The sequence below is a fragment of the Hippichthys cyanospilos genome, chromosome 4, assembly GCF_059441005.1.
Source record: "Hippichthys cyanospilos isolate Australia breed blue-spotted pipefish chromosome 4, RoL_Hcya_1.0, whole genome shotgun sequence".
Lineage (NCBI taxonomy): Eukaryota > Metazoa > Chordata > Actinopteri > Syngnathiformes > Syngnathidae > Hippichthys > Hippichthys cyanospilos.
The window spans coordinates 14,177,108-14,321,286 of NC_142372.1; the positions used below are offsets into that span (position 1 = coordinate 14,177,108).

At 38.8% G+C, this 144,179-nt stretch overlaps 7 protein-coding genes and 3 non-coding genes across 12 annotated transcripts in view; 2 read left to right on the plus strand and 8 right to left on the minus strand.

The window, feature by feature from the left end:
• Positions 1-447: 447 nt before the first annotated feature.
• Positions 448-24,850, minus strand: pla2r1 (phospholipase A2 receptor 1). Its single transcript, XM_088413201.1, has 30 exons — positions 24,628-24,850; positions 21,458-21,838; positions 21,212-21,385; positions 20,263-20,427; positions 19,482-19,595; positions 18,190-18,339; positions 16,594-16,782; positions 16,349-16,512; positions 15,732-15,845; positions 13,592-13,704; positions 13,340-13,509; positions 11,956-12,167; positions 11,557-11,702; positions 11,265-11,349; positions 10,850-10,985; positions 10,734-10,769; positions 10,375-10,535; positions 9,451-9,515; positions 8,832-8,935; positions 8,620-8,756; positions 7,581-7,698; positions 6,852-6,991; positions 6,233-6,374; positions 5,648-5,883; positions 4,782-4,956; positions 4,181-4,315; positions 2,939-3,061; positions 2,253-2,429; positions 1,433-1,468; positions 448-762 (listed from the first exon to the last, which is right to left on the minus strand). The coding sequence occupies exons 1-30, from the start codon at positions 24,776-24,778 to the stop codon at positions 548-550; spliced, it is 4,464 nt and encodes a 1,487-aa protein (XP_088269327.1). The 5' UTR covers positions 24,779-24,850; the 3' UTR covers positions 448-547.
• A 754-nt stretch (positions 24,851-25,604) lies between these two features.
• Positions 25,605-45,083, minus strand: itgb6 (integrin, beta 6). 2 transcript variants are annotated; one of them, XM_088413732.1, is made up of 16 exons: positions 44,886-45,083; positions 42,016-42,073; positions 40,010-40,089; positions 39,730-39,928; positions 39,409-39,655; positions 38,594-38,759; positions 38,349-38,510; positions 38,157-38,252; positions 37,064-37,153; positions 35,243-35,377; positions 34,516-34,936; positions 34,203-34,425; positions 32,991-33,085; positions 28,035-28,148; positions 26,475-26,641; positions 25,605-26,248 (listed from the first exon to the last, which is right to left on the minus strand). In XM_088413732.1, the coding sequence occupies exons 1-16, from the start codon at positions 44,988-44,990 to the stop codon at positions 26,150-26,152; spliced, it is 2,457 nt and encodes an 818-aa protein (XP_088269858.1). In that variant the 5' UTR covers positions 44,991-45,083; the 3' UTR covers positions 25,605-26,149. The 2 variants fall into 2 exon arrangements, with proteins under 2 accessions (XP_088269858.1, XP_088269859.1); XM_088413733.1 differs by having other exon boundaries at positions 41,896-42,073; positions 44,886-45,082.
• On the minus strand, positions 29,654-29,726 carry trnaf-gaa (transfer RNA phenylalanine (anticodon GAA)). The gene has a single exon. It is a non-coding gene; the product is annotated as a tRNA-Phe (tRNA).
• On the minus strand, positions 29,952-30,024 carry trnaf-gaa (transfer RNA phenylalanine (anticodon GAA)). Its single transcript has one exon. It is a non-coding gene; the product is annotated as a tRNA-Phe (tRNA).
• trnaf-gaa (transfer RNA phenylalanine (anticodon GAA)) lies at positions 30,438-30,510 on the minus strand. Its single transcript has one exon. It is a non-coding gene; the product is annotated as a tRNA-Phe (tRNA).
• Positions 45,084-48,389: 3,306 nt separating the features above from the next.
• Positions 48,390-68,057, minus strand: rbms1a (RNA binding motif, single stranded interacting protein 1a). Its single transcript, XM_088413728.1, has 14 exons — positions 67,727-68,057; positions 64,958-65,100; positions 63,697-63,755; positions 62,305-62,396; positions 59,772-59,929; positions 57,658-57,737; positions 57,480-57,580; positions 56,639-56,688; positions 56,468-56,558; positions 55,612-55,662; positions 53,334-53,435; positions 52,926-52,994; positions 52,452-52,526; positions 48,390-51,414 (listed from the first exon to the last, which is right to left on the minus strand). Exons 1-13 carry the CDS (start codon positions 67,775-67,777, stop codon positions 52,458-52,460), a joined length of 1,116 nt encoding a protein of 371 aa, XP_088269854.1. The 5' UTR covers positions 67,778-68,057; the 3' UTR covers positions 48,390-51,414; positions 52,452-52,457.
• A 6,530-nt stretch (positions 68,058-74,587) lies between these two features.
• Positions 74,588-81,105, plus strand: psmd14 (proteasome 26S subunit, non-ATPase 14). Its single transcript, XM_088414030.1, has 11 exons — positions 74,588-74,713; positions 76,466-76,521; positions 76,655-76,726; positions 77,490-77,609; positions 78,028-78,098; positions 79,195-79,345; positions 79,418-79,525; positions 79,799-79,873; positions 80,199-80,324; positions 80,575-80,637; positions 80,938-81,105. Exons 2-11 carry the CDS (start codon positions 76,474-76,476, stop codon positions 81,034-81,036), a joined length of 933 nt encoding a protein of 310 aa, XP_088270156.1. The 5' UTR covers positions 74,588-74,713; positions 76,466-76,473; the 3' UTR covers positions 81,037-81,105.
• An 18,062-nt stretch (positions 81,106-99,167) lies between these two features.
• On the plus strand, positions 99,168-128,002 carry LOC148424709 (fibronectin-like). 2 transcript variants are annotated; one of them, XM_088412309.1, is made up of 46 exons: positions 99,168-99,431; positions 100,664-100,786; positions 100,963-101,100; positions 102,120-102,251; positions 102,632-102,769; positions 102,836-102,982; positions 103,050-103,232; positions 103,647-103,829; positions 104,052-104,228; positions 104,552-104,707; positions 104,802-104,930; positions 106,093-106,236; positions 106,641-106,762; positions 107,567-107,735; positions 108,029-108,205; positions 108,286-108,414; positions 108,896-108,985; positions 109,242-109,436; positions 110,363-110,641; positions 110,720-110,983; positions 111,259-111,353; positions 111,627-111,795; positions 112,916-113,002; positions 113,146-113,337; positions 114,707-114,985; positions 116,740-116,931; positions 117,017-117,106; positions 117,183-117,449; positions 118,335-118,451; positions 118,707-118,868; positions 118,941-119,096; positions 120,100-120,216; positions 120,524-120,793; positions 120,890-121,077; positions 122,354-122,441; positions 122,580-122,759; positions 122,841-122,930; positions 123,245-123,433; positions 123,676-123,765; positions 124,053-124,480; positions 124,555-124,693; positions 124,930-125,091; positions 125,293-125,418; positions 126,250-126,356; positions 126,434-126,529; positions 127,508-128,002. In XM_088412309.1, exons 1-46 carry the CDS (start codon positions 99,290-99,292, stop codon positions 127,583-127,585), a joined length of 7,371 nt encoding a protein of 2,456 aa, XP_088268435.1. In that variant the 5' UTR covers positions 99,168-99,289; the 3' UTR covers positions 127,586-128,002. The 2 variants fall into 2 exon arrangements, with proteins under 2 accessions (XP_088268435.1, XP_088268436.1); XM_088412310.1 differs by lacking the exon at positions 114,707-114,985.
• Positions 128,003-128,288: 286 nt separating this feature from the next.
• Positions 128,289-135,242, minus strand: atic (5-aminoimidazole-4-carboxamide ribonucleotide formyltransferase/IMP cyclohydrolase). The gene is made up of 15 exons (XM_088414140.1): positions 135,099-135,242; positions 134,792-134,918; positions 133,964-134,107; positions 133,123-133,211; positions 132,877-133,028; positions 132,613-132,769; positions 131,199-131,324; positions 131,014-131,121; positions 129,834-129,919; positions 129,666-129,755; positions 129,426-129,551; positions 129,205-129,297; positions 128,960-129,142; positions 128,655-128,810; positions 128,289-128,574 (listed from the first exon to the last, which is right to left on the minus strand). Exons 1-15 carry the CDS (start codon positions 135,115-135,117, stop codon positions 128,455-128,457), a joined length of 1,776 nt encoding a protein of 591 aa, XP_088270266.1. The 5' UTR covers positions 135,118-135,242; the 3' UTR covers positions 128,289-128,454.
• Positions 135,243-140,211: 4,969 nt separating this feature from the next.
• mnx2b (motor neuron and pancreas homeobox 2b) overlaps positions 140,212-144,179 on the minus strand; it is a 4,699-nt gene continuing 731 nt past the window's right edge. The window contains exons 2-3 of the mRNA XM_088413668.1: positions 142,000-142,157; positions 140,212-140,637 (exon numbers count right to left, since the gene is read on the minus strand). Coding sequence (XP_088269794.1) covers positions 140,212-140,637; positions 142,000-142,157 — 584 coding nt within the window. The remainder of the gene's footprint in view (positions 140,638-141,999; positions 142,158-144,179) is intronic.

The window sequence follows — 144,179 nt, forward strand, 5'->3', positions numbered from 1 at the left end:
TTGCAACATTTTTAACAAACATTTTTGAGGATTTTATGACAGTTCATCTGGAAGTTAAGTAAATAAATACATTATATTCTTACTTCTGGGATGGTATCACAACAAGACAATTTTATCAAGCTCCATTGTAAAAAAAAATTAAGTTTACTGTACTTTGACTCATACAGCAGGTCGACATGTACTGTATTAGTACCGGAAATCTCTGTAAAGATGTTGTATGAACCTTGACCAGTGGAGGGTGCTAATGTACAATTAACGGTATATACGCACCAGAGAGGCTTCATATACCAGTGATGTGCGTTGTGGTTGGTTTGAAATTTCAATTACCCGGGGCGATCCAACCGCTTCAAAGGGTGGCATTGGCATTATAGGTGCAGCTTTAACATTAATTGGTGAAGCCAAAGAGCTAGGAATTAGTTTATGGGCCAATAGAAAAAAATGCGCAAATGAAAGTTCGCACATGACCTTTTAATCCAGAATTATAAAATGTTTACGACCACAATCTCAACAAAATGCTTAAGCAATGCAGCAAAGACAGTCTCTAAAGTTATCCTGAGTGATCTTCCAGCTCTGTGATCAGCACATTACCATCAGACTCTGTAGCTTGAGAGCCACTTTGTCGGTAATAGGCACTTCCAAGTGCAGGTAGCCCTCGAAAATGAGCACCATTTCTCCTGTAAGCAAAGCATAGTGCTCCTGCCAGCAGGGCAAAGATCAATAAGGCCACCAGCACAGCAGCCAGGATGACGCCATAGTGTAATCCTGAAATGTAAAATACATACAGTAATGATTAGTTCAGGGTATCTCTACTTATGAATAAATAAATAAATAAATTGTGGCAGTCATTTGCTCTATTGAGTGCAGTAAGACATTAAACACTTCTTTCAGAAGCTATGAATGCATAAAACTGCTCTCTGATCTAAAAAAAATATAAATTATGTACTCTATTAGTCAAGCTAAAAAAGTCCAATTTGAAGTATTAGCTTAGAATGAACACATTTGTTTGATTAAATCCAGTTAAAAAAAAGTTTTCATGGTTTGATGGTCCAAAAATGGACAACCAAAAAAAAAAAAAAAAAAAAAAAAAAATATATATATATATATATATATATATATATATATATATATATATATATATATATATATATATATATATATATATATATATATATATATATATATATATATATATATATATATATATATATATATATTTTGATGCAAACAACATATTCTTAACAAATTTAAAAAGCTACATTTGAAGTTGACAAAATGAAAAAGAGATTCCAACTTTTCGGAAGTGTTATATGTGTTAATGGCCAGCGAAGAGCCCAAAAGGTTAACATGCATCATGTCAAAACACGAGCATTGGAAGAAACTTTAACATGACAGCTACTGTTTGACTTTGAGTGAACTAAAAAGTCAGCTTTACCATTGAAGGGTTCCACTTCCACCTCAGTAGTTACATCTGCAAAATGAGAGTAGAATTTAAGGTTCTTTTTAACTTTAGTCCAGAAGCTTATTAAACAATCGCTGCGTTTTTATAATGTGTGTGAAAGTGGAAAAAAAATAGTGTGTGAGAGTTTCTATCGTTTTTGTATCATGCGTAGGAGTTTTTAAGTAGTTGGTGAGAGAGAGTCTCTGTAGTGTGTGAAAAAGTCAGCAGTGTGGGTGGGAGTGTTTCTGTATTGTACATGAGTGCGTTTCTGTATTGAGCAGGAGAATGCTTCAGAAATGCGGGTGACTGTTTCAGTAGTGCATGTGAGGGTGTTTCCTTTCCTTACTGTGTGCTAGTGTGAAAAAATCAATAGTGTTGGCGAGAGTGTTTATGTAATGAGTGCATATGAGGGCTTCTTTATGGATATGTGAGTGAAAAACACGAGTGCCTGTAAGAATATTTCATTAGTGCTTGAGAGTTTTTCTGCAGTGAGTGTGCATATGCTAAAAAATAATCAGAGTGTATATGAGAGCCTTTATGTACTGAGAATAAATGTTTCAGTTGAGGGCGTGAGACAGTTTGAGTGTTTACCTAAGTAATAAAAAAAAAAAAAGGTTTTGTGAGCATTTAAGGAGTGAGAATACATGTTCCTGTTGCATGTGTGTCTACTTGTTTATGGGTATCAGCACAAATAAAACCATGAGTAACAAAAAAGTTTGGTAGTGTGTGAGAATTTTTCAGATGTGAGCTTAGGAGAATTGCTATCGTGTGTGTAAAGTCAAGCTGAATGCCCCTTTCATGATGCCCAGATCACCTGAGATTGTTTTGCAGACAAAGCCGAGCTTCTCGGTGCACCCTGACAAGCGCCACACTCCGTCAACTGCCCGAGTGGTGACACAGGTGAGTGAATTCAGCAACTTGAAGTCTGGAGCTTTGTTAGGCCAGTTGGTGTAGTTCAAAGGTGAACCGTCCACCCAAGCCATAGAATCCGCTAGAAATAGAAGATATAGTTCAGTATCATGTATTTCAGAAATAGTCAATTGGGAGAGCATTGGACTGATGGTCTGATGGTCCCGGGTTTTGTCAGTGTGAATGTGATTGCTGTCTATCCCATGGGTGTCCAAGCTTGGTCCTCGGGGGCTGGTGTACTGCATGTTTCTAGGTTTCTTTCCCCAAGAAACCTGAATCAAGTAATCAGGCTTCTGATGATCTGATCAGGTGTGGCAGGGAAAGAAACTCATTGAGGACAGGGTTTGGACACCCCCATATTCTATACAATCAATCCAGTGTTTTCTATTTGTGTAAGGGTCTACATACCCTTCTACATACAGAAATGTCATCCTAATGAGACACAGTGGTCTGACCAGTGCCCTGAATTGTCATACTCATGTGGGCAGAGACCTTGAGCTTGATAACAAAAAATATGGAACAAATGTTCAAACTGCCTTCTAAAAGGTGATGAAATATGTAGATGATAGGTCTATGTATGCAAAATCTCACTGTCAATGTTGAAGTAAAGCCCCAACCACATGTTTTGGTGAAGGAACCCTGAAGACCAAAGCTGCTCCAGGATAAAGCGGTTCTCTGTCTCATTCTCGATGGATAGGACATCTGACGTGTTGGCTGGACAAGCAAAAAGACACTCACTACAGGAAATGAATTTTTTCTTGCTCATTTACATATCACAAAAGGTTAGGGATATTGGACATTCAGATTAACTTAAAATTCACTATCACCTTTACAGGATAAATTAATGTTATCATTTCTAATCTACTGAATGCACATGTACAACTGCTCAACATCTCTAATATCTGTCATTTGTGTGATTGTGAAGCCCTTTTAGGCACTATTCTAATAAAGTAGAATATTAAATAAATAAATAAATAAATAAATAAATAATAGTATAAAAATAAAACTGATGACTCTGCAGCTCTGAAACTTGAAAGATGCCTCTTGAAAGATGACCCTAAGGTTAAGGCTTTGTTTTTATCATGTTTTTTTTTCCAGGCACTTTGATGCACTTGGTTATTTTTTTTCTGTTTTAGACTAAGCTGTAACGTGTATACACGCTGTAAAAGATAACAGTTGTTAAATGTTTATTTATGTTGCCTTTTTCTTTTTTTAATGTTAAAAAGGATACAGGTTTAGGTATAATTATACAATTTTTATAGATAATCTTATCTATAGTCAGAGCGTTGAGTGGAGGGGCTTGGCAAAATGTTATTGAGAAGCACTGGTTTAGCACGACTTGTCCTGTAGGGGGAGTTACATTTATATCAGTGGTTCTTATTCTGCGTTCAATCGAACCCCTGGGGTCTGAGGAGTCAGTTTGATGAGTTCGACAGAGGTTGATCCACACAGTGTGTGGGTGAGAGTGCTTCCATAAAAGCTTTTTATACTGCGTTGAGTGGTGAAGAATGTAGTTTTCCAATTACAAAGAGCCCCGTGAATGGGTTCGAAACCTTCAACAAGGAGAACAACTGATTTACACTTTAAACAATTTGTAACAGCTAATCTCTATTTCTAAACTAAAAGACACAAATACAGTAATTCAGTTGGATTTTGTTTACAGCATGTGGCAAGGGATTCAACTATTTTAAATGTTATTTTATCAAATTTCTCTGTACTGTTATTTTACCTATGGCGGGTTGGTTTAGAATCTATCTCTCCGGCAACATTTCTCTAAGCATTCCTGTGACTCTGAATAGGATAAGCGAAAGAAAAGATATGGTGCCACTCTACCTTTCTGTCTGCAGAGCTCACGTGCCTCCTCAAAAGTCAGCCTCTGCACCAGAGGCTCAAAGTTATAACAGCTACGTCCAAATTTCACCCATGTCGAGGGACATACAGTCTCATATGAAACAAATGGCTTATTCCCTGCAAAAGAGAGCAGAGAAATATTGTTCTATTTTGGGTTGCAAAAATAGGTGAATTTTCAATTTTTTTAAATGGTAATTACTGGGAAATAAGGGTAATAAAGTGACATGACAGTTAATAGTTACAGTACAGTTGAATATGGACAACTTGCTGCTCTACTTATAAGTACAGTTGTGAGTATAATGTTTTTTTAATTAGATTATTTTGCATGGATGTTTATGACCCAAAAACTTGAATTTGAAAATATTTGATTAAATCAACCTCAACTAATTGCCATAATTCTCATGTTTTTTTTCCAAATTTGAATCTTCACAAAATCCCCCAAATTTACTGCTACTTTCAAATACATTTATTCAGAAATTATCCACCCCTTTACAGCTCAAGCTGTGAATCTAGCAACCAATAAAAGCAGCAAAGACCTAGAATCAGATCTGAAGTCATGTTTCAGTGTTTATTTTTATTTTACTTGGCGGAGGAATGTGACACAAGGCTCCTGGCAGAGGAATTTCACAGTCAGCTCGCCGCCATCCCCCATTCACATCCATGTACACGCATTCTCCAGTCTCAAAGTCGTCTTCAACTGAGTCCCAGTGTGTGTATACGGTATCGCTGCCATCTGACCACTGATAGTTGATGCCACTCTGTAAAGGATTTTGCCAAATTTAGTTAGGAACCTCACAATTGACCACTACTCATTAAACGTTTGCTACTGATTTACAAAACTTGTCGCATGGCCATTTTTGTCTAAGCCGCTGGCAAGAAAAGTGAGTAGACCCGTGCAAGAAAGTGTCACAATTTGGACTAAAGTATCAATATTTTAAGAGGCCACTATTCTTTTCCAGCAGAGCTTTAACCGTCAGGGGCATTAAGTGCCAAAGATACAAAAAAGTGTCAAAACACAGTTGGTAAGCGCTGCCAAGAAAAATGAGAAACAAGAAGAAATGAGCGATCACTATTTTGTAGAAGAATAATCACACTTAAAAACATTCCACAAAGATCTTATTCTGTCTGCACACCCAGAGTGAAGCTAGGCCAGATACAACAACATGAATATATTCCAGGTGTACAGGAATACATTCCAGGTGACATTCTCTTGGAAAGTCAAATAATATTTTCCCCAGTCTTTATTCCATAAAAATGGAAGTGGACTGCTAAATATTTTGTTTGAAAGAAATGTTGCTTTCCAGGACACACTAGATTAACCAATAACTTGCATTTTTGAAATCTTAGTTCAAAATGGTCGTTGTGTGTGAGAGCAAACAGGATGCTTATAAATTAATATCTGGCAAACATTGCTGTAGTGTTCAACCACATCATAAAAAGTCAACTTACATCTTGGCTGTACAGTCCAATCCAGTGCGGGACTCCCAATCTATTGACAAGGACCGTGAGGAAAGCCTGGTGGTAAGCATCGGTGATGCTCACAAGGTCCGAATCATTGTCTATGCACATATGCATGGCGTTATACCAGCTCATGTTCCCTGAAACCGCCTTGTAACTACGACCTTTGTACTCAATGCTGTTGGGGAGAGGGTGACGAGAAGAGTGGGTGGGGGGTTTGGATGTATCTGGGACAAGAAAAGGCAATTGCATATAAGATCTCAATGGGACCCATAAACACGCTACACAGTCAGAATTAAATGATCTTCATGTTATATTGTACTATTTTTAGCATCCATAACATACTGTACAATGACCAGAAAAAAAAGTATTCATGCAAAATTCAATAAGCTCAAATGTGAGCTGTATATTGTGACTGCTGTTTTCTTGCGCAGTGGTGCATTGATTTATTAGTGGGGCTGAAACAAACTAATGATATTTCAATCCACCTCAGTGGGGAAGTTTAACTTGTAAAGTCAAGGTACTATTGTATTCAACATGCAGAAGTGGTGTTTTTTTTCTTTCTTTAATTCTTACCTTGAGGCTTTTCACAAACAAAGCCATAGCCATCTTCACTACACTTCTCATCATACCACTTCCCTGTGAGGTGAACGTTGTGGTTGTTGGACAGCACGATGCACAGGGGTTCATCAGCAAAGCCCGTGAGCAACACATCCTCCTACAATTAAATCACAGTTCATATTAGATGGCATTTGTTCTTTAATAATATGGAAATGGCCTCTTCATTTTGCTTTGACCGTACTTACAAAACTTACTGTTTTGTTGTGTACTTTGTATTTTTGTTGGTGCGTCATGCACAATAAAGAAACAACTGTTAGAAAGGTTTATGATTACCATAACATCAATTCTAATTGTTATTGCTTCTGGTATTGCGTTTTGGTGTTAAGCTCGTAGACTTTTGTGAGACACAATTATATGGTTTGTTTGAACATTTTGGTATTTAAATATACAATGTTTAATTTGCGGCACAGTGAAGCAGCGAGCAAGCTATAAGCAGCAATGGATTTTTGAATGTAACAAGACATTTGTATAAAAGTAATCAAAATGAAATAATCAAACTCAGTGGACTGCAACTAAAAATACTGTACATTATATTTAGCAATGTAGGGCATGCTCTCCCTTCACAGGAGCTTACATTGAGGTAGCTCTTTGGTTCAATGGGAGACCAGTTGGTATAGGTGACAGGTCTCCCGTTAGTCCATTTCATGGTGTCTTGATTCCACAGACCAATCCAAACGCCTACAGAGATTCCTTGAAGCAGCATTGTGATGTATGCTGCATGGAAAAGACACATTATATCATGAAAGACGAAGCAAATACAAAACATACTCTCATTTATTCCAGGTGAATGCATTGGCTTTTTTCAATTGATGAAAGAAAATGGATGGATGGATGGATGGATGGTGGATGGAGTGATGAATATTACCAGTATATTTATAATTGAGGTTAAACCTTGAAGCTTGTTTTGATCATAACGGAATGTAGTACTTTTGTCTTACTAAAAAATGTACATACAGTATATGAACAAAAAGTAAAATCCAATTTATTTTAGAGATTATCAACTGTGTATTGAGTCAAATTAAGTCAAATTTAATTCAGTCACTAATGTTTTTATGACTTCTATTATTATTAGTTGGCATGTCCACTTCGCAGGGGAGAGGTCGCGGTTTCGCTTCTGGCAATGGCCTTCCTGTGTGGAGTTTACATGTTCTCCCTGTGCCTGTGAGGGTAAGCCCAATTCAACACGCAAAATTTTTGTAAAGTAATTTTTGTGAGAGTGGATATGAGTGAAAGTCCATTTACCGTTACCTTTCATTTCTGTGTAAAAAGTTGATTTGCATACAGTCACGTTAATTAAATATACCTTGCTCAATTTCATCTTCTATAGCCACGAGTGAGCCTTGGAATGAGGAGCAGATGGACCGGGCATCGTTCCAGCTCTTTCCCTCCCTTGGAGTATCGGGGAGATGAAGCAGGAGACACTATACATGAACACAGAGGGAAATGTCTCATTTGCATGCAGTTGCTTTCGAGAGATGGAGAAGCAAAGGAAACAACAGGGAAAGGGTTCCACTTGGATACAGTTCCCTACATACTTCATGCAGGACCAGCTGCTTCCTTTTTTGTTTTTTGTTTTGCATAAACAAACGCAAAATTCGATTATGCAGTGAGAGTAAGCTTTAATACAACTTGTACACGAAATTTACAGGTATGTGTAAGTTTAATTATTTACAGTTGAAAAAGTACAGACAAATTGCTACTGATGATTTATTTTATATTTAATAAAATTTATGATGCTGATTTTACAGTCCTTCATATGGATATTTTAGTCAACCAAAGAGAACCAAGTCAAATATGTGCATGCTGCTCTGCAGCTAAGATTGTTGTTTCTTTTTTTCCAAAACACTTTGAAATTATTGGCAGCCATAATAAGCTTTGAATACAGGATATCGTTCAAAAAACATTCTCTGTAATGGACTTCTGAAAACAATTTCCAGAGTTAAATATAGTTTCACAATTTATTTTCTGGATCGGCAATGACGGGAGCAAAAATATCACAGTTTGCTCACAGAATAACAATTTGGAGATCATATGCTTTGGGTGTATAGATTTTGAGGGGCATGTCAATAATAAATAAATCAACTTCAGTGGGTGGGCATGCATTAGGTATATTGGCCTTAAAACAGCCCTTAAAGATTTTATAAGGTGAATATCAAAAAGTATTCTTAACTATATTATTTATGTTTGAAGATAATTAATTGCTGAAAGATAAGTGAAAATAACTGCTACAAAAACATATAAGATCATAAGTCCCACGAATACCAGTTCAAAGTCAAGTGAGGTCTTTCATAAATTTTAGCCAAGCCTCAAGTCCAAAAATGATTATGTCTGGTGTTTTATACCTTGTGTCCAAAGTACAGCCATTTCTCTGGACACCCTCCAATGTAATGTGGCTCCCTTGGAGTCTCTACCACTGAGACAGTCTTTCTCTTACAAACATATCCATAAAGATTACTGCATTTATTGGGTGACCACTTCCCTATATCAATAACAAGAACACAATCAACACATTCATATGTGCTAGTGCACGTGTCACTGGCAGTTGTTTGATTACCTGTCGAAGAAGACATGGTGACACACGACCCGGTTTTTTTAACCTTATCTCCATCATTTTCTTGCGCCCAGTTAAGAAAATCTATCTCTGTCTTGTCACTCCACCTGCCAAGATGACGAAAACCTTCTGTTAATATTTGGAACCCATAGCAAAGGCTATCGAAAGCCATTTGAGCATTTATTCCATATATTTCATATTGAGCATATGGTTCAAGTACTATGCTCTCGTGGTGCAATTTACAGCGTTACAGAAGAATTTTCCTCATTGGTAAAACAATTCGCCCGAGCATTCTAGTAACGCCCTGAATTGTCTTACTATTGAATACAAAGAGCATACTAGTACATGAACCTTAAGCTAGCTATCAGTGATATGAAAAAAAATACCCAGAAGATTTTCCATAAAACCTTTCAAAACATTATGTTTAAGTTAGATAACAAGCCAATACTTTATAAACTATTCCACATTGTATCAAGAGGATACCCCACTATTTGGCTCTTTTCCTTTCCAGTCTGTCCCTCAGATTTCATTTGAATACAATTTATAATCACTTGTAAACAAGTCATATAACTGCACCCAATGCAATATTAAGCAGGTTAAAGACACATACACACACACACACCTGACCTCCTGTCCATGCTGGTCAATGGAGAGACCAATCCACCAGTCACTGGGCCCCGGGGAGAGCTGAGGAGAGACCCAAAAGAAAAAAAAAAAACATCACACAGTGGACAACTGTTCATCCCTTGTCTTGACCTTTACATCACTATCGTCCACTACCTGGTTTTGTGCCTATTAGACATTCGAAAAGTAACCACATTGTACTTACAGAAACACAAAGGAACTTTTCATCCTTTATAAAACAGTTTCGTAACTTTGTTAATGAAAAATCATCGTACAACTAGTCAAAATGAGAGGATTTCATTTTTACTGGCACTGGAGAACTTTGAGGAGGGTAGCAGTTACACTGCCAAACAAAAATTACAAATGACTGCTATACATACGTAACGTCCCACCTTTCCCAATTTGTTACAATGACAGCATTTAATTAGAAAGTCTATGTGCGATTATTGCTGTCATTGCAGAATCTACAAAAACAACTTAAAAATTTTAAAGTTTTGTCTGAGGAGGCAAAAGAAAAGAAAAAAGGAGGCAAGCAGATAAAAGAACACTTATGGATCAACATTATGCTTAGTACACAATTACTTTCATTATTTAATGGCTATGGGTCCTTCACATAGCCACAATAACAGAAATCTAATTCAGTCCAAAATCTGATGACTGGGAGATCAGATTTCAGGACGCTTTGAGGTGATCCCCATGGGAAAAACTACTGCTTTGGTCTATATGGTACTGGTCTATATCAGTGAAAACTGAAAGTTCTTAAGTGATGCTTTAAGTAGAAGTACAAATATATTTGTAATAGAACGACAGGTAAAAGTCAAAGAAGTGATTTAACCTCTACTCTAGAAAAATTCCAACTGAAACATATTTTTTTTCAATCAACTCTGTCTAATTTAAAAAACAAAACTGTGAACAAACAAACCCTCCGCAATCGCTCCTTCACAAAGTTCATCTCCTCTCTGGAGTGAATGGAAAGCAGGTAAGATCCCATCATCTGACAAGCAAGAGAGACGGCGTCCCAGATGAAGGGCTGCTTGGCCACCAGGTACTCAGCTCCTCTGTAAAACACCCACGGCTCGCTCTCTGTGGGAGAGCCGTGGGTAAGTATTCAATACGTAATCACAAAAGCCAAAAATGGAAATTACAGTGGCTACCTCTGTAGAAATTAAACGAATCAAGATTTGCTTCTAAATATATTGGACATGTTTCGAGAGGGAGAACCCAGAATTGCGAAGCTATAATGCTTTTAAAATGTTCATGAAATAAAAACAATGCACTTACGCTCAGTGTACCAGTAGGGTTTTTTCAGCTCATCTCCTAAAACATGAATACATTTTGGTAAATCAGTCCACATTTTGTTAGATTGTGATAATAACTTTTTTTTTTTTTTTTTTTACCTCTGGGCAGCTTACAGATCCACTCATGTTTGCTTTCACATGGCTGTGGCATAAGGCTGTTGGGTAGGTCACTGTACACTGCGCAGTCCATCCTATCATCTTCATCATTCTTATCCTCAATGAAGGATGTCATCACCTGCATAAAAACAGTCAAAATGCATTTTACGGCTAGATATGGCAAGCTGCTTTACCATTTATTTGTTATCCTTCCACATTGTAAAGGAAAAGTCAACATGTTCTTTGCGATATTATTTTCTAGGTAGCGCTACTAGTCTTAACACTGCATTCCGATTAAAACTGCATTTGTTTGCGTCCATGTCAGAGGGTGGCCATTTTGGCACTTTCTGTCAGTTGTGTGGCATGCCTCATGAATGTGTATGCAATTGGGAGGCTACTGTATTTAAATGACACGTACAGGAGACCCATCAGACCATTCCCAAGCTCCTGGATGTTCGGGATCTCTTTTATTAAAGCCAACCCACAGCCGGCGACCCTCTGTTCTGAAAAGGAGGAGCAGAATAGTAAGTGTTGCTGTGTATCCAGCTTGACAGATTCTTCTCAAATTTGACTTCAAACTGAGATGTAATCGGTAATCACAGCAGCATGTAGCTTGTACATAAAATATAAGAAGGATGGAGGGGGGGGGGGGCAAACAATTGACAAATTTACATCAAAATTACGTCCTGCAATTATAAGCCTGTACCAACCCATCAAACATGGTACCGAGGAGTTGCTTGACAAACACCTGCTCCTCATAGTGGCGAAAACTGGCCAACTGGGCGCCGAGGGCCTGACAGAAGTAATCCGCTTCCACCCAGGAGCGTTTCATCAGCACCTTTTCATCATGGAAAACCTAAAAGAAAAACACTTGTTGTCACTTTAGCGTACATTCATAAATCATTGAAGCCAAATCAATAAAATTGGAGGAATCACAGAAAGGCAATTAAGTGGACATCCAAGGTTGAAGTACATTTTAGGGTCATCCTAAAATGTAACCTCAAAGCTAAATATACTGTAACTTATTCTGAGTCGTGTATGTTCCCACAGACCTTGATTGAGGGCCCAAATAGTGATTCAGATTTGAAAAAGAAAGCTAAAGATCGTACTTTAAAACAGTAGAGAAGACCAGCTTGTGATTCCCATCCTGGCGGACAGGCACTGAAGGGATCAATGTGGGCTTCAGGTAGCAACTGGACTTCCTGGTAGCTGCTGACGCTCTTCTTACACACTGACAAGGCCTTGTGAGAATTGCAGTCTTTCACCTCCCAGTGGCCCAGAGCAAACCCACCTGACATTGCAACACAGCCGTTGGAACTGACTAAAATGGGAAAGGGGAAGTAGATGGTCATTATAAAAATCTCATTTTGTGTGCTTTGCATGGTTTTTGACAAGTCATATATTTAGAAATTACATTTTACAGTTAATACGAGAAAAAAACTGTCAAAGCAAAATAAATCATTCAAGCAATCATCGCGTGCATTCACCTCATCTTTACGGTGATATTAAAAGAAAAATTGGAAGTCATCCTTGCATAAGTTGGTGTGTTTCCATTACTCTCAGGTTTGCGCAAGAGCAAATTCCGCAATAGTAATGTTATTTGAAACATAGAAATTTTGGGGGGAAAAAATGTCCCAAATACAGTATTGCAAAAACGGTTTTCAGACTCTTATGAGGTGATTTTTGAGTTTTTTTGCAAAAGTGTAATGGAAACACTTTGTTACGTTTCCACTACTACTCACTTCTGTGAATTCAAATTACTAGCATTTCTCTTATCTTTGGGTTCACGGGGGATGCATGCATGAAGTAAAAAATATGTAAGCCTAACAACACCATGGAGGTTTTGTGAACAAATCTGGATGTTGTACACCTGTTTCCACGTGTGTATGGTTGCTGACGCGCAGGCTCGCTCTTTCTCTTCCCATTTGTCTGGTTATCCAAAGGAAGGATTTGAAGCCAAGGAAGAGGAAAGCATAAGGTTTTGATTTTTCCGTTCTTTGGCGCCATATTGGCTAGCTGGTTTCAACAGCAGGATTTGCTTGCCGGCCAGTTTGTTTGGACCGTGTTCCGCGAGGAGGCCGCCGCACATGCACGAGGCACACTATGCGCTGTCCCTGTATTGGCGCTTGAGAAGCCAAAAACACTTCAACACAAGCATGCACGAGTTGAAAACGTACTTGAGCGAAATTGTAGAAACGTCGCCTCTATTTTGCCAACTCTGTAATGGAAACGCAGCTAGTGGTTTGAGATACTGTCAAATTTGCAGGTAACAATCCTAAATGCAAAATGGATGAGTCCTAACCTTAACCCTTGAGCAATGCCACAGTAAAGAATCAACAATGAAAAAGATGTATTTGATCCTCAACCTTTTTCTGATGATATGCTGATAAATGGTACTGGACTGAACATTTGAACATAGACATAGGAAGGAAACTGACTTAACTACCTCCCTCCCCCACTCCTCACAAATCAGTTACAATGTTTTATAATTACCTGGCTGGTGTTTGTTCCAGTTTGTGAAGGTGAGAGGCAGAGTGGAGCCATTGTGATGAAGCCATCTGTATTCTCCCCTCTGCCCTGAGTCAATGAGGCCAGTCCAATAAGACATCCCGCCAGTGGCCCCATTAGCACTCAGCAAACTATTGACAAATGCTTGCTCAAACCTTTCGGCGAGATGGAAAAAACATTTCAAAACAACCATAACAATCTTTTAAAGGAATGTAAAATGATATATTAATGTAGTACCTGTTTTCCACTGTAAGGAGAGGGGCATTACAGTAATAGCCACTCTGTGCGTCCTTATGTGTCTGCTCATGCCTGGTGATGGTGTAACAGGAGTGACCGTGGCGCTTCCAGCCCTGCGACAGTAACAAATATCTACTCGGTTATTTTATTTTCCATTTCAGAAGTTGGTACCAGGGCCTTGAGTACTTAATCCACCTCTAAATACTGGTGTTATTATGTTGCATAATACAAAAATGCAATAGAGCAGAACATACTGTATTTGTCGCTGTGCCACTATGGTACGTCCACTGGAGCAGTTCAGAATAAAAACTAAAATTATCTAATGGCTTCTTATTAGATAAAACACATTGTAAGAATCAAAGATTTTTTTTACTACAAACATTTTGGCTAGTAGAAGTTGGACGCAACAGCGTTTGCCCTTCCCAACCAATCGGACGTTGGGAAACAGTTGATGTCATCAAGGCTCAGTGCTTTGACCGTGTGAGGATCAATTTGGAACCGGATTGATTGGTAGATGAAACATTAGAGATTTGGTGTTATCTTGTGGCCTCTATTGGGGATGACAAACATGTTGCTGGTATCAAATACTTGTAGATTTTCACTTTTTAAGGAAAGGCTCAGTCCCCCATGAATGCTCTTAGTTTTCAAAAAATATGGAATAACAGTAAAAACCCAGCAGAAAAATAAATACTCAAGTAAAGTACAGATCTGAAAATCTGATCTAATTGTCCTTTTTAATGTGACCACTGACAGTAGTACAGAAAAAAGCAGAAGTCTTAAAACACTTGGGGATTTATCAGTGGCTGTGTCATCCGGTCAACCAAAATTGTGCACTGTTCTGATGTTGTCGGGTTTCAAGCGTGATGACTCAGTGGCCTGATATTTACGTCGACACAGTCAAGGAGCAATACGAATGCCACAAATGACGCCATCAGTCTAGTGAATCATGTCCATTGTGCTGTCAACTGGCAGCTTTCTCAAAAGTGGAGCTGTGAGTGTCATGACATAGCAAAAACATCCGTCTGTCACCCTGAATGCGTGAATGCTGGAAAATGTTTCCATAATAAAAATATTTGTACATATGTCCTCCTTTCAATTTTTTGACCACTTAAAAACCATTCCAAGTAAGCCTTACGTTAATACATTTTAACATTTCAGTCATTTTCACAGCATTCAATTACTGTCAGTCGCTCTTTTAATGTTCACTTGCATTTTTTCCAAAAGGTGGATAATAAGAATTTTATTATCCATCCATTTTCTACAGCCACGTATCCTCACAAGGGTTGTAGGATTGCTAGTGCTATCCTGTCTATGGGCAGTCGGCAGGGGACACCTTGAACTATTTGTCAGCCAATCAAAGGGCACACAGGGACGGACAACCATTCACGCACCCAATCACACATTAGGACAATTTTTCAGGGTGTACGATACACCTACCATGTATGTTTTATATATATGGGAGAAAGCCAGAGTGCCCGGAGGACTCATGAAGAACATGCACTCTACACAGGGAGGCCCAGCGACCTATAATTGAACTGTGAGGCAGACCCACTAACCAATCTGCCACTGATCCCCACAAATTTTATTATTATTATGCATATCATTTTCATTTAACTCATTCCACATCTCTCTTCACCAATTCATACTTCAAAGGATGCAGAAAATTCTAGATTATTCACACAATTACATACTTAACACAGTGAAATTCCCCAATTTTTGTCCTCATTCCTCATTTCGTGACCAATACGAAACCATTTAAACTTCAAAAGATGAATACATGTCAGGAAACCTAGGGTGTAACTTTCCACATTATAATAACTCCTATATTCCCCAAATTTTACATTTTTCACAGAGAAATTCCCAAATTTTAACAATATATTATCAAATTTAGAGATATTTTAAATATCTACCTCTTCTCACTTCCACATTTCTTGACAGACTCAAACCATTCCAACTTCAGGTTACATTCTACATTCCAAAAATTCCATTCATCCCCCAGCCTTTCAGTTAAGATTTTCAGCATTCACATCCAGCATGCACAAACAATTTCTACTGAAATTGCATTAAAACGTGCATTATAATTAATACGTTTTTAAAATGTGTTCATTTTAATTTAGGTGTATGTATGTTCATGAATCACCTCTGGGCAGCCTTCATCCCAAGTTTCGATTTCATGAACAGATGTCTGATGTTTCTCCTTTCTGCACACAGCAGGAAGTTGCTCATCACATGAAACCAAAAGCCAGGCACCTTCCTGCGAAAACAAAGTAGATTGATTACACTTCATTTAGAGCACATACAAGATGAGAAATACTCATCAGAAATAGCTGGCAAAATCAAAATTCAAAAATGTTTTGAATTTCGCATCTTAGTACCTCGTTAGAGAATTTCATTGTTATACTGTATGATCCATTTGTATGTTGCAACTCAATGTTTATTAAATCTTTGAAGGCTTCTAATTATCAGAAAATGTATGCTCAGTTCCATTTACCTGCCTATAGTTTTTCACATTGGATGCTAGCACTGAGCTAACTAAATTAAATTATGTGATATGAACATATTCCATTTCTTGAGGACCAAGAGAGTTAGAACAGGTGCTAAGGTGTAAGAAAACATGTTTTAATAAGCGTATGTGTGTTTTAATATATTTAAATATCTTTGAATAATGTATGTATATAGTGAAGTAACATAACATCATGGAATGGTCTTTCCAATTAATAAATGCAAGTCTGATCAAATGATTTGTTTGTTGCCCACCTTCCTGTCTGCCTTAGCACAGAGGGTTGCATCAGTGAGATTGTGAGGAGGGTGATACTGGTGCCACATTGTGAGAGTTATCGGTGAGCCATCAGACCATTCTACAGTTGCAGATGAAGCTTGTTTCCTGAGACCAATCCACATTCCTGAAATACCGCCAGAATCTGCACAACACAGCATTTAAACACACATTTGCTGCGGCTAATATCATACTCCTGAAGTGCAGTCCAAGAAAAATATCTTACAGTTAGCCAGAAGGCTGTGCAGCAACTCCACTTCAGAGAGAGAGTGAAGGCTGATGAGGTTGGCATCGCGAGAGAGGCATGCCTGAGAAGACTCTTCCCAGCTTCCTGAGTGCGAAAGGATCTGGTAGCAGTCCCCGTTATGAGGCAGCCAGCCTTCATCGCATACTGTATGGACATACTGCCAGTTCTCTGGACGGAAGGACGAGAGAATAGAGAAGGGAACACTTAAGGATTGTCTTAATGTTTTTCATCTTCCGGACACTACCGTAGTCATTTGTGTCCAGGTCCCTCGCCATTTTTCAATCAGCAGTACAGATAATGGACATTTGATCTGAGAAGAATTTTATTTTTATTTGTGTAAAAAGTTCCTTACGCTGGATGTAGATAGACTAATGTCTTTGAAATCAAAAATAAAGCTTGCATATCGGCATTCAGTTCACCAGTTTGCAGATATTTTTCTAATATTTTTTTATTATTCTAATTCCTCACAAATAGGTGAGATTAACTGCACTGAGAATATATAAAAATGTAATTGATTTACATTTTAATGGACACCATATCCATTTGGCACAGCATTAGAATATTTAACGTTTTAGACGTTTGGAAGTGAGACTAATTAAACAAATAAAGAACACAACAATTTTTTTGAGGGGGCGACTTTAAATAGGGCTCTGAGCAAGATGATTTTGTTCTAAAACCCCTGCTTTATAGCATATAGTATTTGTTTTCACACATTATAATTTTTTTTTGTGCCCTAGTGTGGTTTATCATTGACTACTGATCATAATCATGTAAATTGCTGAAGAAAAAAAATAAAAGGGAGCAATCTTTTTTCAGGTTAATAATTAGGGTCTATTTAGGTTTATAAAAAATATTTTGCAAATAAGGTGGAATATGAAGGGTTTAAAAAAAAGAATCCCAAGAGATCCATTTATTTCCGCTTATCTTCATTAGTGTCGCTGGCTTGCTGGTGCCTATCCCAGACATATTTGGGCAGTAGAAAAGAATATAAAAAAATTGTGTGGCCGAAAATGGGCTCAAAAAGCTGAAAGAATTGTAAAATAAAAAAAAAATCCCAACAGAATTCCATATACTTTACAAGCATGATCCATTTCGTGTTAACACAGGACCAACATACAATAAACCATACATTTTGAGTGCCAGTCCAATATTTTAGGATTTTGTCACACTTGCTTCAGTGAATGTGGTGGTAATGATTGATTAAAATAATAATAATAATAATAATTTAACATTAATAACTTTGTATCTGGCCAAAAAAAAAGGCCTTGAACAAGCCAGAGTGGTAGTAAAATCTGACAAAGACAAATTCACCGCAGACTTTTTGTTTTGGTCTTGTGGCCACTGACTCCTTATAAAGGAAGGTCAGAGGTTTTCTCTCCAGGTGCAGAGCAGCTGTTCAGCCCAGCAGCAACCGCAGCTACAAAAATAAAATAAAAGCTTGGACATTTGGTTCTTGGTCTTCATTCATGTAATCAAAAGTACGTGAGATGTGACTCCAACTACAAGAGGCCAAGTCCTTTTGTCTTTTTCACATTCTTATCCAATAACAATGCTTCTAATTCTGTCGTTTCTCACCGAGAGGCTCGGCTCTGTGCGTGTCATTGGGCGTCTTCTTGCAGATGTAAGGCAGAGCAGACTCACAGGAAAGACTCTGCCAGAGTCCGTCAGGGCCAGAGTTGTACACTCCACACTGTCTGTTGTCTTCCAGAGGGCTGGCCGGGAGCCCTGATGGAAATGACACAAATGTTATTCGGTACCAATATTGTTTTTCTTATTGTTATTCCACTGCTCCATTCCATCCATATTTCTCCATCAAAACAAATCATTCAAACCTCAACATTTTCACTTCATTCAGGACATCTGGGCAACTGTTTTCCACATTAGCAACATTCCTCCTTTCCAGCAACTTCACATTTCCTTGAAATTAATTCCCATTTCAGTGAACTGAGCCGTGATCAACATTTGTTTAATTTGCCATTTCACATTGTATTAAAGCCCTTAAACCATTTCTAAATAAAACTGTTTAGCTCAGGACATCTTTGTCACAATGAAATTCCCCAAATTAAATATTTCACATATTTACTTCTCCCTTCTGCATTTTTGTCTGATTCAAACCATTCCAGCTTTTGGTTTCACATTCTACCATTTCACCAAACTAGGAACAGCACATAATGTCCACAAAATGTGAGGTCCTGTACCGGTTACTTGATGTAATTTTGATGTTGAACTGCACTATAAAAATATCTATCTCTGCCTTCAGAAAAAGTATTAGTAATCACCTTTCATCTACAGAATACAAAGTTAATGTTTTATTTTTGGTAGTTTTCAGTGGTGTAAACAGATATACCTGTACTACAATGTAGTGAGTACTCATCCTGAAAATAATATTGTGATATTGTGAAATAAAAAAGTGAGGGAATGACATGTCTCCTGCAGCTGAAAGAAGAAAGCTGGCACCGCGACTTGAAGAGGAACGGTATGAAGTTGATTGTAATGTTCCTGGGAAAGAAGGTAGAAGTGTTTTCATGGGCTGATAGTGTAAGGACCCACATCTACATCCCCCAGTATCACATATTGATTGTTACGTTCCTGCCATATGTCTCTCCTAACCCTTCAGCACAGCATATGTCTTCCTAACTAGGGAAAATCCTAAGGAATAAAAGAGGGCTCGAACAGGAGGTGTATCAGACTGGTAGTTTTGTGATAATGAACATCTCCGTCCATTCGCCTCGCAAGCAAAAATCGTCCAAGTCTCTTGTCTTCCTTCCTTGTGTTTTGTTTACTAAATGTTCCAGGAGGATTTAACCTGACAGTACCTACTACAAAAATACATATAACTCAATTTCATATGGATAAATTACGCATACCTGAGGTGAAATTAACCAATGAGAGAGGTGCACCATCTGACCACTGCCACCCCCGGCCATCCTTCAAGTGGTTCAGCCCGATCCACGCCATTGCTCCAACACTATCCATGCGATCTACCACAAGAACCACAAAGTGAGTTCATGAGCTATCCTTCTTTCTTATTGCAAAAGTAGGTTGCAAAATAAATTGCATGGCAATGATGCAATTGATGGCATTAAAGGTGGATGGTAAAATGGACATTTGGGTCATTCCATAAGTTAAGAACATATTCTGTCACATTACATTCAAGAAATGTTTAAAAATCCTTGCACAAAATACTGATATGTACACTTGTGTAAATTCTAGATTTCTTAAAAGATATTAATAAACTAATAAATCTAACTTTTTAAAAATTGCTGGGAGTACCTCTAAAATGGCATCTTCCTCTTGTATCTTCTCTTGTTAAAGCAGATTTTTTGTATGTTTATTTCTGACTTTGTTGTATTTCTTCTAACAGTTTGTTTTCATCACACACGTTCTTGCTCAACAGAAATGTCATCAGAACAATTGCTTTGACCATGAGTAGACAAAGTAAGAACTTTTTTTCAATGTTTTCAACAGTAATGAAGTGGATCACCCAATCCTTTGTACAACCCAATATCTGGTGCTAATAAAATATTCAAATATCGAAATCCTTGTTGTTCCTTAACTGTAATGTATTTGTTCAAGAAATAATTTTGATGAACACCATTAGTAATATTTGGTCCTGATTCCTGTCAGTATCTCCAAGCAGATGCATACCTCTGATGTACCTGTGCTCTGCCAAGCTGGTGATGCTGAGCAGATCTCCACCCTGAGCCTGACATGTCAGCATTGCCTGACTCCAGGTGAGGATGGTATACAGATTGAACTGGTAGCAAGCACGAAGCTCCTGGTTGGTCTCCCAGAAATGCTCACAACTGTAATCTAGCATGGAATATTTCATATTAAAAAGAGTTTGGGTTTTATGGAAGACTGTTGGGGCATTGATTAATAAGACCTTGATAACCATCTTAAGGTGCTTGTGTATTTAGACAACTACAGAATACCATTTGGACAACTACACAGACACTTTAGTAGTGAACAAAAAAGTTGACAACTGTGTGCTAATAGTTCGACTAATGACAAACATTTTTTTGGTTAAAGCTGTGTCAGCACTAAATTCATGACGGTCACAGTATCCCCAATTCAGGACGCTGCACACAAAACAAGATGGTCGTGCTGCAAAAGAGAACATTTCTCATTTATTGTAAAAATTAAACCCACAGGAATCAGAATCACCTAATCAATTGATTATTGCATGAAACACTCTTAAATTCTACTTTTTGGTTGACTTTACAACGGCACAACTAATGCACAATGTATACTATAATCAACTTAGCCACAGTGTCCAGAAGCTGATAGAAAACAGGAAGGATTATTAGATGATATTGTCTTCTGATTTTGTTTGTCTTTGGTATAAATTGTCTTCTATGTTAATGTAAATCAAGATGTTGCCTAATATCTGGTGCTTTAGAAACGGTACTAGTAGCGTACATGTCAACTAATGCACAATTTTAACTCAATGGCAGCATATAACGGTCGTACTTAACTAGTACCATCCAAAACCTTCATTTAGTAGTGGAAGGCAACATTGATCATTGGTACAAGAGCCTTAAGCTAGATATCAAGGATGCATGCTCAGTCGTGCAGGTGTACTGTAAGCATTTACCATGCACGGGACAGAAACCCCACTTTTCAGCCACATCATATCTGGTGGTGGTCGAGCACCATGGGAGATGATCTTCGCGCCCTTCAGTGGTGCACTCCGAGTACCATTTGTTGTTGTATTTAAAGGGCAACGCACAGGGCATGCCGTGTGCATTCCCCAACAAAGTGTGGATATCTGCAAGGCATTGTATGTCATAAACCAAATGACAAACGGCTCATTTGTGCTCACCGGGATGTTTTTTTTAACCTTCATATGGATTCGAGCAGGGTCCTTCTCTCGGCGTGTTGTATCTTTTCCACTCATGAAAAGAGTTTCTTTTAACCACCACTAAATTTCCAGTGACAGCCACCTTCCACCTGGACGCCCCATACAACATATTTCCTCTGCAGCGCCACCACAGCACAGGAAGCTCCGTGTCGCACTGGAACGTTCCGAGTGGCTGCGCGGGGTCAGACATGTTGAGGCCCAGGCACGTGCTAGTGCCCGCGTTGAAAAGGCGATGATGGGAGACCCACTTCCACAGCATGCGGCGGGTGGGACGACGACAGTCCCGAAGCACCAGGGTGGATTCTTCCACTACGATACAGCGATGAAAAAGGCTGCTCTCCAGGATGAAAAGACCTTTTCCTACAGAGAAAGTGGATTATGTGTTGAAAAGTTATCAAAACACACACTGTATATAATTTACAGTAAGAATAAATGTTTAATCACGTACTTCAGTCATGTAACACATTTCAGAGTCTCTACCTCATTATTTATAGTACGACATTATTTATAATAGGTCGTTTCACCCATCTGGTTGGCTCGATATTGATCGACCACTTCTGGCATTGTATGTAAAATCGGTGATTGTTGAAATGTCATAATTTACTCAGCAGTTGATGTAATCATAGATTTGTTCTGCAAATTATGTGACGTCTGAATATTGTGATAGGCAACATTATACCTTTTATATGTACTAATGTGACTGTTCCCTTTATTTATTAAAAGTTGGTTTTTGCATCCATTATTTTTGTCTAAAGTGTTTTTATGTTACATAACTAAACTTTCACGTCATGACTAACCAATTCTTGAATGCCTTCTCGAGGGAATGATGTTATTATTTTTTCATCTCTGTCAGTTTTGAGCATGGAAAAGATTGTTAAACAATGGCTAAAGAGGCTTTCTCCATACATATTATCAAAGGTGAGCAGATCGTCAGCACTGATCAACCCGTTTGGCCAACAGATCGACATACGCTTAGAAAAATGACGGAATAATAATATCGGAAAATGTGTTTTTTTGTCAGTCCTTGTAATATTTGAGATAGACATTCCGTCAGATGTCCACCACTCAGACTGTCTTTTTGCCAAGCGAAATAAATGCCAACTGTTTTGCCATTGCTTGCTTCCGACTGTCATATGGATACACTTTGTGCTGCCTAACTATGTACGGCTAAGTCTGTAAGCTGACTCGGATCGGTTGACTACTTTTACTATAACTACTTTTTCTAGTATTACTGGGGACCTCATTGTTTGTGCTACGTTTCACTATCATGGTTTCATGAAGTGAAATGCATGCGGTACACAAATTTGCTCTGACAAATTATTGTACAGACCTACAGTAAAAGGTAATGTTTAGAATAAGGTGCTAAAGAGACTTTTTGTGTTATTCTCCTTTTAAAATATGAATTACATAAATAAATTGCTTTGCACATAGTTGAGCAAAGCATTCTGAGATGCCTTTTCGCGGGCAAGAAGGTGACAGCATTCAATAAACCAATGGGTACAAAGCAAAGTGAACATCTCACTCTTAATGGTTCGTAGCCAGGAAACGCAAGAAGGATGTTTTTAAATTCCCTATTAAAAGGCATTGTTTAATAAATTCCGCTCACTAAAATATTGCTTTTTACTTGTAGTGCATTTGACAGATGACATTTGGTCAAATGTGACTTTTTTAGTGTCACATTTGACCAAATGTCATCTGTTATTTTCTTTCATTTTGAACTTTCTCACATTTCACGTCTGCTTTCTGTAAACTTGTCTCCAGGACATCCTTGCAAAAGTGATGTAAATCTCAATGGATTTCTTTCTGGTTAAATAAAGGTAAAAAAATGGTTGTTCAAGGCACTAAATTGGATGGCTGGATGAATTAATCCGCATATGTAAAAATTATATATGGTAATTACAGTAGGCTATAGTCCCAACAGCACACGAATGAATGCACCCTAGCGGACGTGATGACTCATTTCTGTTTACTGCCGACAGGCTTATTTTATTATAACTGTTAAAACTTATTTATTAATTTGCATGGTTGAAATTGACAACTTTATTACTAGTTTAAACTTTTGTTTAAGACCAAGCTAAAGAGCTCATGGTATTTTAACAGAGAATAAATTGTCTATTTTTTTTTCAGTAGGGTGTCAGAGTTTTAAATTTTGGGGGAGGGGTGCTGACAACAGGAGTGTGGGACCAACAAATATCTGACGGACGAACGATCGGAATTTTCGACGTGAATAAATGACAATTACCGAAGAAGGGGGCGGTGTACCTTATGACGACTAACGGACCAGCACAAACATGTAAAATGGCCACCTCTCTATGAACAATATACGAGTACATATATTAAATAAGTTAATTATATATTTCCTTTCTTTACTGTAGATCGGAATGGTGATGTTGGTTATCTTTAAACTCGTTGACTGGTGATCGTGATCGGCCCCAAAAGTCCTGATCGTTTCGAAGTCTCCCTTCATTACACAATTGTAGTCATATATAATAATCTCTCTGAACTAATTCAAGCACATTATGTTTGTAATTTGACTTAAGTCAAAAACTCTTAGAACAAGTACTTTGCCACCTCCAAATAAAAGTGCTGAATTTATTTTTTACTTTTACTTAAGAAAAAGTGTAATATAAGCATCGCACTTTTGCCAGAGGTAGTAAACTTCCACTTAACTATGTATCTGTACGTTTGCCCGAGCACAGAGTGCGCGCACATTAGAATATAACAACAGTACAAACACGAAAATATATGTGGATATTTGTCATGTAAAATACACTAGATATGTAAATATAGCAAAATAATACTAAGAAAAAGAATTACATAGCACCTGGCCATTAGAAAATTTACGAATGACCTAAATAAATTCTCATGAACTGATGGCATACAGTACTTTCTTACTTTTGAATTAGTACGTCTTTTATCTGTATTATTACACAACTATCTGTACTATTACACAAGCATCTGTATAGGGTACATATAGGGCTTGTGCTTTGCCACCTCTGTATCAAATGTCAATCACTTCTCACCGTAACTTCATGCAGCATGTGCATGTGAGCCATACACAATTGTATTGTATTGCCATATTTATCACACTAAGGAGGCATAGATGTGTTATCTTTTTTTTTCTTTCCCAGGGCCACAATGTTACTTACTGTAAAATTCGGCAAGATCTTCGTGCTCCAGTATCTCGCCGTCGTCGTTCTCGTCCTGGGCGGAACACGCACAAGTTTTCAGCAACAATAAAGTGAAACAAATCGCCGTCACCACGTCCAAGTCCATGCAGCGGAACAACGGTGAGAACATTTCGACGGCGGGTTGAGAGGTCCAATATGGCTAAACATTCCGAGAGGCCAGTTCTGAAAGCCAGTAACTCGATGTTCCGTTTGTCGTCTTTTTTTCCCACTCACTCGCACCAAAAGTTTAGCAGCAGACTTTCTAGTTTCAGCGGGGGGCTGCAACGTCACGTCCGACAGAGGAAAACATTGAAAATGGATGGATGGATGGATGGATGGATGGATGGATGGATGGATGGATGGATGGATGGATAGATAGATAGATAGATAGATAGATAGATAGATAGATAGATAGATAGATAGATAGATAGATAGATAGATAGATAGATAGATAGATAGATAGATTTTGCTGAAGGGTGTAATCTTTTGTAGCAAACAGTTTAGACCTATAGGCTGTTTGAAGGGAGAGTGATTTGAGTCACACATGGTGCACAATGCACATCCACCTCACAGTTCAGCGGTCCAGGGTTCAGTTTCAGCTTGTCTTGGCCTCCCTTTGTGGAGTTTGCATGTTCTCCCTATGCCCGCATTGGTTTTCTCCGGGCACTCCAGCTTCCCACATTCCAAAAACATGTATTGTAGATATACTGTATTGGACTCTCTAAATTGTCCTTAGATGTGATTGTGAGTATGAATGTTTGTTCGTCTTTCTGTGCCCTGCAACTGCCTGCCAACCAGTTCAGAGTGTCCCCCGCTTACTGCCCAAAGACAGCTGGTTTACGCACCAGGGCACCAGCAACCATGGTGATGATAAGCTGCTCTAGAAAATGGATGGAAGTTGCACACTGGCAACTTGAAATTGATGTATTTTTTTTTCTCAAAGTTGTCCTAAAACATATAAACAATCATATTTATTTAACAATAATATTACTGTAGTCCATATAAAAAAACAAACATTTCACAGCATCACTTATCAACACTGTAGGCTCAGCCTTATATTTACAATAACAGAAAAAGCACTGACAATCGCAAACTTAACCTTTACATTCATTGCATGAACATCAGGACATTTATTTGTTTTTTCAGTAGTCAACCACATAAATAATTTAGTGTTCTTTCTTAGCTCCTTGTTGCCACGTTGAAGCTTGTAAATTCACGCAACAGACAGCCAGGATCAGTGTGTTAGTCAGTGTGCATTTGCACCTGCAGGCAAACTGCAGTTAAACAGCAGCAAAAGTATGACACAGTCATGTCTGTTCATCAGGTTGTCAGTATTCTCAATCTTACAACTCTGAATCAATTCAGAGCTTCATGTGGTAGGATAAAACCATTTTGATATCACTTTCCCGTTGTGACACACACACACGCACATACACACAAAATCATATGAACAAAGACGAAGTGATCTCAGATACTGGTTGGCATTGCCTCCAGCTAATCATCAGTAGGGCTCCATTGTAATCACCTTCTCCCGCTCTCTGTTTTTGTAGGTAACATTTTTAAATGTGGATGTGGAGCTCCTGAACAGTGGGTTGGTCCCCTAAGTGAAAACACAAAACACACACAGCTCTCAAAAAAAAGACACAACATTCAACGCTGTGGGATTTGACTTGTTTTGTCACCATCAAAAATGTTTTTTCTACGATCAGATAAACAATCTGCATTTACTGTACATGTTTTACATGCCTAAGCAATGGAAGAGAATCCTTAAAGTGAAACAAGGTAAAAGTACACAATTACACAAAACATGCACTCCGGAATCTCACCGTCTGCCACTTTGCCTTTGCCCTCTCGGCCTCAAACTTGGCCACCTCTTTACCGTCGTGAACTGACACTAGCACTTTCCAAACAGCCAGCAGGATCAGTCCGATGCACACAATAGACAGTGAGACCCCCAGGATGATCATTGGGATGTTGGGTGGTTCAGGACAACCTAGGGCAGGTCATATACTCACATTTAAAAGTTTTAAATCAGTGTTCTCATCCCTTTTTCAAGGATGGACACCCTGTGATTTTTTTTCACCCCCCAACTACTGCAAAATATTTGGGATGAAAAAATAAACAAAAAAATAGCCTTAAAGCAGATTACTGTGCCACCAGTGTCTGATTTACTAAACTTTGGAACGACAATTGTAGTGGTATGTTTTGCTACAGATTGCGACAGAAATCAATTTGAAAACAGTGCACATGCTAACCCTAACCCTATTTATGCGGTCATCCATTGTTAGACATGCACACATATTGGCTAAAATTCTACACCATGAAACTGCATACATTTACAAAAGAAATTATATAAAAGTATCATCAGAAGACTGTGATGATAACCACACGTTTGGAGATCTATAAAAAGAAGAACAAGAGTGTTTGCTTTGTTTATCAGCAGGCTAGTCACATAAACATATTCTTTGGCAAATATCCACTGACTGGCCTAATATTGATATTGTATTAAAAATATTACAGTATATGTACTGCGACGTTTTACATTCATTTTTTACATTCATTTTTAACCTGTTCTTTATTTTATTTTATTTTCCAATCTAAAATAAAAATAGTAAAATTTAGTCCAATTTATAAAAGAAGGGAAAGGTATTTGACTAATTATATATTAATATCATTATTGCTAAAATCTTCAAAAAATTCTCAAAACTTATATTCACATAGATAAGGTAATTATATTGAGCATACAATTTCATAGGCAAAGGCCAATATGTTTACAGAAAAAAAGGTCCACCTCAAGAAACAAATGACTCAAAATTGGTTTGTTCCCACATGATATGAAATGATATGAAATGAGGGTTTGAAAATATGCAGCCACAATATGTATCATTAATATTATCCATACATCTATTTTACACTGTTTATACTATTATTCATATAGTATGGTCATATAGTATGGTCATTCAAGACGGTGGAAGAGTGGTTAGCACTTCTGCCTCACAGTTCAGAGTCCTGAGTTCAAATCAAAGTTGCTCAGCCTCCCTGTGTGGAGTTTGCATGTTCTCCCCGAGCCCATGTGTGCCTCCTCCGGGCACTGCAGCTTCCTCCCAGACTCCAAAAACATGCATGGCAGCTGTATTGGAAACTCTACACTGTCCTTAAGTGTGTTTGGGTGTGTAAATTATTGTTCATCCCTCTGTGCCCTGCGATTGATTGGCACCCAGTTCAGGGAGTCTCCTGTCTACTGCCTATAGACTGCTGGGATAAGCACCAGCAAGCCAGCAACCCTAGTGAGAAAAAGTGGATATGGATGGATGGATGGATGAATGGATGGATGGAAGTATGGTCATCCTTCATTTCATGGACGTATGCTATGTTTCCCAGCTTACCATAAATGTGCGGATTGTAGACCGTCATAGTGTCCCCTCCAAGCACGCTAAATGAGAGCCAGCACTCGTTTTCGGACATCAGAATGCATTGCATAGAGGTGCTCTTGTCTGATTCTGAAAGGAAATTGGAACATACATAAGGAGCCCACCAACGAATTGTATATCATCTTCCCTTTCAACAGTGAGGCGACAATGTAAAAGGATATCCTCGCCTCTGTTGTGCTGTCATTGGGATTTCCATATCAAAGACGACAATCTGTGTGTGTGTGTGTATTCCCAGTGTGAAGTCTACATTATTATGTTTCACAGCTATAAAATCCTCATTGATGATCAGATATCGCTCTCAGCTTGCACAAGTATAGCATGTTTAAAATAATCTCTTCTTTAAAGGAAGCCACGCTCCATCGGTTCTTCACATGCACCACAATAGCAGAGCCTGTAGAACAAGGTCACGAAAATGTTTGCCATTGTCCAACTGATTAAAAGGACAGGACTCACTATTATATATCACTATTAAATGGAGCGGTGCTTCTTAAATTTTTCGCACCAAGTACCACCTAGAAAAAAAACTGCCCTCTGGGTACCACCATCTTGAGATATGTGCAGGACCTCTTCAATGCTGAAACCCAGGACAGAACAAGTGAGGTATAGAGGTTCAAACTAAAGCTCCCCCAACTGAGCTATTTCATCTTACAACTGTAACCAGTTCGAGTACCTCTTCACTGCTGAAACCTGGGATTGAACTAGGGACATTCAGAAGCTCAATCAAACGCTCCCCCAACTGAGCTATTTCGGCTTGTATTGAGAACCAAGTTGGGTAGTTCTCTCCGCAAAAGGTAAAACTAACCATAAAGAATTTGTGAACTTAGAGCCGCAATATCTCTGCACTGCATTAGTAAAATTGGGAGGTGCAACCAGAATCATCCCGTGGTAGTGTCCTGGATCGGACTCTTAAACCAAATCCCAAGCTAGCTGTTTTTCCGTATAAAGTAGTATTGAGTAGTTCAGTCTTTAAAAGGTAAAGCTCAACTTAGCTTTTAGAATTTCAATCTAACGCGCTCCCAACTGAGCTATTTCAGCTCACAATTAGAAGACAGTTGAGTACTTTACTCTGCAAAAGGTGAAGCTAAACAGTGGTGTGACCTCAGTGTCAAAAGGTAAAACTAACCGTAGAAGGGTTGTTACCTCAAAGCCAGAATGTCTCTGCACTGCATTTGTAAAACTGGGAGGCTCAAAAAGAATTATGCAGTGGAATCATCCTAGACCAGATTCTCAAAACCCTAGTCTACCTGCTTTTCCGTATGAGCATGGATGGAGCGGAGGGTAGTAGAGTACCAGGAACAGGGACATTTAGAACTTCAATCTTACGCCCTCCCAATTGAGCTATTTAGGCTTGTACCTAGAGACAAATTGAGTAGTTCACTCCGCAAAAATTAAAACTAACCATAAAAAAGGTTGTGAACTCAGAGCCACAATATCTCCACGCTGCATTAGTCAAATTGGGAGGTGTGAAAAGAATCATGCAGTGGTCGTCTCCTGGACCGAACACACCACCGTCTAGGAATGTTCTTGATTCAATTAATGTGGATGGACATGAGGTTGGCACAATACCTCTGAAGTGCCGAAGCCCGGAATTGAACCAGGGACATTTAGAACTTCAGTCTAACGCTCTCCCAGCTGAGCTATTTCGGCTTGTTCTTAGAGCCAAGTTGGGTAGTTCTCTCCGCAAAAGGTAAAACTAACCACAAATCAGTTGTGAACTCAGAGCCGCGATATCTCCATGCTGCATTAGTGAAATTGGGATGCGCAACAAGAATCATGGAGTGGTAGTCTCCCGGACCAAATACGTAAAACACACACCAGTCTAGTAATGTTACTAATTCAGACTGACCTGAGGTTTGCACAGTACCTCTGAAATGCCGAAACCTGGAATTGAACCAGGGACATCTAGAACTTCAGTCTATCGCTCTCCCAACTGAGCTATTTCAGCTGATAAAGGAAACCAATTTGAGTAGTTCATTCAGCGAAAGGTAAAGCTAACCATAGAAGGGTTGTGAACTCAGTGCCACAATTTGTCTTTGCACTGTATTAGTAAAATTGGGAGACTCAACAAGAATCTTGCTGGACCGGCTTCTCGGGCAAAATCCTAGTCCTGTTTTTTCATATGAACTTGAATGGACCTGACGTTAGCGTAGCATATCTTCAATGAAGAAACTCGGGATTGAAGCAGGGACATATTAAGGTGAATCACTCTCCCAACTGAACTAGTAAAAATGGAAGGCGCAACACGAAGGATGCAGTGGTTGTCTCCTGCACCAAATTCTTAAAACAAATCACAGTCTTGTAAGTTCTTTTATCTAAATTAATTTGGGTGGACCTGAGGTTTGCACAGAACCTCTTCAATGCCGAAACTCGGAATTGAACCAAGGACATTTAGATCTTCAAGCTAACGCTCTCCCAACTGAGCTATTTCGGCTTGTACCTGCCACATCGCGTAGTTCTCTCCACAAAAGGTAAAACTAACCATAAAAGGTTGTGAACTCGGAGCCACAATATCTCTGCACTGCATTAGTAAAATTGGGAGGTGCAACCAGAATCATCCCGTGGTAGTGTCCTGGACCGGACACTTAAACCAAATCCCAGTCTAGCTGTTTTTCCGTATAAATTTAGATGGACCTGAGGTTTGTGTAATATCTCTTCAATGACAAAACTCGGGACTGAACCAGGGACTGAGAACTTCAAGCTAATGTTCTCCCCACGGAGTTATTTCAGCTTACAACTGGAACCTATCTGAGTAGTTCAGTCTTTAAAAGGTATTGCATTGAAAAGTAAAATTGGGAGACTCAACAATCATCATGTAATAGTAGCCATTTTGCAGAGTTCACTCTCCAAAAGGTAAAATTAACCACAGAATCGTGACTTCAGAGCCACAATGTCTCTGCACTGCCTTAGTAAATTTGGGAGGCTCAACAAGAATCATGCAGTGGAAACCTCCTGAACTGAATTACAAATCACAGTCTAACAGAATTTTAAACCAGATTTGCCCAGGTACCTTCATATAATGAGGATAACGCTCACCCAAATTAGGTTTTACACTTCATATGGAAACACATTGAGCAGTTTACTTGACAAAAGGGAAGACCAATATTATAAAAATTGAGAAGTGCTTGTTTCCTCAGAGCCACAATGTATCTAGGTGAGTTGATTTGTTTTAAGGATCGAATTCAACCTCACTTGTAAACTGCTGAAGTAGTAACACTACAAGGCTTAACAAGAAGAGAAGAATTATAAAGCCCCCTGGACCTCATTCTCAGAACAAAACAACACCCCCGAGCAGTTTGACCTGCCTGAACACAGCTTGGCTTGGCTACAGTATGGCTGTGACTGTAGCGAGGATAAGCGGCTAAGAAAATGGAAACTTCCATGCACGAAGGCATGCAAGAAGGAATAGTTCTGAAATGCTGAAACCCAGGATTGAACAAGTGTCCTTTAAATTTTGGGTCTAACATTGCGTTCACAGCCAAAGGGAAACCTGGCTGGAGAAGGTGACCTTACTTTTCACTTTTGACGGTATCCGCTCCGCTCTGCTTTTACCTCATGAAATTCGACAGACCTGAGATTTGTGCCAGAAGGTGTACAAACTAGACCATATCACGGCCTAGTAGTTAATTCTCATAAATCTCGATGGACCTAAGATTGGTGCAACATAGAGCACCTCCTAAATGCCAAAACCAGGGACTTTTAGATCTTTAGCCGAACACTCTCTAAACTGAGCGAGTTGGGTTCATGATGTAACAAATTTGATTAGTTCACTCTGCAAAAGGTAACACCAGATGTAGAAATCTTGTGGTTGACCTCAGGAGAAGAATATCTCACCAATGAATAGCTTGTTTTAAGAAAGGAAATTCATCTTATTAGTAAACTACTGTGATGCAGTAGTAAAACAGTGGGGCTCAATAAGAAGACATGAATTACATTTTGGTAACCTGGACCTCATTACAGGACCAAAACACCACCCAAGAAATTTCACTTCATGAATTTCTATGGACCCAAGGTTTGTGCCAATGAGCACCTCCTAAAGGCCAAATCCCAGGATTGAACTCAGAACCTTTAGATCTTCACTTTAACACAGTCCCAAACTGAGTTATTTCAGTTCATGATGAAACTAATTCATGTAGTTCACTCTGCAAAAAGTAAAAACAACTGGAAAAAAAACTTTAATCACTTATCATGTCTTTGCATTGTACTCATAAAACTGTGTGACTAAACAAGGAGACACAAATCTCATTCACAGACAAACGCTCTCCTGGCATATTTTCCGCATGAATCTTGACAAAGAGTATCATTTGCATATCAGTGAAGGACAAGTAATGAGGTTGAGGTTAAAAACAAATTCCTTAAATGCTTTTGACCTCAGAGCCACAATATCTCCCGACAAATAGCTTGTTTTTGGTGGTGCCACTTTTGGCAAACTCTGATGCAATACATCCTTACAAGTAAATTTTCTGTGGTACGCTAGTAACATGGCAGGTAGAAGCTTAGGCTTGGCACTAGTAGCCTCAAGGAATTTAGCATCACAAATAGTTTTGTCCTGCTCGTAAATTACTGATATGTAGTTGTCCTTCTAGTGTACCACAGCTGTTCAACTAGTGTGCAGAAATGTCATCGGGTAATGTAGAGGTAAAAAAAACATAAGTAGTAAGCCACTGTTCCACTCATGCGCATTAGTCATTCCACAAGTGTGTTGAATTGTCATTCCACAAGTGTGTTGAATTGTCCCCGGCCTTAAGCTGTATATCAAATGGCTTGATTTCCAAATGTGCAATCACTCGAGAACAATTTATTTGATTACTCACAGGCAATTAGAAGGTCTATAATATGTCCCCTTTAAAAGCAAGGTAAATAGGTTCAATGCTGGGGTAGTTCAATAACAACGATCCTGTCGGACTGAGGTACCTTCTGTTGTATTGATGTAAATCTTAGGGAGGCTGCAATTTTGCTCGCACAACTCGGCATCATCTTTTGCTTGGAGATGGCACTCCACACATGTCCTGTAAGAAATACAAAGGGCATGACACATATTACAATTATCCAAAGATCGTTTGCAAAAAAAAAAAGAGAAAAATCAATATTCCCAAGACCACCCATCTCCTCTTTAACTGAGCTATCAAATGGCACGAGAGGCAACAGCTGCTCTACAATAGTGAAAGGAAATCCTTCAGTTCACTGTTGAAGACATTAGTTGTCTTTTGATGTCACCTGCAGGGCGCAGACACATGTGAACAAGGAAACCACAACCTGATATGCTGTTCAAGAGACAAAAGAGATCAGATGTGTGGTATAAGGAAACAACATCTTACACATTTAACCCTTACAAATACTATTCATTTTCCATCATCATTTTTCACTTTGGACTTCTATTCTATTCTATTCTATTCTATTCTATTCTAAAAACTGTGGGAGTGAACACAGACAACTTGATTCCCGGTGGGAACAAAAACCCAGATGAACACTATCCCCAATGTCCCATCAAAAAAAAAAAAAAAAAAAAAGGAAAAACAATTATACACAACTAACCATTTCAGGGACAGCTGGGATAGGCACCACCAAGTCAGCGACCCTAATGAGGATGAGCGGCTATAGAAAATGGGTGGATAGAGTCCTCACATACTGTATCCCTCCAAAGACCAACAGGTGCATGTTTCTGACCAAATTTTTGCCAATACGGTGGCAAAATAATTTCTCAAGACTGTTTCAAGCGCTCGCTTGAACACCTTACGCGACCTTTGTCCAATAAAAAAATGCATTAATTGATAGCATGCACAATTTCAGTTTAAGATATAATTTGAATTGATCCACCACATACTAGTTTATCTAAAATCCATTTTAGTACAGACACAGATCAAATTTGATCAGGAAAAGCTTCACAAACTTTGCTGCACCCATATCATAATCATGTTTAAATATTTTATCATGTTTGAAGTTGAAACAATGTTTAGTTTTTTTTAAATTCCTGTCAAATATTTAAAAGGGTCAAGTTTGATCATGAACGTTATGTAATTGGAACAAAAAGGTCCACTTGAACACGTCCACCTGCAAATGTAAAATCAACAAAGAAAAAGCGCTACATGAAAGAACACTACTTAATATCTAATGGCATGCTCTCACCTTGCAATGGAACACGCATCTCCACATGTGGGGCACTTCTCGCACAAGTCCCCCGATGCTCCAGCAACCAAGCAGACACACTGTCCGCACTCGCACTTGCCCCGGCCGCTGCACAGGCCTCCATCTTGGGAAAGGCATGCCTCACTGCTGCTGCTGCAGTTACAGTACTCCCCTGTCCAACCACTTTGGCAGTGGCACTCTCCACAATCACACACCCCGTGGCCTAAAAGACAAAGGCGCTAATGTCAAAAGGCTTGCCACAGAAACACATGAATAATTCAACAGATGATTGCACGGAAATGTAATTGCATACCTCCACAGAGCTCCCCACGGAAGCGAACACATGAGTAGTTGTCACACTCGCAGTACGGTCCGTAGATATGACCAAAGCTGGAAGTATCACACACACACTCTCCGCAGTAGCATTGCCCCTGACCGCTGCATATCTCGCTTTCATTGTTTGCCACGCAGTCGCTCAACAATGCGCTTTCCTCATCGCATTCGCACTCTGCTCCTGAGAAGCCCGGCTGACACGAGCACACGCCACACTGGAAAATCCCCTGGCCCTCCGTGCACCGACTGCTGCTGCCAGCTTCAGGAGGCCGTCTACAATCGCAGGAGCACAGAGACTCCAATTCGATATCCAAAGTGTCCTGGAGACCGACTGGCTTCAAAGAGAAGTGTCGACTTCCAGACAGGCAACCTGAGAGCTCGACGGACACATTGAACACCACCTAGAGAGGAGACAATGGTTATCAGATAGAATACTGTGTGTGTGTGCGTGTACACACACATATATATAGATAGATAGATAGATAGATAGATAGATAGATAGATAGATAGATAGATAGATAGATAGATAGATAGATAGATAGATAGATAGATAGATAGATAGATAGATAGATAGATAGATAGATAGATAGATAGATAGATAGATAGATAGATAGATAGATAGATAGATAGATAGATAGATAGATAGATAGATAGATAGATAGATAGATAGATAGATAGATAGATAGATAGATATGAACAGAACTGACCGTCTCTCCAGGTTTTACATTGGAACAGCGTTTGTGCTCCGGAAGGACTGTCCCATTTGGACAAATAGCAGTGAAAGAAAACCAGAGCTCTTCTGTGTCTCCCAGGACCTCCAATTCAATCTCTGATCGTAGTTCCTTCAAAAAGAGTACATCATCTTTTGCAAAGAAACATCTTTTAGACTCACCACAATGAAAGCTGTCATCATATCATTCGACGGACTTTCCAAGTATTTAAAGGCCGGTTTCATTTTGTGATGACCTATAATGTGTAAAGTCTGTCTTTATCCCTTTTTGGGGTGAGTCATCATTCCAGGTGTGCTGGGCTGTAAAAATAACCTGAGGAAAGACTGATGGCTCATCTGAACATGAGAAAAGGCGTAGTTTGACAAGTGAATTCTATGAACAAACTGTCTGGGTGCTTAAAAGCGTGATATTTAATCGCCTGAAGTGTTTTTGTGTGGCTTAGTTACCTTTAGTACCTACACAATCCATTTATTATGGAAAGTCATATGAGCAATGACTCCATATCCTTACTATCCATCTTAAGGTCCAAGTATTAATAGACTCTTTGTCCTTGCTTGAAAGACAATTCAGCACGTAGAGAAACTACAGCACATTGGTAGAACTGGTGCTTCTTTGGCAGAACTGGTGGTTCTTTCCCTACAACTAACGCCACTTTAAAAAATAGATATATTTTTTTTCTAAAACCACCCCTGGCTTATAACATATTTCTGGTTAGTTTTTCAAAGGTTGGATTTTTTTTAGGGGTTTGGGGTCATATTGTGTATTTTTTTTGTGCACTACTGAACATAATCAGGAAACCTGTTGAAGAAAAAAGAAATAAAGGGAAGCAAAACTGTTAAAGATTGTTAAAATTGTTAAAAGTTATTATTTAGGTTTATTTGTGTCCCTAATAACCAGGAGATGCAATGATTTTTTCAATGAGAATTTTAGTTTGGCCTCCAAAACGTTAATGAAGCCATTAATGCGTTTATTGAATTGAAATTTTGAGGGCTGTACTCATGCTCTTTGTCACCACTAGGCTATTGAGTGTTCAAATCGCTTAGAATTATTCCGTTTGAGCATTTATTCAGTATCTTTGACATACATGCACTTTGGTATTTTAGGATTATGTTCCTCGTGAAACAAAACTATACGAATTGATCAGTGCCATTTTAAAATTGTACTATGTGACACAAAATTCTCTCTTTAACTTTTTAAAACTACTTAACATTTAGAGATCCACCTGTCATTAAATGGCAACTACTGTGAAATGTTCTCCTAGTTCTACTAGCATGACTAAAATGTCCTTCGAGTGTACAAAAATGTCACTCAGTAGTGGCAGGAAAAAAACTGTCAATCTGGTCATTTTACTGACGCACCCTACTGATCCTACAGATGTATTGTCTTCCCTTGGAAGACAAACAGCATACTAGCACATGAACCCTAAGATGGATATAAAGGACAAGGAACAAATGCTCATACTGCAAACTTCAATAAGGAAGTCTCCATCTCTTTGTCACGCTTAAGTTAAAAGACAAACTTGAATTGTTCCCAAATCAGGTGTCACTGAATAATGGGAACTTTGCCATCACGAGCTCGATTTACACAAACGTACAATGAGGAAGCACAAGTTGCCGAGAAAAATGAGTAAGACACAAGCACATCAAACGGTCGGGACAAGACGAGACTTGCAGCTGAACACGCTGACGCAAATTCTCGGGTGGTGCAGGGAAGCATAATAGGAGAAAGAATGAAAGAGGGATTTTAGAGAAAAGGTCTTTCAAACTCAAACAACTTTTTCTTTGCACACTTACTCACTTTGTACGCCGTTAATATCAATTCAAGGATGTTGCGAGAGTCCGTGGCCACGACTCCGACGGTGGCGCCAGGTATCAGGTTTGCATAGTTCTATGATAGTGGGGGAAAAGCAGCAGCGTTCATGTGAGGCTGGCATCTTCAGTACAGTGAAAACCTTGCTATATCACCTTTTAACTTTTACCATCTTTATTGTGGCGTTTCAAGCAACCATTATACTTAGTTTGTATGTTGCTGTGCCAAGTTTGTGAAGAAATGGACAATCCAACACATCCACTACACAGCATCATCCACAGACAGAGGAGCTGCTTCAGTGACAGATTGCTGTCACTGTCCTGCTCCATGGACAGGCTGAGGAGATCTTTCCTCCCCCATGCCATGAGGCTCTTCAACTCCACCCGGGGCAGTAAAAGCTCACATTAAACTCTAAACCTCATACTCTGCACTGCACTATTCACTTTATACAAGCACCTTAATTATACTTGCACTAGACTCCAACGATTCACACTATTCTGTTTACACTGTTAACAAGCACCTTAAGTATACTTCTGTACTGGACTTATGTGTATCTTGTGTATTTTATTTCTCATATTTTATATCTCGACTTGAGGATACTGCTGGAAATGTGAATTTCCCTACGGGGATGAATAAAGTATCTATCTATCTATCTATCTATCTATCTAAATACAATTATTGTAACAAAAGTGCTCATTTCAAATACCGGTAGCGCGTCATTGGAGAACTGTGCGAGGAAGTCTTCATTTCTTCAAAATGATGTTATATGAGTGTAAGGCCTTGTAATCATTGTTTTGCTCATAAAAAAAAAAAAAAAAGACAATATGTACAAATCTATCGTGTGGTTGTTCTGTCAGAGCCAGAAAGTTGGATTAAACCCAAATATTGTGTTAGTTCTTTTTTGACAAATAATGAAATATGTTTTTGACCTAATTATTTTTAGAGTGATTTTAAATGGGTTAAGAGCATCTGCAGCTCTATTATACATATGTTTCATGGTGTGTCTGGAATGTCTTCCATGCAATAAATGGGAGTTCATTGTACTGCAATAAATGGAATCCTTTAAGAAGGTAAATCTTACTTCATAGTTAAGCTTCTGCTTTTCTGTCACAGCAAATACCAGTAAGATATTATTTTCCACTACTTTATCAATCAACTGGCCCAGAGTTGGATACTCCTGAAGATAAAAAAAAATAATAACAGAAAGAGCAGGGATCATTTATTACTGTGGCGAGTTCAACATGTGTAAAATGGAAAGGAATGGCCTCAAAACCTGCTTGGTGGACATGGAGTATTCATCGTTGGTGTCCAGGTGACACTGGCCATCGTTGGGAATCACAATGCCAGCCATTTTACTGTCCATCCCAAAGTGTGAGTCAGCATCACTGACAAACACCAGCAAACGCATAGAATCATTCCTCCAACCTATCCTGTCCTATTGGGAGAACATTGTTGGTCTTGCTCACTTTAGTGATGTCAAATCATAAATTTCTGCCTGTGCTGAAACGTCACCCTTACCCCGCAAACAGCCGCCTGCATGACGGCGTCAAAGCCACACTCGGGAACGTCAATGTTTGCAGACACATGCTGCATGGAGACCATTTCATTGAACTTGTCCGTGTCGCTCGTAAGGGACAAGACATGTTTGTAGCCAAATGTCGGCAAGCAGACTGCATCGGCGCTACTGTGAGTTGAAGACAGACCCCAAAAATGTTTAAAGAAGGATACCCAGAGATTCATTTCGGTGTGTCTACCTATTACAAAGTGTTTAATTACCTGTACTTTTCATCTTTATTTTAGGAAGCTTTATTTACAGATTTTTTTTCTAAATCCTGAATCTCAAGATAAGCTCAAATCTTAAATCTTGTCATGTTAGATGGCTGCACATTTTATTCACTATTTTATTAGCATTTTTGTAGCTATCTGTAAATTAGTGGGTAAATCACCAGTCTGAAGATACCTCATCTGTTTTTTAAACAGTGGCTAATTTTGGCAAGTCCCATGGAATCATTCCAAATGGTGGAAATGTGATTTTACAGCTGCGACCAAAATGAAAAAATTGACAAAAGATTGTTGTCATTTGGCTTGTGCTGCCAGATATAAAATATGCCAAAAGTTTTAGCTTTTTTCCACCTTCAAACAGGACTAAAAGTAATTCAATGGACCCTGTGGACAAATGACTGCAAAACCAGGTAGTTCTAGGAGACAGACTGGGAATCAAACTTTCAACATTTCAATAATCACACAAACAGAAAAGTCAATCAATCAAGTCTGAATTTCCATCACATATTTTCCATTGTATTTTGAAGGAGAATGGTTCATCTCTGTGTTACCTGCAAGGGTTGGCGAGCTCTTCCTCTGTAATCTTGATGAAGGGAAGAACAGGTTTCTCCACAAAAGACCCAAAGCCCATGCGAAATTTACTGGTAAGATTCGCCATCTCCTTGGATAAGGTGGAGCCAAGGTCCTTGATCATGTTCAGATCATCAAACATGGAAGCTGATAGGTCCATCAGATAATAGAGATCCACAGGGTAGTCTTCAGTATGCTGGATTTGAACCTGGAAAGTCACTTTACTGCCTGTCAAAAAATGCAATCAACATGTTCCATGAAGACCCAAACAACAACTATCTTTAAATATGAAAATTGCCTACCAGGTCGTAGCTTGAGCGCCATTTTTTGCGGGGATATCTGAGTGAGATTCATGTTGCCGCTCTTTTTCCCAAGTGGTTGATCCTGGAGGATTTCTCCCTGAGAAATGGGAAACTCCCACAGGCTCTCGCCACATCCTTTTTCCAGCAAGCGCTCTGGTGTGTCACACCTTTTGCTGACTGACAACCAGTCGGTGAAGTTCTGAGGAGAAGATAATGAAGATAACATTATAGTGTAAAAATCACACTTACGAAATGTGCAGTTTAGGATGTTGCTACCTACCTCCTGTGCACACCAGGCACAGTGTGGACCGAGTTGGAGACATAGATCACAAGTCACAGCACTATCAGCTAAACATGAACCTAAAACACATACACAAATACGAATACAGAAACACACAAAAACAAATCGCTTCAGTCAAGGCGTACAGGAAATAACAGGGACAGAATCAGAGTCACTTTTCACAATTCACTCTTCAGCAATTCATTACAATGTAAATAGTAATAATATTTGTTGCATATAGCTGTTTTTTTTTTTTTACATGTTTTAATAAAGAATAATAGTATTGTGTTGTATGAAAATGCCTAAAAAGAAGAAAATGTGTTTGTTATGCTATTAATGCTTGTTGAAGTTGTCTCCTTTTCATCATTTTTTTTTCATCAATTAAGCGGTCTCTACGTCTTGACACCATTACTGCAAGCTTCCTGACAGTACTCAAATCTAAAATCTTAAACTTGATTCATCCAAGCCTCTGCATGTAAGTACTTGTCTTGAACTGACGAATGGACAAACGCTAATGCTAATGGCACTTAAGGTACTGAACTGCGGCTATAACTTTTGCTACGCTCTGTTTGTACTTCATGAGTTGTTGCTCTGTGCGTGTTTGAGTAGCAGAAGAAAGAAATCCCATTCAGTCAGTCCATTGTTGTTGTTTCACATTACGCTGTATGTTCAATTTGGTATTTATACAATGTGAAATTCTATCTGGTTTTGTACTTGTTTTGTATATTAGTTTTATAAAGTTTTATAAATGTAACATTTCAAACAGGAACGTTAACAGCTTGAAATAAGAATGCTTAGTCTCCTTTTTTCATTTTGTCTTCTCTTTTATAAAGTGAGTAAGTTTTATTATTTTTTTTCTAAATGTAGATTTCATTAGCGCTTAATCGGGGTGGCCCAGTCCGGTTCTTGAGAGCCATAATCCAGTCTGTTTTTAATGTTTCCCTTCGACTGACACACCTGATTAAAACCAGAGTCATAATCAGGATACTGCAAAACACGCTGATGAACTAATCAATTGAATGAGGTGTTGGTCGAAGCGAAACATCGAAAACAGGATGGGCTGTGTCTCTCAGAAGTGGACTTAGCCACATCTGATTTATGATTTCATTTTAAATTTTTTGTTTTTGTTTTGGTAAACTTTTTATTAGTTTCAGTAATAGTTGTAGTTGTTTATTATTTTGAGCATTTGTTTCGTGCAAGATTTAAAAAAAAAGTAAGATTACTATATCATTGAGCAGTCATAAAGTAAAGCAAACCGAAACTCTCCAACAAACGAACTTGGTTCTATCTACAGATATAAGCAGTACCAAAATTAAAACATACATATATGTCATTAACTGGTGACAAATAAGTAAACTAAGGACATTATCACAAAATTAGTTAGTTTTATAAATGCAAAATATAGTTTCAACTATTCTGTTATTTTTTAGAACATTTGCATTCTTACAAATATGTTTTTTCCCCTCTCAATTTAAGTAAAAAAAGATCTATAGTTTTACGATCATTACAACTACAATAACCTTGGAGTCATTATTTTTTTTTAATGTTGAATCAACTTTAAATGCGTTAAGTGCATGCAGCAGGGCTAAGACGACACAAATAATAATTTCAATATCCCCTTAGGCTATGCATTCACTTCTATATGCAGAGATTTTCAATATATTCAATCACAGTACAGTGGCTATGTAGTTATCACACGCGATAAACAGGGTTCATGCACTTCCTACCGTTGTTTACGAAGGTCAGGTGCAATAAATGACAAAGGAGGCTGAATGACTGAGGTAGCGCACAAGGGGACGGTCCCCGTTTGAGGAGAGTCGTTATCAAGTGTCACACTTGCACTGTTTGCACTATAAACACACACAAATTACACATGTATAGCTCACCTTCCACCGTGGTGATCCAGTAACGGAGAATCAGGCCCAGTAGGAGAAGCCCCATTTAGCAAGTCCGTGACTTCAACTTGTCATATTTACATGCGTGAAAGGCGTTCGCCAGCCTTGTACCTTTTGCGCTTCTCCAACGAAGGTGCTGCGGAGGATATGCGCCGCCGTGCACTTTTACCTGTCAGAAGAGGAGGGGGTGAGAGACGAGGAGGAAGAGGAGGTGATTCCCGGCCTCACCTGTGCTGCCTTTTATGTTCACTTCCGTAGAGAAACAAGTAAAATCTCTGCACTAATATTGAGGAAGCTTTAGTAAAGAGCAGGAAGCTTGCATACTGTCAAAAAGTCCATCAGGCACACAACATTTGAGCATGGACGTCAATCGCATTTTAATAGCGGTCTCCATGCCTTCAGAGGGTAAGGAAGAAAAAAAAACATCTATGTGTTATTTCGTTAACATTTTGGGGGATTTCATTAATGTTGTATTTATGGTTACCAAAGTGGTGGAATTTGGGATCAAAAGTCATGGAAAATAGTAAAAAAAAACCTCCTATCACACCTGTAAAAACACAATGCAGATTTTTTTTCTGCCAATATAAAAATAGTCTTAAACTGACATGAAGTAAATTTGCTATTTACTATAGGGGGCCAAAAATGAGCTCTTGCACTGTCAGTTTCACATATGTGATTTGTATATAGTCACTTCTCACATCAGACTACATGCAGTTTAGCGTGTGGAAAAAAAGGCACACACACATATTCTAAAAGGTTGCTAGATTTTTGTGTCATTTGTGTATTATATATCTTCTGCTATCTAGTGAAAGAGTATTCCATTGTTTTGGTTGTCATTATATATTGCTGCCATAGAAAATGAAACAAAATAATAATATTCAACTATAAATATGTAAAATTGTAAGATTTTCTGTCGCTCACCTGCACATTACATGGGTAATTAACATTTGTTTCAACTGTAGTGGCCATTTGCTTTTGTTTCTCTATTTTTTGCAATTGACCTGGCTGTCTTGCTGAGGGAAAGGGACACAACAGTGGGCACAAATAAATGGAATGGGTCTTTCGGGAAGATACAACTATCCAAGTAAAATGAAGACATTACCTCCAAAATTTGAGTTGTAAATTATTTGTACCATAATTAAATGATTGTTTATAGTAGCTTTCCACATATGCACAATCACATCATTTAAGTGTAAAGTTATACTCCCCAGCGACAGGATTAGTAACAAATCCAGAGTCAAACCGCACAAGTATAAAATTGCCTTGACAAATATGATGATCACTTTAGTGTGCAAATCAGAGATAAAAAGTCATAATAGTGTACAGTACTGTACAGTATGTGAAACACTAGTACTGAGTAGGAGGAGTGAACTTTGACAAAAGGCAGACAGGCCACGCCATTTGCAAATACCGCCTTTCTTGCCTTATTGCTTGGGCACATAACAAGAGATCAATTATTAACAGCATTCGCGACCTGAATATGAGTCATAGTCTCGCCAGACATTTCTTAGCCTTTACTTTTAACTTCCCTTTAAAACAAGGCGGCCCCACTGATGAGGAGGTGTTGAACTCTAAGTGGGGCAACTAGTAGCGCTTTTTGTTACTCGAAGAAATCTCTGCACTCAGCACCGTGCCCGTGTCAGTCTCTCTTGGGTAGTCCCATTTACATCCATCCGTCCATTTTCTAGAGCTGTGATCCTCACAAGGATCATAGGCCTGCTGGTGCCTATCCCAGCTGACTTCAGGCAGTAGGCGGGGGACACCCTGAATTGGTTGCCAGTCAATTGCAGGGCACACAGAAATGAACGACCATCCACACAGCAAACCGTATTAAGGACAATTTAATATGTCCAATACACCTGCCATGCATGTTTTGGGCCCTTATGAGGATAAGCAGCTTGAGAAAAAGAATGGATGAATGGATGGATGGATGGATGGATGGATGGACAGATGGACGAACGGATGGATGGACAAGCCAAAAAATAAAACCATTATTGATAAGGAGTTACAGAATAACATACATAGAGAGATACCACAAGAACTGTAGTTTCAAAGTTTAAAAAATACTGTGCAGTAGTTTGGGGGTAAATTTCATAGTGGTACATCATTGAAAAAAGGTTAAGCACCGCCAAACAAGTGCACTGAAGTAGTTGTGTGAATAGGTCGAATTGTCTTTTTGGTGAGTACAAAGAGTGAACTCGTACATGAAGCTTAAGGTCAAATGGCTTCCCATAGGCTCAGGCCTCTCAGCTGACTCTATTTTTGCTCCACCTTGCCAATCTTGAAGTGTCAATGTGTGAAATTTTTTTGTTCATGTGCACTTTGGCAAACTAGTAGGACGTACAGATTGGTAGTAATGAGTCAAGACTAAGTAATTAACTTCCGCATGCTAGCTTACTCTGACTTATTATTACTAGCTAAATGTTGACTGGTTTTGTTTAATTCAGTAATGTCAAGAGTACTAATACAGAAGTGCAAAGATGTCAGCCAGTGCATAGATTTCCCTAATTAATATTCAATTAAGGCTAATTAGTAAAATACTGGACTGCACCAGCAACTTCACTGGATCCAATTAGTAAGCATGTGGCTCACACTAACATCAGCCTGAACAATACGCTAGTACCAAAAAATTCAGGCAATTCTGTGCACAAGTTGGCACCTGCTCTACACAATCTAGTTTGATGTCTTATTATTAGGCCGAGATGACCATTAGTTGTGAAAAAATGTCACAACTCACCAGCTGTCTACACGCGCATCTTTGCTGTTGTACTAATGTGCCGAATCGTCTTACCGGTGAGGACAGGTTTCTGCTGGAGTTAAAAAGCATTTTCAAACTTTCTACTTTTTTCCATATCACCACCTGACTTTCAAAGAGGTTCACTCATTAAAATTCAGAATGCCATTAATCATTCTCTCACTATTCTCATGACCCACTACTTCCACAACTCGCATACGGAGATGCCTGCAATGTGAGGGCTCACCTTCAGGGGCGTCCTTTGAAAACATGCTGCCCCGTCTGGCTGCGTCGTCCTCGCTGTCATCCGGTGAAAAATGGCAAGAAGTGGGGTCGCATCAGGCCGGCACATTCATTTGGGCCTATTGTGTTGTAGCTCTCCGCTCAGAGAAACAGAAAAGCCATTGTAACGGCGCCCTTTATGAAGCATGGGTGACCCCGCTGCCCATGTGCCATGAATGTGTGTGAGTGTGTGTGAGTGAGTGAGATGACAATGACTGACAGTGGCAACTGTTGCCTGTGAGAGCTCCACTCTGCCTCTCACTCAAAGAAGAACGTGTAAAAGTGGAGTGCATTTATTCAGTATCCTTGATATCAATCTTAAGGTCCATGTACTAGTATGCCTCGTTGTCCACACTAGTGAGACAATTCAGCGCATTAGTGGCGTAACTAAGGTATCCTAATAATGGCTCTGTCTTCACCACTTTTTCACTGAGCACCAGTTTTGGCTGGATAGTATACAATGGCCACACACAAGTAGTCTCCTGGACCAAAATATCAAACGGTAGTTTTGCTTCATTAGTAACACATAAATTGTCCTATTTGAATGCAAAAATGTTCCTACACTCTAAAAACAACTGGGTTAAAAATAACCCAATTATTGTTCAAAAAAGGATCAACTTAACATTTGGGTCAATTTGACTCAACTTTCTGGCTTGTTTTAGGGCAAACAACCCCAAAATGGGTAATTTTCTATGGGTCAACCTCCAAAATTGATTTGTTTTATATAAAACAAATCAGCAAATTAACCAAAATATTGTATTGGGTTGGTCCTTTTTTGAGCCCTAACTGGAGTATTTTTTTTACCCAACTGGTTTTGTATTTTTTCTGAAGAACTGTGATCCAGTATTAGAAGTAAAGGTTTAAAAAAGAAAAAGAAGAAATGACTAAGGAAGTGAGTTGTCCTACTAGACAGGAAAGAGAAACTACTAGTTCAGTGCTATTACTACAAAAAAATAGATCAATAAAATGCATCATACTGACCAGAAATATCATTCATTAAATGTATTCAAGTGTGCACACTGCAACAGCTACTGCTACTGCCAGTCAAACGTGGCTTGCTTTGACCACCCAATCAGTGGACAGCAAATTGCTGACAGCCTCGAGGGCCAGCACCCTTGTGTGACAATTTTAAAATTTTGTCTGAAAAAAAAAGAATACGATTGCTTATACGGCCTTAGTTACATGGGCCAGCACTACTGATTTGGAAAGCTCTGGGCAGATTAGATCAACATGGCAACACATAGAGGCTGAACTGATTGGACAAAGCAATAATATCTACATGCACATACAAGTATTTGAAGCAATCCAGAAAGAGAGATGCAAGGAAATGAATCGAGTTTCCTAGGTTGTCAATGTAAGTCATTGTTTCTGATAGCATTGACCACCAATGACCTATTCCTCAAGACTGAATATGTCATATATTTTTCATCAAGATTGTGGGGATTATTTGAGTGACACCGATAGGCCATAGGCAATAACAGCCAGTATCTAAGATGTCCCAACTGAACTAAATAAACTAGATTAGAAACTGAGGTGGCGCCCCACCCAGCCCTCTTTTCATGTTGGTGCCCTGTGTCTAACCTTGGGCTTTCTCAAGGGATCAGTGCCATGTGTCCCTTCAGCTGTGGTGAATTAAAACGAGAGGCGGAGCCAGAGAAGCGGGCGAGAGATACTTGGCATGTTCCACGTGTTCGCGGGCTTGATGCCGTTAACAACGGAATGTGATGGACATCTGTGTGTGTTTTGGCTGGATTCCTGCAGATGACATTGAATAGTGTGTTACACACACACAGGAAACTGGAATCAGTGTGAGTGTCAAAAATACAGTGCCAATGTAAAAAGACAGGTGAGAGCAACAAAGCATTGCCAGTAATAATAAAACATACAAATTGAAAAACCTCTATTTCATCAAAATAAGTGACTTTTGGGGTAAAAGGGTGATTTTGTTTAGTGCGTATAAGCGTATTTGGTACGTGAGACATTTCACTGTGTGACCTTTTTGTATGTGATTTTTTTTTTTAGTCTGATGTTTTTTGGGAATTTTTTTTCTGTCGAGCTTCTATGTATGCTTTTTGGGAAATGTGATCGTTGGGGTTTATGAGAAAGTTTTTCCATTTTTGAGTTTTTTAGTGATGTTTTTTGTAAGATCTTTTTAATATGGAGCTTCTGCTGTGGGAGTTTTTTGTGGATGTGTGAGGCATTTTTGGGTGAATTTGAGTTTTTGCATGGGTATTAATGGTTATGTGTCAGGTTTTTGTAGTGTGAGTGGATTGTGTGTGAGAGATTTTTGGTGTGTCTGTTTTTTATTATTTTATTGTTTATGAGTTTTTCTGATAAAATGTAAGATGTTTTGCGTTTGTGTTTGAAATATTTTTGGTATGTGTCCCGTTTTTGAAAGTATTTTTGTTTTTGCTTAGTTTGTCTGAGATGTGTTGACGAGTTTTTAGAGGCGTTGTGTATTTGTCTGAGTGTTTCTTTGTGTGTGTTCCTTTAAAGTTTTCGACTTTGTGAACAACTTTTTGGAATTTGAGTTTTTGTAGCTGCGAACTTTTCTTAAAAAAACGTTACAAGTTTATAAATTGACTTTTAATTTACTCAGCAGATCAGAGAGGAAGACGTGTACACATTCATGCATAAGTGAGGGAAATGACTCGTCTTAGCACCAATTGTGACACACGCTCAATTCAATGTCATCCCTAAGGGGTACAAATTTCATCCTGTGTGTATACGTATGTGTATGTGTGTGTGCGCATGCGTGTGTGTTGTGGGTCCGGTAGAGAGTGCGACTGCTAATCTCGCACCTGGGTGCCTCTGATCCCTTTTGACTGGTAAGAGATGGAGCTTGGTGCCTTTATGTCTCAGGGATCATCTGCGCCTAAGTCGAAGCTTAACTCGGGAGATCCGGCCTAAGAGTTATAAATCTACTGAGGCGGTGTGCTGCAAATAGTGCAGCAGCAAAGTTTCGGGGGGAATGAGCTGACACACTCCCGCACACACACTTGTCGCCCATCTGACTCACTGAATTTAGATTGACCTCAAGATCAAACAATGTCACAGGGAAAGCCCCCCAATTGCATTTGTCAGTCTGGAAGTGAACAGCGTCCTCTTTTGGAAGATAAGACGCGTCGCGTGAATCGTGATTGACTAAAAATGTCAAGCAGATGCTCAAATGGTTCAATTTGGGGTTGTTGGTGACATGACATCAACTCCACTTCCACTGTATGTCTTTCTATGACTCTTCCAGTCCCTTCGTTTGATTTAAAGTGCTGCTGCTCACATTTTAACCGGAGCGCGGGACAATTAAACGAATTGTCGCACTTAAATTGAACTGAGAGTCCACACATCAATCACGTCAATTACTTTCTGTTAAAAGTGTTTTGTTGGGGTACAAAGGTCAGATGGTAACTTGTCGCTGTCCAAATAGGCCACAGGGGTCCTGTATCATTAAAGAGGCTTGACCGTTCGCAGATAAAGAGAAGTCTTTTATTCAGCACTGTTTCAAATGTTTTCAAAGGAGAGAGAGAGAGAAAGAGCAAGGAGATGATTGTTTGAGTCAGTTGAGGGTGACAGGGCAAACAATGAGGATCAAATGTACAACCTCCCCCCCAGCAAAAACGTTCACAACGTGAAATCACCCGCAGTAAAAGCAAGTATTTCAAAGTTGTGTGTACTTAGTACCAAGGTAGTACAACCTGACCTTCGTCACTATGACATTTTCTTTCATGTGTCATAGCGTAGAGTTCGTTTTTAAACATGTCAACTTGAGGAGAAAAGCGAAGCAAACAATACACTTATTTTCTCATTTGACCACCAATGTATATAAAAACAAAATAACCAACGTAGCACTAGCCATCAAGCATTACCACCCACGTGACTTAAAATTGCAGTTTTGAATCAAATACTGCATCGCAAAAGAGATCTCAACACGTGCCACATATTGAAACCTTTGTTTTGTTTTTTGCATCTGCTACTGTAAAACCTTTAAAGAACCTTACAGCAATGGATTGACCTATAGTGATCTTAAAAACAGATAAGACTTGCTAGGGCAAAGGGGACTGTCCATTGACAAAGGCGGAACTGTCAGCAACGAAATGCATGGAGCCTGCATTCCTTGGCTGAAAGAGCTAAACTTGACTAATTCACTAAATCTGGGGTGTCAAACTCATTTTTATCATGGTCACATCATAGTTATGGTTTCCTTTGGAGGGCTGTCATGACCGTAAACAAAACATAATTATAACCACATCGTCCAATTATCATGTGCAACGAATTGAATTTAAAATCAGAAGGAAAGCAGTGACAACCGAAGACACAGCAGAAAAGCACTTTGGAGCTTTTGGGTAAAATTTCTGGATGAACCTAAAATGCTCTAGAATCTTTACAGGTGAACTAGTCTCGACTTTGTCTAAACTTTTAAAGTTCCAACTTTTCAGTGTTTTAGTACATTTGGCACAATTTGCTGTTCTCCGCAAAGTCCACAACAGGTGTTTGATTCATGGATGCCTTTCTGTCACACCATAGTTTGTTTTGCAATCTGCTAATCTGCTAATACATTTCCTGGTTCAGCAGAACGTCAAATTAGGTTCACGTTTATACTGCATTTTAGGTAAATGCACAATTTTCACCCTGAAGCTCCAATGTCCTAAAAATTTTGTGGGCAATGTATACATTGTGGTCCCCAAAAAATTCTATTGCATCACATTTGCCCCATTTTGTTTCAGGTATCATTTGGACAGTCGTGAGGCCATCATCATTTGACAGCTTAGGTTTTAGAGTTTTTGTAAGCATATTATTCATTTGCCCATGGCTAACCAATTTACACTGGCGTAGTGTTGTAAAGTTGGCGCCTGGTAAGAGCTGTTTCCATCCACAAATGCAACTCATTTTGAGAAGCTTTATGCCCTCTACACAGCCAACATACACACAGTACAATTTACGCTTTCATGCCAACTTTCCCGAAACAGGATGTGTTCTTAAAAAACATACAGCAAAAGACCTGACACTACCACCTCTGATGGGAAGAAAAAAAAGTCTGCCAGTAAAGTCTGTCAGAAGAGCAGCGCTGGAACTGAGCATCAGCAAAAGCTTGATACTTCAAAAAGTGAAAAAGCTTTTACCTGTACCAACGTTAGCTTGTTCAAAGGCTTCAAGGCTACTTCAGTGTAAAGTACAGAATATGCACACAAAAACTCTACGTTGACAGCCTCACATCTGTCTGAATAATACCAAAAAAAAAAGTTATTAAAAAAGAAATAAAGTGAGAAAAATGCAATTTAGGGAAATGTTTCTGCAAAATAATCCATTCATTCAGCAAGACACATGAAGACACTTCATTTGCTTGTAGTGGGCCCCCCAAAAATAGTGGCAGGCCATATGAGTTTGACACCTATAGAGTCACACTCACATTCTGAAAAAACAAAACACATAAACAATAAGCAATGATGAATAGAGATGAGGCAAAGTGACAACGTTTCAAAAGCGTGGAAGAGAAAATGCTGCAAGTGGGAGGAGACATAACGCTTGAAGTCCTAGTTGGCCAGCTCCCGAGCGTGGCTTTTGTTCTGCTTTATCCACTCAGGTGCAAAAAAAGGGCTTTACCTGCAAACCCGACCACACCGGCAGACTCAGAACCATGAGGTAGATCACCGGTCAAACTGACCATGAGAGGAAATAAAAACAAACAAAACAAACAAACAAATCATGTCTAAAATATGCCAAATCGATGAAATTACCAAAAAGCACAGCTCTTGCTTGATGTCATTTCGACAGTTAATAAAAAAGCAAAAAGGAGAAAAATAAGGAATACGCTGTTTGCCACTTTTCTCTTTTTTTTCTTTTCCCCCTTCAGTATTGCAAAGCGACTCTCATTATTGCTACCAGAAGACTCGATAGCGAAACACTTCCTGTGTGGGATCAACCAGATGGAAATATGATGGGAAATATGACACCTGATTAAGTTCAATGAGAAGCGCTGGAAGATGGTGGTAAGGAAGGCACCTTTTCCGAGAATAATTTCATGACATGGTCACCTCTTTCAAGCACGTGATTCTGAGACAATTGTGAAACCCAACACTTTTTTTTTTCACTTTAAAAGTCAGTGCAAACAAGGTTTTGCAGAGGAGAAGTAACTATAAAATCATAAAAACCTAGAGGGAGGGGGGAACATCGCAATCCCATGCATGTAAAATCACATCATACTGTGGATAATGGGGTGAGGGCGGGGGTGGGGAGGTGTCCTCTGGAATTTGAGAATCCTTGAAAAAAGAGAAAATCTTGAAGAGCATGTTGTTTATCAAAATAAATCTTTTTTTTTGTGATTAGCCAACTGCTTGAGTGCATTTTCACTGTCCTCGTTTTCCAACACAAGCATAAGGGCTGTGCAAAAAAGTTTGTGTGTCTGGTCCAATCAGAGAGGGCTGCTAAAACGGCGATGTCATCAGCCCACTCCCACCAACCCTCTGGCTGGCTGAGTGATCGCTGAGCGATCGCTGAGCCTAAAAATACAAACAAAAAGAAGAAGAACGTTGACATATCTGGAACAGGGTCACAAAGGCCCGGAAAATTGTGTGATGAATTTTTATTGGAAGTGTGGAAATATTTTTAAAAGACAAATATCAAAAGCTTTGCAAAAAATGGGTGTTACTGTATATGTTGGAAAAGATAGATCTGATTTTGTATTTACCAATAGGTGGTTTGAAAGGGATGGTTAAAATTTGGTCTTTGCGATGAGGAAAAGGCAACTTATTTCTTAATATATCACACTAATTCAATAATATATCACAATGATTCAAAGCTACTATGTTCACTTTTTGAGCCACAAATACACTCATATATACACTTACATACATCCCACAAGGATTTCAATGCAAACCAAAAAGGTACTCTAAAGTGGTTATGCCATAACAAAGCCAATGTCCATATGCTGGCTGTCACATCACACTATTTTAAAAAATATTTTCTTGATATCTTGACCTTGTATCCATATTGTATGTGCACTGACAAGTGACAGCGAGGTGCTCTAAACGAGTCAGGCCTACAAAATGCTTTTCTTTTGTCCCTGCTATTCTGCCTTTCTCTGCGTGATGTGTGTGCACTCAAAGCCAACAATGAGGCACTCTATCGAATTAACGCCAGTGGACAGCGGGTCATTTAGTATTCAAAACAGCTTCCAAAAGGGATCTTTTTTTTTTTTAACTTCACCCATTCCATTTTTTTTGTGCTCAGACCAAAGCAGTACTGCCAAATTATGGCATCTTAGATTCCATAGTCTTGTTTAATGCAATCCTCACTTCACCTACCACGTTTTCATATTTGTGTGCTTTGCTGCCATCTTGTGGCATCTATAAGCAATAACTTTCACTGTGGCAGGGCTCAGTCCATATCACCTGAAAATGATAGCTTGGTACAGACACCATGCATAAGTAAGTTTTGATATATATTTTGAATGTGAAGATCCACTGAGTTTCAAGTGACAAAAAAACAAAACAAAACAAAACATTAAATATTCGAAAACATGAGCAAGGATGAGTACCTGTGGTTACTTGCTGAGTTGACTGTAAGGGGACGAGTTGTTGGAAGAATCCACTTGCTGTGGCGTGCCGCTTTCCTGAAAATCAAATTGACCACATAATCATTTAACAGTAACATGATCTCACTCCATCATAGGTTAGCGTTCGCACGCCGATGCCGGAAAATGAGAGAGAGCGCGAGAGAGAGAGAGAGAGAGAGAGAGAGAGAGAGAGAGAGAGAGAGAGAGCGCGAGAGAGAGAGAGCGAGAGAGACCATCTATTGAAGCATTATTGGTTTCTTTTTACTTTTCTTGTTACAGTATTACAGTTGCTTTAACAATAGTTGAACAAATTATTATTCTAGACTTCTTATTCAAAAAGTAGTTTTTGTGTACCGTATATTTGATAAACTGAGGTTTCACAGTCCTAACAGCCTACTGAGGGAAACTAACCACAGTGATGATGTGCAGAATGTTGCAAATGTAAAGTGAACCTACCGGTGCTGCCGGCAGAGGAGGATACTGCGGCATGTATGCACCTTGAACCCCCGGGTTGGCTGCAATAAACTGTGAAACAAACAAACAAACCAAAAAAACCCCTGTCAGATCTCGAACCTGTCAAGATGAATATTCCACAAACGGTGGTAGAAACTGAGTACATCATACTCTGGTGCTATACTTAAGTACATAATTCATGTTTCTATCTTTTACTTGAGTTTTTATTTTTCAGAAAACATTTTATTTTGTCACAATATTTGAAGGCAAATATCAAATAAAAATGTATTGAACTTTGTATTTTTTAAATTATATTAAATAAATGGTGTCAGTATGCCTGTCTTTACCAGAGTCATTTTTCTACTACAGAGAGTGAGTACATTTGGCACCTCAGCCCAGTATTCTACTCACTGCTCCAGTGTTTCCTAGGGACAGTTGACCCATCTGCTGAGTAATCATAGTGGAGGGGTGCAGTGACATGGATGGATCCACAGAGGGAGACATCACTGGGGCCTGCAAGAGGCAGAAAGATAGTTTTAAAGACAGATCATGTGACAGAGTTCCACCAATGATGTGTGTATGTACAGTATGTAACATGTTACATATGGTTCATGTTACAGTCGCCGTAGGAGACTTGAGAAGCCCCCTTTTTAAAGCTTACATTACTACTATCCCTTGTAGAACAACTACATTTCAATAAGGCAAAATTGAGTACTAGACATCTGCATGCTATAAGTCAAGTATATTTCATGTCAGAACCACACATAGCATGCTGTTGTCAACTGGGGTACAAATATGCCTCGCTAGTATCAAATAACTGTCCAACTAGTATGCCAAAGTGTTTCTTCTAGTATTTAGTATGAGTAGAAATAAAATACTGAATAAAACTAAGCACGTCACCACTTGTCACTTGTAAGGTTTATTTGAATACTTGTTGGCCAAAAGCGGCATTGGTTTTCAGACTAATACTAGCAAGACATAGCAATTTTACTGGTGTAGACTTGCCAATTCTCCTTCAGTGCTAAAATTGTCTTACTATTGACTATAAAGTGTGTTTATAGTAGAAGTGTATATACTACTATATGGAAAAAGCTGGATATCAAGATTAGTGGATTGCTTTTCCAGTGATCTTCGAAAAGCATTGATTGAATATGAGGCCTACTATTAATGCTTGCATACTAGTAGGTCAAAACTGATACTCGTACTGGGGGGCAAGGGCATGAGATTTGAAATAAATGCTCAAACAGCTTTCCATAACGTCGCCTTTGGGGAATTGAACAGTCTCAGTAAAATATTGGGGGAGGGGCGGATCTGCGGAGACACTTGTTCCATTGGAAACCATCTGTTGGACGAGTCAAAGAGTCACAAGACTGTTGCTGCTTCAGGCATTTCCTGCTGGATCCAGGGAGGGAAAGCTGCTGGAGGGCTTCACAGTCTTCCTACTTGTTCCATTTGTTGCTCACTCTCACACATACACTTGTACACACGGATGCTTGTAACATGTAAATAAATACATGTTATGCTTTCTTGGATCAAAGTAAGTGTGTAGAAAAGGTATTGAGCATTTACTTGGCAACCATCCCATTTACTAGTACTAGTGCTCACTGACTGGTTCTCAAATTTTTTTCAATGATGTACCCGTTGTTGATGAAATATTTTTTTTCCACCCAAGCAGATAGTGTAACTTTCTCCTTGGTGATGAGTGGTTAGCACATCTGCCTCACAATTCAGAGGCCCGAGTTCACATCCAGCTCACTCTGCGACCTTTGGTGTGAGGAGTTTGCATATTATCCCCAAGCCCGCAAGGGTTCTCTCTGGGCACTTCGGCTTACTCCCACGCTCCAAAAGCATGCATGATAGGTGTTTTGGATACTCTAAATTGTCTTTAGGTGTGATTTGGTGCGTGAATATTTGTTCATCACTGTGTGCCCTGCGATTGGCTGCCAACCAGTGCAGACTGTCCCCCACCTACTACTGCTCAAAGACTGCTGGGATAGGCGCGTGCTAGCCAGCGACCCAAGAAAGGATATTTATGTAATTTTTAATTTGAAAAGAAATATGTGCTGTTCATGTAATGACGATTAAAAACAATTTAATTAGATTTGCTGATACCGGTAGAAATCCTGTTAAAGCTCTCTCATAACCCCAATTGAGAACTGCTGCACAAGTGCACATAGATAACTCTGACATCCTAGTGCACGGGGACACCACATTTTACAAGTGACACAAAACTGCACGTAATGTTCTACTAGTACAAGTACATCCTACTAATACTACAAATGACATAGACAATTATACTAGTTAACAATTTGTGCTTCACTAGTAGTGCTAGTTAAAAGCAGATGTGAATTAGATGTAATTTTGCCTCACTGGTAACAAGTAGTTCTTCTACCAATACAACAAAGTTGTCCTAGTACTGTGTGACTTCTGCACACATCTGAGGAAAAAAGCAACTGGTAAGACAGACAGAGGACTGGTACATGGAGTGGCAGTCAAGTAAATGGAATAAATGCTCAAGCAGCCTTCCTTGCTGTTTTTGGGCAAAGTTGCTGTTTTAACCACATCAGCAGAACAAGCTGAATTAAAATAATGACTTAGTTTCTTGTAGCTGAGGCAGAGACACACACCCACTTCCTGCGCACACACACACACACGCACACTTACGGTTAGTAAATGCATGTTGTCTTACCGGGTGTTGCATGATATACGGCTGATGTGCCACCCAGGAGTGACTCTGAACCTTTGGAAAGACAGCACAAGCACAGTAAGACACAGAGAAGTGAAAAGTACAGATAAAAATTAAGACGACTGTCATTGAAAGATGCCAGTACGATACAGCCAATATTTTCTTTGGAGTCAAGGCACCATGAGCTTTGACAGAGAGTTGTGGTAAAAACAGACTCCCAGGGGAAGCTGTGTATGATTAAGGGTAACTTGTCCTTGGAGAGAATGGGCCTTCTGACTACATAATTTGGGAGGATTTATGAGCTGTGCTTGGGAGAAGAAGCCAAATATAAAATTAAGTGAAATAAGTATAACAGTCAACCCATGTGATGGTATGATTGATGGTATAAAAAAAAAAAAATCATAGAACCGCCCTCATCATATATGCAACGTTCAGCAGAGAAAAAGAGTGACCTAAATTTGATTAGCCGGAGCTGGTTTACAAAAGCCCGATACAGCAGTGTCTAAACTACAGCTCAAGGGCCAATTGTGTCTCACCAGCCGAATTTTAGCGGCCCGTGACATATCCTAAAAATACATTTTTGACATGGCTCAATGCTTAAAAAGTTACAAAATATGATTGTAGCTTTAAAAGACTGAAAAAAAAATCATCATTTGCCTTATCACGAATAGAAAGCTTTGACGTATCAGTTGTTTTTTTTTAGATAACAACATTAAATATACAACGTGAATTGTTTGATTGATTTTTATTAGTACCTTTAAGTAAAAAAATTTAAAAAGCAGCCCTTATGTCCTATTTTTCTGGAGGAGGCCCTCAGAGGAAAAAGGTAGACACCCCTGGCCTAATATGACAGTGATACCTGGTAAGCAGAGACAGGAGACATGTATGGGGACATGGCTGGCTGCACGGTCATTATCCTGTTGGCCACTGGATATGGCGAAGGATAGTACCTGGGCAACAGAGAGCATTTCAAAATAAAACTTTTTGGTGATAAACTTCTAACATATGATGTATAGTGCATGTGACTTACCCATTCTGCATAGCTGCTGAAGAGGGATCATAGGTAAGAGTCATTGCACCCTAAAAAAAGGAAAGTTACTTAATGGAGCATCAGCTTTTATTTAGCATGACCCTTTACAATTGTGACGGAAACATAAACAGTTCTCTGGATTGTCATTAACTACCAAGTGTACAACATACCCATTGTCCCTTATGAACGCAGTTAGCACCGTCTGATAAAAATACAACCATTACCATTAATGTTCTCAATTTAACTCACAAAGGTAACGGTAAATCTAAAATAAAGTTTTGTTTTTAGTGGTCTCTCCAAAAATGCAGATTTTATTTTTATTTTATTTTTTTGTGGGAGGCTCAGTGAAAGAGTGGTTAGCCCATCTGCCTCACAGTTTTGAGTTCAACTCCAACTCGCTCCGGTCCTCCTGTGTGGAGTTTGCATCTTCCCGAGCCCGCTTTGGTTCTGTCCTGGCACTCCGGCCTTCCCCCACACTCCGAAAATATGCATGGTAGGCGTACTGGACACTCCAAATTGCCCTTAGGTGTGGTTGTGAGTGTGAGTGTTACAGCCCGGACAGCTGGGATAGGCACCATCAAGCCAGTGACCCTAATAAGTTTAAGCGGCTATTGAAAAAGGATGGATGGATTTTTTTTTTTTTTTGTGTATTTTAAATCACTTTAGGAAATAATTAAATTTAGGTTAAACCAATGATATTTTTAAGGTATTCTTAATGCTGTGAAATGTCAAAACGGGTCAAATTTGACCTAAATAGCATACAGCCAAAACAGTCAAGTTTATTAGCAAGTGAGATAAACTTTTCATTTTGTGTAGAGAAAACATGAACGCTGATACATACTAGTCTGAGATCGCTTGTCTGTCCATTGGGAACAAATCCACCGTGAGCATGTTTCTTCCTTTGACTGTCTGCAAACTTGCACAACAAGGGCTGAGAGGGAGCTGAGGGAAAAAAGAGGAATATGGTTAAGAACAGCCATTTTCATCACCGCCTCCACAAAGGGGAATGGCGTTCATACCCAGCGCTCCGGAGGCGATCTTGATAAATTTCCCATTGAAGTGTGAGATCACGGCGTTACACTGCTCTGTGGTGTCCATCCTGGAGGGAGGAGAGAGGCCGCAACAACAATGAAAAACAGACACTAACACTAGCACAATGTGGTAGCACAAAATGTTCAATTACATCACACAGCCTTCTTACCATTGTCAGATTCACATATAATTATTGTTTTTAGCAATGGTGGGTGGTGAATTTAGGAGCAAGGCCCTTAGTGGGGACTCACCACTCTTTATCCCATCTCTAATATCACCACTATTAAGTCACAATTACAGAAGTCATCCATATTATACAAAAATAATACAATATAACAGCATACAATTGTGCATTATGTGAAATACTTCAGAATAGTTATTAAATAACATGGAAAAAGTATTCACATCATTCTTGCCAGATATGCTTATTATTAAATGTATTCATGTGTACAGATTGGCGTGTTTTGCTGTTAATTGGCTATAATTTGTATCCACAAAACATGCTAAGATCAGAGGACAAAAAAACATGATAATCATTAAGCGCCATCATCAAAAACCAAATTAAGTACCTGGGAAGATTGGACTGACATGGGAACATGTAGAGGCTGGAGAAAAAAATCCAACATCCAAATAAACATACTGGTGGCAGTATGTACAGTAGGCATACAGTATAGCACCATTATCCATGTGTGAATGTTGCATTATGTATAAGAGGACAACAGCATATCAGTAGATGCCTATTAGAACAGGTGAACTGGATTTGAGGCAAATGGGCATTTCTATCGAAAGCAGGGGTGTGCTAACTTTTATTTGAATGTGATTGGTTCATTGTGAACACAGCCACATCCCCAGTTATAAGAGCGTGTGCACACTTGTGCATCAACATTATTATTATTATTAATAGCAACTCTTTTTACTCCAGTGGATGTCTCCAAGTTATGCGTCATAAGGGTATAACAATGTTTTGAAATAGTCACGTTGGTCCCAGTATTAAGTGGCTTGCATTTCACAAACAACTGATTTGATGAGGAGAGTACAAACTAATATCCACTGTAGCCTTGGTATGAGACATACTTTATGTAAAGCAGTTACTAAAATAGTTTGTACATTGGCAAATGTTTAATATATTGTATCTTCTTCTTTTGCTTTCTTACAAAAGGAAATAATTGACTACCATGCAAAAAAAGCATGCAGACGTCCCTCCTAACATTAGAAAGGAGTAGAAAATGTCTAGTAAATTACCAAGCTGGCATTAAAGAGTTAAAGATAATTTAATGGAAAAGAAAAATATTCACATTTTATCATGTAAAAAAGTTTCTCCTTTCCTACTCACGAGCACATTATAATATCTATAATATAAAGAGTTTTCTTCTTGAATGTTAGCCTATCTAAAGTTTGCAAAAAAAAAAAACTAAACAAATGACACCTCGTAACTAGAAATAGTCATAAACTATGACAAAAAGGTTGTGGTGCTCTTTAGTATAGAGTTTTAGTCCAGATTTGTTTTTCTTCAACTATATTTAGAAGTATAAAATTTAGAAACTTTACAAATATATACTAAATTTATTTAGCTAGTTTCAGCAGAAAAGTATCAATCATTTTTCTGTACTTAATTTACTAGCTACAATATTTTTCATGTACAAATAACACTGTTAAAAATAACTTTTTTCAACTTGCTGTTGACTGAAAATGACATCATATGTGCTCAAGGCTTAGGTGACAAATCACAGTTACAGTCACATAACAAAACCCAGAAAACAGGTGAGCCATGATTGTTACCTGAGACTTGAGCACACTATGTCAATTTCAGATGACAGCATGTAGAAAAATGTGTTTTTAAAGAAATAACTGTACAGTACATGAAAAATCAATTTAATTGCACACAAAATGTTACCTTTTCACTGCCAATAATGGATACATATGTTCAGTATGCCTTTAAGTTCCTTGGACCTTGTAAAGTTCTGGTTTATTTCTGTTAGTGACCATGAATATTCATTGATTCCCATGGAAAATTTCTAACTGAAAATTCCCCAAATTATACAACTCAAGCTCAAAGAAACAAATAAAATGCAACTGTACTATTTCCTCGTCTAAGACTGACCTGGCAAAGCCCACACCCCGGCTGTTGCCACCGTAGTCACGGAGGATGCGTGTGGAAACGACTTGGCCAAAAGGCTGGAGCATGTTCTCCAACTCTTTCTCATCCACAGACAGGGGCAGGTTGGAAATATACAAATTTGTGGGGTCTTGTTCCTGCTGCTGCTCACACACAAGAAGACAGAAGAAAAAGCGTCAATATTTTATTTTCAATATTTTCATTTTCTCATCCAAAATCTCATAAATGGAAGATCAGATGCAACATTGCGTGATATTAGACAAAATCGGACAAAATGAATCAATAATAATGCGGTGTGTTGAGCAGTGAAACCCCACTACGTACATCATTACTCACTTTGTTTTATTTTTTTATAGAATACAGGCAGATCTGAAATTAGTGTTGCATGCCACATTGTGTCACAACATGCCGGGCAGAACTGAGCTCTACTATAATGGAATTATGTACATGCGGAGTAATTATTAACATCAACAAGGAGCAAAAAGGCTACTCAACAGTAAGCTTTGTTCGTATAGAGCACAAAAAACACTAACCTATGAGTATAATTTGTTTTACTATGTTTGTTTGCCATGTGTATTCAACATACAGTATATTTACTTACAGGGTTCATACAATTTAGAATTACCGCAACATAATAATACAGTACAAGTTTTCCAGGTAGGTTTTAAGATAAAAAAGCACAGCATCAAGTGACCTTCACAGGGCTTCAAAAATGCTGCTGGCATGTGGTGTTTATGGACAGAACTAAAGTTTGTAGAACCTATATAACACCTATATTAAAAAAAAATAATTCTGCAACGATGAATCGGGGTTGGTAGTTTTGTTAAACAGTTGTATTTTACGGGTAAACAACTACATTCTCTAAAATAATACTGTATTTTAAAAATAACTTTGAACGTTATCACCTGTAACCCTTAAAATTATACAGATGGCATGTTCATGTGTCATTCATGTGTTTTTGATTAAAAACAAGCATTTCAGTTGACCTTTTTAGAAGTTGTGTTTTGAGAGCCATTTTGTAAGATCAAAAAAGGTGCTAAGCATCGTAACTTGATTTCAATTAGTAGAGCTTTGTCCAATTATCTCCTCGCAGTGGGTGACATCATCAAGATCCTGCAAATTTACTGGTTTCGGCTCACAAGCATTTCATGTCCTCCTGCATGCTGTCTAGGTCCAAAGGTTTTAAGACCAAGGCCCCCTTTATAATCTATGCATGCCAAGAAGGTTAAAAAAACCCAGCAAATGCCATCTAATTATTTTCAAAGAGGCGGCTTGTTGAATCAACACCGTAAGATATTATGCTCCATTTAAATGCCGTCTTCATTAGATTAAGGAAAAAAGAAAAGGGCTTATAAAAGACAGTACTGTATTAGCGGTTATTAAATCCTTGACTTTTAATACCAAGATAAAGCGTCAACTCATCGGCGCATGCCTTGCACTAATGATTTAAAACTGGCAATTCAAAAGTAATTATGCTGTGGTTCTAGACAGAGATAGTTATATCAGGAGCTAAGCCAAAATACTATAAAAAGTGACTCTTGATAAGTTTAACAGGTGAGAAATGTATATGAGCATATGGTCACTGGTTTTTATCTATCACATGTGAGTCTGTAACATATTCCCCCGCAGTCAGTGGGTCTTCACTATACATGTTTTGACAATGTGCTTAAGCATGAGACATCTGGTTAAACACTGTATGTAATAAGCGCCTCACTTGACCATACACTGAAAGACACATCCATCTGCACTGCAGCAGCTCAGTGCTTCATTGGCCTCACTGAGAAACATCAGGAGAGCTGCGTATCCAAGCTACAGCGACGCACAAACTGCACTGTTTGTTCCCATCGGCTCTGCTACATCCAGGTCTTTAGAGAGCAACCTTTCGCTAATTAACTCTTATCTGCGGATTCAAGCATATCAACACAGTCTGGGCTGTGGAAGTGGCAGAAAAGTAGAAATGGTGAGAAAAGTACTTATAAGACAGAAAGAGAACTGAGGATGACTCACAGAGTTAATTATGCAGCTTTCCTGTTACCATGCAGATGTGACAACATTTATATGCCGTGATTTTCTCACAAAAATAACAATAGTACAGTTAATTAAGCCTTTGTCATTGCACAAACAGCAGTTCAGCTACTCATGATTAAATGATACTGACAAGATTAGAATAAATAACGGAATAAAGGAGAAAGAAAAACACTCAGGGAGAGTGAACAAGATGAAAATCTAATGAGTAAGTATGGCATTGTGAAGCTGTCGCACAAGTGTGGTGTGCGCCTGTGTGCAAGCTGGTGGTCTGGTATGCGACATAACTGACAGGTTACTTGGCAGAGGGAGACATGACATCTGGTTATACAGTGAAAGTAAATGAGGTCACGGGAAGAACAGCTTGTCAGCTGAGGTCATGTGACCAGTCTCATGTCATTCAGTAGTGCACACCACACATATTCAGAGAGGAAGTACGGACAACCTTGCAGCAACACATGCACACACATACACATACAGGCAAACTCCTCACCTTGGCCATCTGGGCTTGAATGCCGCTGGTTTTCAGAGCGTGTACGGCCTTCAAAGCAGCCGCTGGGCTGTCAAAGTCCACAAAACCGTAACCTGTAGTTGGCAGAGCGGTATTGTGTTTACATGAACAACCAATAAATGACGAGCAGAATCATAACGTTTTTTGGCCAAGTACTGTGATGCCTTGACTTATGATGGACTCAGAACACATTTCAAAAGAGTTCAGATTGTGCATCATGATCTCATGATTCAATGCCCGTTGACGTTGTGCTTTTTCTGGTGTGCATGCCTCGGCCACCAGATGGCTGTACATTACGCACAGGCAGAAAAAAATCAAAATGAGATTTTTTGCGGAATTTGCAACATTCAAAATCGTCTGTAGTTATAACTAATATCACTGGGGACCAATTCAGACTCGACCATACTCACATCACTAGTGGGAATAAGTGGGACAGAAAAGGGATGGGTGGATGGATGGATGGATGGATGGATGGATGGATGGATGGATGGATGGATGGATGGATGGATTAATGAACCAACTGATTTTGTCACTCGAATTGGGCCCTGAGTAGTTTTTTGGCTAATTCTTTTCATGCAGTAAAACGTATGGCAATCAAGCGAACATTTTTTTTTTAATTCTATTAATTCTCTTGCAAAGTTACACAAACACTAAATGACTAAGGATATCCAAATATTCACTCGGCCTGTAGTTCATGTCTATGTTTTTGTTTTGTTTTTGCATTGATTGACCAAATTTTTTATTTTTTAATTCTTGTCATTAAATATTTTTTTATTAATTGGTTGTGCCCATATATTGCCAGTCTTTGTGTGTTGCTGCACAGCTTGCATCCATTTGCTCAAAGGGTTACCTATAACTACTGCAACGTTGATGCTTGTTTCATTAGCCTGCTTATGGTATTTTGCATTCTGCCTTAGCATTGAGTTAGTAAGCTATGTTTGAATGAATATATTTTGGATAAATAAGGAAAGAATAATTGTCAAAATTAGCATCTTTCGAATTGTTCACTACCTGCTGGTATTTGTGCTTCATGGCTGTCATTTAGGAAAGGCAAGTCAGCTTTATTTATAAGCATATTCAAGGAAACTCAATGTGCTTCACATAATCCAAACTACATTTAACACCAAACAAAAATCTGAAAGGCACGATCCCTAAAAAGGTTTATATCGGTCTGTAGCTAACAAAATATGCTGGCAAAGCACTACATGAAGCTCCTCAACCCAAATTTAACATAGCTCCTTAGCATTAAGATTACATCAAAGTAATCATTTTATAATAGACATGGCTTTAGCCTGAGCACAAAAACAGCAAATGCGGCACTACAAAATAACAAGTCAACTGTTTAAGAAACTAAAGGCAGAATCATTGACTGACCTTTACATTTATTGGTTGTTTTGTCCAGGATCGCCTTTGCAGACTGAATCTTGCCATACCTGCAAACAGCATACAGAAAATGTAGTAAATAAACACCCTTGATGAACACCTAGTATGCTTGTCATGCCTTGTATGCAATCAGTGTCAAATGAAAAGCCTTTTCCATACAACATAGCTTTTCTTTCCAACAGAGTAAACCAATTAAACACTAATTAGCGAGAAAGAAAGTGGATGTAACGATTGTACATCACTCAGGCTTTGCTTGAACCTTAACCTGAAATGTGAAACAAATTGCATGCTGCTTGTGGACCCACACAAGCGCAAACAGACTGAATGGCGAGCTGACATAACCATTCAGACCTTGTTGCTACGAAAAAGCGCTTTCATTTCTGCTTTGTGCTGGCAAACAACATGAACAAAACAAGCGAAAAGGACGCAAACAGCTGCTGCTGGTTACATGGTTGAATGCCTCACTCCATATGCTTGTAGGGAGAGAGGAGTGAAAACTTAGCTAATTATGGCAGCTACCCCACTAAATAGCCTGTATCCTGTTGGCATTGTGCTACCTTAGAAATCAATAATTTATTTAGTTTGAAACAACACGGAAGGGAGCGGGGGGTTAATGTAACAGGCTGTGATTACAGTGGATATCCTGTGAAATTTCTAACCCCCCCCCCCGCCCCCCCCCCCCCCAATTTTTTTTTTTTTTCATCTAAGTAGCCCATAGCCAGCACAAAGCATTTTTGGATGGAAAATGAAAACTCTTAAAACATATTGCTGTGTCATATATGTCTGATTTAATAATCTTTGGAATTACATTTCTAGTCATATCTCTATGTATATTTTATCTCTAAAAGATTGTATAACATGGTCTGTTTAATTTATTAGTTATTGACAGAAAATTAATATTATCAAGCATTTGTTAAGTAGTAATATATGCCCCCCATGCTGACCCTGACACTGGAGGCCCAAACTTTCACCTGTCAGTGAGATAGGGACTTTAGAGCATGCTAGCCAGTGTCCAGATTTCAACCAGAGAAAGCCTTGATAAATGTGTGAGACATGGGTTACCCTGTCAAAACGTGACAGGCTGAGAGGGAACGTACTAGCATCTGTGGTAAACTGACTGAAATAAAAAGAAACATTTATCACTGCTTGGATATAATAGCCAAAAGCCCATGCCGTATTAAGATTCAGGGATATAAGGCTACCATTGCCACCGTTAACATCGACTCACAGACTTTGACATTCTAGCACTCACTGGTGACAGAGTTTGACCAGGTCCAAGTCAGTGGTGGCAGGAGGCAGGCCTCGGATGTACAGGTTTGTCTTGCTGAGCTGCTCCAAGCCCGTGCTGCTGCTGTTGCTGCTGCTGCTGGGACTGGACGGAGTCATGGGGTACGACTGCACACAGGAGGGCCACTGTTATCGAGAGGTTATGGGAGCGACATAATCAAGTTTATACCCTGGTCAACTGTTGTCACAAGGAACACTCTTCTGTAAAGGATTAAAAAAAATGCCTTAATGTCTCATGTTTTTTTTTTAAATTACTCTTAAACAGACTTCAGTGTCTCAATAACATTTTGGTATTTTCTGATGGGATGGGGGAGACATTGTGATTTTAGACAACAATAAGGTGCGACATTTAAGTCACAATAAAAAAAAAATGGTAGAGTTCAAAATCACTACCTGCCCACTATATAGTATGTTGTACTGCCTGAATATGCTGTGAGCATAAGTTATTCCCTATAAACATTAGTGCCCACAACATATCCTAAAATGGACTGTGAAAAAGTCAACAATTGATAATGACTAAATGAAAACTAAAATAAAGCACATCCCATGATACATTAAAATGATTGATTTTCCGCTTCAATTTGCAGGGTATTGTTTGATTTTGGGTACAAAATTAATTCATGAGTTGTCTGTTCTGCCACATTTGGGCCGTTGCAACCGAAAATAGCAAAAAACAACAACGAATAAGAAAAAATACTAACTCATGAAAATGTCTTGACAAAAATAATGGTACTCATATTTTGTTATAGAACCTTTTGCTGCAATATTTTTCTTTTTTGTAACTTTCCATGTGACTTCTGCACCTCTCAGCAGGTATTTTGGCCCTCTATTCATGATCAAACTACTGCTGTTTTCCCAGATTTGAAGAGTGCTTTTTTTCAGATGGCATGACACCCTAACCTGTTGCAAGATCTGCCATTGAGACCAAATTTTCTGACACTGGGCAGAACATTTTTCTTGAGAATACCTTGATAGTCTAAAGATTACTTTGTACCCTGCACAAACTCAAAACACTTTACCAGATGAAGAAAAAGCAGGAGAAAAGAGAGAGAGAGAGAAAAAAAAATATATATATATATAAAAAAAATATATATATATATATATATATATATATATATATATATATATATACACATACACATACACATACACACATACATACATACACATATACACAGACAGACGGACGGACAGACAGACAGACATACAGACAGAACCTCCCATGAATGGTAAAAATCTGCTAGTGATAGTCACTGAAATCCACACAAAATGCCAAAAACTGGCAGCAAACCATTTTTTGTGAACCATCAAGGCTATGGCCTGGATAAATGAAGTTCTTCACCTCAGGTCAACATGTGACACCAAGACACCACAAGATGGCACCAAAGCAATATTTTTGCTCTCGACATGGCTTTGGCTTGAGACTGAGCATAAACTTACAGATATAAAGAAGATACGTTCTTCCCTTTTTGTAAACGCCGAACCATGAACATCTGCTTGAACCAGGTCAACATTGCAAATGAAAATCTGTTGTCATTTGCCTTAGCCCACATTTTCATTGACTTCTAATTTCAAAACTATAGCTGTCCTACCATTTGTTGAGGATTTTGAGTTTATACATGTATATGCTCCCAGCCATAATAGCCTTCTGAAGAAAATTGGGGAATTGAGGCCTGCGACAAAAATGTGTTTGAATCAGTCCCACCCTTGCTGTAAAGTAATGTATCTAGCACTTTTTTCATTCTTTTGAGACAAATCAGCATATAACAGCCCTGCAGAGCATTTCCTTCCCCTTACTCATCCTTTAAAATAGGTTCCAGCCAGCCCAAAGCTTCCCCAGATCAGTTCAAACACAAAAGCACGACAGCACAATGCCATCTGTCCGTAACCAAAGGACAATCCACTCCAAGACCCATAGCTATGGATACCACCACAGTCATGCCAAGCCAAAATACTGAGATATTCTTACCCAGTCATATGATGGTTGGATGTTCATGGGGGATACTTCACAGAATGCTGAGCTGAGGCAGGAACATCTTTTCATCCTTCAAGTAAAGGCCCCTTTTTTATGTTGGTATGCAATTACTGTACTACTACACTTTTTTTTGAAGCATCAAGGAGAGAAGCTACAGTGAGACACAAGCAGAATGGGGGGGCTCCCGCACTGACTCACCTTGACTGAATTAAATGACTATCATTTGATGGATTGATACGGATGGAATCTTAAAGGTGGATATCAATGTGCTGAAATAATTCACCCCATCGGCTCGGCTGTGCTCATATTTCAACCGCGAGAGGCCATAAAAACTCCTGCAACCTGCATCAATCTTCCATCTCAATCAGAAGGCGTGACTGGAAGCCAAGAGGCCTTCCGATTCTCCCCTTTTTGTTCACCTGAGAGGTCAAAATGAAGGGTGTGCACTGACATGAGCCCCCCCTCCGGATTTCAGTCAGAATGCATAGAGGCAGAAAAAGAGAACTACAATAACCATGGTGCATCTTGAGCAGAGTGGCCGGCCAAACAAGGTTATATGGACACAACAATTAAAGCCTCTCGCTGATGATTTCATCCCCGTACCGATAAGTCTATTGTTATCTGTCATTTGATATTAAAGGGTATGTAGTTGGCCGATTGCAAACCAAGCGCGCAGGGAAGGGCTTCCCAATGTCATTTCAGGCTCGGGTTTATTTGAAAAGTGACAGCAAAAGTAGAGAGCGAAACACAATGGCCTACCTGCTTGCGGGTGGCAGCTTTCAGTGGGTTGCCCGTGTTAGCAAAGATCATCCTGGAGGTTGGAGATATTCGATTTCCTGACAAGATCTCCCCCCTCTTAAAAAAAATCGCAGATCCAATGAAAAGGTCGGAAGCTGTGTGTAAGGCTCGGAAATAACCCGTCTGGTTAAAACATCGGCATACTGATCGGATTGGTTAAATTGAACAAAGCGCGTGTGCCCTCTCTTTTGCTTTGGTGGTGACACATTTATCCAGTTAGCTCAGTTTGGCGTACACCAGCGTATCTAGCGAGCCTCCGGTTCGGTTCATTGATCTACGACGTCCTGGTGCAGATCGCTCGCCAGTCCCACCTACTACGGATCAAACCAACACTTGCATTTGGGGGGTGATCTGCACCAACCCGACTGTGTTGCCTACCTGAATTTTTCCTACATTTGACATTTAACAGCGTGACGTGTCGTGTGTTGACAGGTTAATTCTCCGGTGAATTCTTCAGCTCAAATTAAAATACCAAAAGGAAGCGTTTTGTAGGGTTTAATTTTTCGGCGCGCGCATACTCACCGCCTTTTGCGTTGGTGTCGTCCGCACATACCAAGCATTCTTCACCCCCACCTCCCCCAAACCACACACACACAGACACACGCAACCGCACGCACACACATGCACGAATACACACTCGCGCCCAACCACACACGCTACCACACACACTTCCTCTTCCTACCCTTCCCCCCATCCCACACATTACATGTCAGAGAATCAGGATGTAATGAAATATAAGCAGGCACTGGCCTGGACTGGAAGTCACACTACCCCATGCAGCACGACAACAACAACAATAATTATAATAATAATAATAATAATAATAATAAATAAATAATATTAATAACAATTTTTCCAAAAAACAGCATATAAGCCATGAAAATAATGTCTATCACATATACATCGTTATTTAGATTGTACAATATATTTTATGTCCCTTTGATTTCTTTCTATCTATCTATCTATCTATCTATCTATCTATCTATCTATCTATCTATCTATCTATCTATCTATCTATCTATCTATCTATCTATCTATCTATCTATCTATCTATCTATCTATCTATCTATCTATCTATCTATCTATCTATTTCCATGTTTGTACACTTTACATGTTAGTAAAATGCATTTTTTTCCAGTCTCGCCTCATATCATGATTATAAATATTTACAAAATTGCAAGTCATGACATATTGTGATGATTATTCACACATCCAGCAATTTTTTATTCCATATACACTGTACATTTTACAGTGTCTATACTAAATCATAATGGTCTGTCTGAATGTGTAATGAGTATAATTTTGTATCCTGTACAAAGCATCCACGTTCAGATTTCAGATATGCCTAATATTGAATGCAGATTAGAAACATTTAATGAACTCAGTGCTGAAGCAAAAATAGGGCCATTTGTCAATATATGAACAAAAATGACAACCGGAGCATTTACTTGATTGATGTTTATTTATGCAATCAGATGTAAATGCAAATTAAGCATTTGGGAAATGTCATTGTTGAAATATACATAAGTCGATTTTCAGGTATCTGTACTTTACTGAAGTATTCATTTTCATTGTGACCATTTATTTTCACTCCCTACCTTTGAAAGCAGATATCTGTATTTTAATAACCCTACGTGTGTATTAACATGTTCGTTACTAATGACATTAACTAAAATAGAAGTCAACAGACAGGAGTCAGTCATGGTTTTGATTGAGTGTATGATTGAGATATTAGCGACTTATAATACAACATGGGGGCACCTAAACTGTTCTGAGCTTTTCCCAGCAATCTGAGGCTCATGCTTGCTTTAAGAATTGATTTCAAGTTGTTTGTTATTGATGGTCTGAATGGACCTTGGTGAGCTCCTCTAACCCTTTTATGACCATCACTCCCCAGCCCAACTAAAGCTTTTTAGGTGTAGCACCCAGAGGGTGAAATGCCTCCCTCATTACATCATGCCCAACTCCCAACAAATCCAAATGTCAAACCAGTTCTGTGCCACTTATATCTTTATAGGTGGTTTAGCAATGTCTCCCATTTGAAATAAGTCTTCAGTTTTGACACGTTTGGTCTTCCAGATAACCCCATTCCTATGGAATGCAAATTGATATCAGTCTACAGTGGAGGAACATCAATAGTAGCCCTCCTGGATACGCTTTTGTCCATGTTGAGTATTTCATTTAATGATGCTCATTTCATAATCGCAGAGACCGGAGTGCCCTATTGGTCTTTGTGGAGATTTAAAAAGTAAACCAAAATCATCTGTTTGTAGGGGAGCTTTTCAAAGCATCACATTTCTCCCCTTTCTCTCTGTGGGCTGGTGGGATTATGGCTTCATGCCGGTGTCATGTTACAAGCTTCTTGTGTTCCTCGAAAGCGCCACTCTTTCCAAATCAAATAATCAGATGCAGTCGTCTTTGTTTCGAAGATTCCTTGTTCTTGAAATGGATTACAAATGTTCATTTAGTGGCAGAAGAGGGCCCCATGTGGTTTCATTGCACATATTTTACACATAAAAGATATCGATGCCTTGCCTCTTTCTCCATTGTGCCATTTTAGAACGGACATATGGCCAGTAGCTCAATTGATGTGCCTAATTTGGTATCTTTAACAAAAAGCTTGTGAAACAACTTACCTGCTAAGCAATGGCATGAATAGGTTTTGAACTGAATAAATGGCAAACTGTCAACCAATCGTGTGCGGAGCTGAATTGAATGAGGTAACCCAGTCAGCAATAATGATTCAGCAAACACTTTGCTTGCTTCCTGCATTGTCTTGACCCTGATCAATGTATTGCCAGCACCTGTCCATTTAATTTCATTTGAGAGAGCAATTCAATTTCAAGAAGCAACAGCCCACATTAAGGAAACATTCCCCAACATAAAAACCAGGCTGTAGGGTTGTATGGAAAGCTGTCAGAGCATTATATCTTTGATAGCCCGCTTAACAGCATTGGACCCATAACAGCATACTCATTGTCCTCACTATAATAAGCCAATTCTGAATTCAAGCAAAATGGCTAGGGCACACTAAATATTCACTATTCAAGAGTTTTCTTGTCATATGCCTAGTGATACCACACAATGAAATCTCTTATTCTGTTCACTTCCCAGAGCAGACTACATTATATAATAGAGCAAATAATAAGGTGGGCAATAAAAAAGAGCAATTAGGGCAGTAATAATGAACGACTAATTAATGACAATTAATTAGACTGAGTGGAAGAAACTGTATACATATGAGGAAGATAGTGCTACATATCATTTAGTGCAAATATTACGTATTTGGCATCAAACCTGTTCTGTGCAGGGTTGTAAGGTTAGTGCGTGCAGATTAGTGGGTGAGGGATTTGTTCAGAATCGGGATGGCCTGTGTGTAAAAGCTGTTTGCCGGCCTGACAGTCCTGGCCCTCAGGCTGCTGTATTGTCTGCCTGAGGGTAGCGGTTCAAACAAATTGTGTTGTGGGTGAGTATTGTCCCTGATGAGGTTGTGTGTCCCCCGGAGAAGCCTGGTGTGGTAAATGTCCTGCAGTGAGGGGAAGGCTGTTCCATGGATGCGCTGTGAGGTCTTGTTCACATGCTGGAGAGCCTTCTTGTCTTGTGCTGTACAGTTACCGTCCCAGACTGTGATGGAGGTGGAGAGGACACGTTGGAAGTTGGAACAACAAGAAGTTGTTGAGAATCTGTTGTGGACTCTGACTAATTGGGTTCTGCCTGTGGGAAAGTTCAGCAACCAGTTGCAGAGGCGGGGTGCCAGGCCAAGTGTAAGGAGTTTGTCAGTTTGTCAAGGATGGCTTGGCTGTGTTGAATGCTGAGCTGTAATCGATGAAGAGCTTTCTTATATACATGTCCTTGCCCTCTAAGTGTTTGAGCACTGTGCGTAAACAGTCTCTTACCTCTTGTCATCCACCAGTTTGGTGTTTTTGGACACTTTGATAAAGAAGTTGGACAACAACAGGTTACAAGTGAGACAAAACCATTAGTAGGCATTTTGGTGTTACTAGTAAGGTTAAGGAAGCTACAACAATTGCATTACAATAGTTTGGCGTAGTAGTGTTACCAGTACTTAGTAGTGTACAAGTAGGTTTCAAATAGACACTTGTGTTGTGCCAAAAGCCTACTGGAAAATACATTTCCAGTTAGGCAGAGTTATTTAACTAATGTGTCTTATAACACTGAATTACTTACTTACTTGTCAGCTACTAGTACTACAAAGATATCCCATAAGTGCTGAGTAGGACAGCTTTGACACCACACCCTATTGGAGCAATTGCATGTTACTAGACCGGCAAAATGAAGTAATCGACAACTGAATACTATTGATGCTTCTAGTGACAGTATACATTCTACTGGTTATCATGCTTACTAGTTGAGACTAGTAGGATTTATCATCATGAGGAAGCAACCGTCGGTGGGTTTAACAGAAAACATGAATAACAAAAATACTGTATTTGAAGTCTGCTATCCCATTGTGGAGCTCAACTGGCTATTGAAAATAATAAATTGTTCATGAAGGAAACACGCAGCGGTAAGGATGGCTATGTGTTGAGGTTCTAGGAGGTCCCTTGGGTGTGGAGAGGGAGGGACTGAGGAATGTGGACTAGTTCTTCTTCACCATCTGCAGCGTAACTAAGGAATGTAGGTCCCAGCTTAGCTTGCCAGCAGACCTGTCTGGTAGGGCTTTTCAGTAGTCAAGTGACACTGCAAGGTGGATTGTAGGACTTGTATTCAATTCGGCCAGAACAAAAGGAAACACCGAAGCTTATTGAACATGCTCACTGGTTTTGCGGTTTGGGGTTTGTGACTCCTCTGGGATAGCATAATGCTTTTAACTTTAAAATGCACTCAAGGAATCTAAAGACATGTAGTGATGCCTCGTTTATTATGGGGAAATGGGCAGACACCACACAATGTACATAACAACCACAAAGTCCAAACAGCACCCAAAAAAAGCCATAACTGAGTTGCGAATCCAGAAAGTGAAGAGGACATTTGAGGAATTGGTTTTTAGAGTGCAGAAATTTGTATTTTCCTCAAAATTCCACCTTTGTCTCACACTAGTAATACAATAAATGGCGATTCATTGAAAGAGGTATTCCAAATTCAAAATTTTCAGCTCATTGAGAACACCTTGGGAATAGTTTTCTGCATTTCACAAATTCCTCACATTCTCCAAATTACTCATTTTTGCTCTAGCTTTGTTTAAATTAGGGCAAGGGTCTGGAACCCACAGCCAGAACTGCATGGGGCTCTTTCATCCTTTTGCTCTGGTTCGGAGTAACTGTAAAATAGTGAGTAGTAAATTTCAACTGGAGTAGGGTGTTGGTTTTCTAAATGAAATTGTAAATTTGGAGATTATGGTGCTTTTGTCACATTCAAATAAAATGGTTTTCGATAAACAGTAGCAGTCAGTTTCAAAATATGTTCAAATGGAATGTTTTTGTGCCCCCCCCCCCCCCCCCCCCCCCCACACACACACACACACACACACACATTTTAAATTAATACTGAAGCCATCCAGTCTATGCAATGGCACAAAAAGAACCAATTCACTAATTTTAAATGATGATTTAGATATATTTTAAAACTGGGTAACTTTTTGCCAAGATGACGGCTTTGGCATCTTGGTATTTTCTCAGTCAGTTTCAAAATGTGGATTTTTCCTTATGATCTGAAATGACTTTCAGTTCACATATATGTATTTCGAAGTAAGTTTTAAACCCCCTTCAATGTGTTTGAGAACACTTGAATCAGAAGCTGAATCATGGAGCTGTTATTCAGCAAATATGCATTTATTTTAAATAAAATAGTCCTTAATTCAATTGTACAGATGACTACACGTGCCCATGCATTCTAATAACGACAAAACATTTTTGATTTGTATTTTGCACGATTGCCCATTTGGTGTAATTTCACGAATAAGAAGATAACTTAAATTACATCTTATTATGTTTTTTTAAATATGCAGTGCCTTACTCATTTTAAATGCTGAAAAATTGGGTGGTTCCCTGTGTGTATTTCTCTCTTTGTGGCTCTTTGATTGTTAAAGGTTGCTGATTCCTTAATTTGGAGATTTTTTCCCCACATACTTAAATTCTCCTTCCACATTTCTAGACCATTTCAACCATTCCAACTTCTCTCACATTTCAACAATTCATTTTTTTACAAAACATATCAGTTCAGATTTTTAGCTCCTTGGGATTCATGTAAATTTTCCGCTCATTTAAACTGTTATCACTGGGGTCAGGTGAAAACTTTGAACCTCCAAAATTATCCCTTTCAGGACAGTTTCCTTCATAAACAGGTTTGTTCAATCAATAATGGTGCGACATCAGAGAGGTAACAGTTAAAGTGGTATACAGTACATCACTGTTCATTGGATGATTATTTGTGAAAGTAACATTCTTTTGAGGGACCCATATTAAAGGAGTTTCAGCTATTTGGTGTGTCTGATAATATTTCGAAACCAATTTAATTATTGCAATGGTTTAATTTATTCAACAAGTGTATGTTTCTGTATTTTCTGCAGTGTTCGAAATTTTTCTAGGCCAAAAATGGCAACCCATTTTTGGAACGAACTCCATTTATTCCGACAGTATATCAGTGGAGCTGCGGTTTACAAGCATTCAAATGGTATTCTATCATCATTTTTTTTACATTGCCAGCAGGAAAGAACGTCCCGCCAGCATTGTATGAACACGAAGAGGAGAAACAGTACTATTCAGTAGAGAAGTACATAAAATGGACGAACTCACTCAGCCTTTGCACAATATGGATTTAGTGACCTCGTGTGTCTATCTTTTGTAATTGCATCAGGAATATTTTGACGTCACTGTGCGACGGAAGTTGTTCTCCGTTAAACGGCATTTCTGGCTGATTCATTGTAGCTGGTTTGGCTGATTCACTTTCGGCTATTAAAACACCTTCCGAAAACCAGAAAACAAAAAGGTAAGAATGTATACCTAGACCAATTGTCTCCTCATTTGTTTTTTTATATATGCTACTTGGAATCCTTGTAAATAATTCGTTGCTCCCTTCCTTTGGAGAATGACATTAGGCTAGCGTCATGATCATGCTAATAGGACGCTAACCTCAGTTGGGAGTTTCATCCGATTCTTTGAATAGGAGAGCGATCTAATGAAATATATTATAATGTCTAACAAAACTATAGCGGGACCTAAAGATTTCCAGTAGAACGGTGTGGTTGTCCAGCGTTATATGCGTATAATCGAGTAATGCTAAGTAATGCTCGTGGTCCGTCAATCTCAGACTGAAAGTTTTCTTCAGTAAAAACAACGAAAGGATAGATGGATAATTTCTTTAATCCGTAAGGGAAACATTGATGCAGCAGTAGTTATACAAACACACTTCCAACAATTTTATCACCCAGAAGCAACCAAGTTACTACCAAATGAAAATACAGAGCAGCATTGAGACGTCGAATTAAAATACATGTAAATCTAACTTTAACAAGAAAAAACTATTTGACATCCAGGTGTTTGATTTTATACAACATAAATCTAATTTATGTTTTGATATTTAGTCAACAGTACTATTTAAAAATGTTATCTAAATTAGGGCTGTGAGCCTGTGACGAATAATTATTTTAATAATCGTTTTGATTATTCATTGATTAAACTAAACAAATGAATGACATGTTTGAATTTTTATCCGTTTATTCAAAAACATGACATTTAAAAAGTAGAGTCTACAAAATGGTCAAACAAATTAATTGTGTCCATTATGATACAAATTTTTAGATCCAAGATTCGATTCAGAATCGATTTTCGATGAAAAACGTTTCAATTCATTTAAAAATATTTCTGATTCAATCTATAGTGTTGATGGAAGATGAATGGATGATTTGTGAGGAACATGCCTTTTTTCTCAAAAACAGTATATGGACAACTGCTTCTCTATTAATTGTGTCCCTTTCATAGTATAACATAGGATGAAATAAAAATAAAGGGCATCTGTTAAACAAGATACAATGCAATTTTACAGGAAATTGATGTATGAAAATATGTCAAAGCTGTTGCACAAATAAACATTTCTCAGTGTGTTTGAGAAGTAAAATATGAAATTAAACTTTTTCAAGTGAGCATTTGAGCTGAGAGTATGGACAAAAATAAATAAGTACAACGTGTGGCACTGGTGTCTTTTCTTTCAATCTTTTGATAAAAGTTGTGGAAAAGCTGTCTCACTTGAATAACTATCCGGTTGGTATAACGTTCCATCGCTCCGCCTGCAAAATTGTCCATTACACAATAAGGCTGTAAATCTTTGTTTCATTGTGGATGGAGCGGTTGCATTTCATCCTCCTTTTGTTTTTGTGTGTGAAGCATGACCGAAATTTGACTGTTTGCTTTTAAGAGGCATGAATTTCTAGAATTTGGACAACCTAATGGAAACTTGATCTCTTAATGATTCATCAAAAATAATACTTTCATTTGATAGTTGATAAGTCAATAACAAATTAATCAATGCGCAAATTCGATAAGACGTACTATCAGAAAAAAATTCTGATTTGCAGATCTCACCATGATAAATGGCAGTCTGCAAGAAAATAGCAGATGTATTTATTTATTGCGGTCATGATCAATAATGCATTACATTTCATCACAGGTGAAAACTTTATTTCATTGTCATTCTTTCAAATATTGCGAAATGTAAACATAATGTTATTGTCATTGTCAACAGATCCTGACATGGACCGTCTCTTGAGGCTTGGTGGTGGAATGCCAGGCCTTGGCCAGGTAATATAGTCTAAATTGTCATAAAGACATTATTGTATATGTCTCAAAATGGTCTAAAAGACAAAAGATTGTTATTTAGATGACACTGTAGCTATAAATCACGATTGGTTTTACATCTACCTCGTTTGATCAGGGGCCCCCGACAGATGCACCGGCTGTAGACACAGCAGAGCAAGTCTATATTTCATCATTGGCACTGCTCAAGGTACTCCTGAATACAGCAGGACATTGACTTGCAAGTGTGGTTTGTTCTGTGACGATGCTCTTAACTTGGGTATATAAAGTAAATCCAATAAAGCCTGCCAGCATTTTTGAAAATGCACACACTATTTTTAATTTCACTTTTACAACATGCTTCATCGCTCGTCTGTGTTGTTATAGCTTTTACCCACTCCTTTTGCTTCTGTGTACATATCATCTAAGTCTATGTACTGCTTCACCGAGTCGGCTATACACATGGCATTTTTTGTTTTTTCTGATTTCAAATTTGATTTAAATGGACACCATGCACTTATTCTAATTAGCACTCATGTTCTTAGGACCAAAATAAAAATATAAAAAATACCTGCACGAAAAAATGCAGGCACATTAACTGATGTTGAGAGTGGTAGAATATGGAAGCTCAATTTTCTTTACAATTTTTCTAACAGCAAAAAAGGTGTGGAATTTAATTGCTGCAATAAACAATAATTGCGTTAACATGAAATATAGTCTTTCATTTTATTCATAGTTTACCTGCCTTAATTTTTGTGTATGTCTAACCAATAAAACCAAAACATAATACGTGGTTTTGGTTGTTGAAGTGAGAGAACCCGGAAAAAGTAATGTATATTTGGTCGCAATTACAATTTTAAGTTAAAAAAAGCCATATTTTGTAAATTGTTAAACCATACCATATATCTAATACATTTAAACATTGCAGTCTACTTTTTGTGTGACCTTGGTTGTTTTTTCCTCCCTCTTGATAGATGTTAAAGCATGGGCGTGCAGGTGTACCAATGGAAGTCATGGGATTGATGTTGGGAGAGTTTGTAGACGACTACACAGTACGAGTGATTGATGTGTTTGCCATGCCCCAGTCTGGAACGGTATGCTTAAAAAGAAAAAAAACAAACATATTGCATTCAGATTCTAGGTAGCAAATGAACACATACAACCCAATATTTAGCATTTCTAAGTGTGGGGGTACACAATCACTAATTCATGTCTTGTTGTAGTACTAAGGCTGACCTGTAAGAGGCATCCTGGTGCCACATGGCATCCAACTGTTGGAAAGCACAAAAAGAGGAGGACATGGAGTCATAGTACATTTATTCGATATCCTGATGTTCAGCTTTTGGTACACTTTGTCCTCTTTCCTAAGAATTTTCAGTGCACTTGTAGGATTTTGAATAAATGTTCTTCAGTCATAATTGATCACACTAGTCGATATTGAATACATGTGTAACTGTTGAAGCTCTATTGTATCAAAATGGTTAATGTGTTGACCCACGATTTGCCTCGCAGGGTGTAAGTGTTGAGGCAGTGGACCCTGTGTTCCAAGCCAAGATGTTGGACATGTTGAAGCAGACGGGCAGGTGAACTATTCGACACTGACAATGCTTAAGGATGACCCATTCTGCAGCATTTGCATGCGCAGTGCTTTATAAATGTATAGACCCACTTGAAGTTTTGCCACATTGCTGCCTTCAAACTTAAAACCTATAAAATAGGAATTTTATGTGAATCGACCACCAGCAAGCCAGCGACCCGAGTGAGCATAAGCGGCTATGGGATCGTTCGATAGGAGGATAGCTCGATCACTAACTCCTGGATTCCACATACTGTGTTGTGTCTCTGTTGTGTCGTGGTGCAGTGCACAGTGTCCATGTTAAAGAATGAGAGCAGTTCCACATGCTGCGCCGTTGAGCTGCGGTCCGCTAACCTATCGCATAACTTGAAAAATCTGGTCAATTCCACAGCTCAGAAAGCAAACATGATCCAAATCCGGATTTACAAAGAAAAAACACTCCACAGGGATGCTTGTCTTGTCCTTTGCTAACTGACTGGGACGAACCCAAAACGGCTTCTCCTTCTCTGTGCCATTGCTATCAAGAGAAGAACAGCGAACCTTTTTTTTTTCCTGTTAATTGGAACGGTAACTATGTACAAATGTTCGAGTCATCAAACTATCAATTCACAAGTTAAAACCAATACTGTGTGGACTCACCTGGAACTAGAAAACTATTATTATTATTTTTTTTAATGTCGCGAGTTGGTAGTCCCTCCGTAAGCGCTGTATGACCATCCAGGGTCTTAATGACGCTGTTCGGTGGGGCCGCACACAGTTGGCGGGGGTGTGCACTGTGTGGCATAATTACCGTGGCGCTTCACAACGCAGTATGTGGAATCCAGGGGTGAGTAGGACACAATTGTGAAGTGGAAAAAAATTCAAACAATATCGTAAACTTTTTTTTATACATATAAATAAAACACAAGATTGAGAAGAGTTGAGTAATATTTGTTTACTAAGATTGTGTGAAATGAAAACAACAATTTTATATTTGTATGGTCTCTGTATATTACAGATTTTTATGTATCATTTTTCATGTATACTGTGAGTCTGGAATATATTCTTTTTTTTGTGTGTGTGTATTTACTTAACTGCACACATTGCTGTTGACTGGTCATCAGGCCCGAAATGGTAGTTGGTTGGTATCACAGCCATCCTGGGTTTGGTTGCTGGTTGTCCGGGGTGGACATCAACACGCAGCAGAGTTTCGAGGCGCTGTCGGAGAGAGCGGTCGCCGTGGTGGTAGATCCCATTCAGAGCGTCAAAGGAAAGGTAGGCGTGCATTTTTGGAGATTTGGTTGAAGATGTATTTAGCCGATTCCTCTCACAACTTGTCCTCGACAGGTTGTCATCGATGCCTTCAGGCTGATCAATGCCAATATGATGGTGTTGGGTCATGAGCCAAGACAAACTACATCAAATCTGGGTCATCTGAACAAACCTTCAATCCAAGTAATGTGACACTTTCAATCAGATCAGCTTTATACAGTATTAGTGTTTGAGTAAAAGCAGATTGTATATTGAGTGGGTGGGAGAGTTTTTCTCAGAATTGGTAGAAGTGAATGACCAGAACATGCGCAACGGTCAACACTGTTAGCCGGATCACCAATCCTCATTTTTGTTGATTCAGTTCAAATGCGGTTCTCAGTTCATTCGAGAATATGGATGTTTGTTATTTCTGTTTGTACAATGTTGGTATTAACCTCAGGTTTTCTCACATCTTAGGCTCTGATTCACGGACTGAACAGACACTACTACTCAATCACCATTAATTACAGAAAAAATGAGTTGGAACAGAAGGTATGGCTCCCCCCTGAGCATGAATCTCTTATTTAGAACAAACCCCTCTTCATTGCTGAGATATAATCCAGAATGATGTTGTAAAATTCAGCAATTATGAAGACATAATTTTCATACATTTAAGCTATTTATTTGTCAGTACCTGTTTTTAAATTTCAAAATTCAGAGTATGATATTAAACTGTAACTAACTAAGAAATGTATACAAAAACCCCTGCCATATTGTATGGGCATAAACAATGTACAGTACCACAATAAAGTGGGGATTTATTCTTAGTATTAGTCTTCTGCATGGAACATGAAAAACATGGCTGACTCTCCTGTAGATGCTGCTCAACTTACATAAGAAGAGTTGGATGGAAGGTCTGACTCTGCAGGATTATAGCGAGCATTGCAAACTCAATGAGACCATTGTCAAGGAAATGCTGGAGCTTGCCAAGAACTACAACAAGGTATCAATCTTTGTTCCACTTGACACTTGAAACCTTGTTAGTTGTCAGTGTCATGTGCTGTGAATTTATAGTAGAAATCAACTATTAATATTTACTCAATAGCCCTTAAAACTGTAATAATTATCTTAAAATTGAAAGGGTAGTGTTTATTCATGAAGTTTAAAAGCGTATGTACAAAAGTACAAATTTTGAAGTACAACCAGACATTACTAAACAACTTGTTTGTGTCACTGTTGCGTTTCCAACTCAGGCTGTCGAAGAAGAGGACAAAATGACACCAGAACAGCTGGCAATCAAGAATGTTGGAAAACAGGTACGACTTTCATTTGTTGATGGCCACTTCTGTGTCATGTCATCTACTGTAATTATTGTGCCGGTCTGATGCAAAGGGAATTTTAAGATGCATGCAATTATTTTGAATGGTAAAGCTTCCTAAATTTCTCAAGCAAACACACCTACACAACAAGGTTCATGATATATCACCTGAAAGCCAATCGATTATGAATAGAACATCATAAGGAGTGTTGTTTATAATTTGTAACGTGACACAAAATGGGACAAACTGCCTCTGAAATCAAGTTAATGTTTCCCTCTCTCTTTTCCTCTTCTACAGGATCCCAAGAGGCACTTGGAGGAGCATGTAGACGTGTTGATGACGTCTAACATCGTTCAGTGCCTCGCTGCCATGTTGGATACAGTGGTTTTCCAGTGATGACTCCTGTTTATATCTGTTAATATTACATCCATTTTTCTTTTATATAAAATAAATGTATGTACAAAATGACTGCCTTTATTCTTTTCGGAAGTTCTTTCGATTCCTTAGCTTCGAAGATTTTTTGAACGTGACTAACAGGTTTGGTTTTGTTTGAAAACATTCCAAAACCAAATCTTAATAAAATAAATAAATAGCTTAATAATAAACTATTACCACTATCACCCAAAAGCATAAATGCCATGCATTAATAGCTCCCTGCACCCAAATGATGTCCAGTAGTAGTTCTGCCTCTCTTGTAACATGTAATTACAAGTAGTGTGCAGAAACGTCACACAGTAGTGGAAAAAATGTTAGTTGTTAGACACTAGCGAGGACTGGACCCCAAGAATGATGAAGTCCAAAAAGTGTGGGTGTTCTTTGGCACAAAAGCAACCAAAAAAAAAAACTTGGGACACGGCTTCTGAGCCAAGCCTCACTTATCTTCCATTATCAATCACCCACTCAAACCCCTCCAACATACAAAGTACCGATTCCAGCAAGTAGAACCTAACACCATAAATTCTCATAAGGTGATCGCAGTTTTCCAATAAACTCCTTGAGGGTTTACCAGATGTCAGTCAGAAACAAGAACAAATTGCATGTGGTGTTTCTCCCTTTCCAGTATGTCCTCATAAAAAAATGTGGCCCTCTGTTATTAATGAAACCGTTTTACGGTTAGCCTACATGCTTTTTGTTCCAGAACAAACGCTTCTCAAAAGAGCCTTTTAAGTCTTAGTGCTTACTGTGTTTTATTTGGATACTAAAGAAATCCCAAATGAGGTCAAAGAACCTCAAAACAAAATAATACACAGTAGCAAAGCCCTTTCTACTGAATTCTATTATTTGTTTGATAACATTGGCATTAATTTACGACGGATAGTCTAATCTCTTCCAAGCATCTTGCTGATTATAGTAGTATAGTGCTTCTCAATTATATTTTGCAAAGTCCCCCCCCCCCCCCGAAGACACACACACACACACACAATTTCTATAGTGACGAGATAATTTACAATGAAAATTGTATACCTAAATTGTATACTTAAAAATCCATTTAAATCAACAAAATGACAGGGTTATACAGGTTACAGCTTATTCTGAATCTGAAAAGAAATGTCTTAAAGTGCCTTTAACCAAAAAATGTCATTCAAACTACTAACATTTTTGAACAACTGAACTGTTTTGATGCTGAAAAAAAACAACAATAAATGAAATTTAATGCGGAACATGAACACCAATATCTGAAAAATTTTAACCTGAAGAAACGTGTATAAAACATTGTGCTGATATTGTTCTCCATCACATTTATTATTAATTTGTTTTAGAAAATCCAGGTTGCAGGTTGTACATGCACCCTACCAACACATTTTTATTTTATTTCTTACTGGCTGGTAAGAAACAGCATTTTGTCATGTCTGCACTGCAATGGTGAGGGACGAAAAGAAAGTTTTAATGTGTTAAAAAAAAATGATCTTTGCGAGTTGACATTTCCATTTTTTAACATCTATTGTGTAGACAAACAGTGCTTAATCATCTTGTGGTATTTTCATTCTGAACTGCTGAAATCATAAAGCCATTTAGATACAATCTGTCCAAGCGCATGTAGATGTCTTCCAGAGATTAGTGACTCTAGTGAAACCTGAAGTCAGTGACTTTTATTCATAACACCACGGGAACACAGTGGTATCTTTTTTTGGGTTCAAGATAAGATCTTTCTTTTTAGAAACCATCGTTGAAGGACACAAGTTAGAACAAACTTCCTTCTCATATTTCCTTATCGTGGCAAAATAAGCAGAAAGCATGAAATACCTAAGTGTTTTTATAACCTTTGTTTTTTTTGCCGTCATTGTCGTTGGTACCTGAACAAGATTGCACAGGACAGGCAGTGATTGGAGCTCATTTTTTGAAAGTAGTTTATTTCCAATTAGGGTAACAAAAACAATGGCGTTTTGTAGGAATACATGAGAATATACCAGGAGTTGAATATACCAAAATTGAATTTTGGTCTTTAATAACAGACCTCAAATATAGTTGAGGAAAATAGATATTTTTTTTATCATCCTTATGAAAACAACCAAATTTCAAGTAGTAGTACCTGAACCGATGAATGCTCCAACAATTTACCAAAATCTTTTAAAAATATTTTCAACACACTGCAACCCTTCCAAAATCTTATGTTGAGTATTGAAAATGATGAAATTAAATATTACATTTCAATTTAGTTTTCTATCAAACTAATCATAGAGCAGATTTATTGAAAAGTTGCTATAATAATTGCAAACCAAGGAGCAGCTTCTTTATTTTTCCAACATTTTGTCTCTGGTGGACTAGAGCCAGAAATTGACTGTAGCGAAATCTGTGTGGTCTCACAAAGGATACAAGAGTGTTATCAATCAAAAGCTATCATTATGCAGATAGTTGATGAGTCTAACAATGGGTTATTATTTCTACGTCCAATATGAGGTAATGCGGCAGAATACCTTGAAATACACAAAGTGACTGATGATCGATTGCCTCATGAACCGCTGTTAAACAAACACAGATGGCGACTTCAGCCTGGAATCTGCTAAACAGTTCAAAATTACCGATTGGATGGAATCCATCTTGTGATATCACATGTTCTTGATGTACTCTAGCTCCAGGGATCCATTCTGGGATTTTTTAATTTTAATATGGTATTGTCATTGGTCGGTGTATTAAAGCTGGTTGAAGCAGTTTGTCTCAAACCCTGTGGTATGGTCAGATCCGGTAAAAATCCTCCTTTGTGTCACTGCTGCTGTAGTACTTCACTTGCTTGACTTCTGAGCAGGCAACATGGGTTTTGTTCCCACATGACAGGCTGAATCTGTGGTCTGTGACAGGTTTTGCTTTGATCAGCCAATTATGCTTTAAAAATACTAATATCATCAAGGGACAGCTTTCTGACTCTGATGGTTAAAGAAAAAAGTCCCATTATTACAGTGGTTGAGTTTATTTAATTCCACGCCCATACTACAATAATTTCGAATAGCACCCTAGAATATTGTGTCACATAAAACATGACAAACACCCGAGAGCAGTATAGTACAGCACAGACATAGAAATGTCACAACATTGCAATAATATAGTCGTTTTTTGCAGAGGACAAATAATACATGTCACTGTGCATTATATTATATTCACTCTTAGATCAAATAGCCATTGTTTTTGCTATTAACTTAATGCATTAACATTAATGCTGAGCAAAAAGTCGACCGAGTAGGGCAAGTCAACTTTAAAAATAGGTTGAGTTTGAGGTTCAACTTCTAAGTCCGCATAAAGATCGAATAAACTAATGTTCTGTTATTGCAAAGTGGAAAAACCACACCACAGAAGTACTTTGGAAAAAATAAAATAAAATAAAAAACACAAAAAGAAAGACTGTCTTGATCTACGGTTCCATTGCTTGTCTTAATGCACGACCTAGTGGCCGATACTGACTGATGCTATTTGTTTGCTTTAAAAAAAAATAAATCCTGATTTAGTGGGCTTTCATTAAAGACAATTAACACATGACAAGGCGCTTCCCATAACAAATAAAATAACTTTCCAAAAATCACTCGGGATGCATTCTCTGAGAATATGACCTGTCACTACCAACAGCCTACAGTGGCTTGGCTTCAGGTCTTCAAATATTAACCAGCAGGGGACAGTTAAGTATGAAGGAAAAAGAAGAACAGGAAGTTATTGACCTCAAAGTGTCTAACAGGCATTTCCAGCTCCAGACACTCATGGGCCAGATCTCACAAAAAGAAGGAACAACGCGTGCACACCGACAGCAACTAGTCCCAGCTGAAGCTGAAGCTGAACTGTCCTTCCCCACCACAAAATGCACAGCGGCCAGAGGCAGTGCCAAAAAACAAAGTCAAACAAGGCAAAAATCTGTACCTGTTAAAAGATCAACTAAATAAGTTCCAAAACACCCAAATTCTTTCATGGACCCTCTGCAGTCAAGCACTTTCTTTGCTTCAACTGTTGACCTTTCCTTGAAGTCAATTTAGCGTGGTGAGGCGGAGATAACGTGGATCATTTGGATATTGTTAGTGAAAGGCAATTTGGCTGGCCAGCTGTGTTTTATCACTCCCTTTCCTTGTGCCCGAAACCTCCCAACTTTCCCTGTTTCTGCTCTTTTGCCTGAGGTGGGAAGTAAACACTGTGGAACTTAAGAGCAGTTGGTACCTGCAGCATCTGACGAGTACTAATAGATACAACATGTGAGAAAGGCCTTGAAGCCTTGAAGTGTGGTAGGCCAGCTTTAAAAGAGACCCGTCAGGTAGTTCGAGCAGGTACTTTTCCTCCTTCCTTAGCGCCTCCATTTGCCAGAGGTGGGCAGTCTGCCATCGCTGATGGACAGTCTGTCGGTGCATCACTGGATAACATATAATGAATCTTCCTTAGCTTTTTGTTTGTTTTTTGTTGTTGTTTTGTTATTGGTTTAGAATTTGGGGGGTTTGAAAAGAAAAGTTTTAAATTTGTAGGCCACTCAAACTGCGACCCATAGGCCGCTTGCTGCCAATCCCTGATCTATGTTAAAAAAAAACAAAAAAACAGCATTGTTAGTTTGAAACGGCAGTGTGACCAAGGAACTCTTGGTGCTCATTCTCAATCTGCTGATTCCCAGAAAAGGAAACAATGCCCCATTGTTTCCAATGTTTTCAATCAATTGTGGAAATGTGCAACAACAAAATGAAGCAATGTAGCCATACGTGGGGAACCTGCGCCAGCAGTTTTTACAATTATGTTAAGTAATGTTGCAATGCGGCCATATGCTCTTCATCCACCTGACAGCCAATGCAACACAAGAATTTATCATCCAAAGCACAGATAAACATATCAGCCCTCAGCTTCCCGCAAGCATCTCCTCACTGATGTTTGCACCAAGATAGATAACGCCATCATGGTCATTGATGGAAGTTATGTTGAGTAAAAAATGCATTATTATGGAAGGCTGGGGACTGCTCGCGGGTGGTTGAAGGCAGTAGTAGAAACAGCAAGGTGGAAAATAATAAACACAAAGTACATAGAGAACAAACTTTATAGTCTAATATAGTTACATAATATATTACATTATCATCATCTGTTATCATGTGTAATGCTTAAACATTAACAAAGCACAAAATGAATAAAAGTGTCATAACAGACTAAGAACAGATGCGGTGATTAGGTACAGTGTCCCTCAGTAACTTTAAATCTTGGTTTTAAGATGAATGAGGTGTTATTGTTTGTTGTAGAGTATTCCAGTGGATTTGTGGAGAACATGTAAAAGATGATTCACCAAAAAGTAAACAGACTTTGGGAAAAAAAAAGAGGTTGATAAAGCTGTGGTAATTAAAAGTGCAGTGGGTATGCATGGTGAACACATAGCAAATACAGTGGACCACCACCATACAAAATTAATCCGTTCCAGAGTTGAGATCGTAAGGCGAAATCGTCATATGGCAGGCAATAGAAAACCATGCTAATTAGCTAATGCGTGCAAAATCCCAGGTAAAAACATCAAAATTTCATATACACATTAAAAATTAGTAACAGCAATGTATAGTAAGTACTACTTATATATGATATACATGCATACTCTATAACTAAATAACATCATACATAAAAAATACAAAGAGGAAAAATGAAATTTTATTTACCTTTGGAGTGACGGGACTAGTTACGGCCATGTTACCTAGCAAGGCTAACAATGCGCGTGCCTTCTTTGTATTTCTTGATTCTCTCAAGCTTAATTTCCATAATAATCATCTTCTTCTTATACTGTATCATAAAAAAAAAAAAATATATATATATATATATATATATATATATATATATATATATATATATATATATATATATATATATATATATATATATATATATAGTCATATACCATTTAATATGCAGCTATGTTTGTTCATAAACAAGTAAAACAAGTAAAAACTGGAATGGCTCAAAGTTCAAATTGCAAAACAATTAATCTGCTGACTCAATATCCTTCAAGAGCTTTTTGCACGTTGTCTTACTCAGTGTCTGTTTCCACTATTGCAGCTTTCACAGTTGACGACCAATAATGACAGTAACACGTGTGGTATTGTGATGTTTCCCGTTGCCCAGGACCACATTTCCACTCCTCTTGCTAATTTTATTCCCTTGGTTTCGGAAACATGATGTCACCGGCCGTCCAAAATGTTTTCACCTTAGCAGAAGGACTCATGGATTTAGTTAAGGAGATGTGAGCCTGTATCAGAGTTATCAAAAGGAGACAGGAGACAGAACACAACCAGAGTCCGAACGTTTGGCTTTCTGCGGTCGGATCAGCGCATTCCTTCTCTGCCTTTTATTTGTATCTCAAGCAGAGTGTGTAGTTTCACCAAAGCAAGTAAAAATTCATTCTTCTTCCTAAAACAGGTTTCCACAACATGCCCAACCAGTAGAAAAAACTTCACCCTTTCTACAGAATTAGGTAAAACTGGTTCTACACAGCTTTCTTTCATAACATCATCATTTCCTAAATTAATTATGTTAACACACCTTGATCAAATACATGGTTTATATAGTATGTGTTTAATATAAGATAACTTCTACATTTTTTCCCATCAGTCTGTAATGCACAGCAAAATTCACTTTCAATTTCATTTTATCAAATAAAGTTCTTATATAAGGTCTGTATAGTTGAGCTGCATTATTTTGGACCCATCTTCTGTTACTCGCTGGTTAAAAAAAAAAAAAAGAAAAAGAAAATCACCTTTTTTGGCTAGTTAATGTAATTCTTTAGTACTATCTTGTAATGTCTTGGTGACAAAGAACTATGTGGAAGTCAGTTGAGGAACATCATGTAGTGCTTTACATGTCACAAGTACTCATACTCTGTTTCTGTTCAGATACCTGTAAAAAAAAAAAAATAACCTGGACTGTCAGTTGCATCAACACATGTATAATTCCAATAATTAGATACAACGAAGAGAAAAATAACCTACATCGTGCTCACACTGAGAGGAATAAAAATGTCATAAACATGATTTGTAATGGGCCACGACTAGGCATCATTTAAAATCTGTACTTAGAACACATTCTTAAAAAGTTGCTTCAGTGTTTAGTTCAAGTACAGGTCAATCTGATATATGTATGCATTTTAGGATAACCATTTGTTCAACATACAGCTTTGTGGTTAATCAGTGATATGTCACTTTTCTTTTTTTCTTTTTTGAACTGTATGCACACATCACACAAACTGTTGGCTCACACTTGTCAGCTAGCCAGATGAAGACCTAACAACATATTGCTTAAACCTCTAGAATGTGCAAATGTGAAAGTGCTCCAGACTATCATGCTCAGTGGTTGGAAGTGAGTCTGTTTGAGTAGATTTTTTACATACTGCCAGTTTTTCTTTTTCCCTGACAGCATATTATATTTCCCCCCGATATCTGAACACACGGTTACGAACAATCGGGTTTGAATGCATTCTCCAGGTGTGCTGTTACACCACTGATTTGTGATTGACTTTGCCAAACTTATAAATGTACTTTGCACGTTTGGGCTTCAGTGAGTCTATTTCTGCTTCCACAATGTGCATCGCTCCTACGCTGAATTTCAAAAGAATGAGATGAGCCGGTGCTGCTTCCATTTGCTGGTAAGCAAGTTGGGTGCGTTCACTCAATGGCGTAAACGCCTTGACTGTAACTGACTGTAAAAAACATTTATACTATGCACTTAACAGGCTAAATCAAATTCTAGATAAAACAGTCATATTGACTTGACAATAGTTGCCTAATCCTGTAGCCAACCTCTCATTTGATTTTACGAAACCACTTTGCCCATGTGCACCAAAAAAAAGAAGCCCCTCTCTCAGTTGCCGAGCAGGTGAGAGGATTTGCTTGACAACTAGTAGTACAGTAACTTGTACTAACACTCCATTGTGAGAGTCATGCTAGCAATGTAGCTGCCGTGGCTAACCAGATTTTTTTTACAACATTAATGCTAGCTTAGTTTTGCTACCATTGCTGTTTAACTCCACCTGAATCTGTGTTCTCGAGGCATTATGATCTACCATGTTTGACAACCATGTGCACTTTAATGAGGAATAGATATTTAGTTTCAAGGGGATAACCAATTAGTCAAGTATAGTGACTTTCAAATCATGCTAGCAGTTTTAAACTGCAAAATCCTACGTTAAAAGGTTTTTAGAATCTTCATGCAAGTATCTACATCTGCTTCAGTACTGAGTCTGACTACTTTTGCCACTTCTGTTCATTCAAGTGTATGTATGATGATGTCATGCGTGTTTCTTGGGACAATTAACAATGTAACACTGTCAAAGCTGGAAGGTAAGCCTCTGCTGATAGATTGCAGTTTTGCTGACCCTGGATGTGAGTCAGGGGTCATATGTACTTTAGTTCCGTAAGTATGTCTGCGTTAGCCTGAACAGCTCCTTTGTGAATTTTCAAGTAATGTTGTCAACTGGATTCTTTAAATTTCTCGTAAGCGCAGCACCGTTCAGACATTTACGGGAACGACTGAGTAATGATGTACAAGGTCGCACACACCCAAACTAGTGCTGCTTTGGTGCCAGATCGTTTCTTGATCCTTTCCAAGACTACGCACTTCAACCGACTTGTAACTCCACTCTCCATTTTGCACATTCCTAATGTTTTCTCCATGCTCAATAGCATTCTGCTGGGAAATACTGTAATGCAATCATGTCAGCCGTCCGTACACCATGACTCATTCGATCACCGTTTGAATATGCGTTTTTAAAAACTGCATTGCCACACACGTGAGTCACGACAAACCAGAATGCTATCGTTAAAGCTGAGATCTAATGAGCCCAGCGGTAACCATGCATCTGCGTAAACAAACATGCTCTATAAACTGCCAACAGTCACATTTTTGTAGATTCAAACGTGCTCTAACGTTTTCACATTAAGCCTGGATTTACAGGCCATAATTTGGACACCACTGGTTGAAACTGTTTGTAGTCGTATTTAGATCCTTGGGGATAAGAACATTCTGGCATTTCCCTTTGAGAACAAGTGGTCCGCTTTTGGTCAATAAGGAAGCCAAAATTAGACAAGAAACTGAGTCCAAAAAAGGTAGTGCAGAGGAACACAAGGGATGGGGAAAGGGTGATAATAATCTCACCCATGTGAAGTTGTTATTTGATGAGCCTGCTGGGATGTAACACCACCACTTTGGGCCAAAACATGATTTGTTGCCATGCTTGACAGACCGCACTTCTGTGCACAGCCAATGGATTAAAAGCATCATATGCTCACTGACAGATTTGATTTAGTCTCCAGTCCATTTAGCATAACAATCACAGAGTGTTGTCAAGATGATTCACAAGTTATTTCACAACACATTCATAAAAATGTCACATATAACATTAAGCCATGAAAGCCTTAATTTGTGCAAAAACTTCAAAGGTTTGTCTAACTTGTAATGATTTAAAACAGTTTTCTCTTGAGTGAACGTTTTCTCTTACATGAACTTCCAATCACTGATGCTTATAATCACTTATAATCTGAATTTAGCATTTGACAATGTAGATATTACGCTTTGTGCTTCGGTTAACTCTTATATACACCATAAAAATCCTTTGCGAAATCTAAAAGCTTTACAATTGCCCCTCACGCTCTGCATTCCCCTAAAAAGGTTACAATTTGTCACTAAGAATCATATGAATAATTGATTGTCAACAAAAACTGAAAATGTGGGGTATAACATTTGTCAACATTGCAATGCATTAGCTAGGAAACTAAAAATGCATTACTAGCTTTACAAGCCAAGTTTAATTTCATTTTCTCTCAATTTTTGAATATCCAACTGTTCAGTACTTTTTACACAACTTGGAGCTGAACGGCAACACCCACAATAGGTGTTTGATCCATTAACACTTCTATCTCTTTCTGTGACTCTTCACAGTCTCAGAAAAACAGCGAAACTCTTTTTCTGTTGCAAGTGCATTGGTTTTTACCCTCTGAGAACATTCTGCATACAGCCACCGTGCTTCCAGTATCAATGTGACACATGGCTGCAATATTTGTGGAATTTTCTAAAAAACACATGAAAGCACTTCTAAAATCTTCTATAACAAATAAAATCACGTAAAACAATGACTTGAATACATGACCTCTTATCAATAGTGTTCAATTTGCGCTATTTACGATCTACACATTGTTTGACAAAAATAACCCAATTACAGGTCATAAAAGGAATTTGACCCAGCTCTCTGGTTTGTTGTGGACGAAACAGGACAATTTTTCAGGTTTTTTTGAAAACTTGTCAGCAAATCCGGTTCCCCGAGTTAGTGTTGTAGTTCTCGATCAATCTTCTTCTGGAACACCAGTGTCCTTTTAAAGGGTCTCGTTCTCGTCTCAGAAGTGAAGGCATTTTGACTTGGTCTTTTCTTGGCCTCGGACGAGACAGGCTCAAAACTTTTGCCGAAGACTGGTCAAGATCACTACTACTTTTATTATTGCTGTGATCAGTGAGAAATTGCATATTTTTCACATGTAAAACAACAAATGTTCTTACAATAGGGCTTTATTTAATTTAATGATTTCAAACACAACATAGAATTCATTTTTGTTTCAAATATGAAAAGAAGACGCTGGTCATTTTGTTCCTTTTTGTGATTTCTCTTTTATATATGCAGTCTTAATCTAGTTGCTATCTCTACCTTCCAAAAAAGTGTCTTGTCACGATCTGTGTCCAAAGGTCTGTGTCTTTTTTTTTTCAACCTCCAAAAGTCTTTATCTTCTTGCAGTTTAATTCTCCAAAAGTCTTCGTCTTGTCTCAGTCTCGACTGCCAAAAGTCTTCGTCTCATTTTGCTCTCTATCTCAAAATGTCTTTGTCCTCTCTGACTGGTCTTCCAAAAGTCTTCATTTTGTCTAGGTCTCAACTACCATAATTCATTGTCCTCTCGGTCTCAAAGGTCAAAAGTGGTCTTGTCTCTGTTTTGAAAGGACTAAGGTCTTGGTCTTGTCTCCGCCAGGATACGCTTTATTCTCGCTAATGTCTTGGACTTAGTTGGTGTAGTCTTGACTACAACATACCTGTAGGCGATGAAACAAAATGATCAAGTTATTTTGAGAGATAATCAAGTCAATTTAGCGTGTTTTTCGACAAAATGTTCTGTATTTTTTCAAAAAGACATTTTTTTACTGACAAAAAAAAATCTTGGACCCACTTTCTGATTATCTAAATACATTGTGCCTTGCACTCAGGTTGAAGTGTCCATTCAATTGAGCCTAAGCGTTTTGACAGACTGTCATTTTTGCTACTTAGCATCACTGATTGTCATCAGCGTATTGCAACAAAGATAAGGAGAGTAGAAGTGTCACAGAAAGCAATATCAGTGGACATACTTAGAAATGTTTAATCGCTTGTGAATTTTGCAATTTGGCTCCCTGTTAGAGAATAGGAAGTTATGCAGAAGTCCAACAAGCCAGCGACCCAAGTGAGGATAAGCGGCTATAGCAAATGGATGTATGTGTGGAAGTTCTGCCAAAGTGCAAGAATATTGAATAATTAGACATGGTGGTCAAATGACGTTCATCTATAGGTTATCGAGCATTTTCAGTTCATCCTGAAATTTCAGCCAAAAAGCCATACCAACCCCTTTTTGGGAGTAGTGGGAGCAGTGTATTTTGGGAGTATAGCATCAACACTGGCACTTGATGATAAAGCCTTAGCACACTTACAGTGCCCACATTGTCACCTCCCTACCAAAACCGAAGCAGTGCCATTGCACTCCTCTGGCTCGCCACCGGTAAATCATTGTGTGGGTGTGAACTGTGACCCATGCTTCACTCAGCGCACCCGCTCCTCATCCATCATCACTCCCCGCCCTGTGATTCAAGCCTACCCAGCCAAGTGCTATGGTGCAGGGGTGTTAAAACAGAACACTGACACAAGTGTGTCTGGTAGATGATGGTGAGGATGAAGGACCGGAGTGTTTGGACAGTTCGAGTTGCATTTACAAGAGCCTTGCAACACGGAAATGTTCAGGAACAAACTCCGGCCACAGACTGTGTTTGCTGAGGTGTCTGTATTGGCCTATTGGGCAGAGCGCATGTGTATTTGTGCATTTGTGGAGCTTTCCGACGGAGTGTGTTTGTCAAAAAAACTGGTTGGACACAGTCATAGTCAGCCTATCTTCATCTGCTTTTGTTTGACCCCTTGAAGACCTTTCCATTGATGGAAGGCAAGAACTCAAAAGACAAATTTCACCCTGTTCCAAAAGTCAATGAGTCAATGTATTCAATTCCCGAAATGAGACTGACTTCACCTGAGATGAGACAGGTACACCCCCCCTCCATCCCCTTCACAGGTATGTTGACATGCCCGTGTCGTCTAGACAGGATCAAATGAGTAATAGTGACGTTTGACTAACGGTGACAGGAGGTAGGCAGTTAATGATATTTCCCGCACGACCTGGAAAATGAGTCTGCAAGACAAATGCAGGACAGAACACCAAAAAAAATAATGCTGCTTTAGAAACACGGAGCTGTTGTTGTGTTAGAGAAGTATTTATGTAATTTGTTAAATTAAATGAATGTGATCCAAATTTTAGGTTAGGTTGAAACTTGAGTAGTCCAGTAGCAAAAATGGACTCTGCGTTAGCCACAATCCTTTCAGTAGATTAAAAAAAAGAGAGATTTATTAAAATCTGTAATTAATTAATCTGATTTTAATCTCATTTAAAACAGATTCTGAGAAAAACCTGTGTTTTTTTTAAATTTTTACTATACAGTAATCCCGCGTTTTCCACAGTTAATGGGGACCTCATTGATGCCCGCGTCTTGTAGGAGTGTTCCTAGAGCTAATTGACACATTGTCCATTCAATCTTTGGCAGACATGCTGAAAAGCAGGGTGTTCTTGAGTTTAGGTTGACTAAGAGCTTTGCTTTGCCGCACTACATTAATGGCTTTACATTTATGTGGTAGGCTAAACCTGAGTTGTTCTTTACAAAAGCTTCTTACCAAGAAAGTTTATCACACTACTTTAATCAAAGGTGCCTATTGCTGGGTTAGCTATTGGTTAGTTTTTATTAGTTTTGAGAATGTTGAGACAATTCTGCTCAAAGTTAGTAGATACATGAAACAAGGCACAGAGATTTTCACATCTCTGAGTTTCATTTTGCAATAGCAACAATTGGAATATTAAAACTACTATGAGTACAGCGACTGTATCCTTTAGGAATCTAGTTCCTTCTGCCTACGGTGGTTTCCTTTATTCTGTGGTGCAGCTGTGGTCAGTGTGTGCTCAAGAAAGGTTAAACAATCAGCACAAGGCATATAATGAAACACGTTTTCTTTTAAATAGCCTTTTTTGGCCCATGGTGAAGTAAAAAACAACACTAACACATGTTTTACATAAATAAGGTCATGCTTACAAGGTGTCTATGTTCTTACTGTGATCTCACACAGGGAGCAGCAACATCTTCCAAATTACATTCCAAATTGGACTTGGTCTTGTTTTGAAGAATGAGCTGTCAGTAGGACGCCTTTGCTGGTCCAACATTTACTCTTTCAAATAAAAGAAAGACCTGCATGGCTGCGCGGTTTATATGACTAGACATGACCTCAGCAAAAACAAACAAACAAAACAAAACAAACAAACAAACAAAAACACAATTGTACCTCGAGATATAAGTTGAATTCATTCTGAACGTGACCACTTATAACTTAAAACAGTTATATCTCAAACCCTCTTTCCCCATAGAAATTTACGTGTGATGTCATTATTTTCATTACAGCCACAGCCCCCTCACACAAAAAATGTTAATGTAAAACAATACATATTGAGGTATAATTTACATTGCATTTTTTTAGAGAAAAAGAGAAATCAGAAGGAGTGGACCGAGGGTGCACGTTAGGGGACGTTAAAGAGCACGACTGCGTTGCCGATTCTCAGACGCAATCTGGGAAGGAAATCATTCACGTCGTCCTCTTATACACTTCATTTCAACCTCAACAGGTAAACATAATTGTTGCTGTCGCCCACCCTACTGGACTGGTTACACACACGGAAACTAAAAACCACACGCTTGCACAATCACACCTAAGGGCAGTTTCGACTGTCCAATACACCTACCATGGATGTTTTCGGAATGTAGGAGGAAACCAGAGTGCCCAGGGAAAACCCATGCAGGCACGGGAGAACATGCAAACTCCACACCGTGAGGCATGTAAATATGTAACCATATATGTATGTGTGTGTGTGTGTGTGTGTGTGTGTGTGTGTGTCAGGGATGTTGTTTAAAAAAAAAAATATTTTTTAATGCGCTTATTGTGCAGTGTTGGTATGGTAACAGAACAATGTGAGTTATCACTAGTTTTGATGTTTAACAATCGCCAACCAACAACTTTGACCTTCTGCTTGCATTCCTTTTTGTCTTCACCACAAACAAAGAAATTAAAAAGAGGATCCAGGAATGAAATGTGCTGATCGTACTCTCCATCATCTACTGTCCTTTCCAAAATGGCACAACCCAATCAGGTTACCATGGGAACTCGGTATTGTAGCACTGTGTTGTGGAATCTTTTGGGTTCATCAGAGCAAGCGTGCACCCGCTCACGGAGACCTCTAGCCTTTGTCGTCAGTCAGCACACAAACAGATGCTCTTCACATCCTGCGCCCAAAATCCAGACTGCGTCAAATGAAAGACATGACAAGGAGCAGCGAGAATGCTGACCACCTCAAAATAGGTTTCTCAACCTCATAAATATTCACTCGCTGGCTTTTTGCATTCAATGTGATTTTTTTTTTTTTTTAAGGCCTTAGTATAAGTTTTTTTCCAGTTTAAGGTGCATGCACGAGTATTGTTATCATTACTAAGTCAACTAAATGCACTGATAGAACGATTTTGTCTAACCAGTAACATTTTTTTCCACTAGTAGTGCCTCTTTTGGCCTATTAGTTAATAGGTTTGCGTTGTTAGCGATAGTAGCTTTAGGTTTTTGAGAACTAGTTGACAACATTGTACTATGTATTAGAATTATTAACAACATTATAAAATATGCTTCTTAGCGACTAGCATCTCAAATAAACGTACAAACAGCTTTCCGTATTACTACGATGCCATCTGTAGTTTTGTTACTTCTGTACTCGGCTAATTTACAATAAATACATACACCCTTTAGTCTCCCATGAATTTTAAAAATTCATCTATCCACCATTTTGGCCCATTTCCAAACTTATAAGGATCAGTTCATTCAAAGTTTGTGGCTCGTCTAGATAACTAAAAAGATCCGAGTGCACAAAACAGTCCTTCCAGAAAATGTTGACACTTGGGGGACAATTTAGACATTTCACTCAGGGGTGTACTCACTTTTGTTGCCAGTGTTATGGCTGTGAATGAGGGGGTGATTATTTCATTTACACTTCTGTGCAAGCTGCTATGACTGCTTCTCATCTTCTCATCTCCTTTTTGTGAAATACCATATCTGTTAGAAAATAGGACTTTGTAACTGTTAAACTGTATTTTGGATAACTTGTTTAACAGGCCACCTTGTGTTTAATGTTACCTAAAAGAATGTGGTTTCCACAATCTCTGTCATAATATGTTATATGCTTTATATCCATGAAAGAAATATTGCTGGCAGTATTGATTCCAAACTATAATAAAAGGCTGCCAACATTCTATGTTATGTAATACTCTATAAAGAATGTAAGTATAATAGTAAAATGAAAATTTTCAAAAAGGGACTGTGTAAAACCTTCCAGATTATCAGATTCGATCTTTCTCCACATACAAATCACTTTCAATGAGTTTAAACAAGAATCACGATGAAAACCACCAGTCTGGGCATAATTTTTAGAGTATGAATTTTAGGAGTAAGTCAAAGAAAGACCACAGCAAGAAATGCAGAGAAAGCCTGTGATATACACCAGGCGACCTTCCAGATGTTTTAACAAAAGACGCAGTAAATCTGATACTGAGACTTCCCAGCCCAGGAATTCAAGTCATGCCCCCAAATGCACCATTTTTGTCTACTTTGTGTGCACAAATATTTACATATTCTTTCACACCCGCTCCTCTCCATTTCTGCACAAGTGCAGATTTTATCAAGTTCTTTACAAAAACAACCAAAAAAAAATAGTTGAATGAGGAAGTCTGTGAACCGAAGGCTCAAAATGCCCCGTGTGGAAAGCTGTTTGGGCATTATTCGATTACCTTGATATCCATCTTCAGTTTGGACAACTTTACAGTACTAGTACAGTATTACAACTGTTTTGCTCACTAGTTGTTCTACTGGTATGCCATTGATGTCATACCAGTGCAGAAAAAGTGTTCTTGTACACTTTTGTCAGTCTTCAAGTTCGCTGAATTTTCTCACGAGTATGGACAAAAAGCAGTTTCTATTTTTTTCTTTCATTATTATTGATTGCATTTCAAAGCACTGACTAATAGTTAAAACCCCACGCTGGATGCCTGTGTGTATGCGTGCATGGTTTTATGTGTGTGTCCAACGGAGCACTAAAATTGACCAGGGTGAGGGGTGTGGGGATAACTGCCTCTGACAAACTTTTGCCAGCCTCTGTGGTTTTGAATGTTTTGAATTGTTAAAACAATTTCCAAGAGGAAATGATGGGCGCTGAGTGATGAGTCAACTGGCAGCCTGAGGACAAGCCATGTTTGTTTGTCTCTGACCTCCCGTCATGGACATGAACTGCCGGGTGGCTGTTTGGACTGTATACACGACTCAGCAGGAAGTCTGGGGGGTGCCTCTGTCTTCCTCTTTAATTAATCAACATGCAATTATGTGAAACATGAGCGGTGGCAAAAGTACTCAGACTGTAATGAAGCAGAAGTACAGACATGTTTATTAAAAAAAAAAAAAAAAAAAATAGTGAAGGTACAGATTTAAAGCTTTCACTCGATGTATTTTTACACTGTGTCATTGAAAAAGCAGAGGTTGAAAAAAGTCCAATTTGACAAGGTGAGAAATACAAAGTACAGATATTGTTCAAATAAAAGAAGCTCACGTAAAAACAAGTTCAACTTCCTAAGTATGTTGTGCTTTCTGAACATTTTTCACATTAATGACATGAATACAATGTCACATAATGACTTTTTGAATATACAGGACTGCATTTCTACTGTCTGTTGTGTGTACTGTGGCCAAGAGGTGTAGTATTTTTTTTTGCAGCGTTATCGCAATACAACACAAGTGCTATTTGTTGGCCTGCCGCAGTGAGTGCTTTGACTTTTTTTTTTTTTTACACCTTTATTTTCAAGAAATCATGATATTTGCACAGCTGGCGCTCAGCAAAATGATTTTATCAAGTATTGTAGTCTCACTGTGATAAGCAAAAGTATACAGTAAAGTGTACTGATATGATCTCCATTTTAGAGGGCAGAAATGCAAACAAAACATTTGTGAGAAATCTGATATATAAATGTTAAAATGAATCATTACTGTTAAACCCATAATTGGTATTTTATTATTTGAATGGAAGACAATAATATTATTTAATATTATGAAAAATAAGTTCATGAGGATTCAACCAGTCAATAAACAAACAGTTGTTTTTTTAAATCATACATGAATAATGCTAACTCATGATGCTCTTTTTGCAGATCATTTTTAGTTCCACATTGGTCTGACCTTTTTATTTGCATACAGTAACAAATGCAAATGCTGCATTACAGTAATTGACTATGTGTTCACCGGTAGGCTATCTGTATTATTTGTTTATTTGTATCAACCAGTACTTTTAAGTCGTTGCTATGTCAAAATAGTCAAGTTATATGAAACACAGTTTTCAATAGCATGTCCATGCAGTGTTTTTTTTCTTCCTAATACTATGCTATTTGAAAGTTCACAAAATATGTTTTTTCTCCTTCTTGGCAAGTTATACAATAGTTATTTTATACAACTGAGAGCGAAAAGACTACCTTTCTTGTTTCTTCATTTATTTATTTTTACATGTGTCACCGCTGGTATCCTTTGTTTTCTTGAAATAGGAGCGAGTCCCGGTCCCTCCTCTTCCTCCTCCTGCTGGCCAGCAGGCTGCACGACCCTCGTGCAGCGAGCCCTTATAAACTCTGCAATTCCGTCTCCTCAGCCTTGCGCACCGGCTGCACGGCAGTGGGTACAACCAAACCCGCTGACACGATCTGAGCTTGTCTATTTTTTCTTTTTCTTGAGGGAGGGGATCTGCAATTCTTTTCTCTTTAAGTTGTCTTTCTTTTTGCAAGTAAAATGTCTGGTGTCCCACTCACAACGGTTCTGGTGGCGGTGTACCTGTGCAGCGCCGTGGTCCATGGTGTGCCAAAGAATAAAAGACAGAGTGGACAGTATCAGGTGTATCCTGATTTCCACGACACAGAGGCTGTCAGTGCAGGTTTGTGCATGCATTTTTCACCAACTTCATTTTAACTTTTTTTTTTTGCCCTGCCTTTTAGTTGAAGGTTCAGTATTTATTTATATTAAAGTTTATTGATCACAATTTTGATTTAATGGTTTTGCTTCAATACGTAGACTGGATTTATTTTTATATCCTGCGTTTAGTGCCATAATACTCACAGTCACCCTGCAAAACTAATAGTTTGATCTTATGAGAATGTTTATTATTGTGGTTTTACGTTTGCAGTGTTCTGAAATTTACCAAGACATTCACAATGACAGCCTGTAAAAGTTTGAGATTTTTTTTTCTTCATATTTGTAATTTATAGTTTAAGATCCATGTACAAGTATAAGCTCTTTGTCCTCGTTAGTAAGACAGCGCACTGGAAAATGTCTGTGTATTATTGGGGAAAACTTTTACATCATGCTTCATGCTGAGATATATTTTTGCAAACTTCCAAAACCATACAGTAGTTATAATCTGTGAGGCACTAATACTACTAGTGGAGCATAATGTTCAGAAATTCATGAGGTTATTGTCACACAATTTTGCCTCAAGTAACATGTGCTTGTTTTTCTAGTATGCCATAGTTATCCCCTAGTTGGAATAAATGCTTTAACAAGCTGTTGCGGGTTTTATTCAATATCCTTGCATTCCAGACTAAAGTTCATCATACTAGTAAGACAATTTAAGTGAGAGAAATACCGTCTTACAAGTAGCATTATTTTCATAACTGTATTTGATATTTCTGCGCACTAATGGACACTTTGGTGCTACTAGTAGAGTCATGAAAGCTACTAGTGTGAGACACCTGCTTGCTATTTGGGTCTACTGATCTTATTAGCGCAGTACAGTAGTTAATAGTAAGGTTTAAGTGGATACTAGTTGGCCAAAAGTGGCACGAAGTGGAAAAAAAAAGTTATTAGACACAGTTACTATACCACTCCACTTAATTGTCTCACTCTTGCTGAAAAAAGTGTACCAGTACATGGCCCTTAATTGGATGTAGAGAACATGGCTTTTTATCTGAATCCTAATATTAGCTGCTAACATGATATGCAAGTGTAGTATTTTGGGAAAGCTTCCCCCAAAGCTCAAAGAAGCCGCAAACTACATCTATAAAAATCACCATACTTGAATGAATCTCTATAGTGTGAGACGGATTATTTAGAATTGTTCACCTGGTATCGACTGTGATCAATAAAGCATATTTATGATCTGTATACTAGGCTGCGAGGAAAACGGTCGCTCTTTCAGAGTGAATGAGCAATGGGAGAAACCATACCGGGGCAGTACATTATTATGCACCTGCCATGGATCACAAGGCATCAAATGTAAAACTAAGCCTGAAGGTCAGTGACATTTTATTTTTTTTTCATGCACTCATAATTGGAGATTTCAAAGTATAGTATTTGACTTGAGCAAGCACACAGTTTATTCCACATGTGTATCTTAATCCACGAAAAAGTGGTTAACTGGCAGAATACTGCATTGTTATTATGTTGTGCTTCCTTTGTACTTTTATTAGTGGAGGAGTCTTGTTATGATAAGTACAATGACCGGACATACCGGGTTGGTGAAACATATGAGAGACCAAAGGACGGAATGATGTGGGACTGCACTTGCATTGGATCTGGTCGAGGCAAGATCAGCTGTACCATCGCAAGTGAGTCACTTGAAATTTGAAGAGGCGTTTTATTTGATCAACAGTGACACTCGTTATTTTAACCTCATTTTAACTTCTAAAAGACATGTCATAAAGTATTTCTTAGCACTCTCGTTGTCAAGAAATAGTAAACTGTTATACATCATCAATTTGATCAAATGAAATGAGAATGATCTTTTTCGCACAGAGGTAACGTATGCGCTTTTTAGCACAAAAGGTAACGTATGCGCTTTTATCCCCAAACTACCATAGAAAACAAGAGAATTCAATTTAGCAAATTTAAGATCCAAAATATTCTACGAAACCATGTATTTCGTCAAACAAAAGTCTGCTAGCTTAATGTGAATCCGAAGATGAGCTAGAAAAAAATTAGCATGGATGTTACAATAGTAATAAACCTTTAAACAATTACTTTAACACACATAGATCATCAACAGATATAAACATAACATACATTTTAAGAGCATTTACATTGTATATTAAAGGGCCCATATCGTGAGTTTTTAAACATACCACAGTTAAATTAATGCATATAAAATCTTACCTTTGGTGCATTGGATATTCAATTTCTTATGAAATATGAGTTTTTTTGGTGGCTGATTCCTAATCAATAAGTAAGTGAAATGGCTTTTTCATTTCAACCCCGCCTCTCACTGTGTGGCTACTGCACCCCTTGACATTATTTTAAAGGCAACTGTCACAATTAAACAACAACAAAAAACCTAATGTTGTAGCAATCAGTAATAGGAGTCAGAGGCAAAGTGAACCAAGAAGCCAAAAACAGGTGTCATTGACATAGAAATAACTGGAGGAGCCAACAAAGCAACTGGCGTGTCAAGAGAGCACTCACAGCACACTGCTCAGGCAAGGCCAGGGATTCTTTAGAAATGTATCAATGAAGGAATCACTACTAGGGTGATAATTTAACTTTGTAATGTTTTACATTGAACGCAAACATTTCAACCAAAGCATACAAATTCATCTAGCTAACTGAATGAAACTGTTTTTGCCATCTTTAGATCGTTGCCATGAAGGTGGAAGGTCTTATAAAATTGGGGACACCTGGCAGCGGCCTCACGATACTGCTGATTACATGCTGGAGTGTGTGTGTCTTGGAAATGGCAAAGGAGAGTGGACCTGCAAGCCTGTTGGTGGGTGCTATTTACTGAATGAGCACGTTTTCTCTGCTTTGACTGGTCAGCTTGCAAAGTGAATGAAGCCACATTCCAAATCAAAGATCAACATGTGTTTAATATCACCCGTAAATATTTAACGAGCCAGTCAAATAATGTGTACGTAACAGCACATGTCTTGTCTTTGCTCATCTCACAATTGTCAACATGCATTTGGTGGAAAACTTGATGGCTTGGATTTCATAGATGATTAAACATTTATCCAATATCCCTACCTTTAGACTAAGGTCCACCAACTTGTACGGTGCTTGAACATGGACCTCAGTCTTAGATAGCTACGATACAAAATGCAATAAATCCTGAAACAGCTTTTCATCCATGCTTGCTTTTTTACCCAGCTGAGCGTTGCTACGACAACAATGCAGCCTCGTCATATGTGGTTGGGGAAACGTGGGAGAAACCCTACCAAAGCTGGATGATGCTGGACTGTACTTGCCTGGGCGAGGGAAACGGACGTATCACATGCACCTCAAGGAGTAAGCAGAAACACACTTTGATCATGTTTTTGTAGCCAGTTCTGACTACTCTGCCTCTGTGATCAGACCGTTGCAATGACCAGGACACCAGAAAGTCCTACCGCATTGGAGACACATGGTCAAAGAATGATGCCAACGGACACACGCTGCAGTGCTTGTGCTTGGGAAACGGTCGCGGAGAGTGGAAGTGTGAACGACACAATGCGGGCCAAGGTGACAAAAGAACCCCAACATCATTTACTTTGGCACAAGTGTTACTGATTATTTTGGTCTTTAACAGGCACAAGTACGGTTGTGGTGAGCCCGCTCCATCCTCAGCTGCAGCCAGATCCTCCCGCTGAAGGAACTTGTCGCACTGACTCTGGAGCCACCTATTACGATGGACAGCGTTGGATCAGGAACCAGGGCAGCAAGCAGATGCTCTGTACTTGTCTGGGCAATGGAGTCAGCTGTCAGGAGTGGGGTGAGTGGAATGGACAAGCTTCTCTCCTTCATTGTGGGTTTAAGACAAATCTTTGGTAGGTTTGTGCTTTCGGTGGCAAAAGTATTCACGTTCTGTACTTAAATAAAAGCAAAGATACTTCAGTGAAAAGACTCTTACAAATAGAATGATTCATCTTCAGTGAAAATGACGTCACTCTATTGTTGCATTTTTTTTTTTTTTGCATTGAAATCTAGAGCGAGCATGCTAGGAAAGCTATGGGACCACATTTTTTGGAGCGCTTTGGCGAATGCTTCCGGGCGAGCGTGACTAAGTTACTTCCCACAACTGGTCCCTACAGCTTTTATTCTATTCAAAGAGTGAAAAATGTAAATAGGAGAGAGGATTCGGTGCCATCAATGCTTAACAGCAAATGCAAATTCTTTATCTGTTCAGAGGCCCGGAACCAGGTGTACAGTGGCAACTCCAACGGCCAGCCATGCGTGTTCCCATTTGTTTTCATGGGAAAGACCTACTACTCCTGCACCACGGACGGGCGCACAGATGGCCAACTCTGGTGTTCGACCACCTCAGACTACGAGCGAGACCAGCAGTACTCTTACTGCACTGAGAAAAATGGTAAGAACAATCGAAGATACCGTTCACAATATTTGTACCTTTTTAAAGGTGTTTAGAGGTTTTGCTAATAATGATGTAGGTTCTGTCGACAAAAGTCACACAAACAGGTGTTTCTATCTTCTCCTGTTATTCTTTTGGTGACTCTTTGGACAAACTTACCAGTGGCATGACTATTGAAAATGACCGGTATGTAAAGTTGCTTTGTTTCTTTTACATGAGCAGCCATTGTGGCAACACGAGGAGGCAACTCCAATGGCGCCCTTTGCCACTTCCCCTACTTGTACAGCGGCCGCAACTACACCGACTGCACATCTGATGGCCGTCGTGATAGCATGAAGTGGTGCGGAACCACATACAATTATGATGTTGATCAACACTTTGGATTTTGCCCCATGGCTGGTGAGTTTGTGATGTCCACTTTCAACAATAATGCAGGATAGTATTCCATTCAAACTTTCCTGCAAGGAGACAGTAAATGTGCAATCAAAAGATGGGCCCAAATGAACAGGGTTAGTTTTTGGGGCAACTTCGACGTAGTCGATGTGCGTGAAATCCGGTAACTGATTTGAAGTCTGTTTATGTGTGATTGTGTATTTGGCACCCTCTACCCTGTACAGGTCTGTACTCAAATAGAAACAAATCAATACCCACAAGCATGTGCACGTACTGTGGAAACACAGAAGAGAGCACAGTTTGTTCTTATTTGTGTGCCTTTCCCGTAGCTCACGAGGAGGTGTGCACAACTAATGACGGAGTCATGCACCGCGTTGGCGACAAATGGGACAAACGCCACGATGTCATGGGCCACATGATGGAATGCACATGCCTCGGCAATGGCAGAGGGGAGTGGAATTGTATTGCTTACTCACAGCTGCGAGGTGAGAGCCCAAAGATGTCACGATGCTTGTGAATGGTGTCTGGCAATAATGTTTGACAACAGGATGTTTTACTCTGTCGCTTTTGCGTCGACAGATCAGTGTATTGTGGAGGGCTTGACGTATGATGTCAACCAAGAGTTCTCCAAGCGCCACGATGAGGGCTACATGATGAATTGTACCTGCTATGGACAGGGACGTGGACGCTGGAAGTGTGATGCTATTGGTAAGTCTTTAGATGGAACTTAGTCACATGTGGATCGTAAGTATCTTAAAAAATACTCTGGAATTAAGAACAAATGTCTTATAAATTTGACACACCACACAGAAGATTGTTTTGAATAACCCAGCCAAATTTGAATTGTTAGAAAAATCATGAGAATGTAAAATTAGGCTCAAAATTGTGAAAACTGAATCTGTTGTTTCCTGTGGACATCCGATACAGAATAGATGCAACAGCATATTTCTTACGCCAAAGAATCATGCTTTTGAGCTGTAATTCAATTCAATTCTTCAATTTTAACCTCCAATAGCTGAAATATACAGGTATTTAACTCAAGTGTCATGGGGCAATCAACGCCAGAACAAGAGGCACTTGCCATCATCTGGTTCACAAGCTAACAAGCTTCAAGTGCATTTCTAGGCTGGCCTCCTCAATTAGTAGCCTACATGAAATAATTCTATAAATTGTAGCACTCAGGGAGGATGCATATTTTGGATGTAGGCTAGCTTGCTAGCGGACTAGCCTACATCCACCAAAAAAAAAACAAACAAACAAAAAAAAACGTATTCGCTTGAGTGAGTGCTAGCCAGCTAACTGCATGCTGTAATTGCGAGGATAACGACTGATGTAAACTAAGATGCTAAAGTTCTTACATTGTGGGTACTCAAAATGAAGTGTGTCGCTGGCTACCATTTTTGCCGAACGCCTGACAAATCACGAAGGCTGAAATAGTGAAAAAGTCTTTATTGTGCCAACTTCACATAAGGTGCAGTCAGTGTACAATCTTTACATGTTTTCAACAGTTATTTTCGATGTGGAATCATAGGGAAAGTCATAACCTTAGTAAACATACTAAATTGGATGAAAATAAGTACACTTTCAGTTAGAGGGTCTTATTGTTTTGAATGTATCTGTCCCCTCAAACTAAATTAAAACTCAATCATTCATATTGAAACCCAATGCAAATAAAGTGAGTATGCCCATAGGTAAAACTGCCCATATTGTGCCCAGTCAGCCGTTATTCTCCCTGATGTCTTGTGACTTGTTACAAGGTCACAGGTGTGAAAGATGAGCAGGTGTTTGCTCAGACAAAATGTTTTAGCATGCATGCTATATCTTTTATGGGCTAGCTAAACAACCACGTAATACTCCTCTCTCATGACAGATCAGTGTCAGGAGCCACAGACAAGGGCGTTCTATCAAATTGGAGAGTCTTGGGACAAAGTCATCCATGGCCTCCACTATCGCTGTTATTGCTATGGCAACGGGATTGGAGAAATGAGGTGTGAACCCCAGCAGAATTACCAAGGTGGGAAACATTTATGCACGAACATATTCTACACTTTGTGATGAATTTAACCTCCTGGTTAAGTTAAAAAAAAAAAAAAAATGTAGTGTTGAACTTTGTCCTGTAGTTGCCATCCTAAAGTTGCGCCAGACCTAAATGTTTTTGTAGAGGACTGGCCAGCACCAATGAAAGAGAGATACATGCCAAATAAAGGTGGGCAGACAAATAGTGGAGAGCATAGTACGGAGGTGTTATGTCACACTGTGGGAATGATTGTTAGCTGGTGCTTTGGTTGTGCCAAAATGTCACAGAAGCCATCTTTCACCCACACCAAACCACAGCTAATGTAACACCGTCACGTTAGCGTACTGGATGTTGTTTCCAGCTTCTCCTTTCTCTCATCGACTTTAACTGCAACTTTCCAGGTGGCCACAGGCCAGTCCAGGTCATCATAACCGAGGCGGGCAAACAGCCAGATTCGCACCCCATCCAGTGGAACCCTCCCTCATCTGTACAGATCACGCAGTACATCCTCAAATGGAAGATTGTGAGTCACAATACCACCCTGTCCCAACCATTCACTTTCTATGCTGGCTTGATTGAAATGGCACCGAAACTATTAAATGGTCGTTAGCAAAGTACAGAGTACACACAGACAGTATGAACAACAATTCTCACTCACTTTCATCCTTGCATTTCATCATTGAAGCTTGCATTTGTGTTGTGCGGTGTTTTGCGCTACACTATAACATCACTGGCAAAATATTTCTTTTTAATTGTATGTGAAGATGACGTGTGGTCAAATGTGATTCTGTTTTTCAAGCGGTTAAGAAAATGGTCGGTTGAATGGGGGTGGGGACTCATGAGAAAAAATCTGTCTGGAACACAATGATGCTTGGAGATGTGATTGCTTATTGCAGTCTAGTCGTAGTGTGTTATTTTCAGTGTGCTTAAATGATTCGTTTGATAGAGTAATTGAAAGGAAAACTGTGAGGTTTATCTCTTACTCTTATTTTAGGATGAATGGAGGTGTGATTCCTATTATCTTGGACAAGGGTCGTTTTTTATTTTTACTTTGACAACGGAAATGATGACTGAATTACTGTTAACATTTGGCTGACGTACCAACAGACCAGATTGTTTCTAGTGTAGCATAGTAATTTACTAGTAAGTTTTAATTGAGTACTAACAGGCTAAAAGTGTCACTAGTAGTATGCTAAATTCTCTTACTACCAAGGATGTTGGATAAATTGTCAAAGGGCATTCCATACCCACTGTATTTCTATTTTTCATGTTTTTCAAGCTTAAACAAACAAAGCTGGATCTCATCACATCACTCTGTTGCTCCTAGAAAAATTCCCGCAGCCCCTGGAGAGAGGTGGTCGTTCCCGGGCACCTCAACTCCTACACCATCTCGGGTCTGCGTCCAGGAGTTACCTATGAGGGTCAGCTGATCAGCATCCTGCGCTACGGACAGCGAGAGGTCACACGTTTTGATTTCACCACCACCCACGGTTCTTGTGAGTAAACCAACAAGTTTCCAAATGCTGTCATTATATCAGTTTTATTTGTGTACTAGTAGACTCGTAGCCAAAGTGCCACTAGTAACAGACCAAACATTACTAATAAGACACCATTGTTCAAAGTGCGCCAGTCATTCTACTAGCGCCTGGTGAGGACAATAATCATACCAGTATATTTATTTCAAGATGGGTACAAACAGTGTAGAATAAATGCTCTAAAGGGTTTTCATAGTGTCCATTCCGTCAAATGGAAGGTTGGATAACAATAAAATATGCCTTCTCCTGTCAAGTGGAAACCTCCGAGGGAGAGACGAACAAGCCTCCACCCTTGGTGGACACCTCGGAATCCGTGACGGAGATCACCTCAAACAGCTTTGTAGTGTCTTGGACTTCGGCCTCAGCCACTATCTCCGGCTTCAGGGTAGAGTATGAGCTCAGTGAGGAGGGTGCACAACGTCAAGTCTTGGGTAAATATAAAGATTGGTATTGCGCAAAAGTCGACCCACATGCAGATGTGTTCATCTCGTAACTCTGTGTTTTGTTTCAGACCTTCCTAGAACATCCACTTCTGTCACCATTGGTAACCTTCTGCCAGGGCGGAGATATAATGTTAACGTCTACGAGCTTCCAGATGACGGAGATGCCACACTCATTCTATCAACATCCCAGACGACAGGTAAGAAGAACAATTACTTTCATTCATGTCTAGCAGGACAGAAATATGAAGTCATTAGCTTGCTAGAGGAACCTTTAAAGGCCAACACAATCTAGAGTATTTTCCAAGCCACTGGTCACTCTAATTTGCCCTGGTTTTTGAATTGTCTTCCTCTCATGTTTCTTGACCCATCCAAACTATTCCATACTTCAAGTTTCGCATTGTTGCAAGTCTGTACATTGTAATTTAATTATTTTCGTTATTAATACCTAATTCTTATCGTTATTGTTGTAAGTTAATGATTATCTGGCAATATTCAAACTAGAAAATAAAAAACAAAACGTAGAACTCAACTTTGTAACAAGGGATTATGCTGACTGCTCTTTCTCACTCAACGCTGGATCCAGTCCTTTTATTGAAGTAAATCATCCAAAATATAAGAACTTGTAATAATAATAATAATACAGGTAATAAGATCTTAATGTTCTCTTCTTTTTCCCAGCTCCTGACACTCCTGCTCAGCATGCTATCGATGATGTCGGCGAGACGTCGATCCGCATTAGATGGTCCAGACCTCAAGCTCCTATTACTGGTACTCAACCTCTTGTTTCACCTGTAGTAAGTGGAGGAAGATGTGCATAAAATTGCATAAAGTTTGTTTTAATTTGGGCTATGGTAAGCCTATGTTCTTTAATTTTATTTCATTGCCCTATTAAAAGTAAACTTTCTATTATTTTCGAAATTCATGGTTGATTTCTGCAAATTTCTATTCCTCTATTATGGATTTTTGCCAGCATGGAGTTTAGGATAGGAAGTCAGATAAATGGTTGTTGTCTGTGGGCAATCAGGTTACCGTGTGGTCTACACGCCTTCCGTGGAGGGCACCAGCACCGAGCTGAACCTGCCGGACTCTGAGACGTCTGTCACCCTGGTTGACCTTCACCCTGGTGTGCTGTACAACATCAGCATCTTTGCTGTGGAGGAGAACCAAGAAAGTGAACCTGTTTTTGTTCAGGTCCAAACAGCTGGTTCTTCTCAACCAGGTATGTTTGACATATGAAGATATAAGACGCTGTGATGTTTATTACAATTTTAGCACACCGCGGCCCCTGAATGACCTCTGTGTGAATAACGGTGGTCTTTGAAACAGGCCCATACATAGATTAGGAGAAAAGAATGTGCACAAAGAATCACTCTCTATCAGTCCTTATCACATCTCCAGCTGGATTATTGACTTGTCAGGCCAAAAATGTTTGTTAGGCTTTCAGAAATAAAACCAGATGCTGGCAATAGTTTTGTTGAAGAATTAATTCTCTTCTGTCATCTGTTTAATCTGGAATACAAATCATAACATTTTGCCTCATGGATTTCCAAATGCTGTCACAGATATAGGCGTTTATTAAAAAAAAAAAAAAAAAGTCACATAAACACTTCAGTTTGACAAAAACTGAGAATTTAGTAGCAGACTCTGCTTTTGCCACAAAATAGTGTATATATAAAATACAATGTCAAAACATTTGACTACTCAACAAAATAATTATGTAACTTCTAGTACTTGTGGTTAGCTAATGTAAAGTTTTGCCTGTAGCTTTACTAATATTGCAGTACACCAAAGTTGTCATCGTAATGGAAATGAGTACAGTACTACCACATGGACTTTAAAAGCGAAGCCACCCTAAAGGTTTATTTTCAATTTCATGTTTTATGTGCTCGCATTGTTGGGTTGACTTCCCCTATAAGAGTGGTAACCAGGATAGCTTTTATTTTGTGCACAAGTATGATATTACATTACAGACTACATTCTCAAAAGATTTTATGATAATTTGAGAATTTATTCTACTGGTGAGGACAAAGCATACCAGTACATGGAAATTAAGATGGATATGACTCTTTAGAGATCTTGTAACTTAAACATCACACAGTTTTTTTTTTTCTCAATTTATTTGTATTCATTTATATTTTGTCACAGAGGAAGTGGCAGCACCCACCGACCTACAGTTTTATGAGGTCACTGATGTGAAGATCACCATCACGTGGAATGGGCCACCCAGTGAGGTGACGGGTTACAGGGTCACCTTTTCTCCAGTTGGGCCTGATGGCACCGAGATCAGGCCCCTCCAGTTGCCGGTCTCGCCCAACGCCTACGCTGACATCACCCATCTGCAGCCAGGCACTCTGTACCGCTTCTACGTCTACGCCATTAATGGGGGTGTGGAGAGCGAGCCATTGATGGGAGAGATGGTTACCAGTATGTGTTGGCTTGAGGACGGTTGAAAACCGGGAGACTTTTTTAGGTAACTTAAGAATTTTTTCTGTCCCCCTCCAGAACCAGATGCTCCCTCTAACCTGCAGTTCACCGACATCGGGCCAGACAGCGCTTTGGTCCTTTGGGAAGCTCCCCGCGCCGTGGTGTCTGGCTATCGTCTCTTCTTGAGCATCCAGGGCTCCAGCCCTATTGAGAAGAGAATCCCCGGTGGAGTCACCCAATACGCTCTGAGGAATTTGCGTCCCGAAACCGATTATACTGCAACTCTGCACTCTGAGCTGGATAATGTGCTCAGTGAGCCCATCACCACATATTTCACCACAGGTGAGTGTAAGAAAAAAACTTAGAGATTTATTCTAGTGTTGTGCTCAAGACAAATACTCACCAAGAGAAAGACTCACAATTTTGAGTCAAGTCCGAGACAGGACTTAGGCCTTCAAAATTCTTGAGCATTACAATACTAGAATTCATTTTTCATAGTACTTATCCTGCTCAGGAACATGTGCATCTGTCTTGCGTGGCAAACGCCCCCCCATCCACCTTAAATCAAATAAACTCCTGGTTTATCTTTGTCTAATCTTTCCATCTTTCTTTTGCAGCTCCGCAGATGGGAAATGCACCTGCTTTCAACACAGAGGTCACTGATACCTCCATCATCATCACTTGGATACCTGTTCGCAGGTTTAGCTACAAGGTAGAAGCCAGAACTAGCACATCGTGTGAAAATATGTCCCTGGGTGGAGTTTTCTCGCTTTTAGTAACTTGCTAGGTTTTGCACGTGGTATAATTGTGGTATTAAAAGTTTCAAACGTCATATAAAGTTCACTCGGAAATTTCACCCAAACGCTCCCTTACTTTTTCTAGCGTAGATTCAAGCTTCATAAGAGACTGAGCATTGTGATGTAATGTCTTTGCGGTTCACAGCAGTGTGTGCTTTTCTCATTTAGTGATCTGATCTTCTTTCCAGCTGTCCGTGCTGCCCAGCCAGCAAGGAGAGTCTCCAAAACACAAAACGTCTGACACCGGACGCATTTCTGTAACTGGTTTGATTCCCGGAACTCAGTACACATACAGCGTTCAGCCTCTCGTCAATGGACGCCCCCGTGGAAACCCCATCAACCGCAATGTTGTCACTTGTGAGTAACTGAGAAACCTGATTGACTAAAAGTTTACTAACCGAAAACACCCAGGAATGCATTTGCCAAACGATTATTTTGCATTCTTAAATGTCACATCTGATGTTGCAGTTGTAAATTTGAAAGAAATAGTAGTGACCCTAAGTTTGAGTTTGTCAACGAAAGAGAGGAAGAGTACTTACAAAGAATAATTAAACCAGAATACGTAAAGTAACAACACATTTGCAAGAAACAAAAGTGATGAAGACATTTCATCTACACAAGACATTTCATCTACACAAGCAAATGCCACTTTGGAGCTTCTGAATGATCTAGGCGCAGGGGTGTGAAACTCATTTTAACGTGGACCACATTGTAGGTATTGTTTCTGTTGAAGGGCTATTACGGCTGTGAAATCAAATCTTATATACTGTATGATCATAACATACAGTATTTACTGTTCTTAGTACTGAAATCAGAGGACAGTCAAATCTGGTCAAAAGGGGTATTGGCAACAAAAACAGTGCTTATTGTTTCTCTCCAAATTGTGAAGATTAAAGACTACTTGCAAATTTGATATTTTAGCCAGAAACCTGAAATCATAATTAGCAATTTGTGGGCCATATAAAATGATGTGGCGAGCCACATCTGGCCCCCAGGTCTTGATTTTTACACCTGTGATCTAGGGGCTGAATTGGCGCTGGTCACAAGAAGTCGTGCCGTATTACCAATGACATATTGACATAATGTTCTAATTCTGTATTCTGAAAATGATCAGCATAACATGCAACATGTGGAACAAGATCCCTACTCAGATAAAGAATTTGTATGCTGCAAAAATCATTGGAATACCCAAGGTTTGGACACTCCCATTACCATCACTTTCGACTTCATTTTGAACTTTTGATGCTCTCCCAAATATTCCACCATGAAAACCATCAGAGAGACCTAAAGCACAGAGTGTCTTGCACTTATTTTACACTCCTTGCCCATTGTGGCACAATATTAGTGGATCACATCCACCAATGGCGCCGCACCATTGCTTTTTGGGATCTTTGTAAAAGAGGCCCTTAACAGGGAGTCCTCAGCGATTGTTTTGCACAGGCTGAATGTCCCAACGTGTGCCATATTCTCCTTACAGCTTTGTCTCCTCCTACTGACCTGAGAGTCCAGTCCAACTCTGACACAGGAGATCTCACCGTCCACTGGACAGCCTCCAAAACACCAGGTAAATATTGACCGGGCTGCCCGGAGCCCACAGAGTCTAGACATTGACCTCGGAAAACGCCTCTTCTTGGTACATCTTTTCAACTTCTCACAGTGACGCATAAATGAGCAAAATCTGACGTCTCTTCCCACCCCCTCACTCAGACATCACTGGCTACAGAGTGTCCAGCACGCCGACCAATGGACAGAAAGGAAATAGCATCGAGGAGTCCGTGCCGGCTGACCAAACCTCATGCATGCTGGAGAACCTGAATCTAGGGGTGGAGTACAACATAAGCGTGTTCACTGTGAAGGACCATTTGGAGAGTGTGCCCGTGTCCACTATTATTACCCCAGGTAAGTGCAACAGGGAAAGGCCTTGTTTGTTATTTTTCACTTTGGGAGGAGAAAAACCTATAATGCACTAGTTACTTCAGCTAAAAGAACAGAAATTCCTCATGGCCAATCCAAATGTAGATCCGAAATGGTGGCCTCCGGTGAAGAACCTGACAATGTCAGAAAAACATCAAATGTGATCGTACAGCAGTAAATTCACAACGTTAAAAAGTGTTCACATGCAACAAGCTATCTGCTGAGCAAACGGTCTTGTGAAAGTAAAAGTAGAGGTTCAACTCCATCAGCCATGTAAAACTATTGTACAGACTGAAATGTACTAAAGTACAAAAGTAAAAAGTCAAATTAGTATTTATGGTCATTTATATATAGGACCGTTAAAGCATTAGCTTTGGAGAGGAATGTAAATTTTACAAAGCATTTAAAAAAGAACTCTTGTTAACTCAGTGTTACATATTTGCATCCTGTGGTAGCTGACCTCTGCTGACCAAACTTAGAGGAGAGTCACCGCCACAAAGATGGGGGTTTATCACATTTTATTTTAAAATGTTGCTCGACGGCTCATTGGTAAAAAAAAAAAAAAAAATGTAATTAAAAAGATGTCGGATAAATCAGAAGCTATGGAGAAAAACATAGATAGTTTTATTCTTGTTGGTCGAAGGGCTGACTGGAGGCCAGCAACAACTAGGAGTAATGCCATATAAAAAAAAAAACTAAAAAGTGGCCAGAAAAATAAATAATCAAGTATCATGCAGAATTCTGGAGATAAAATAATAAAATAAAAATAATAAAATAAGAAATACTTGAGTGCGGTATTGTAGCTAAATATTTTCTTAAACGAAGACATGGTAACATTTTATTCTTTGTCATTCACATCACAGTTTATTATCGGCACCCTGTTCAGTGCAAGTGGTAGATATTATAATGGACATGGACGCCAAAGGATAGTTTTTTGTTGTTTCATACATACTTCTACTGCCAAGCACTCCTCTCAGCACTGTAAAATTTTTGCAAAAGTACATTTTTTTTATCCCCTAAAAGCTGCACTCTCTGTTGCCAAAGAATCAACACTTTTCTTGTTTATTGTTGTGTGACATTACACCATTGTTTATATGTAATTTAACAAATTGTTTAATTCAGCCTGTTGCATTATAACCAGCTGGGGTCTTTGGCTAACATTTGCATGAAGATCTTTTGTTTAATAATCATACAAGTGGAGCATGCCCCCAATGATTGATTTTCCATAATATTTGAATGTTGAATGTATATGTCCTGGCACTGAATGTTTTCTTGATTGAGTTCATCTATGTGATCATTGTCTATGTGTCTTTCTAATGTGGCTTGCGCTTTGCACCTGACCTAACCCTTGCAGACATACGCCCACCGAGACATATTCACTTTGTCGACATTACTGACACCACCATTGGCCTGCGCTGGATCCCTCTGAACTATTCCACCATAACGGGTTATCGGATCACGGTAGCGACGGCCGGCGAGAATTTGCCCATTTTTCAAGATATGGTGGATGCATCAGCTGGTTATTACACGCTTCGTGGTTTGGAGCCTGGCGTGGACTATGACATCAGTATCGTCACGGTTACGGAAGAGGGGGAAAGCGAGCCAACCACACATACAAAGCAAACTCAAGCGGGTGATTTTAACATTTCACTATATGTGTGAGGAGAATGAAAAGGTTTTGTCGGCACAACTGATGAAAACGTTGCAATTGGTTTATGATAGCATGCATTTTGGAGATGGGCAATTCCAGAATTGGAGGACAATTTTAGCATTGACATTTCTAAAAAGGGGATGATTTATTTGGTAGTTTTTTCACGTTTAAAAAAAAAAAAAAAAAGTAATAGTTTGATTTGCCCAGCTCGTCAATCAAAGCATACAATACAATATTATCTGTACTCTCATATACTTTGCTATGTGCTCGGCCCTAGATACTAAAGCAAGAGAAAATCATATTTAAAATATTTAAAAATAATGTTAAATACATTTTTAAAACAGTGCAATTAATATGAGTATTTTATTTTCGCATTACAGTTACTTTAACTGAGTTATATCAAGCATAATTTCAAGTCAATGCTAATGTTAGTTTTTGCACATACTAGTAGTGTTAGCCCTGTTGCTAACTGGTCAAAAATTGAATAAAAACTGAATGAAAGTATATCATGGAAAAAAAGATTTATTATGTAAATTTAATATATCTTTTCCCAATAATAAGCATAAAAGAATTCTCTTTTATGATAAAGGCATTCTGAAGGATAAGTATACGGATTGAGGAGGGGGGGTTGCATTAAGCTTGCAATCATTTCTGTTCTGTCATGTCGCTCAAATTTGGCGGCCAAAAACATTTCATTATTAGTGTGCTTGTTGAGAGAAGCGCCTTTAGAGAATAATCACGACTGTGATTGAAATATGTCCACAATAAAACAAAACACTTTAATAGGAAAGGCATATCAATAAATTCATCGCAAAAAAGCAGATTTATCGTTAAACTTGTATCTTTCGATTCTATTTGGGTTTAGTTGGTCATCAAATTAAAGAAATGAGAGCCTTTAGGTATTTATTGTGAATCACTTTACAACAGTTACATTTAGTCTCAAGACAACTATAACTTACACGAAAAGCGCATGTTTCTGTATTTTGTTCATGAATGGGGGACAGGCAATGTCCTCCAATTCTGGCATGATGCTCGTACTGAAGTGGTACCATGACTTATCAGTTCCATGAGCATTCCCATGTATTTTAAACAACTCTTTGCAAATGAATGGAAATGGTACCATTAATAATTTCTAAACCACCCCAAAACACATCCAACATACTGTAACTTTTTTCAGCAAAATAGTCCATAGTATGGTATTGAATAAAATCAAACAGTAATACTGATCAAAAATTTAGCTCGCACATTTGTATAATACATTTATGACATTTAGTTAAAAACACACTTGTAATTTGTCTGTCTTATGTCCAGTTTCACAGGAAACTTCGGGTGTCAATAAACAGATTGAAGCAAGCACACTTGATTTCCTTTTTTGAAGAACTGTTTGCTTCCTGGCAAAGTGCACTCGCATGTCAAGTAGGGCAGGATAATTTTTTTTTAATTATTTTCAACTTTCACTTTCTTTGGTTAGAAACTGACATTTGGCAATATACTTGCACAGGAGACAGACAATTGTTACAAGCAATTTCACATTTTGTTTACTGCCACAACATTGTAGCGCAACACCTATAGCGTATGTCAACACAAACCAAAAATACTGACCGTGCTACAGCCCGAAAAACTCTTAACTTGGGGCACTCATAAGTCAAGGTATCACCATCAAAGCAATCAATGAAATGTGTTTGCAGGAGTAGTTTTCAACATGAGATAAAGCTAGTATTTCCTTGTATCTTTAGTGATTCCCGCTCCCACCAATTTGCAATTTGGAGGGGTGGGTCCCGACCATATCAGGGTCACATGGACAGTCCCTCACGTAGCCACCCCAAGCGACATTTCTCGCTTCGTCATCCGCTACAACCCTGTGACCGAAGACCGTGATTTCAAGGAGGTCAATGTGGGCGGAGCCTCCAACACCTTCTTGCTGCAGAGTAAGACCTAATGGCACAATTTTGGTTTCGCAGTTTATTTCTTTCAAGTCATACGAACTAAACGTATCCCTTCACATTGGTACAGACTTGCTTCCTGACACAGAATATCGCATCAGTGTGGTATACATTTATGGGGAGCGAGAGAGCAATCCTGCCACAGGAACACAGAGGACAAGTGAGTCAAACACAAAGTTACACCTTTTGTACATTTCTGTTTGGGATAAATCTTTTAAAATGACCTCTCATTCAAGCTGTGGATTCCCCAACCGGTTTGGACTTTTCTGACATCCACACCAACTCCTTCACCATTCACTGGCGGGCTCCATCTGCTAGAATCTCGGGTTACAGAATCCGCCATCAGAAGACAAGCGGTGGACGAACCAAGGATGAGAGACTTCCTCCTAGCAGGACTCATTACACTCTAACCGGACTGACACCGGAGACCGAATACCTCGTTTCGGTGTACGCTGTCAAAGGCAACCAGGAGAGTCAACCTGTGACTGGCACAACCGCCACAAGTGAGTCTTTCAACCACCGCCATTAAAAAAATGCATAGTTAGATTGATTGGCAGAATGTAATTTTTGTTTCTGGTATTTCAAAAATGTTTAATGAAAAAGATTTGATCTCTCTGCTTCCTGTTCGCCACAAGAACAGCAGTCGTGGTTATGTCATGTCAGTTCATACCAGACTTTCAGAGACCCTACTTATCTCAGTCAATCACCAAAATATATTTCAATGTTTCTATTTTCACATCTAAACATTAAATTCTAAAAATGACTAATACTAAAAGGAACTAAGTGCAGTACTAAATTAATTGATCACTTGAGATAAACAATCAAAGTTATTGGGTTTAATTACTTTAGAACCTCAAGTACTAAAATAATCAATTACTGAGTAATTTGGTTCTTCTGTTAATCTATTACAGCAGTACTTTAGGAAAACATTGCTTAAGTACAGTACTTTAGTATCTCAAGTAATAAAGTAATAGATTAATCTATTACTTCAATAATCCAATGCTTTAGCACCTAGAGTATTTGATTGCTTTAGTATTTAATTACTTGGAGATTTTTACTTACGTACTTTTACTTTAGTACCTTCAATAATTGATTTAGTGCGAATGTAATTAATTATGAAATAATTGCTTAATTTAGTACTCTTTTAGTACAGGTTTTGGCCCTCCTTTAAACAAGATCAACTATGCAAGGGTTAAAGATTTGATGAATTGCATTGCTCAGTTAATACTTGTGTTCGATTAGAATAGAATTAACTTATATAGTAGATCAGGTTCTATATATGTTTGATTGTTTGTATTTGTTTTTAAGGTATATAAGGCTTCCTAAAATCCGGCTTTTCCTTGTCTGCACCTTGTAAGAATCGTACTGAGTCTTCTCCTCATTTCTAGTCTCTGATGCTCCCACTGACCTGGAAGTTGTGTCGTCCTCACCCACAAGTATCACCATTCGTTGGGACGCTCCCTCTGTTGCTGTCAATCAATACCGAATCACGTATAGCGGCACAGGTCTGCTTTTTTTTTATGCAGTAAATTTCTATAAGATTTAATAAATATCCATGGGATGTACAGTTAATATAGAGGATTTTTTTTTAAATATTCTGAACTGGATAATTTCTATAGACTTGATGGCATTTTTTTTTTTAAATTTAAGTCCCCTCTAAGAATAAATGTTTAATTTTGTCCATTCCTGATTCAAGACAAGTTTTAAACTTTAAAAATTTGCATCCATAATCAATAGTGGGTTCTTCTATTGATTTGCAGGTGGGGGAGCACCTCAAGAGTTCACCATCCCAGGCACACAGACCACAGCCACTATCACGGACCTGCAGCCGGGCAGCGACTACACTATCACCGTTTATGCCGTTACCGGAAGAGGGGATAACCCCGCCTCCAATACCCCGGTCTACATCACGCATAAGACTGGTAAAGGAAACTGAAAGAAAAACAATGTTTTACACTAACTCATGTGGGGTTGAAATTCAATTTGTTCTTTAGATATCGAGCCACCTGCTAGCATGGATGTGACTGATGTGAGCGACAATGCAATCACAGTACGCTGGTCCCCTGCTCGGGGGCCCATCACAGGCTATAGAGTCACTGGTGCGCCCAAAAATGGTCAAGGACCATCCTACTCTAGAGATGTGTCTCCTGGTAAGAGCCATTTGTATTTCGTGATTTATGTGGATGAAATTCTTGGGGCACGCATATCAATTAGGCCATTTTCCAACGGAATCTTAATTTTACATCGAAAATCAGTGGTTTACTGCTTCACTACTATAATCAAGACTAAAATATAGTAGCTTAGTTGGTGTTTCATCAAAAGTGAGACTGAGGTTTTTTTTTTTAATTTTTTTTTTTTTACTAACAAGTATTTTAAATAGAACTATAAGGGTTAACATTACACCATTTCCATGATAACACTGTACTTAAATACAAGGTATATAACTAAATAATGACTCATTTACAATGTATAGGACATAAATCGTAAAGGGGAAGTCAACAATAAAATGTTTATTTGACAATGTAATTGTCTATGCAACTCCACTAGTCTAAACGCAGTTTTATGATTAATATTTCATTTATGGGATACTGTATGAGTTAAGCAGCAAAATCCACTCAGGGGCAGCCATTTTGCCTCTTGCTGTTGAGTGAAAGTAACTACAGTCACAATCACAGCTCAATTTGTGAATGTCACATGACCAAGGCAATGATGTTTAAGTCAACACCAAGTTAAAACATTAAAACACTGTTGAAATAGGAAATGGAAAAGTATTAAGCTGAAAGGTGACGGCAGAGTAAGATCGCGCTTTTTGTTTACCACTAGAGCTGGGTCGTCAAACTCATTTTTATCGTGGGCCACATTTCAGTTATAGTTTCTGTCAGAGGGGTGCAATAAATTTGAAGTGTGTTTGTCACACACTTACCTAGGTTTTGGAATCAGAGACCAGTAAAACTGCTCAAAAGACAGATCTGGAACAAACAATTTTCGTTTTTGATGACAACTTGCAAGTTTGGTATTTTAACCATTTCCAATAGTTGCTGCTGCATGTGTCCTGAAAATAGGATCTGTATTTTTCATGCCATTCAATAAATCCTTAATCACAAATTTAAGTATTGCATCTCCCAAAAGTGCTGTGCATCTTTTGCTTTCCAGCTCAAACTGAGATGACCCTCACCGGCCTAATGCCAACTGTTGAATATGTTGTGAGCGTCTCCGCCCTGGGCACTGATGGCCAGCCCTCCTCTGCAGTGGTGGAGAATGCGATCACCGGTCTGTTTGATTCCTGTCTATGAAAACTGAAATGACGAAAAAAAGATTATAAAAACAAATCAACCTCCTAGTGGTGGATTGTTTCCTGGTGGCTAGCAAAAAAAAAAAAAAAAAAGAAAAAAAACTGCAGATAAGCCACACTGGACTATAGATCGCTGTTCTCAAATCATGTAGTAGTTAAATATATATATATATATATATATATATATATATATATATATATATATATATATATATATATATATATATATATATATATATATATATATGTATATAGCCCTCACCATCTTTCACCCTTTTCCAACAGCAATGGATCGTCCAAAGGACCTCACTTTCTCTGATATCGACGCCAACTCCATGCGCATCGCTTGGGACAGTCCAGAGGGCACAGTGACATCATACCGCGTCCTCTACTCCAGCCCCGAAGATGGTGAGAGGGAGCTGCGCCCGTCACCCAGAGGCGACCAGGACAGCGTGGCCATAAAAGGTCTTCGCGCCGGGACCGAGTACACTGTCAAAGTCATTGCCCTCCATGGCCGCACACCCAGCACGCCGCTGGTGGGAACACAGGCCACAGGTAGACAGCATTCAGATGATATACTCTGTAATCGTAAAGGGGGCCCAAATTCCTCATGTGTTTGCTTGTTTGCTTGCATGTGTCCGTCCCTCTCAGTCATCCCCGCTCCGAGCGATCTTGTGATCTCAGAGGTGGGGCCTACTTCCTTTGCCGCGTCGTGGCAGGCGCCGAATGCGCGACTGACGGGATACCGCGTGGTCGTCAACCCCGAGAATATCAACAGCCCCGCCAAGGAGCTCAATGTTGCTCCTGACACAACACGTGTGGTCATACCTGGGCTCATGGTAAACATTTGGTTTACGTTTCAATGCTAGACTTTGTCTTCTACTCAAATCAGGCTAAGTAATCTTATTTACTTAAATAGAAGTACAGAGGACCGTGTTAAAAAAATACTGTGATCAAAGTACAAACACTGATTCAACTCCTAAGTAAAAGTTAAAAAGTAAAAAAATACAGACTGAACTTGAGTAAAGTACAAAGTAGATTTGTTCTGAGTGTTTTATAGTTTTTTTTCTTTTATTAACCTGTGTAGTACAAAAACACATTACTGCTGCAATTTGTAAGTACAAGCACTCTGTTGTCTTGACCTTTATTGTTTTGAGCTGTTTTGACAGTTTTTCCAATGTGAAAAACAATTACAAATCAACAACAAAATTATATTTGTAAATGGTAATGACTAACAATCAAAATCATGTTAAATGTCCTATGTTATTCATTGAAACAAAATGCTAATTAGCTAGTGTTAGCTTGACTTCCATACTATCAACACATAGTCTCAATCCAATAGTTTCCCTCATTTTACGATTTGAGAAAAAACCCCAAATGTTTTTAAGTATTAGAAATTGTTGACTTTTGATTTATTTTCCTATCAAACGGTTTCACATAGCTTTCCATAAATTGCGAACAGCTAACAAAAAAACAACAAAATTTATGTTTATAGATGATGAATAAAAGTAAATGTATACTCACATTATTATAAGTAAAAGAAAAATCACCTTACATGTCCTATATTGTTTATTGAAACAAAGAGTTACCGTAGGTAAGTCGTGTCTGCTCGACTTTTAGGCTTATCAGCATGCATTTTTATCCAATGTATTTGGTAATGTGATGATTTGAGCAAAAGAAGAAAAAATACTGTATGTATTACCAATCGTTGGCTTGGCTTTTAACGATCAAAATAGCTAACATAACATAGCTTTACAAACATTGTAAACAGCTAACAAAAATAATTAACGTTAAAGTTATGTTTGTAGTTGTTATTGAATAAAATATGAAGTAAATTAATAACATTTTTCTAATTAGAAGAAAGGAAATGATTTTACATGTCCTATGTTGTTTACTTAGAGCTAGCATTTGCTTGGCTTCTATTCTGTCATCAAGATGTATGTTCCAAATCGTGCGGATTTTTCTATTTTAACAACAATAAAAAGTCGTCCGAAAATATGCTGATTCGAGTAAAGCGTAAACATCAGAAAAGGCTGCTGTACTTAAGTACGTTGTAAACCATCTGTACATCCCAGCACAGAGAGTAACTGTATAATGTCAAAATTTGTACCACAGGTAGCAACTAAATACCAGATCCATATCTATGCTCTGAAGAACTCTGTCACCAGTAGACCACTGGAGGGAGAAGCAACCACATTGGAAGGTAAGCAGACTTGGCAAAAACACCTTTTGCCCCAAGCAAAATGTGTCTGGGAAGCAGTTTGCTTATTTTTTTTTTCTAAGTATTATTAGTGGGTTTAGAGCCATGTAAAATCTTCTGAACAACTCCTTTCCCATGCAGATGTAAGTCCGCCTCGGCGTGTGCGTATCATGGAGGTGAAGGACGACTCTTTCACCCTGAACTGGCGAGCTAAGGTGGAAACTATTACTGGTTTCCTCCTTGAAGCCACACCCCAGGGTAGCTCACGTCCCACAGTCACCAAGACCATCCCAGCAGATGTGTACACTTATACCGTCACAGGTAGACCAGAAAGAAAAAAAAGGGATTTTCGGGGAAGTCATACTTGCGGTTGTCTCACTGCGTCTTGTTGTGTTTTTGAAGGTCTGAAGCCAGGCACCACATATTATGTTCAGCTGTACACTCTGAACGGCGATACAAGGAGTGCCCCAATCAAGCTTACTGTTCAAACTGGTACCTGCTTGCTTGTTTGTGCCAAGTGTTTTTATGTAACTTCAAATGTCAGATGATATTAGCTAATGACTACTTTCCAAAAAAAAAAAAAAAGTTACTTTTGTTAATAGGCAAATTTATGAATGCCAAACCACAAATTTGAAGGGTTTTTACTGTATAACACTGGATAGCATGTAGATGAGCTTGTGGATAATATAGCACCTCACAGCTGCAGGCTAAAATGAGAAAAGTCTAAAGGATTTGACACCAAATTGTCATCTAAGTAGCATAACCCCCCGGTTTACCCCGATTAACAGTGATGTTTTTCTCCTTAGCTAAACCAGTGGTCCAGGCTCCTACCAACTTCCAGGTGACATCTTTGACCCCCACCTACATCTCATTCACATGGCAACCTCCAGCCACACCCATCACGGGCTACTACGTCACATACGCCGAGCCCAGAGCGACTCCACAGGAGCTCAAGCCACGGCCCCACGCTGGACAGAACTATGCCACTATATCTGGTAAGTTTCTGTTTTAGCTAATATTATGCTAGCCGTTTGTGTCCAGCTCAAATCCGTATAGAGCTTTCCAAGCTTGAGGATTTTTGTGCGATCTAATCATTTCAAACTTTTAAAATGTATCAATGTCATACTGTCTAAAAAAAAACAACAACAAAAAACCCTGCAATAAATGAAAAACCTTGTGTACTAAAAGAAAACAAAAAAGATAGTCCTAACATTGACTATGCCTTCCTGTTTTTCAGGCCTGAAACCAGCCACAGAGTATATCATCAAGATTATTGCCATCCAGAACTCACAAAGAAGCACTCCGCTTGTTGGCAGGATCAGGACCCGTGAGTGTTTCAACACCTTTTAACGTTGCAACTGCCATTATTGCAGTGAACCATTTCTTGTCAAATACAAGTCTTTACTGTACGTTCTGTTTTAGCTTTAGTTTTATCATCTAAATGAGCTTGAAAAGCATTTCAAAGACCAAACACATTCGCGATCCATCTACGTATCCATCATCCCTCTAAAAGATAAAATGAACATGCAACTTGAAGCCACTAACATTAAGCACACTTTGGCCCTTTAATTCAGTGGTACACATCCTGGTCATAAGCTCATCTCCCTCTCCCAGAACCAGACTCCTTGCTCCCTGTGCCGCTACCCCACCACCCTGGAGGCGTCACTGATAGGCTGGACGTGCCTGAAACAGACTTGGACAACAGAGTTCAGCTAGTGGGCAACAATGGCCAGGATGGGCTCGGCGGCCAGAGCCAGCACGTGGAGTATACCGAATACAACAACAACAACGGGGCCAACCCGCAGTCACCGTACGGGCAGGTCCAAGAGCCCCTGGTCTTTGTGCCCCTCCCTGACGCCGATGGTCGGCGAAAGCCCTACGTGAAACTCAACGTGCCCTTTGGCGCCATATTTGCCAACGAGACAAGACTCCCGCTGGAGGCTCAAACGAGAACTGCCGTTTCCTGGAAGCCCGACAGTCAGAGCAACGCGTACTTGGTCTCTTGCAATCCAGTAACACATTTGGATGAGAAAATGTTCCAGGTAAGAGCGGAGCATCTTTGCTACCCAGCTTAAGATCCCTGGATGCAATTTCCTTTTTCTATCCGGCTGTCCAGGTGCGGCTGCCAGGCACAGCCACCACCGCCACAATTATAGGCCTCACCCCAGGGGCCGACTACAATGTGATTGTGGAGGCTCTGAAGGGAGCGCTCAAACACAAGGTGCTCGAGCAGCTTGTCACCGCCGGAAACACAAGTGAGTCCCTAACTGTGTTGAACTGTATATCAACATGTTTTTACACACCAAAAGGAGCAACCTCTAGACAAAAAAAAAAAAAAAAATCAAAAAGGTTATCTCTTTAAATTCTATTTAAATGTCATACCCATATATTTATGAAATACAGCATGTCACAAAATGGCTTTCTTTTCCAAGCAGTATACATACATTTCTTCTTGGTCTTAATGTGACTTTGTCCTCGTCCTTACCATCAGTCCAAGAGGGAGTTCCTCCCACAGACGACGCCTGCTATGACACGTTCACCGCAACCTATCACGATGTCGGTGCTCAGTGGGAACGCATGTCCGAGACTGGTTTCAAGCTGTGGTGCACGTGTCTGGGCCTCGGAAGGGGCCACTTCAGATGTGACTCCTCCAGTAAGTTACAACCTGATTACGGCATTGTGCTTTTCACAAATAAAGGAAAAGGAAAAGTTTAGAGAAAGTCAAATTAGGTTACTTGAGCTAGGTGACTTAAGTTCATTCTGAACTTTCACACTAAGGCTTTTACATTATTATTAGCATTTTGAAAGACAAGTCGTATATTTCATTTGGTTCTTTTGTGATGTTGTCCTTTAGAGTGGTGCCATGACAACGGGCAAAACTACCGCGTCGGAGACAAGTGGGACCGCCAGGCAGAGAACAATCACTTGATGACCTGCACCTGCCTGGGCAATGGCAAAGGAGAGTTCAAGTGTGAACCACGTAAGGCTCAAATGCTGGAAAATATAAATTACTTTGGTCATGCCACACAACAAAGCACACAAAATTTGCAGTATTTCACTCAGGCCAAATCTCTAATATTTAAGTATTGCTCTAACACCATTTTGTGGCATCCTGGTGCCAAGAAACTATGTTCAAGTGAGTTGAGGCGCTGCATTTAGACAAAGGTGGTGATTTGCCACCATCTTGTGGCACCTTGGTGCTCAGGAACTATGTTGAAGTGAGTTGAGGAGTTTTATTTAGACACTTTTCCACTAACCTGTGTCCTACAAGCAATTGTACTTCTATTCAAAACTAGAAACTCATACACATTTATTAAACATAAAAATAATGTACAAGCCATCGCCCAGCGGATTAAAAATAAATAAATAAAAAAGTGCTTTGTCGCATCAACGTCAAAGTGATGGGAGGAGCTTCATTTAGACAGCCCATGCCAGGAAACAAGTCATATCGGATAAATGCTGCAAAAAGCCACAAGATGGAGCCAACACACCACGTTTAATAAAAAATAAAATAAAACATTTGTTTTAATCAGCAAGACTGATGTCACTAAAAAGAGCTTTAACGGGTTGGGAAAGTGTACCTGAATCCTGTAAATATGTTAAGATTAAAGAAAGTTATTACATTTTTAAGCAGTCAAAAATGATAACTTGTTCCAACTCAAAACAATAGAATGACTGGTGAGGATGTTTTTTGTTTTTTTTAATACTGCAAGCTCATCGGATCACGGTCCAGACACAATACATTTTGGCATTGTATAATTTTCTTTGGCATCATACAAATTAGATAAAACTTTGCAATGTTTGTTTGCAGATGAATCAGTGTGCTACGATGAAGGAAGAACATTCCAAGTGGGCAACCAATGGCAGAAAGAGTACATGGGCGCCATCTGCTCCTGCACATGCTACGGCGGACAGCAGGTACCAGGCGGCAGCCTTTGTTTGATAACGGATCTCGTATAGACAGGACCGAGGTATGATTGTTGCCATTTGAACAGGGCTGGCGATGCGAGAACTGCCGCAGACCTGCCACAGACGCGGACGCCAGCGTGCTGCAGCCTGTTCAATATGGCACTGATACGCTACGCAGACAGGTAAGCAATCACCTTTAGCACTTCTATAATATTTTTGATAGCCATTCTAAGGTCAGTGCACTAGTATGCTTTCTTCACTCATGCGCAATAGTAGGGAAACTGTTACTGACATTAACCTCTCACACTACTACCCCTATTGGTATTATACTGTAAATGTCAAATAATTCAATTTTACGCTTATATGAATTGAAGCACAAGTACAACTACTTATCATAAAATATAACAGTTACTTTTCTGTCATTACTAATTTGAGTGCTAGTACCTCTCTGTATTATAAATTCATACATACAACTTTAAACTTCACTGGATATCCGCATACTAGTAGTCCTAGTGGCATAATGTTATGCAAGTTCATCTTTATACTGTACTGTCCACATTTACTCCATGTACAGCAATGGTTGTTTATAGTGCTCTATACCGTAAATTAAGTTGACTAGTAATACTTGTAGCATATACATTAGATGTGAACTAGAAGCAGTACTAGATCTAGTTTGGCCTCACTCGCAACATGTTGCCGTACTACTAGCAAGCAGAAATGTGAACAGTGTGCCGGTAACTTCTGGTGACAAAAAGAGCCTAGAATAATGATTTGTCAAAGGTACTACTGGCGGCATTATAAAGGTTAAGTAAATTGTAGTACCACCAGCACACCATGTCATCTATTTCCGTATTATTAGTGACGTGAGAGTTAATAAGTATGCTTTCTATCATCACGGTAGCATAGCTGCCAACTAGTGCACAAATTGTGGCGAGTAAAGTAAAATACAACACCTGTATCTGAAACACAGCAAAAAGTTTTTTTTTGTTTCACTCAACACAGATGAAAGTTTCCATAAATGCCTGTAAATGATTTTGAAGAAGTATGTTACTTTCAACTACTTTTACCCATCAAATGAACATCTGTCATAAAATGGTCATGTAGTTGACATCCTTGGGTTCCTTGTTACAATTTCGCTCAGCTTTTCCCTGTCTTTCCAGAACATCCACTGCCCCATCGAATGTCTCCGACCCGGCCTCCTGGCCGACGCGCTCTCAGTGGCGGACCCTCGGGAGTGAGGAGTCGCCCATGGGACGAAACGCTTTGCTCTCTCACCGTCCGATTACTGCACTGCCTGAACCAAGATGTCGTGTTGTCTGCCGTGGAACAAAGTGCCTAACCTAACGATTTTTTGACACATGCTCATCCAAAGATGTTAAACTGCACTTCTGCCGTCTTATCTTGGCTCCGTTTTGGGCAAAGGCCATTACAATATATTTGTAACACTGTTTTGTTTGAACTTTCAAGGTTTTCTGTTACTGATAGCAAGAGAGGTCACAATGTCTCTTACTAATTTATCCCTTTAATTTCTGTGTTTGATGCGAGTGGAACTGTATCTTTTATTTTTGTATCTTATTGTCCGTGCCAAAGTTGTTTCTACTTGACAAAGAAATTTCTTATTGTAATAAAGTTGGAAAGATCCAGAGTCACACCAACATTAAGCGTCCTAACAGCAATGTTTTAATGTTAAAAGGTCTTACTATCGTTTTTAGTTTGATGAAGTCTAACTTGACAATAACAAGCTTGAACCCTTTTCAAAGAATAGTCCTCCCAACGGTGTTTCTAGGAAGTTTTACCGGAACAACAGGGCATTCCTACTACTACAGTGGTCGGCAAAAAAAGGCTGACGGCCAGTTACCGGTCTGTGGACCACTCAGTACCAGGCCGCAAAAATTATATTCATAAACTACATTACTGTACACACAAAAAGGGACACATGAGAAAGATGTCAAATGTTTACTGAATCAAAGCTGAGCTACAATGACTTGAACTAGTCAGTTTGACAAACCAGGGATGTATTTAAGGAGTTGAAAATCACGAGCAAAGCAATTTCCTTATCTTCAGTGATAGACCAAAGGTGCCTCTTGAAAACAGCTGATTTAAGTGCTCAGTGATGGAACAGTCGGCGATCGGTGTGCACCAAAGTGATGCCCTGCTCATTGCAAGCGTTGATCACAACCTGGTCTGCAGCGGAACCCGACGGGGCCGCAATGTACTCGACACCGCTCTGAAATGATACGAGGGCCGCGGCGATGAAGCTGCAGAACATGGAGATTGGCACGCGGCGGTATCGCCCCATGCATTTACCAGTCTGGCTCGGTCGATGTTATCGCGAAAGGGGAAGAATGCATCGGAGCTGACCGCCACTGCCTGTAGGGAGCTGATCCAGCTCTTCTTTTCAGTCTCCGACAGAAGCTCGGGAACCTCCTCGTACATTGATTTCCAAACGGCCAAATCTGGACCCTAAAGAAAAAACAAGCGTCTAATCTACGAGATCATTACTGCCGAGCTACTGAGCAATTAAAAGTTGAAAGGGCAGTTTAGGTTCAATTGCCCAGAAGAAGCCCAACATCCCCAAATACACACACAAAAAAATATTCACTTAATCATACCTCTCCAATGGTGCCACTGACAAACTGATCAATGGCGTTTGCCATCTCCGCGCGCTTGACACCACTGCGGAACTTCATGCTCAGCACGCGAGGATGGTGTCTGAGCCACCAGTTGTCTGCTTTGTCACCCGCCAGTCTGGTGCAGTGGATCCGCGACTGCTGTCCCGCGCCGATCCCAATCACCTGTTAAGCAAAATCCTCATTTGGATTGGGCTCGATCGTTGGTTTTCCTGTCGGCGAGTTACCTGTCCGTCTTTGGCATAGCACACCGAGTTGGACTGAGTGTACTTGACGGCGATGGTGGCCACAATGAGGTCTCGCACAGCTGCCTCAGAAAGCTGCGGAACAAATTTGGGAGTTTGGCTTAAAAGCACTAAATTGACTTTGGCACTTGAGCAAATTTAAAGACTCTTTAACATACATAAAGAATAGGGGGGGTATTAGGAGGGTACAGATTAATACACACCGAGCCCTTGGACACGACATTCCTGAAGAATTCATGATTGATGAGCGCGTCGTTCCTTTTTTGTTTAAGGTAGAGGCCGAACAGCACTCGCATCTCTGTCTCATCAGGCTTGTAGTTAGGGTCCATCTTCAGCCACGACATAAAATGGCCAAAAAGACACAATCAAAATCAAGCATCATTTTTATTCCGATGTAAACTAGTTGGAGAGAATTAAAAAAACATCAACAAAAATCCAAGCACCTGAAGAACACAGTAGTTTCCATTTTTCTTTTTAGACAGGATACGGAGTGCTTCTTCGTCGTAGCCTGGAGCAATGATCCCGTCAGACACCTGAAGGAAAACCATATGAACATTTGAACAAATTTGAAATTGTTGCAAAAAACTGGAGGGTAAGCATGCGAATTTTACCTCTCTTGATATAATTTTGGCAGTGGGAACATCACAGACATCTGACACGGCAATAAAGTCTCCAAAAGAAGACATCCGGTCAGAACCTGAAAAAGAAAAACATGTCTATTAACCGATCAACAAACAGTGTATCTCACAAATAATGAGCACCGCATTTTGGTGACTATACTTAGCTTCCTAGAATCAGTTGAATGCCGCCGCTTCGAGTCAAACATTGCTAAATGATTAAATGCAGATATATTGAAGTTAAACATAATTGGACCAAACTCAACAAATGTACCATACTGAAGGGCCAAACTGATAAAAGATTTCTGAGGCTATTATTTAAATTACAGTTTATTATTTACGGATTTTCACTGGCCTGTTACCTATTCCCTGCAACTGGCAGGGGACAGCTGTGAATATTGTTTAAACAAAAAAAACAACAAATATATATATATATATATATATATATATATATATATATATATATATATATATATATATATATATATCTCGTCTGGCTCAAACCATTGAATTAAAACTGCTACAAGGCCAGTAATCCTTGTCATACTGTATGTGTGTGTGTGTTACCAGTAGGTGAATGTGTAGCATATTTCACACGTCAATGATTGATTCATGTTGCACAACTCGTTTTTTTTTTTTTTAAAAACAAACTGTGACTTTAGGTTGTGTGTATAGTTATATCCAGTTGAAACAAATTTGCACAAATTCCTTACATTGCCCGTAGTAGTTAGGATTCGCTTTGTTTTGAATGACGTCCGCAGAATGAGCATAACAACAAAGGTTCATGATATATAACTACGCATACAAGGTATAGTTTCAGGTGTATTCAGTCAATGGCTGAGTGTTACATGTATACATAGTCTACATAAAATTAAAAAGTTAAAATAAATGGCAAATATTTTTGAAGGGCCGCAATCGGACGGCTGATTGAATTAGTCGAGCCCTCCTGAATTGTGTGTTTTTTAAAAAAGTTCCCGCAAATGAAACATAATGGAAAGTTCAGAGAATGAATGAATGACTAATGTTCAGTTACTTTGATGGTCAAAATAAGTTACATTTACGCACGCTGTACAGACTACATTGTAGCCCAGTCACATTTTTTTTTACTGTGTTGTCCCATAAAAGATGAGAGTTTTTTTGTTTTGTTTTGAGGTCGTAGTTGTTGAATCCAAACCTCTTGCCCTGGCATAGGCGGTGGCCAACGGACTGAGATCCTTCAACATGTCGTGCACCATGCACACCTTGGCCTCCTCCTCAGTCAGAGGAACTCCAACTGCAGCTCCTTCCATCACAAAATAAGGCCAATTAGTGCATTTGCCATGGAAATGTAATCACTCAAAAGATAGCTCTGCACCTTACCCGCCGGGCTGACGTGCTTGAAGGACGTGGCGGCGGCCACGCCGAGGGCGCTCCTCAGCTCGCGCACAAGCTGCCAGGCGTTCAGGGCATCGCACAAGTTGATAAAACCAGGGGAGCCGTTGACCACTGAGAAGAAAGTCAAACCTTTCTGAAGACGTAAAATTATTTGACAATAGAAATACTTGGAATGTTGGGGTGAAGGTGGATTTCCAATTACTGTATAAAAAAAATCAACTCTTAACCCAAAATAAAAGAAACAATTTCCACCAGTACACTTTATAATATTAAAACCCTCCAAATAGCTCCAAGATGGTAATCCAGTTAAGTATAAAGCAAGTGTCGATAACTTAAATTTACAAAAGAATATCTGTTGATTTTACATGAAGTTGAAAAGTGAAAATTCACACAATAATGTACTGTACAACATTTTTCATTTTGTATAGAATAACTTGTTAATTTTATGTAAACAAAAAAGAAACAGGTAAATAATATAATATTTATAAATAGTAGGGCTGTCAATTAAAAGAATTAACTGCAGAGATTATGTAAGATTTGTAAATGCTTTACAAAGCAATAAAAAAAAAAAGAAAAAACGAATTGTTCTTTTAACTTCCTGTGGCAGTCAAACTTTGCTCACTTTGCCACCAAACTTAGGGGAGTCATGGGCACAAAGACAAAGTTGGACATTCACGTAATTGAATTTGAAAAAGTTGCTTGATCGCTTATCAGAAAAATAAAACTGAAAAAAAAAAAAAAGATGTACAATGCACGTTTCATAGAAGATAATCAGTTAAAAACATTGATCGTTTGACAGCACTATTTATCATTATTTAAGAATTATTCAATAAATATTATCACAAATTATTAATTAAGAAATCATATTACTTATAAAGTATCATAAATTATTCAATAATTATTTAAGAATTATTCAATGAGGTAAAATGCATTTCTATACAATTTCATCATCAATATAATATTTACAATAATTAAATGAACCAAATATAATGAAAACAAAGCACTTTCTTAAGCTTTAGAATGAGAACCTGCCCATATTATTGACTGGCACTGTATATGTATGTTGTGTATTATAACAACATTTCGATTGCATTTACAGTGAATAAATTTTATCCAAATAACTCATAAAATGTATGAATTGCCAAATGCATATGCTGTTTATATTACAAATATTTTACTTAGTTATTTACAGTGAATTAACAAATTAATTCAAACAAAATAAAAATAAAAAAATTAACTAACCAATTTCTGGTTAAATGAATACAGCAATATTATAGGATTATTGATAATGTAAATGCTTAGCGAGTCACATACTTTGCCTGCCCCATTGGTAGGAGTAGTTAGCAGAAAAAGAAATACTTCACAACAGCCCGTTAAGAAAGTGGTGGTGGGTGCTAACCTTTGAGGGGGAGTGCAGAGCGCGGTGTGTAGAGCTGGGCGGGGGCCTGGTGCGGGTTCATGCCATAACGCAGGGGCAGTTGGGAAACGCCCCGGCTGTACTGTGCACGGAAGTAATCCGCTATGGCGTCGTCATACTGGGCCGTGTGAGTGAAAGCCTGAGGAACAACAGTTAAAAAAAAAAAAATCAAAGCGATGCAAATGCTGACATTAAAAGGAGTTGATTGTCATGGAGTTTTCAAATTGTGATTTTTTTATGATTTACCTTGAGGGCCAGAGACCTCCGTGTCTCCAGAGTGGTATCCTTGTCTTGAGAGCTCTCCATCTCCGTGGCAACCAGGGAATAATCAGCAGGATCACACACAATTGTGACCCGTGCGTGATTCTTAGCTGCTGCCCTCAGCAAAGTTACACCACCTCATTGAAAGCAGGGAAAAAGTGACAGCATTTTTTTTTTTTTTTTACATTTATTTGTTTATAGAATGTTTATGTTAACATAAGCGCCACTCACCAATGTCAATCTGCTCCACTGCGTCTTCCACTTTAACATCCGGGTTGGAGACAGTTTTGACAAACGGGTACAAGTTGCACACCACCACCCTGAACACACACACACACACACACACATGGGATGATTTAACTTTTTTTATTTTAATTTATGGAGGATATTACAGTAGTAATAAAAGTGCTTTCAGTGTAGTACCACACTGTTCCACCACTTACCAAGCAGCACTGAGCTCTCAGCAAAGAGAGCTGTTTGAGACCTTGTTTATATTTTGTTATATTTATTATATTTCATTTTTATTTTTCAGTTTTCACTGTCAACTTCAGCAGGAAACAACAAGAATTGTCTTCATTTTCTCAAACGTTATGTTATACGATAGTTTCCCAATTTTTGACATCAGGAGCAAGATCGATGACTCAGGAATACTTTAAAAAGTCTTTTTCAATAAATTTGAGACTTTTAATAACAGTTAAATGTGAGGATATTATGCTCAAAATCAACAACCACAAGAATGCACACCCTTCGCAAATACAAGTAAAAGAGCACTGAAGAGAAAAAACTAAATCATGGGGACGATCAATCAGCTCACAGCGTGACCTAATCAGATTCATTGTTCACTTTGACAAGTCACATGACATCGGAGCCTTCTTGACCTGACACAAACCGGTCACAAGACCAACATGTGGAAGCAGCACATTTCCAATTATCATGCCACTAAAATCAACCGCACGAGCGTTCCTCTTCTCTGATTCACATAAAAGGGTACACGTAACAAGAAATGTGATCAAATTAGGAGCATGTGAGATCATTACGAGTAAGATGTTCTCAAGAAGACTTGTGCTCTCACCTGACCAGACTGTAGCCCAGCTTGTCCATATCTGCGGTGTCACTGGCCGTCTTTCTGGCCAGGATTCCACCATGGACTGCCGGATGGAGGGTCTTCACGCGGCCTCCCAACATTTCTGGGTGCCCAGTCAGCTCAGACACATCCCTGGCAAACACACACACACATTTTAATGTGTTTACAGAACATTGTGGAGAGGGCTATATGAAAATTAGTTTTAAAATGTGTTTGCTATCCTTCATATTCAGTTTGATGTCCATCAGTACGGTCTTTATCTTCACTAGTAAGACAATTCCACACACTTGTAAAACTGTCCCTTACTAGTAATATTTTTTCCTCTATGATGTGGCAAATTTCACGTTAAAAGAACTTTGTTGGCATACTGGTGGGAAAACTATGAGTTAACAGTGAGGCAAAACCGTCCCACTTGAAATCATAGATACTAGTGATCTAGTTTAACTCTGGATTTTAACTAGTATATGTGTGTTGCTAGCAGTATTAGAAGAATACAGCTGTAAACTAGTGCACAGGTTTGCCTAAGTAGTATAACATCTGGTGAGGCAAAACTGCTAGTGGGCACGTCGGTTCTACAAGTAGGGTCAAAGAGGATACAAGTGTCACATGTCTTGTAAAGATGCTGGTGCAGTAGTTTACAAATAGTTCACGAGTAGGCCAAAAGTGGCATCATTAGACCATTATTTGTTACTATCGAGACATTTGTCACAATTTTTATCCTGATCTGTCAAAGAGTGTACGGTAGCTGTGCATGGACATGGAGATGCCCAGCAAGGATGCGCAAGAAAGGCTCAGATAGCTTTCCACGTGGTGTACCTGACGTTCAGTCCAGCATCCCGCAGGGCTTTGGCTGTCCCACCTGACGCTACAAGACTCAAACCCACGTTCACGAGGCTTTTGGCAAACTCCAACAATCCGCTTTTATCAGACACGCTCAGCAACGCTGCATGGCACACACGGTATAAAGTTGGTTATTTTCCACTTAGGCGGAAGTCAACATTTCGAGACAGACCCGAACGCACCACGTTGGCTATTGTTAGCCAAGTTAGCATTGCAAAACGCTCGCTGCTAGGAAATAAGTTCATGCAGCATTACATCAATTTGTGATGGGAAGAAAGCTTACCAAGTTCCGAGGACGACATTTCCACGGTCAGGTGGTCCAGGTCGGAGCTAGCAAGTAAAATTTAGCAAGCCGTCCTCGCGACGTGGACAGTCTGTGAATGGACACTAAACGCGTTCTCAAATGCTTATTCGCTCATCATGTGCCCCTAAAATGTAAAGTCCCGCCTCCCGCCCTCTCTATTCGGCCAGAACCAGGACGTCACACGAGCGCTTCCTAGCGGTGGACGTCATCAAGGAACCTACGGTATGTAATTTCCCCAATGTCTTCCATTTCACCACAAGAGGTCAGTGGTGGACTTTAATGGCGCGTCTGATATTGTACAATTTCAAATTGATATCCACAGCGTCGATTTTTAAAAAATACATGTAATTTCTAGGGTTGCCCTACATATTAATAAAGGAGGGTGATGGGTGCAAGACTCTAATTCCAAGTTCAAGTCAGGGATCAAGTCTTTGATCCCGAAGTCCATGTCAAGTGTAGACTTGAGGTTCGAAATCAAGCGCAAACCCCTGACCACGAGTCCACTGAGATGACATACGATAATTTTTTTATTTATTTCGTATTTTATAGGATTACCTTAAAATCATTTAAATTTGATTTTTTTTTTACAGTATTTTGTTTTGTTTGTCATGTCCACGATGAAACATAAAGCAAACTTCAACATTTATAAATATATGACAGGGTAGTGAAGCAAAGGTTACTTCCATGTGCTTAATTCCCCCTTCTTTTGTTATTACTTGGAGCAGTAGTTTTTCCGTCAATCTGAGAAACATGATAAAACAATGCTTATACATTATTATTATTATTATTATTATTATTATTATTATTATTATTATTATTATTATTATTATTAATCAATTATTATCAAGTCTCGACTTTTTAGTGGATGATTCTGAGTCAAGACGCAAGTCTTACAAAAAATAAACGACTTAATGGAGTCGTGATGTCCCAACTCTACAGTAAGAATATACCATTATTTATCTATTCCCATAAATGGAATACATATCTATAGTAGGCGTAAATGCCCAAAAGCTAAACCTGAACGGAAATTCTGTCAAAGGAATGTTGTATTTTGAGAATGGGTTTACAATCGGGAAAGAAACGTGGAAGTTGAGATATAGGAAACTATTCAAGTCGCAATTTTATTGTGAAAACTTGGAATGTGATGAGATAACGAGTTTAAAGTTAGAATGGTTATAATTGCATGGTCCACATAGTTAGGAGATGGACATAATATTTAATATTTGCATTAAATTGGGAGTTGTATGTAGTTATAAAATGAGAAAATATTGGGAACATCTCGAATTTTGGTAGGAATTGGGAAAGATGCACATTTTTTTTCTTTATGCCTTACTCACATATGTATTTTTTTTGTAATATATTTATAAAAATGAGAAAATTTGGAGCGTGCCTAGCCCTTTCTAACCTCGCGAATTGGAAATTCACTTTTGTAACATGAATCCCAGTTCTTCGACGTCATTTTTTAAAACAATTCTAATGAAGGTTATCTTTGCCCATTCATTTTTCATTGGCCGTCCTGAATGTTGTCAAGAAGCGCCATCAACCCGTATATTCTAGTCCGCATCGTCGTACATATTCCCAGAGCATAAGTGACATGCACGTGTGAATACATTCCCCACGGTCACGCCCTTTAATAAACTTTATAAGCAAAACGTGGTGTGTTTTTCATGCGTTTTGAGTATAGGACTGACGTGAATTTATTGGGCTTGCCTTCTTCGTCAGTCGGCGCCTGAATGCTGTCCATTAGTTAAGTGACAAGGGCCCGGGAAACGTGTGATTACCTTAAGAGATGACACAATCTGTTCATATTCAAGTAATGAGCTCCACATTTCGCTGATTGAGTCAACTGTGTGAAATATGTTTTTCTGATTTATTCATCGAGCAAAAGGGAAAGACGGGAGGGTTTGTGAGTGAGTGAGTGATTCAAAAGACAGCGAAAGGTTTTATAGCCAAAGCATGCATTATAGCTCCAAAACAAAGAAGGTCGTCTGCATTTTTAGTAAGAAAATAGCGTGACGGGAATCAAAAAGATGAGTTCAGATTGTATTAAAATAAGTGGCGCAAGGGGCTTTTATTTATCATGAGGATGCTACCAAGGTTTACAAAAATAAAATACGGATACAAATATATCCACAACAAAATGCATTATTATTCAGTTTTCTTTATGTTTCTAAAATACCAATAAACACCTCAAAATAATCATAATAATTTCATCTATCTAATCACATCAAAATAATAATAATAATAATAATTTCATCTATCTATCTATCTATCTATCTATCTATCTATCTATCTATCTATCTATCTATCTATCCATCCATCCATCCATCCATCCATCCATCCATCCATCCATCCATCCATCCATCCATCCATCCATCCATCCATCTATCTATCTATCTATCTATCTATCTATCTATCTATCTATCTATCTATCTATCTATCTATCTATCTATCTATCTATCTATCTATCTATCTATCTATCTATCTATCTATCTATCTATCTATCTATCTATCTATCTATCTTATCTGCATTCTACCTTTACAATCATCCATCCGGTATGTTGAGGGAATACTCATAGAAATGCTTTCATGTGCACATTTTCAAAGTGAAAAATAAACCGACGTTGTTTTTAGTTATTATTACAGTAAATTTCAGGAGAAGGGTGATTCGCCGCTGAAGGATTACGGTAATGCTCTGGTAACCGGCCAATGAAAAGCTCCTGCATGGCACTTTTATGCACGTTTTTCTTCTGGTTAGACTCCTGTGACATCATTCCTCCGCTTCATTAACTTAATTATGTGGCTATTAGTAAACCCCGGCGATTAAGTGCAATTGAAGAGCTTTTGAAAAAAGTAAAGTCTGAATGAACTATGTATATGTCACCATGCGTGAAAATAAATTCGAACACGTGCTATATGCCCTGCATTTTTTTTACGTCCACGCCTAAATTGTATAATATTCCTTAAAGGCATACAGTATGTGATCAGCCTTGAAAGTAATTCATTTTACATTTTTTATGGTTTATAGGGGGTGCCCACACTATTTCAGCATGTGAGCTATTTATAACATGACCAAGTCAAAATGATCTAAACTTCAAAGTGTTTTTCAAATAGACATTAAATGTTAATTTTTATGTGCACTGTACAACATGTTCCGGGGATCCCCAGCATAATTTGACAACCTCCTGGTCAAGTTTCAAACCTTCCTCTCCACTAGCCTGTCTATTGAAATATTTTGTGGGTACAATAACCTATTATTTCATGACAATGTTTTGATTTTATTTCAATTTACTGATTCTTTAGGGGAACAATGGACAGTGTGCTTGTGGTGTGACATAACTGGAGACATGAAGTGAATTTCAGTATCAACACCATCATTAAAATAAAAGAATATGAACATTGATGAAAGGTTTCATTTTAAATGTGATCAACTGATCAACTTTATTTCCTGAGTTTTTTCACAAATGCTGGACTCCAAAGAATCCAATTGACCTGCATACACAAGAAATACATGCTTACAGAGCTAATGTACGGCCATCATATATTCTATTTTAAACAGCATTTGAAATTGCTGTGTATGCTTCTCTAATGCAGATCTTTATATATTACCACATTATGTCTACAGAAAGAATTAAAAGCAATTTACAGTCCATGTTTTCAAAGGTAAAGGACCTTTACATAAGTTTGATCACATTTCAGTTTACTTGACAACAGTTGTCAAATGTAATTATTGCAAATGTTATAAACACATCAGACAAGTTTTTTTTTTTAATATTGGTAAAACCACAAACAAGAGTCAGATAAATACATTACGGTTTATTTTACAACAAATCAAATAAATTAAATTCATTTCCACACAAAAAAAGGGAAATGTTTGAGAACTAAACAAGTGAAAGTACAACATCGCATTGAAATCAGAATGCATCTTAATGTGTGGTGCCAAAGCCTGTGTGTTTTGGATATTGCAGCAACATTGGTTGATCTTACAGTCTGTTTTTGTGTAATTGTATACACAACTTGTTATCTTATAATACATGATCCCAGGCACTGCTGTGGGCTAAGATGGCTGGAGGAGACAAGATGACTTTAATGTGCAGCAATGATGATGATATTTAGAGTATTTTGATGACTTGATTAAACTCCAGATGTTTGTGTTGTGTTTACATTGTATATGCACATATACAAATATAGAGTATGTGTGTGTATGTGTGTATATATACTCTCACAAACATATTCAATAGTTGTATCTGTGTATATGTATATTTTTATGACACAATGGAACTGTTCAAATTCAAACACTTTGGAGACCTGTCTGTTTTCACCACTTTTTTCAAAAATTCCTGCGGAAACATAAATGTGTTCATTTTGCAAGGGTATGAAAAGAATCACATATTAGATTGTTATCAATATGTGTTTATTACTTGTCTAGAATAGCTTGCATTGCTATCCATCTATGCAGTCCTGTTTCATCTCGCCCCAATCCTTAGATAACGCTGTTTACGCAGGAAAGTGTGAACTGAAACCTTGGCGCAGCTGTTGGTGGTGCCTGGCTGGCTGTTTTTTTTTTTTTTTTTTATGTATTGTATTGTGTAGTGCTTTACTGAATGAATAAAAAGCAGGCGGGGACGGCTGGGCTCCGACGGCTCTGGCGAAGATGAGAGTGAAAGCCGTGCCCTCCCTTGCCGGCAAAGAAAAGTCAATCTTGGTTGATCTGAGTTACTATTTTGCTGTTTAGCATTTGGGCTTGTCTCAGTCTTTGTAGATTTCCCTCAGTATTTGTAGATTTCTCTGACAAAGGGTCACTGGGAAGTTTGGAAAGTTTTGTCTGTGAATTTTTTTTTTTTTATGGATGAGTTATCCATTCATTAACTTCAATGTGGTTATTAAGATAATGTGAAATGATCTGGAGCTTATATTTTGGTACAGAAAGAATATTCTTAGCTTGGGTCAAAATTGATACCATCTATCATGTTAATTGTGTATGGAAAGCAAACAGTACTTAAGGTTTGCCAACAAATGTTTCGGTTGTCCACTATTGTGGAATGTACTTTCAAGTTACTGTAGTGTCCCTAAAATCAAATGTTGAGTCTTTTCACAGTCCCGCCACCATCTTCCTGTCTCCTCCTCCTCCTCCTCCTCCTCCTCCTCCTCCTCCTGCTTGCACTCCCTCCAGTTCATCTTCAGTGAAAGGGCTGTGGGGGTTGAAGCCAACATCGGCACCGCGTTGCAAAAAGTCCAGGGATCGCGCCATTCTGACTCGATTCCCCACAACCACAGAAAAACCATGCTGAGGTTCTTCCTCTTCTTCCTCCTCCTCTTCCTCCTCCTCTTCCTCATCACCATCCTCCAAAAGGAGATCTGCACCACCGGCCACTGGATTTTCATGCTGAAGCCTTTTCTCTCCGGGTTTGTTGCATGGTTTTCCACCAGCTTCAGCCTGGCCGGAAACACTGGCCTGCTCCTTGGCCTTACGACTCCGCTTCCACTTCATTCTCCGGTTTTGGAACCAGATCTTGACCTGACCACCAAATGCACAAATAATGCAAGTTTACTTCAAATATTGAAACGTTGGCAAGCAAAGACATCCAGTACCGTACAATAGTTTGGAAACACCCTTTATTTCTGTGTTTTTTCATAATTTACAAAATATCTTGATAGTAGAATACTCAAGTCTAATACAAATACTTAAGTGACATTGTGAAGAAATATTGTTGAAATGCTTTGTTCAATAAATATATGGTAATCAAAACTGAATCTTTTATCATCACTGTTTAACAAAAAACTATGGCTTGTGCAACAAATTAAAATGTGCAATAACACAATGCATTTTCCCTAGATATTCCTTTGTTTGTACCATTTTTAAGAATTTTTTTATGTTTTTATTTCATTTATTTATTTTTTATATCATGTCTGTTATTGTAGCTTCTCGGCAAAATGTTTTTCACATGTATGCACCTGGGTGCAACTAAGTGACAATAAAAGTGAATGCGATTCTAATTTTGATTCCTTAAAGTAGGTATCATTGGCCCAATTATTGGCTTTGCACATTTTCTCAGTCAGCTCTATTATGTGAATAATGCTTCATGAACTGGAATGACTTTCAGGTCACAGCTGTGTATTAGTTAAGAGTGAATAACTTGCATTTCTTGACCTCTTAGTGTGTTTGACGCCAATGCGTATTTGTGAGTTTCCAAACTTTGGACTGGCACTGTACTCATAATTCTGTTTTAAGTAAAATACATTTTCTTGTTAAAGGATTATAATCATGGCAAATTCTGTCCGAATTGTGTGTGAATGCTGAACAACTTGAGTTAAGAATACTGTGGCATTAACTACAATGTGGAAACATAAGTGAGGCTTGAAATGATTGGAAGAAGGCCTGCCATTGGCTGGGGACCAGTTCAGGGTGTACCCCACTGACTACCCAGATAAAATCCAGCATGCCCCTGACTCGAGTGAGGACGAGCGGGTAAGGAAATAGATGGATGGATGTGGAAGAAGGAAGGTCTGATGAAAAATCCCTGGGAATTTTACTGTGAACGTTTTGCAATTTGTTAAATGAAGAAACCAAGATTTCTAAATGAGCTGAATATATTGGGGTCAGAATCTGTAAAGAAATGTAGCGGGAGGCAAATATACAAAATACTACTTAAATATCGAATGACTTTGTGTTAAAATTTGGGAACCGCACTGTGAAAAATATGAACTTTGGAACCCATGGGCATTCTTTCAATTCAAATTTGGTGAATCTTATGATTTGAGCACTGAGCAGTAGTGTCAGAAATGACATTAATTATACGTATTATAATGAAAACACATTTTGGTGACGATTGTTCTTCAGCAGACCCACAATTAAAATAACAACTCTGTGATCTCTTACCTGTGTTTCTGTCAGCATGAGAGAAGTGGCCACTTCGAAGCGTTTTGGTCTGGACAGGTACTTGTTGAGTTTGAACTGGTTCTCCAGCTCCAGGAGCTGCTGACTGGTGAAGGCCGTGCGAGGCCTTCGGCACTTTCCCAACAGACCTGACTGAGGGCCTGCTGATGGAATACATGTATATATATCAGTGAGGTGACATAGAATAATTCATTGCAGTCACAATTTCCTCATGATATCAAAATATATTTGTATATTCATATTTTATTTTTTCTGTTTATACATTTTCCTCCACAGGCTGAATGTTGGAAAAAAAAGCAAGGCCATTCTGTCTGTCTTCAACATGCTAAAATCAAGACATCCAGCATCAACAGTCTATACTGCATACTATTTACATAGTTATTTTTTAAAAACTACATGATATCTTTCTGTTAAAGGTGATGAGGCAGCAACGTAAAGCTTTTGTTAGGATTTGAGTTTGGCACGCGAACCGGTTTTCCACAAGAATATAAATTCTATTCAGCAAGTGACAGATCTTCACATTGAAACTCAAAACAAGAGGAAAATGTCACAGGCTGACACTCTTTAAAGTGCCACCGTACAAATGATTCTCAAAAATGAGAGACAAAAGCACGTTTGATATTGTAAGCTACTAAAACTGATGCACAAATTATGGCCAGGTGGGCATTTGTATCCATTTCTAAGTAACAACATTACACTTCATAACACTGTGGTGAAGATAAGGATTTTTTTTTTTTTTTATACGAGCAGAATTGGGCTCTTCCACTTTGTGCTCAGTGTCATGGCCCAGATTGTGAACATATCACATGAATGTTTCCCAACCAAGTAACTGCATTAAAAAACAATGAAATGGGATTTAGCTGTTGTTCAACGCAGGGGCATATATTTTCTGGTGGGTTATGGTGTCACAGAACACCCCAAAACCTTGTGAAATCCTAAATATCGGGAAGTATAAAAACGATCATAAAAAACAATCAAATCAATCAAGATGCAAATCAATTGCATCTTTTGTACACCACCGGAGGGAGCCCGATCACAGTTCGATATCATCATAGTAGTTGTATTTTTCAGGGGAGTGACACCCATGGCGAGAGCAATGTCGATTGTCAAGTTTTTTTTTTCCCTGTATAAATATGTGAATAAACCAAATGACCATGATCTGCATATTGCCTTTGTGTTTGGACACCACTGCCTATAGTATACAGTCCCAGTTCTCTCATTGTTGTTGTACAGTTCCACATAATTCATCTCCCAGTTCAGAAGTTTTACACAAGTGGGAAATCTTGGGCCAAACGCTGACACCAAGGACACAGGGAGTTCGATACCATTTTTGTAGGTGGGAGCAGACACATATGGCAGCACTCTGTGGCGTCATTAACGGTAAGGCTTTACTCTAGTTTATTGTTGACAGGCAAGGCAGCAGAATCAGAAGCCCGTGCACAGGCCATAAAATCACCAGCATGCCATTAACTTAATGAAAATTCAATGACGGCTTTGGAATTTTATTGATGAACTACAAAACGTTTGAGGTGTATGTTTATTAGTTTCTTTGTCATACAGAGACAGTTTTGCGCTTTATAGAGAGACAGACAGGGCAAAAGAAAAATATGACATCCTCTTGTAAAGTGGAAAACATATGGATATATTGCTCATACAGCAACATAATTAAACATTTGATTCACATGAACCTAAGAACACAAAAAACTAAAGTTAGCCTGCAATGGTGGCCTAAATCAAAACAACGTGTTTCCAACTGTGCATAAGGTTGTGGATTAAGAAAAAAAAAATCTAAATTGGGTAATTATGACAACAGTTATTCTAGCTCAAGCAGAAGAATGGGTTCCACCTGCAGCTCTCGTGATGAAGTGTCCTTGAGTAAGACGCTGAACCCCCCTGCTGCTACATCATCAGCAGAGCGAATGAGAAGACGAACGTTGAGGGCTTTTATTCACACATTTTGTGTACAAAAGCTGAAGTTTTTCATTTGTGATCCATAAATTAACTTAATGACAATAAAATGATGTATTGGCCTGGGTTTGGCCATGCATTTATCATATAAGTTTTTTTTTTAACCCTCATTAATTTTGACATTGGTTAAACTTTTAAATACTAAAAAAATGAATACTTAAAAATTAAAACTGTTCCCTTAATGGCTTAGTGTT

Bases quoted from the DNA above. Each gene is read 5' to 3' on its own strand.
- pla2r1 (XM_088413201.1), bottom strand. From the start codon at position 24,778: ATGTTCTCACCGTTGTTCCGCTGCATGGACTTGGACGTGGTGACGGCG. The intron at 13,510-13,591 runs GTACTACATTAA...TCTCGCCGAAAG, and splicing joins CTCCTTACAGTGGAAAACAG to GTTTGAGCAAGCATTTGTCA. The intron at 1,469-2,252 runs GTGATCTGGGCA...CTCATTTTGCAG, and splicing joins TGTCTGCAAAACAATCTCAG to ATGTAACTACTGAGGTGGAA.
- itgb6 (XM_088413732.1), bottom strand. From the start codon at position 44,990: ATGTGCCGGCCTGATGCGACCCCACTTCTTGCCATTTTTCACCGGATG. The intron at 35,378-37,063 runs GTGAGTAAGTGT...CTCTTTTTGAAG, and splicing joins TGATATTAACGGCGTACAAA to GAACTACGATCAGAGATTGA. The intron at 26,249-26,474 runs GTGAGATTCCGG...GTTTTCACTTAG, and splicing joins CAAAGGCAAAGTGGCAGACG to GGGACCAACCCACTGTTCAG.
- rbms1a (XM_088413728.1), bottom strand. From the start codon at position 67,777: ATGATCTTTGCTAACACGGGCAACCCACTGAAAGCTGCCACCCGCAAG. The intron at 55,663-56,467 runs GTATCACTGTCA...GTCTTTCCAAAG, and splicing joins CTCCTGTCTCTGCTTACCAG to GTTCAGAGTCACTCCTGGGT. The intron at 52,527-52,925 runs GTAGGTTCACTT...TTTGATTTTCAG, and splicing joins CTCCTCTGCCGGCAGCACCG to GAAAGCGGCACGCCACAGCA.
- psmd14 (XM_088414030.1), top strand. From the start codon at position 76,474: ATGGACCGTCTCTTGAGGCTTGGTGGTGGAATGCCAGGCCTTGGCCAG. The intron at 77,610-78,027 runs GTATGCTTAAAA...TTTGCCTCGCAG, and splicing joins CCATGCCCCAGTCTGGAACG to GGTGTAAGTGTTGAGGCAGT. The intron at 80,325-80,574 runs GTATCAATCTTT...TTTCCAACTCAG, and splicing joins TTGCCAAGAACTACAACAAG to GCTGTCGAAGAAGAGGACAA.
- LOC148424709 (XM_088412309.1), top strand. From the start codon at position 99,290: ATGTCTGGTGTCCCACTCACAACGGTTCTGGTGGCGGTGTACCTGTGC. The intron at 110,642-110,719 runs GTATGTGTTGGC...GTCCCCCTCCAG, and splicing joins GATGGGAGAGATGGTTACCA to AACCAGATGCTCCCTCTAAC. The intron at 111,354-111,626 runs GTAGAAGCCAGA...TCTTCTTTCCAG, and splicing joins TTCGCAGGTTTAGCTACAAG to CTGTCCGTGCTGCCCAGCCA.
- atic (XM_088414140.1), bottom strand. The intron at 133,029-133,122 runs GTGAGTGGCGCT...GCTTTCAATGAG, and splicing joins AGTGGAGCAGATTGACATTG to GTGGTGTAACTTTGCTGAGG. The intron at 129,552-129,665 runs GTGCTTGGATTT...TCGTGGCTGAAG, and splicing joins GAAACTACTGTGTTCTTCAG to ATGGACCCTAACTACAAGCC.